The following is a 144,179-nucleotide window of genomic DNA, read 5'->3' on the forward strand; positions in this document are numbered from 1 at the left end:
ACAACTTCTTGCAAGGGAAAAAATTTAACTCTGATGGGGCAGTCCAAATCTCCTTCACAGATTTTATTGATTCCCGTCCGACTGTTTTTTTTAGTAAAGGGATCAATGAACTACCTATGAGATGGCAAAAGTGCATAGAAAACACTGGTTAATACTTTGATTAATTAAATATATTATATTTAAAAATATTCGACTTTTTGTTCCTCCCATACAAAACGCCAATTTCATATGTAAGGTCCTAATATATTGGCAGAAGAGCAAAAATAATAGATGTTCAGGAACATGCCCTACAAATCAAATGGGTATGGGTATAGGTAGGTCAAAAACGGTAACGTAATGGACTCGCCTGGAAAATGAACAAGACGTGATCAATAGAGCGATTGGCCGACGAGAGTCAAAAGCTCAATCAGGAAGGGTAAAAATTTTAATCGGGTGGAACAAGCTGGAGGAAAGAAGCCGATTTTAGAGTAATAAAATTGTATACATATTTCTTTTTGTATAATTCTGTATTGAATTAGTAATTTAAGTAATTTACAATTTTCACTAAATTCTCAAACGAAAAATCCTTCGAGCATTCTGTTCCCCCAACCCAAAAGTAGGATCCTCAACCAGTGGCTGGTATAGAGATCTAGTGTATATGCTCAGTGGTTTGTTAACTAAATATGATTGGCCTATTTTTCAATAGACAATTTGCCGTATATCCGCTTAAGTACTTAACTAGATTGTTGGCATTTCAGTGACCTTTATCTTAAAGTAAATATCATTAAAGATGGCATCATTCTATGTTGCTAACCTCTATGGCGTATTGAACAAGATTAATACTTTTGATTGTTACTTTGAACTAATACTAAGTTATAAGAATATAGTGATGAATGCAAATTATTATCAATGAAGCATACAGAAATATCTGTATCCAATGATTTGACAGGACTCATACAATACATGTTGGTAAAATATAATTGATAATTAAACGAACTTACCTGTCCTGTTCCCACAACGCGGACCGGTAGATCTGCCGAAAACGGACATAGTGTTCACATTACACCGGATCCTACAAGATAATCGGACAGTCAAGTACTTACCTCATTGACATTGGACCTGTGCGCACAATGGACGAAATTTCTGTGTTATGGTGGTATCTTAATAAAAGGCAAAATAGAAGAAAACATTGGGTACATCAAAAAAAATGTTTCAGAAAATGCGAACGGAATGACGTGGGTACGGGCGGAGTGAGAGGGGGGCAGATACCGGCAAAAACTCGTTAACTCTACTCTAGTCCGGTGGTTCTACCGGCACTTCGTAGTGACAAAACGCACGGTAAAAATGCCGGCCTGGGCAGAAGGCCGTACTTGGGATAATGTGAATAGCTTTAAGTTTAAATTGTACAGCCACTAGCCCGGGCCGGTAGTGGAAACCCGGCCGAAGAGTCGTTTAGCAAAAATGTTCTATCCAAAAAATGCAACAAGCTATTAGAATAACGTATCTAGGGATAATTAATGTGATATGAGCGTTCTGAATGAGACCACATTCCACCCCACAATTGTGGAATCACTATGAATTTCTAAAAAAAAGCCATCTTGTTTAATTTTATTTATAGGTTGGTCTATAAAATTCTTATCAAGCACATAAGAAGTTAAGAGCTTATAGGTCACATATTTACATGCAAAGACCAAAAATGTATGAGGATTGTCATTAAACATTATCACTTCAGCACACCTAAAGATGCCATTATAGAAGCAGAAGAAAAAACTGGAAATAAAGTACAAGGATAAATAGTAACTGACCGGAACCAAGGAACTTAGACCCCTTAAATAAATGAAAATAATTTAAATATATTTATTGACAATTGCCTTGAAAAGAATTACTGGTTTTATGCAGCCTTGTAGTTTGTGCGCTAATTCTGTTTTTATTACGAGTACTATAATTATGGAAACTACTATTATTTTAATGATATATCTATGATATATTTTATTTTATAACATACAAAATATTCTTATAAATATATTGACTTGCCAAAGTCAAAATATGTAATACTTTAAACGTCCTTCGGACTGACTCCCGCGGGGATAATCGCAGATCGCTCTTATAGCGCGATTTTGCACTTCTTGGCTTGGCTTCTATCATACAACTAATCTTTTATCTGGACATATGGAATAGAACTCTGGGGCTGTGCAAGCAATTCCAACATCGAAATCCTACAAATATCAAAACATTGCACTGAGAACGATATCAAGTGCACACTGGTTTGTCAAAAATATAGAAATACAGGATTATCCGCAGATGCCAATCGTAATGGAATTGTAGGTGATTAGTACGTGTCGTAATGAAACAGTGATGTGTCCTGACAAGGACAGTTGTAAACGTTATCGTCATGAAACAATAATTTGTTCTGTAAAGAACAGTTAATTGGCGTTATCATTAGACCACGATATCGAACTGTTCTGGGAAGAACACGTTCGTACGCTTCGACGGTTGCGCGCAGAAAAGGACAACTTTTTGCCGCGCCTCGATTTTATCGTCTACGCACCCTTCGCATCTTGGTACCACATGTTACCACTAGTGGCCAGTGTAGGATAACTTTTGTATATAAATCTACAGTTTTTAAAAATTAAACACATTCCACATTCCATCTTCACCTCTTCTCAACGAATTATTAGGAAGTTTTATTTTAACCAAATAAGCACCAATCAACCTAAACCCAAAACTACCTAAAGAATTAATCCGGAAAAATAGTGTAGATACAGGGTTAAAGATACATACAAATGAACTGTCTAAGAATCTGTATCTTAATCTGAAGAAAAAAGATGGCAAATACTAGACCTAGACCGGAGAAATTAAACTAAAATAAAAAACCAGTTTATACCGGATCTCCGGATCTCTATGGAATCGCACCCAACCCAAATTAACTTTGGAAATTTCTGATTATGGCTAATAGCCGATTGCAGAAGAACGAGAGAAAAAAAGTTGGTCTATCGCACGATACCACCATAGTAAGTCCGGTAAAACTGTCGATGGTTTAAACATTTACATCTCTCTATATCCTTTGTGTAAAGCCAGCCATATTCTACTGCTGGACAGGCAGAGGTACAACGTGAGATTTTTAAGTTTTGTTTAATTCAGATTTAAGTTTTTCGTTTTTTTCCTTAGGTAAACCGTCTTTCAAAGCGGTAGAGTTTAATATAAATCCTAAAAAATTTCAAGAATTTGATGGAAAAAGATTACTCTTTTCATTATTCAAAAGCTCCTAAAGCTTCAAGAAGTGTTCTCGTGTCCTGAGTATTTTGTAAAAATTCATTGTAGCTGGACAACACTATCGTCCAAATATGTAGTAGATATAATATACCCACAAGATCTGAGTATACTGTCCACAGGCTTAACAATTTTTGTTAACACCAATAGAGCAGCGTTGAGGTCAAACGGCAAGACGTATAGATTTCCCAAGAACCGACCATGATACTGAGAGTTGCTTTGCTTACCTCCTAAACCCTTTTAACAACTAAATTAAGCTAAAAGGCTGAAGCATTAAAAAACTAATCGACGTAATATTTACATTAAGCGTTACTAAATAGCCATAGCTTATAGGCCATTTCAGCTATTTTGTCAACGAAAGAAAATAACACTTGATATTATAATTTATCTTTATCTTTCCTATCATTATATATCTTTACTTATTAACTTCATTTATATTTAATCTGTTATAATTTACTTCGTCAAGTCATAATTCATAGGATAATCGTTAAAACTGCGGGCGCAGACTAGTTTGTATAAAATGTCATCTGTGACTAATAGGAGTAATAAGAATTCTTCTGTTACCTCATTAGGGTTTATAGTATTTCAAATATTAATAAAGTGAAGTCGTAATCTCTTCGTAATTTGTTAAAATACTCGAGATTCCTGGTACATACAATTATTGCGGTCAATGTAACAAATTATTTCTAGCCGTATTATGGTGTTGTACGTTGGTATACAATATTATGTGATTGTCACCATTCGCAAAAGTATACGTAATAATACAGGTGTTTTATAAATCATCCCAATTTTATATCAAATTATGATCACCTAGTCTTATTTAATAATATATTTGCCATCATATTTAAGGTAATAAAAACAATACGCTTTAATATGCGATTTTATATCAAGTAATTATTAGTTAAGCAAATTATTTTATATACGTAGCCATTTTATGTACTCAACGTATAATGTAATTTGTTTACTGCGACTTCAAGGACTAAACACTCATCCACAGTACATCCTTTCACGACCTACATTCTTGGTGTCTTCGAACGCTCAACTAAATATAAGTAAATAATAATAATTACGTAATCATGTTGACAATATTTATCTTTACAGGCTCATAAAATTTTTAATATTGTTTAAATGATCTGAAATTGTTACCCAATTACGTTACTTTATTCGAATTATGATGAAAACTTTGTAAGCGTGAAGTTTTTAGTTTTAGGTCCTATATATAGTAACAACTTCATATGCACGACTTGTGTACTTATTATTATTTAGTGATGATTCTGACCAATGGTATAAGACAATAATCATGAGCCTTGATCTTTAGGACTGACAATGAATTGATGCTACCTTTGAGGTCACCAGCAACCCTTCACTTATTGGTCGATTAAGATGCAAATCGATACATGATTGTTCAGATTTCATTTGAAAATTGACCAACTGCTGACGTGGTTGTTCTATATTTTAACAGCTGAAGGTGCGCTATACCCGAACAGCTCACAAGAATAATATTATGTATGTATAAGGGTAAGTAATAATTCAGATGTTGTTTTATAAGAATAAAGGACATTTGAAAATTTCCGTCTTACTATCAAAGTGGCAATGGCTTCTTCAAGCCCTTAATTATCGTGGTGAGCCTGCCTGATAGCCCGATAACAATACATGAATGTATTGTTTTTACAAAAAGCACCCAAGCGAAATTAGATAATTATACCTGAATAAATTCAACTATTGATTAACGTTAATAAATCAATAATATTTTTTTATAAATTTGACGATTATTTAAATGATCCTATAGGTACGTGTCAGAACTTTGCGATTAAGAGTGGCGGAAAAATTCTTGCCAGTGTCTCTTGCGCGATCTACGCCCTTGACTTGCGAACTGGTAGTAAATGTAAATTTAAAATTTAACGTCTTTTCTGTTGACGTTCATAACTGTTGGTTACCTATATGAATAGAGTTATTTTGAGTTTCAAATTTGATAAAAAGTTTGTTTCACCGACATCGTGTCGACAACTTAACTCGTGTCGTTTAGTAGTAGTGTGTATTTCGAAATACCTAATTGTGTATAATAGACTATTAATAAGAGCACCGTAATCCGATGTGGAGGAAGAGACTGCGCCAGAGCAATGACACTTCCGTGCATTGTGGCACTGTGAACCGGGTCGCGATTCGCGGGACACTTGCATCACGCCAATTATGTCTAGTGAACCCAGAAAGTTTAGTGTCTTAACGCTCACTTAAAATAAATTAAGTAAACGAGGGTTATTTTTTTAAGTAACAGGAGGCAAACAGGCATCAGGTGAGCCTCAAACGATGTTAAATGATACTGCAGCCCATGGACACTCACATTTCCAGTGGGATTGCAAGTGCGTTGCCGGTCTTTTAAGAATTGGTACGCTCTTTTCTCGAAGGACCCTAAGTCGAATTGCTTCGGAAATACTTTAGTGGGCAGATGGTTGGCACCACATAGCGTTGGTGCACAGCAAAAGCTGCCTTAAAAAACGCTCAGTTGTGGAACGACGGACGTCGAGAGGATACGGATAGTTTGGATTTTGTATTCTGCCTCGACGTACGATGATGAAACTCAGCTGCGGAAGTCATCTAGCGTAAGGAGACGTTTTACCACAGGCAGGCACATTTCTGTGTCACAGTAAAGGTTTTATTTTAAACGAGAAAGTATAGGCTTTGTTGGCTCCTCTATGGCCCGGCACACATTGCAGCACTGCATCTAAGACGTGCCCTTTTCCTTTAACTAGCTATGACTCTCGAGAGAGTTGAGAATCGGTTATTTCTATCGAAGGTATCTGTCTATATATGTATCTGCGTAAATACATAGTTTTCATGTAAGGTATTGTATATTTAAGGTGGAAATTAAAGACCAAACTGTTATTTAGATATTTTATTTACAATATATTAATATACTCTTTTATTCTGTTAAACATTGCTCAACATCAGTTCAGGCACACATCAGTTCGGAGCATGACAGGATGACCTAGGGAACGCAGGACCTCACCTTTCATCATTCACTACGACCGCCTTTCAACTACGAGTTTTGTACGCCTTAACGGAGTTAAAAAAGAATTCCTAGGTGGAATAGGTGGAATAGGTGGCTTCGTAAACCAAACGTTTTCACTTTTTCATTCAATAAGAGATATATATTCTATATATTACAGATATTTGCAAACGTGTATCGGAACGCTCCGTGGCAAAACCTTAACCTAAAATATCAACTTATTGCACAAACATATTTTTTCAATCTCAAAGTGCTCCGTACGAATACATACGAGTGAAATTGCGTAATTATTGTAAGAATTAAGAGTCCATAGAGATTCACTCTCATTGCTCTCATTTGCCTGACATTGCATCGACAGGTTGACGCGAATCGTAAGGCTGTCGCAGGACAATTTTTAATAATTACGCCATTCGCTTCTTCATTCATTGCCCGTGGGCGATTACAACGTTCACAATAGAGTAATAAAAGTGAGATCCGAGTGCATGCAAAGTGATATTAAACGTTTATTATTTTGCCAAATACACGATTTATTAATTGGACGTTCTCAAATTGAATAGACTTATTGTTTGATATTATTAAACGTCTTCTCTGAAGGCTCACCGATCGGTCGATGGTGGAGGAAAAGGTTAAATGTTGAAAATATCCTCGAAAAAAAATTGAAATTTTAATATTAATGTTTATTTTAATTGGATTACTGTGGTGATTTTAAATTAACGGAAGAAATGGTCCTGGAAATGGACTGCGAACGAAGCGTTTGCAAAATTGTACTTAACAATTCTAAAAATATGCAAAAAACATTTTATAGAAAGAAAACAACAATTATTTAAACCGTGAACATATTTTTAGATTGAGGTCAAACGCGTAATTTAAATACAAAGTGCCGAATCTAAAAATGTACAATTAATGCAAATCGGCAACTATTTGGAAGTCGCATTTCACCACTGTTCGGCCAATTTCAATAACATTATTCGAATTGGCAAAACGTTTAATCAGACACAGTCGAACGTCAGTCTCATTGGAATTGGTTCGATTCGATTAAAGTATGAATAACTCTATTAATGGCTAATTAATTTCAAGTAGCCCAAAATAAGTGTAACAATATCGACGAATGAGGCGAACCGTTTCAACGTTGAGATTCTGCCCGAACTGATTAAATATTTACAAAAATATGAATCATCGGTGGGACTTTTCTGCAACGATCCGGGGACCGTTTGAGGCGGGCTCGTTCCATTTCCACGATATTCCAAACGATGTCAGCGAATGCACGAGTTAATCAATTGCAGCGGCGAAACGATTCCGAACATTTTACGACCGCGTTTTTAATCTCTAAATGAATTCTTCAGTTCTCTGAAGGTACGTTCGAACGTACCTTGAACGTACCAAGTGACGTCAAACAAAAATTTAGTAATCGCTAAGAGAACACAAGCGAACCCGACGCCTCGGAGTACCATCACGTGAGGCGACACGAGGGCAGGCGGCCGCACGACGAGTGCCAGCGCCTCTTGCCCTGCGCGGACTCGCCCTCCGACAGCTCCGCCGTCGAGAGGCTCCCGGAACCGCCGCCGCCCAACTCTGCCGTTAGTTTGAGCGATGAGTGGATAATTCATACATTTGCATTAAACTAGCGATGAAACGATACCTGCTCGATAATGTTAATGTTAGTAAGGGCAAAGGCCCGCAACAAAATAAGATGAGAGTTGCCGAAGGTGATTCGTGATCATAACGATTTAATCAAAAGGACTAACACGACTCTATAAGTCGAGGTAAACAAATCTTGGGGATCGATATGAGCGCTACGTTAGGTCAGGTCAGACGGGACAGAGTCGTCGCCGGCCACGTGGTCCGCACGATCGGAGAGGAAGCAGCGCTAAGGTGCTCGGAACTGCCACTCCCGTGCTCGATGCTACGAACCTAACTCAAAGAGCAAACCGTAGCGCGACCCGGACCCGCTATCGGAAAGGCCGAATCTGCGTCTGCGCGGCGACATGTATGGACAAAATCAAACATTAAACACGACATATTTACACAAGTGCGAAGGGCCAGCGGCGATGAGGCGACGGAATCGCCGGAGGACTCACCGTGTCTCAGATCTCTCTCGGTGAAGTACTCCTGCGCGGACACGTAGTGCCTCTCGACGAGGTACGGGATGACGGTTGAGCTGTGCGACTCGTCGGACCGGCGCGACCGAGGCTGGACGATCCTCTCGCCCGGCACGAGGGGCGGGATCGACCGCACCCAGCTGAAAGCGCACGATTCGCGATTATGTCGACCATATCATTCGCGGGAGGCGCGATGGAAATCGGGACACTCACTCGTGCCGCCTGATCTGCTGCACGCTGGGCCTCAGGTCCGGGTCCCTCTTGAGCATGTGCACCAAGAGGGCGGAGAGGGAGCTCCCGACGCACGTGGGCGGAGGCAGCGGTTCGGCCCTCCCGATGGCCTCCAGCAACCGATACACGTTGTCGCCCTCGTACGGATACCGCCCCGTTGTCATGTTGTATCTGAATGAGTGAAACGTCGATTAACCGCCGGTTAATTATTTTCCTCTTTTTTGTCTCTATTTATAAATATAAGTAGCGAATGAACTCGGTCTAATAGGTCGGTCGCTCGAAGGGAATCCTGTTTATTGGGAGATATTGCAAAGCAGTTTAAAACACTTATTTGTGAACCTAACAAATAAATAATATAATTACAATATCGTAAAAAATATAATTATAAATATTTATGATTTATATTATGTTATATACTGATCAAGGAAAATTATTGGCAAAGCATTGTCCGTGTTTCCTGTATGGACGATGATAAAACAATGTAATCTCAATTGCCTAAGTCTATGTAATTAAGATTATCACATAAAACCTGTGTTTCACTTTAGCTATATTTTTTACACACACACATCTCCCGCAGTATGGCTAAAGTGATACATTTCATGAAATTCATCTTATAATTCCACATACAAAATATAGGTCACAGTTCTCATACGCATACACAACCTTAAAATTTTAAATATCTGACACATACAAATACATACACAATAGAATATTGTAAAAGATTTATTAGAATATTATGAGCATGTGAAGGACGTGTGTTCATAAGCAATTTACAGTGTTTTCGCAAATTAAAATACCTATTTTTAGGATTGACTTCAATGAGCAAAATAATTGTAATACATTTGCGTCTCAAGTCCACCTGTCTCTAATAATTAATATATTAAGTGAGCAAAGGTTGTAAAGTCTACTCACAACGTGACACCGCTACTCCATATATCTACTTTGGTGCCTGAAAAGGTCTCGGCACCATTTGCAATTTCTGGAGGCTGAAAGGCTGGTGAACCTTGTCCCGTATAGCATGTGTCTTGTGGTGAGAACATATCCAAAGCCTGAAAATAATGTATGAAATGATATAGTTATTAGTAAATGCTGTAATATATCATAAGATGCACTCTGAAGATAATTTTAACGGGCTCTCAACTTAAAGTCTTATAATTGTATCAAGATAAATCCGAACCAGCTTATACAATTGTCATAGGTGAGTCGTCATAAACAGAACTCAGAATGCTTGAAGTGTAACAGTTTGAATTACTGTTAAGAATTAACTGAGAAACAATAATAGCAAACTAGTTAAGTTAATTAATTAAGATTAGAATGTCCTTTGACATTAAATTAGAGAAGTCTTATATTATGCATAATATACACTGCAAACCATGAAGGTCACAGCACACACATTTATCAACACTATTTACATCAGTGAATTGTTGTGTTTATTCACAAAGATAAGTTTAGTGAGCTTGACCCAAATATGTCAATGCAATCAGATTCTTCATTAACAACACAATAATGTATTGTATACTTTAACTTTGCAAAAACGTGAGGTAAACATGTACCTAATCATTTCTATTCAATTGCACATTATTGTAAGAATAAGAGCATTGACCTCCTAATGAATACTTAATAACTAAAACCATTTTTATAGCAATATCAATAGGGTGAGTGTTATCATGTAGAGTCTCAGCAGACTATATTTTTTTAAGAAGTCTTCCAAACATTTAAAATGCAAGTTAATTTCTAGAAAAGTAAACAATTATCAGTCAAAAAAATTATTTATCATCTGGACTACTCTGACTAGAGCAAAATGTAGTGTATTTAATACTAGTGACTTGGCTGGGCATGCTTTTGTGTGGACATCTCGAAAAATACAAAACAGCTATGTTTACAGGGCATAAATGGTTAATAAGACTACATTGCGAGTCACAATTGCAAAAGTATGATAATGCATCTGTTGGAAAATTTATGAATCATTATAGTTTTAATGAGATGAAAATTCTCATTTATCTTGTAAACGCAGATGTTAAAACTTACACAGTCATATGTAAAATAATGCAGCTGAGAACTTGCAGACATAAATTACAAACAATACGAGGAAGGATGGGAAGTAAAACCAATAGATAAGTAAATCGAAAATAAACTTTAACAAGAAAATTTTCATAATCATCTAATTGGGTAGAATGCAGAAAATATTTTTATATTTACCTCAGCAACTCCAAAATCAGTTATCTTTAATGTTTGGTCCAGTGTCAAAAGCAGATTTCCTGGTTTAATATCTTTATGCACCACACCTTGACCATGTAAATATTCTAAGCCATCAAGGAGCTGAGTAAAATATTCATGTGCTTGATGCTGAGGAAACTTCTTTCCAGGACTTGATTCTAACATATCCTAAAACAATATGTCAAATGGATATCATTAACACGATAATATAAGACGTTATACCAGATTCTGTAAATATCTACTTACTTGAAGAACACCAACACAAAACTCCATAACTAGATACATCTTCTGCTTTTCATCATTGTACATAACATCGACTAGTTCTATCACATTTTTATGCCTAAGTATTCGCAACAATTGAATCTCTCTCTGAACATTTTGTTCACCATTAGGGATCCTCCGCAACTTTCGTTTCTTTAAAATCTTCACAGCACGCCTACACAGAGTCTCAGAATCTAACATTTCTTTAACTTTTCCATAGGAACCTTCCCCTAATATATCACCCATTACATATTTGCCTACCAATTTACACTTTTTTTTCTTGCTTCTATAAATTATATCAGCACTATCAACTCTATGAAAAAATAGGTTAGTTTGGTCTAAATTAAGATCTTCAATTTGATCGTCGTCAAGCCAGGTCACGGTTTGTGGTTCTGGGCTGCCCTCCAAAAGAAAATTATCCTCGCTTTCTTGCGGTGCGATGATATTTGATACTTCAAATTCCTCATTGTCAACATCTGGAAGACTTTCACTGCTACTGATTTTTCTGCACATTCTTGGATCCATTATCTATCACAACAGGGCATTTGTAAAATTATTCAACGTTCAAACTAGAACTATAGATGTAAAATTACACATTTTTCAAAATATAAAAATCTTGTTCATTTCATCAATAGAAATTTACGTAACGTTAAAAAGCTACATATGTATGAAAGAATAATATTATGAATGTGTAAATAAAAGAGATAAATAAATGGTTCGTAAAATGAACAGCTTTGAGAAATGAAACAAAACCTCAAAAGTGACACTCAACAATGACAACTTTCAAGTGCAAAACTCTGTCAAAGATCTAGGCCATAGAATCATTATTATAACAGCATGTGCATAGATAATACAATGTCATAGTATAGAAGTTGAAGCGAATCCATAAAAAGAAATGAAATGAAAGTATAACACCCTTTCTTACAACAAGTCATGTATCCTATGTATTCGTTAAATAAACACAAACATAAGTTATTTATTTTAATTAAATTTATTATGAATCAAGTGAATGAAGACCATAGTCGTATATTAACACTATATACAATTATATACGTAATCGTAACTTATTTGATTTGGTTCTGTTAATGATTCACGACATATTCAAAATTAATTAGGTACATAAACCCGTTCGCACCTAATTACACTGGTCAAATGACTTGTAGGCTAACCCCCTTGTATGAGTGCTATGCTGTTCCTTTCGGGCTTCCACAGGGAAGAACCACCGTGTCGCTGAAAACCGGCGTCAAGTAATGTGTGAAATTCATTTTATAGTAGATATTTAATATGTCCCGTATGCATGTATGGTTGTCGAAAGGGGTCAGGAACATCAACCACGATCATAAAAGCAGGATGGTGCATGTCCACTATGCTCAAGCCTTTTGAAGGCTATTTTCACAAAGGTAACTGAATACTAAGTCGAGAGTGTGATTGGTTTTTTCGTATGTAGTTATGTTGATTCAAGATACAAAAGCATAACAGTTCTAAGATAATCCTATTTTATTCGTTCACAGAATTTAAGTTAGTTAGTTAGAATTGAGTCCAAGGGGGAGGCGCTGGCGGTAAGTTTGGACATCGCGAAAGCCTTCGATCGGGTGTGGCACAGAGCACTGCTCTCGAAGCTTCCAGCCTATGGGCTCCCCGAGAAATTATGCAACTGGATTTCCAGCTTTCTCGCTGATCGGAGCATTAAGGTCGTCATCGACGGAGCATGCTCCGACCTTAAACCCGTCAATGCTGGTGTCCCACAAGGCTGTGTCCTATCCCCGACCGATATGTTGCAACTTAGCAACCTTCATTGCTATGCGGACGACAGCATTGGGGATACTTTTTACTCGGGCCGGGCAGGTATTTCTCGGGCTGTTGTTGATGAGTGCCGGAACAAACTTGTGTCTGAAGTCGAAACTCTTTTACGTGGAGTCTCGGACTGGGGTAGACTAAATCTAGTCCAATTTAACCCCAAGAAGATACAAGTATGCGCGTTTTCCGCTAAAAAACCTCCCTTTGTCGCTATTCCCCTCTTTGAAGGCACTCTCCTTTAAGCCTCAGCTACCATCGGAATATTGGCCGTTGACATATTGAATAACGTCCAGTTTCGCGGTCATTTGGAAGGGAAGGCTAAATTAGCCTCCAAAAAGCTTGGTGTGCTCAGCAAGGCGAGACGGTACTTCACTCCGGGCCACCGCTTGCAACTCTATAAAGCGCAAATTCGGCCCCACATGGAATACTGTTCTCACCTCTGGGCGGGAGCTCCCCAGTACCAGCTCCTTCCACTTGACCGTATTCAACGAAGAGCGGTTCGAATCGTCGACGACCAATCACTTTCCATGCGGCTTGATCCCTTGGCGTTGCGTAGAGATGTTGGGTCCCTCTGCATCTTCTACCGCATTTACCATGGGGAGTGTTCAGAAGAGTTGTTCGGTCTAATACCCGCAGCTGAGTTTCATTATCGGACGTCAAGGCAAAATACAAAATACCATCCGTATCACCTCGACGTCCGTCGTTCCAAAACTGAGCGTTTTCTAAGGCAGTTTTTGCCGCGCACCACCACTATGTGGAACCAGCTGCCCACTGAAGTATTTCCGAACCAATTCGACTTAGGGTCCTTCAAGAAAAGAGCGTACCAATTCTTGAAAGGCCGGTAACGCACTTGCGAGCCTTCTGGCAATGTGAGTGTCCATGGGCGGCGGTATCGCTTCACATCAGGTGAGCCTCTTGCCCGTTTGCCTGCTATTACATAAAAAAAGCCTCTAAGCCTACCATAGCTTCTGAACCACTTAATATTGTAATCCAAACACATTAAGTTAAAGAGCTGCAAAAATAATAATAACCTTCGTTTGCTCTTCAGGAACCGACTGACGTTCAATTTTACATCTATGCGAGCTACACGATTTATATAACTGATTTAATTTTGTAAGGTTTAAGGTTTTTGTCATAAGTATTCATTGTTCCTATATAAATCCTGCAATATTCCGTTAGATGCTGAGTTTGAATGCAGAATAACAAGCTTTTTGTAGAGCTGTTCTAGTAAGTGCAATCGTAGATATCCAGTCATTTTCTAAGCATCGTAGTTGTTTGGATTAACACCTGTAGCTGAGTTTCATCACCGACTGTCGAGGCAGAATATAAACTTCCACCCATATCACTCATAGGTCGTTTCACAACTGAGCGTTTTTAAAGGATTTTAGGCAGAGCACTTTGGTCATTCACGTTCAGTGAGTAGACCGAATATTGAGGTATCGAGAAGGTGAGAATATATTTTATTAAAACCTAGTGTAGTAAACTAAACCTAGTAGTTGTGTACCGATGTACAACAACAAATAAACCATAAATATTCAAATAATTTATTACATAATCAGAGTTAGTTTGAATATTTTATTTTTTGTATGTCTTTTTTACTTCGTTTTTAAGAATAGCGAGACGAGTTAGACAAGCATCACGCCATGCTCTACGTTCAGACAGCTTTTCAATAGGAACTAATTTATTTAATTGTTGACAAATGCTTTCCGCATTTGTACATTCGGCCATAATAGGTATAGCGCCAGATGTTTTACTAACGTTGTATATTGTTTTTCCATATCTGTAACAATTCAATTTGACATAAACATAACATAGCGGGGCACATTGAGTTACGATAAGCGAGTTTATCCGATATAATAAACGTGATAATTATTGAATAAACTTAGGTTTTTCAGGATCATACTGTCATTGAGTTAAGTGTAATACGGTGTTATGGGTGAAAGACTTTGAATTCTATTTGGGATTATAAATTTGTCGATAAATAGATGCAATAATGTATTTATCCCACATTTCATCAGTCTAGTCATGAAGTCCACTCACAAAATATACACCGACAGAGACTATAGGGACACTGAGTAAACAACTACTAACTTTTTAAATATGAGATTACAAGCATACCTTTCGATGTAATTCTGCATTCCTTCAGCATTGAGATGAGCAGTTTCCAAAGAACCCAAGAAGGCGTATCGCATGCCTAAACCTTCAGAAATAACTTTGTCGACATCCTCTACATTTACAATACCATCGGATACTAAACGCCAAGCTTCGTTAATAATAGCATACCTGAAAAAAAAATGTAGCCCTCAACATAGAATAGTCAAAAAAAATTAATATCTAAACTGTTAATAATTTAAGCAAACGGCCATTTTAAAAAAATGTTGACTATTTACTGTATTCTATTGAGCACAAATCCATCGATTTCCTTCGTCAGTACAACTGGCTCCTGGCCAATTTCCAACATAATTTCCTTCGTCTTCTTCGTTACTTCTGGCTTAGTCCATGGTGCTGGAACAATCTCTACAAGCGGGACGTAGTATGGGGGATTGACTGGGTGAGCTATCACCACCTGTAAATTCATCAACTTAATTGATTCGAAAGCAGGAACTCTTCGCATAACAAAGCGACATTTTATCTAAATATAAGAGATATACATCAGATATTAATAAAATAGTATATATCGAGCCATAAGTTCTATCACAAATGAAAATGCATTTTTATTTATAGAAGTTATGTAATATTGTTTATACCTACATATTTATTAAAGTCTCAGCAAAAAATAAAAATATATTATATTCGAAATGGCCACCTTTGACTACACAGGCCTTTAATCTGTTTGGCCACGAATCTGGATTAACGCACTGTTTCCGAGGGAAATTTAGCTACTGCTTGATCCAAAGACTTGTCGTGTCGTTTAGAGAAGGCCATGCCCAATAAAAACCATAATTTGAAGTTTGGGCTAGATGATGCCAGTCTTCAGCTCTTATTAAGTCCGGAACGTTGGTTTTAAGCCCGGCTTGGGCAGTTCGTGCATTGTGACCAGCAAAATACTGCTCGAAACTCCACTGTATTATACAGTATTTAAAAAGTGTATTGCTTAGAGGTTACACAAAATGATTCAAAACTGTTTCTTGATACTGATTTTTTTTTAAATTAATTTTGTGACTCTTTGATAAAACATGCCCCACCATCACTGATGCAGAATGATAACCACGTTGTATCTTTCTGACCACTTCAGTAGCTTCTTAAGAGCTGTGAGTATACACTTTATCATGTTGCTTATTATATTGTACTTCAATCGTGAACAATTCGTCATCGGTAAAGAGGATATTTCTGTGCTTTTCACCTTCTGTCGTGACAGAAGGCGTTTTGATCAATCCACTCTCTTTAATGGTAGTGATTGATTTAGGGCATGTCCTGTATATCAATGATAAGCACCGAGCGTCAGGTCTTATTTATAATACGCGACAGAGTCATCAATTCATTTTCGCGATAAGATTTTTTACTTCCTTATTGGGTTTCGACGAACACTGGCTTTAACAGCATTAACAGCCTTTGTAGTTCAAACCACACGTGGTCGCCCCGATCTTTTGTGGTCTTCGACAGACGAAGTATTGTTATATCTGTTGATAGTACGATATACAAACAAAAACCTTGGTATCAGTTTTCAAAGTGTCTGGAATATGACCGACGACTCCATCCGGCGACCCAGTTTGTGCAAGGCGATCACTGCAATCCTATTTTCTTTAAAACTCTATTCCATATTATAAGTTGATAATAAACACGTAAAAATATGTGAAAAGAAGTTTTTAAAATGATGTACGTGTTCCAAATAAAAAATAATTAAAAAGTTAAAAACATAAAAGTTTTTGTGTAACAGCATTTGTGGCCAGAGTAGTTATGTCAACTATTCGTGTTGTGTTTAAAAAAAAACAATTTCTAAATGCTAATTTTATTCTATGTTATATACTCGTATCTATTATATCGTATACATTACGGCATTGCGTAGCTTTTGTCGCGGGCAGGATAACCTGAAGATGCTTACCTGAGACCTGTGTTTCAAGCCTTCGGAGAATTTCGAAGGTAGTATACAACTCGTAGAGCTGGCCAGGATTGTATTATCGCCGACAACTTTATCTAGTTGTTGGTAAACTTTCTTCTTTAAATTTAAGTCTTCTGGAACGCATTCTTGCACGTAAATGGCATCTTTTACAGCTGCAGTTAACTCCGTTGTACCTTTAGAAATATTGCAACAATCATTATTTATAATTTAGTTACAATAATTTTAGATTTGGACCCCTAAAATTTGCATTTATTTCACTGATCAGTTTGCTTTATTCTGGTACCTAAATGATATGCCTCCTATACCTGATACATGTGCGGGCCTAATAAATGCCGGTTTGGCTCATGTTGTTTAACATTACCGCTAGCTGGCTAGTATTGATTGCGCCGATTGCTAGAAAATCCCTTTGGTGCATTGTCGGGGTTCCTACGCTCAACCTCATTAATATAACGCACATGGAAGTTTTAATCAATCAGAAGATTTTGTTCAATTTCATGCTAATAGCTAAAGCTCATTTCAGATTGTTAAAACAGAATACTATTCATAGAAACACAACTGATAACAGCCTGTTACATAAGTGCTCTATACATACTGCACATAACTAATTCTGAATACCTTTAACACACTGGAACTGTTCTGCTGCCGTCAATGTACCACGAAGCAGGCCATCTTTTTCTAGAGTCTCCAACTGTACTTTTATATCTGCGAGGGCATCCGTCACTTGCTTGGGGATGATATCGTATACTGTCACTTGGTATCCGACTGATGCGAAGAGCATAGCCCATGACGTTCCGATAAGACCACTGAAAATAGAGAAAACAACCGAAACGAGTGAAGTGAATTGGTAATTCTAAAGTTAACTCAAGTTAACTACATATGCCTTTATCCTGTACATCAATAATTCATACTCTAACAGTAATACTTATCAGACCTTTAACTATCAGCCAGCTTGTTTAAAAATACATAAAGTAAACAAGTTTGATATTCAGTGATAAGTTTGCCAATGTTTTTGTAAACATTCGTTAACTATGTAAATTACAGATAGACTTATCAGTGAAGTTCTAATAAAAATACAAACGATATAATTTTAATAAATTAACTAGCACATGACCCTTATTTTAAACAAAGTTTATTTGTTTTTAGCGTGCCTTCAATATTTTTATTTATTTATTTATTAACAGTTCGTTACATTACAATATAAAAAAATTGAACATAATTAAATGAAAAGGACAACTGACGGCCTTATCGCTTTCGAGCGATCTCTTCCAAGCATCCACTGTGAGTAAGAAAAAAGGTATTAAATTACATAAGATAGGCAAGAAGTGCAAAAATACATGTTATACACAGTTATTAAGACAAAACTAAACAGGAACAAAAAAAAAGCAAACTAAACTAAAAAGATGATACATTAAAAATAAAAAGACACATAAATCACGATAATTTAAGATAAGTCTCACGTCAGTTAGTAAGATAGCTAGGGATACGATGTGGACAGGTAATGTTTGTACAGAAGAAATTTAAAGGAAGATAGAGAATGAGCTAAGCGAATAGGGACGGGAACTATTCATCTGTTTAGGTACCAATTAAAACTCAGTATCACCATCCAACTCGTAGAAAGTTAAAAAACGAATTGTTATTACCAAAATACAAGAATCTATATGGGCTAAAAACGTTAGACTATCTTATTACAAATTTAATAAACTCGCTACCAGCTGCACTTCTTACTAATATAACAAGAAAAAATATTAAATTTAAAAACTATTACATCAATCAAAACAATTATAAATTATGCGTAACAAAAATTATGCTATTAGAGATCATATTCATTTAATTCTTATTCGAATATAGGAATTTTAGGTATTCGAATGAGAATTTTCTTCAAGAACAGGTTTCTTTCATTGGCTAACTGTGGCGCGTCAAAATGTCTATGTGTAATGTTTTTTGACGGCCTAAGTTAATTTTTTTAATGTGACATTGTGGACAGAACAACTGTGTCCAGTTTGTGTTTCCACCACACCAACTTCTCTTCTGTTTAAGATTATGCATATAAGAAATAAATAAAAAATTAAATAAATTTCTATTTGTATCTTTCTCTAAACAATAGTTTACATATTATGTAAGTGTGGTGATGATATTCCACGAGAGTGTGCTTAATCTGTTTAATCTCATTTTATGTATTTTGTGTCGAAGGTAATCGAGAAAATTGAACTCGCGACGGGCAGGTATTGCAACGCTTGCGTAATAATGGCAGTGCGTACGTAATTTTAAAGTACTACATCGTTGACATTATTGATTTTGCTTGATTAATATATTGTTTTCATTATACAAAAAGATATAAGTAGATACTATGTTGTTTGTGAAGCGTTCGCATATACTCACTATGGCATACGTACATGTAAGTAAGAAAAAATCTTTAAAAAAATCTTAAAAAAGTTAAATCTGATATAAAATTGGGAATTATGCTTTAGTGTCGACAACTACCAACAATTACAATCTATACACATTTTGCATTTTCTAAACATCAAGACGGACTAAGGTAAATGCAATACAATATCTGTTTATTATCAAATTCATATATTCCTTTTTGGTAAGATGTTATTGTGTATTAAAAAAGACACTGACCTTCCAAATATAGTAACCTTTTCTGTCTTATAATTTGGCGCCATTTTGTTTTTACACTTTGTCCACAGTGTTTCTTGGTTGTTGAACAAATGCTGACTGACGTTGTTCTGTGCGTTCGTTCTTATAAAACTGTCTTTGATCAAGTTATCTTCATCGGTAATGTAAACTTTAACCTTATCAATGCTACACATAATTACGCTGATATAATTAAGTAGGTAAACTTTATTAGGAAATAATGGCGCTGATGGACATTTATATATTTACTTCTGTAGACACTTAAACTTTCTATAATACTCAGAAGTTTAAGCAATTTCCTCATACATAAATGGACATAACATAAAAGGTTACTTAAGGATAAATTATAAGCTGCCGCAGCCACATTAAACAAATAAATACATTTAAAATATAATTATTCATACAAATTGAATGTTAAATTATTATTATAAATAAAACCTGCTGTTGTGTTCTTTGAAAAAAAAACTATATTTTTTATGTAAATTTTAAACTAGTGAAGTATATTTTTCTGTGCTCAAAGATCGCTTTAACAATTCAATTTTTTTTTAGATTTATTTGTTCAAAACTACACGTGTTTCAATTAATGCTATTTAAAGCCGCTATAGCATTAACACGAGAAAGATATTAATGGTAAGATTATCACCACATTATAACAAACATGCAAATATTGTATAATCATTGTATTATCTTTAGTCTATAGCAGATTACCATTTTCTCAGTTTGTGCTTTTCTTCAACAAATATAATATAAATGCGATTTTCAGTTTCAAATATTTAATATTAAATTGGTCCGCAATGTCTCTCGCTGACGACGATTATTATTATAAATAAAACCTGCTGTTGTGTTCTTTGAAAAAAAAACTATATTTTTTATGTAAATTTTAAACTAGTGAAGTATATTTTTCTGTGCTCAAAGATCGCTTTAACAATTCAATTTTTTTTTAGATTTATTTGTTCAAAACTACACGTGTTTCAATTAATGCTATTTAAAGCCGCTATAGCATTAACACGAGAAAGATATTAATGGTAAGATTATCACCACATTATAACAAACATGCAAATATTGTATAATCATTGTATTATCTTTAGTCTATAGCAGATTACCATTTTCTCAGTTTGTGCTTTTCTTCAACAAATATAATATAAATGCGATTTTCAGTTTCAAATATTTAATATTAAATTGGTCCGCAATGTCTCTCGCTGACGACGATTGCTCGCAAAAACCAAACAAAATATGATGTATGTATTGTGTGTATTTCCTACATAGGTCACTGTACTTTATTTCTATTATATTTATGGATTCTTATCCTATTCCTAAAGACACACAAGAGTACTATCGATGAATATCAAACAAAAGTAAGAGAGCGATAAATTATGTCATCGATCGTAAAGGACGTACCTTCTTGAGCGCATGTAATTAAGCAAGCAGGTCCACGATAAACGATACACATACTTTTTTATTTTTTGTATATATAGGCACTTTTGGTGAGCCTTTCGTAAACTACGTTTACAAAATAAATGGAGATTTTTACATTATTTAAAGTAAAAAAACACTTGTAAGTACACAAAAACAATTTAAAGTTTTGTACATTTAATTGACAGTAATAAAAGTGCGTGTACACAGTACACAGATAATCCTACTGGCAAGCAGTGCCCGCGATAGCATCGGCCACCTTGATGCTGAATATCCTATGATTAACAGCATCCGGGTCTAGACCTTTGTAGATGAACCGCGGTAGTTTATCACTCAATATCCATAGAGTATCCTCGTAGTCGACCTGTAAGAAAACATAGACATATATAATTTAAAGAAATGGAATCTTAATTAATCAATGAACCGATAAGCCATATAGCGTAAGTCGGTCAATCATTTCGTCTAAGTAAGCAATTGATTTTAAATAAATAAACATTTTTAGAATGGAATGCTCACGTTAACACTGTATTAGCCATGTGAAATAATTAAAATAGGAGGTGGATATATGGAACAATTACAATCTATACACATTTTGCATTTTCTAAACATCAAGACGGACTAAGGTAAATGCAATACAATATCTGTTTATTATCAAATTCATATATTCCTTTTTGGTAAGATGTTATTGTGTATTAAAAAAGACACTGACCTTCCAAATATAGTAACCTTTTCTGTCTTATAATTTGGCGCCATTTTGTTTTTACACTTTGTCCACAGTGTTTCTTGGTTGTTGAACAAATGCTGACTGACGTTGTTCTGTGCGTTCGTTCTTATAAAACTGTCTTTGATCAAGTTATCTTCATCGGTAATGTAAACTTTAACCTTATCAATGCTACACATAATTACGCTGATATAATTAAGTAGGTAAACTTTATTAGGAAATAATGGCGCTGATGGACATTTATATATTTACTTCTGTAGACACTTAAACTTTCTATAATACTCAGAAGTTTAAGCAATTTCCTCATACATAAATGGACATAACATAAAAGGTTACTTAAGGATAAATTATAAGCTGCCGCAGCCACATTAAACAAATAAATACATTTAAAATATAATTATTCATACAAATTGAATGTTAAATTATTATTATAAATAAAACCTGCTGTTGTGTTCTTTGAAAAAAAAACTATATTTTTTATGTAAATTTTAAACTAGTGAAGTATATTTTTCTGTGCTCAAAGATCGCTTTAACAATTCAATTTTTTTTTAGATTTATTTGTTCAAAACTACACGTGTTTCAATTAATGCTATTTAAAGCCGCTATAGCATTAACACGAGAAAGATATTAATGGTAAGATTATCACCACATTATAACAAACATGCAAATATTGTATAATCATTGTATTATCTTTAGTCTATAGCAGATTACCATTTTCTCAGTTTGTGCTTTTCTTCAACAAATATAATATAAATGCGATTTTCAGTTTCAAATATTTAATATTAAATTGGTCCGCAATGTCTCTCGCTGACGACGATTATTATTATAAATAAAACCTGCTGTTGTGTTCTTTGAAAAAAAAACTATATTTTTTATGTAAATTTTAAACTAGTGAAGTATATTTTTCTGTGCTCAAAGATCGCTTTAACAATTCAATTTTTTTTTAGATTTATTTGTTCAAAACTACACGTGTTTCAATTAATGCTATTTAAAGCCGCTATAGCATTAACACGAGAAAGATATTAATGGTAAGATTATCACCACATTATAACAAACATGCAAATATTGTATAATCATTGTATTATCTTTAGTCTATAGCAGATTACCATTTTCTCAGTTTGTGCTTTTCTTCAACAAATATAATATAAATGCGATTTTCAGTTTCAAATATTTAATATTAAATTGGTCCGCAATGTCTCTCGCTGACGACGATTGCTCGCAAAAACCAAACAAAATATGATGTATGTATTGTGTGTATTTCCTACATAGGTCACTGTACTTTATTTCTATTATATTTATGGATTCTTATCCTATTCCTAAAGACACACAAGAGTACTATCGATGAATATCAAACAAAAGTAAGAGAGCGATAAATTATGTCATCGATCGTAAAGGACGTACCTTCTTGAGCGCATGTAATTAAGCAAGCAGGTCCACGATAAACGATACACATACTTTTTTATTTTTTGTATATATAGGCACTTTTGGTGAGCCTTTCGTAAACTACGTTTACAAAATAAATGGAGATTTTTACATTATTTAAAGTAAAAAAACACTTGTAAGTACACAAAAACAATTTAAAGTTTTGTACATTTAATTGACAGTAATAAAAGTGCGTGTACACAGTACACAGATAATCCTACTGGCAAGCAGTGCCCGCGATAGCATCGGCCACCTTGATGCTGAATATCCTATGATTAACAGCATCCGGGTCTAGACCTTTGTAGATGAACCGCGGTAGTTTATCACTCAATATCCATAGAGTATCCTCGTAGTCGACCTGTAAGAAAACATAGACATATATAATTTAAAGAAATGGAATCTTAATTAATCAATGAACCGATAAGCCATATAGCGTAAGTCGGTCAATCATTTCGTCTAAGTAAGCAATTGATTTTAAATAAATAAACATTTTTAGAATGGAATGCTCACGTTAACACTGTATTAGCCATGTGAAATAATTAAAATAGGAGGTGGATATATGGAACTAGTTTTGATATTTTTTATTTATTATTGGCCGATTAATTTGTCGGCTAAATGAGGCAAGGAAACTGGTTGGCTTTTAGAATATGGTATATGTAGTATATGTTCCATCCGCATTGCAAATGATAAATAAATCGCAGTTTGGATTTACCCACTTCAATTGTATTAATAACTGAGTGAACTTTACCTTAAGGTCGTTGGGGAATTCGAAGAGTTCGGGGTCTGATATTATCAGCGGGTTGGTGTCTGGTGTGTACGGCTTGTTTGAGTTCCAGCAGCCTACTCCATCACGGTTAACCTTGAAAAGTTCATTTTTAATTTAATGGTAAAATTAAGAAAAACTTAGTTTTTAAAACCTTATACAGGCTACTGCTGGAAGATATTTGAATAAAATCAACTCACCTGCGTATAGAATAGCACGTGGGTCTTAGGGTCATAGTAGTTGGCTGAGGCTTGTGTGTTGGCACCACGGTCACCCAATAACTAGAAACAAGAAAAAATGCAACACTAAAGTTATTTTAAAAGCCTTTTAATGTGTACAAACAAATTATTAGAAAGTAATTTAAGGTCACTGAGACCTCAGATGCCTTCGATGGGACTTTCAATTTATAATAATTTTTTAGTGCTGTCAGTTGGTAATTAAAAATTTCAAAACAATTAATTAATATAAAACCATGTCCAATCATTCTTTTCACTATTTCGTCGTTATATTTTATAAGTACATAATGTAATTTGTTATTTTTAAAAAATAATTCAAACAGCAACTCAACTTAATATAATAGACCAGAATACTTGAAGTGGAATCAAATTCCGTAAAACGAAGGGAAACCTCTCTATGTGAAGTGTAGTCAAGGAAAAGTCTTGTCAGGTGAATGAACTAGAGGTAAATAATTTCTTGATAATTAATAAGTTTGAATTCATTACTTGAAGCACAACAATGTGCGTGACCTGCGTTGTTATGTTAGTGAGATAGGGAAGCAACGTCTGTCGTCCATTAACTAGCCTTGGAAATAAATGTGTTTCACAATACAATTCCTACAACGCTTCTATTTGCTATTCTTATATCTATTGATATTTTTTTCATAAATGTTTAACCTCTTCCATGACGTACCTTGAAATCGTGGAATGCTTCCGTTTTGTCGATATGAGTGTAGTTACGCAGCAGTTCTGTTGACACACAGAATTCTTTGGTGCTGGAGAAAGCGTGGAAGAACATCGTGCGGTATCTGAAAAATTAATATGAGATGTTTATTTGGTAAATTTATAAATATTATGACCTGCGAAATCCACGTGATAAGTCAATAACTTAATTTACCGCAACCAAGCATCCGGTCATTGTCATGTTATTTCGTAAACCTGTTATAGCCGTACTATTCGCAATCGAAAATATGTGTATCCTAAATTTTAAATGATTCACCATTATAATAATTAAAAATAACTCAGAGCTTGCTTACAATGCCTGGAAGTTAAATCGTATAGCTCTCATGATATTAAACAATTCACTGTATCCATAATTAATGTCGATAAATGTATATTGTATACTCGAGGCCAATAAAACAGTTAGTGACAATACATATATATATCACTGGTAAACGGAAATTGTATTTAACTTACCCATTTTCTCTGGGTTCAGAGAGAGCCAATCCGAAAACTCCATCAGTCCAGTGGAATTCAATACCACTAACGTTATATGAGCCAGCGAGAGGTTCGAAGTGGAAATAGTGATGGGACACTCGCCACGAGTCGTTATCTTTCAAGCTATACACCACTACACCATACCCTCCTAAATCTGGTACATAGGCGAATGCGTTGTCACATGTGTCCTTGTCCACGTCCACCACCTGAAGTGTACCATGTGACCATTAGTCAATAAATTAAAACATGTAAAAATGTAAAACGGATAAATATGCTTGCTAGCTTCGCCCCTCAGATTGAGAAGCGGTTGAATATACTCGTAGTTCTGCATGAAACTAAGTAGTTGTGCTTTAGTGTACAAATTGTAATTCAGCTTTATAATAAGAGACAAAATTTATGTAATATTTTATTAACTAAATAGTACTTGATAGTACACGTACCACATTTGCAAAGAACGAATCCTCTTTCATGTCCCCAACCTTGAAGAAATAACGGTGGAGAAGCTGGTTCGTATTCAAATCGAATATAACCAGCGATGGACCGGCCACTTGGTTTGGTGAACCTTTCCAAGAAAGAAGTCATAATGAAAAAATATTACCCCGTGATCCGAGTCCTAAACTACACACTAAAAAAACCACACGCCATTTAATAACGAAACCAGGTGGTCAATTTAGTCTCAAGGAATACAGGATTTAGTAAACCAAAGTCAAAACAGAAAATAAACCGTTAATAATTAGTGCTGGTAATGATCAAGGAATCCTCTGCAGTCGTGCCTAACCTTGACTTAATTGAAAAAAAGTGGGTGACTGCGTAATTGCGGTTGATTCGTGATCTAAGTTGCGTAATAAATCAAGATCCCATGGAGCCGTACCTATCGCCAATTATCGAAAAGTTCATAATATTCTCGTAAATAAAATTATATTGTGCTCCGAGCTATTACTTTTTGTTTAAGCGACACGCAATGGTCCGACCCTAATTTAATTGTGTTTAGCCGATCAAACTTTTTGCATGGTTTTAACACCATTTACGGCGATACCTTTTACATAAAGCATTATTTTTTGCGCCTACTCCCTACGTCACATATTATGAAGTCGCATTATTAACTTATGTAACAGCGTACAAAATATAAATCTTTATCTTTCTACACGACATTGTCATTTCATTGTGAAATTGCTTTCTACGCCTGTTGGCAAGACTCACCTAAAATATCTGCTAGGCCAGAGTCCATAACCCAAAGTCGGTCGCAAGGATCCACAAATACTCTAAACACTGAAATTATCGAACTGTTCGATGGCAGTTCTTTCGCCGTGTCCGGGACGAAATTATCTATTAAGGACGGGTATGGCTTGAGTGGCTGGTCCTGTGGCCCGTCAACGTCTACGTAATTAAGAGATGAAGCGACACCGTTCTTCCACCTGGGTACTGTTACAAAAAGCTTGTTCTTCCATCTTGCTAAGCCTAAGGGAAGATTGTTAGCCTGGACAAATGACCCATCTGTAATTGCAGTAGCTCGTTGTTCTGGCGAGTTCCATACATAATCCACCAACTTCCATGCGAATCGTAATTCTGGAGTTGCCGCTTTACATCCTACTATAGCAGTAATTGCTAAGAATAAAATTGCTCTCATTTTCGACCTGAAACAAAGAGTGTGAGACATTTTTGGCTGTTTTTCATAATGTTTTGTCACGTAATTTTATTTATTGTTTCGTAAGCATATTGTATGTGTATCACATTTTATTCTCACATCTACGTAACAAGACATGCTCTATCTGATCTTTAAATTTAATTAATAAAAATTCCTTTCGTCTAATTGTCAATTGACTAGTGTCTACATTTATACTAATACTAAATATATACTAAATATAAATAATGATTGGTTTTCAATAATAAAAACTCAATATTAAAGAAAATCGGAAACGGCGCCTTTCCAGTTGTTGTTCACATTCAACAAAACAAGTCAATTGTTTCTCATACAATTAAAATCTATTTTAATTATTAAATTAGTCATACTGTGTTTGCTGATTGAACATTCATTGGGATGGATATTATCTTTTTCAAAGAAAATCCTCATTTAAGTCAAGCTTAAACCTGTTTGTATTATGATGGAGTTGTAATATAAATTTTATTATTTATTGGCAAAATTTTATAACCTCTTTTGACGCGAGTAACGGAGTGAATTTAAAAATATTTTTTTTAAGATAAAGCAAATTTGTTGATCGCTTGACAAGTGAAAATAATAAACGTTGCACAAATGCTGATTATGTATTATTATGCATATTAGTTTGTGGTCTAAAGTAAAAAGATAAAGTCATAAGGTCACTGCTGCACTTCTTATAAAATAAAGTAGTTGGCGTTTAAAGTCCTTCTCGTCCGAACTGCACCCTAGGATATTGTAAATTTTGAAGTCATTTCATAAATTTTTTGACATTAAACAAAAGTTGCCCCATTTCATAATTTTGAGTTAACTTTGAAGAATAACCTAACGAATTCATTCACAAACTCCAGGTTCTTACAGTGTAATGTTATTTAATGGAAGTCAAAAAAATAATACAAACAGATAGCCTACTATCGACGTGTAAAAGAGAATGTTAACAAATCATGAAGTAGGAGAGTTTTTGTCGCAGTGTCCAAGGCCGGCAGCTGCTTTGAATACGACACTTAATGAATTCAAATACAGACCAAGTCAGGTACTTATACGTGCCTATGGAAGTCGCTATAGTGATAAATAAAATCAATCGCCTAGTTATGTCTGAGCTCAAAGCATATGAGGTCACAACTTAAAGCTCTGCCTCGATTGTTTGTATTGTATCAACAGTAATTTATACTAACAAGGCCACATGACCTGATTAAACACCGACAACAACACATTTTATTAACATTTTTTTATCCTTATTTATATTATTGCTTATATAAATGTTTGTATGAAAACTATTATTTTTCGAAAACTTAAATTAACCAGGAAAAACCTTCTATACGATACAATAAACTTTTCAAAAACGCTTCCTGGGTAAAGTTTTTTGGTTAATATATTGAAAGCTGCCCTTGGCATATTTGTATCATGTTTAAACGTAATTAAATGACTTACATGCTATGTATTGGTGAGGTAAAAGGTGTCCGCGACTGGTGTAACGGCACCGCCAGCACTGACTAAACAGTTTGAGGTCTCTCGAGCCTTTATATTCACAAGCCATAACGTAAACAATAGAAAATTTATTAATTTTTTGAGGATATTGTCTTTGGTCATTCTCATGGATTGAAGATAACATGTACCCACGAGTGCACGCGAACTTTTGGAGATTCACGATTATGACATCAATTAAGATTTCGTTTTTAACAAAAATCAACAAGCTATTGCATATTTTAATCTCGACGTGATTATAAAAAGCATTTTAACGATATCTTAATAATGCTTAAAGATTTTTGTACCTTCAATTGAGTTTTCCCACATAGCAACCTACCGCAATAGTTGTGTCAATAACTATGGGATTTTCCGCGTTAGTGTTAAATATAGTTTAATACCTACTTGCGGATGCGTCAATCATAGAATGAGCCTTGAATTATCTGCATCGAATTTACAACATGTTCTGTTGCAATGCAACTTGACACAGTAAACGTTGGATAATATAAGTAATCATTGAAATTGAAATTATTGATCTAGACCCTTTTACAGAACAATCAGCCGAAATAGCGGTGACTAGTGTAACTTACTATCGAGTTACACTACCGTACAATTATTATATCGTAAGTAGAATAGACTCTAAAGGTATAAAAAATAAATAAAAAAGTACAAAATACCTACAATTTAAGAATTCAACAAGTTGCTTTATAAAATTTGAATTTTTCCACGAAATTTCCAATTAGTTTCGGTAGTTTGCTAAATTTGTCTCGATATACTCGGTGTGCTTCTGACGACCTTCGACCTTCAATAATATTTGTTAGCCTTTATGCGATCTATATATATGGCATAAATATATTCCGTTTTAGCGGTTATTAATTATTGAAGCTAATTAGACAATCATAATTAAATGCTTCATGCGAACAATAAAAGTACGATGTATGTGCTTTCTTCAATTACCTTACATGCAATACATTAGTTATTGTCAACTTATAAACCGGGTGTGACATAAGTAAATAATTAATGGAGAAACCATTATATGAAATAAACGTTTAAAGCTTAATGTAATATAGCTATAAGTACAAATATTATAAAGATCCGTTGTAACGAAATAAACACAAATCTTTTAAAAAGATAACAAAAAGTATTTCTCCATTACAACACTAGATTATCTCTGAGTAAAATATTAATTTCCAAAATATTAAAACGGGTCGGGTCAGGCAACAAGTTTAGGACGTATGCGTGATGCCCATAAATAAATATTTACCAAAATTTTCATTTCAAAAGTTTTCATCTAGTAATCTAATAAGATGTGAGCAGTGAGCACCGTGTGTCTGTGTTCAATCACAATCAATGCAGGGCGTGTCTGTAGAAATAAATACTTGCGTCGCGCGTTAATTCCTTAAATTTAGCAGGTGAAACGTCCATTCAAACGAGGTAGGCATGATGTTCAGCAGCAGGAATGACAAGTTATTCGTTACAACCTAGCGGTTTTCAAAGAAATTCATTTCGTTTACGGTATTATACTCTACACTATACCTCCAAAGTGAATTACAAACAGTTTTTGACCATTCAAATGAAAACTATGTCGAACTATTTTAAGTTAGCTGAGATTGCATAAAATTCGTGAGACGCAACCACTGGCCGTGACTTGTGGACAGATTATAATCTAAACACTACTTTTAAGTTCAAATAAATAATGGGTTTATCAAAAATGTAACGCCTACTCAATCATTAGTCGTAATAATAATAGAAAAGTATTTATTGCTAACAAATACATTTCTTTATAATTAGTTCCTGTTATAAAATAATTACGTATTTCACTTTTGTACCCACAATGATTATTAGGTTTACGGGATAGCTCGTCTTGGGTTCGATTTCCCGCGAAGGTATGTCTTTTGGCTTAGTAACAAGACTAATCAATAAAATAAATAATGAAAAACACATAGAGACGTTTGCCCATGTTATGCTACTATTATATAAATGGTAAAATGCTTTTATTTAAAACCGTCATAGTTATAAAATGAGGATTTGTTCAATAATGGCTCAATAAGAATATAAACAACAGGTAATATTCCAAATCTATGCATTCTTCTGGATATGTTTGTGTAAACTTCATCTTCTGCATATTCGTTGTTATCGCTGCGATGTCTTCACTAAAATTCATCAATATTGCTCGGTGGTTATTGCGTAACTGACAGCTGCCTGATTGTAAATACATAGCTCGTCAAAAATGTTTGACTTTCGGGTAGGTATAAATATTGGAGTATGAATTTGAACTGAAAGGACAACATTTATAATTCTTAATTGACGAATATCAATGTAGCAATGTACTTTTTCTTAGTTCCTAATTTCTCGGTAGATTCATTTTTCTTAGACTTTTTAATTAAAAACATAATTAAAAGAATAGGAACTACACACAAGTTTTTCCCAATACACCGCGTCCACACTTTAAATCTGGTTGTAATAGAACGTAAACAAAAATCGCTGCAATTGGTAAAATGATTACAATATGATATACGAAGATGCACTTTATTATTAATTCTTATTGTGTTTTTGTATCATTATAAATAAAAGTTCTCCGAAGTGATTCCTACATTTTTTCCTTATCCGTATTAATATTCTGCTTCTTAGCTTCTCTACTATACAAACGTATAGTTTCCTTCCATCTGATACTCCGGAAAATAACATTTGCCGAATTCGTTAAAAGTGGCCTAACGTTTTACATATGATTATTACACCTCATTAATAGGTGGGACCTAACCTGGGACTTGTAATGAAGGTTGGAAAATTAATGACCACAGCCACAACACGCCTAAAGACAATATATATATGTTGTGTTTAAGCAAAATACGTACTTGCTTAAACACAACATTGATTTTCCAATTTACATTACGAGCATCGTTAGGAACTAAATTCTCGAGAATTAACACGGAATGAGAGCCATGTCCAGCAGAGCGTTGGTAAAAGCGCGCATCCATGCGAGACCGAAACTTCATCCCCCGATAACGTGTTAATAACACTAGATGCATTGTCAATGACCTTCGTTGCAAGCATTCGAGATGTTTAAGTCCCAGGTGCAATGTACCTTTTAATGAGGTGTAATATTGATTAAATATGGAAGGGTATCTCTATACATTCTATATACCTCTTAAATCTCATACCATTCTCATTCATTCATGAGCATTTAATAATTATTAACGAAATGTAAGAAACTAATTGAACAAAATCAAAGATATTCACCTCAAGTAGTCCAACTTTGACCATTATTGATCGGAACGTAAAATATCTTTTTTACGTTTCATCCCGTTAATCAAGGAAGGAATATAACATAAAGTTACAAATGTGTTAAATTGTTCGCTACAATAAACCTCTCTGATAAATGAAACACAGATAAAAAAACTGTTTTGACAAAAATTAAAAGCGACGTCATTTAATTATAATATATAATTAACTAATAATAAAACATTTCTAGATTACTTTATACACGCAACTTAACCCTAAAACAACGTAAACATTTGATGGTTAAATCGAAACAGACTTAAAGAAACTTTGGCACATACGGCATACCGATACAACGAAGTTCTTACTTAAAATCACAACGGCTTAGGCTTATTATGTAAAAGTAAACAAAGGTCACCTAAGGAAAATGCAATTGGATAGAAAACCTTAATTTTATTTTGGGGTAAGTGCTGCCTGTTTCCACTGTTGCCTTCGAGTTTAGAAAATAATATTGGTCTGCGGGTAGGGCAGTCTTAATCACGAAATACTCAATAGATTTCTCGAGCCAATCTTGACCTATTGACTATCAGGGAAAAGGTTTTTCACTCACCCCAATTTATTTTTCCCTAACAAATAAATTCTCTTAACAATTTCCAGTTCGTTTGCAATATACGTAATCTGGTTCATATTCTTCGTATTCATCCTGATGTCTGTACGGACGACGTTCACTATACGTGTGTCTGTATCTCTGGTCCCAGGAAGGTGGTCGGCGTTGTGGTCCCCGCCGTCTATCCCGATCATGGTACGTCATACGTGAAGGCCTACGTGGTGGCTGTCTTTTACTGCAATGAAATATTCCAAACAATTTATTGCATTTTATACAATGGGGTATAATAAAATATCAAATAGCTATTGAACATCTCATACTTTTTTGGCCGCTTCAAATTCGGTATTCTCTTGGTGCTCTCCGGCCGAGACTGATACTCTTCATCGTCTTCCAAGTCAGGTTCTCGTTCATCATGAGGCCGCGTGTGATGAAACAGAGGCCTGACTTGTGGCACGGCGACGGGGTACGGTTTCATTATTGGTACATGTACCTATCATTTAACATGCATTACATTCCATTCGGTACAATATACGATAAAGAGGAAGACTACTTAAAAGGTGGAAAGACCAAATTAAAGAAACAGCAGGTGGTACATGGAAGAGAGGAATTGAAGAGTAGGTCTTTGCCTAAGAAGGAGCACACAGATACCTAAAAGAAGATTGAAATAGAAAATTGTTTAAATTTAAAAGTATCGGAATTAAAAGGCTATTATTATTATTGTTACATTCCATTAAGAATAACATAGTGATTGTGATAAAATAATTAATAATATATTTAGGTATAATTGAGGTAATTTAAATTTCATTTAAAAATTATTTTTGATTAGGTACTTACCGTAAAATACTTACTAATAAATCTACTTGTGCTTTTAATTTATTCGTTCCTGCTAAATATAAAAACACCTAGCGAAATTTACAATGTACATGCACATAATAAATACTATAATACATTTTATACAGATACAGTCCCATTGTTCATGTCTTAATTAGTACGATAGAACTAATAATTATATTTACACGATGCAGTAAATGGTTAAATTATTATTTAAGAAAATGTAATCTTGATGGTCGTCATCGTACTGCCTACCTGTTTTTCAACAGGTACAGGCACCGGCTTTTCTACCGGATATGGAACCTTTTTGTAGACCGGGTAAGGCACTGGCTTCTCAATCGGCACGGTTATCTCCCGAATAACCGGTATCGCTACAGGTTTCGGTACCGGGACGTGAACCGGATAAGGTTGAGGAACTGGCACTATCACTGGATGAGGTACTTCTATCTGCAAATCATTAATTGTTCTAAATGTGCGAAGGAAGACCCATTCCCGATGCATAAGGAAAGAAAGTATTCAAATTGCAAGGAAATTATGAATTAATGCGTGCCCATCATGCAAACCAATTAGATAGGTAAGTTGCCAAACCAATTAGATAAGTTTTATGAATTGACGTGATGAGGAATTGTATTATAATCACGTCTTATACGTTATCATGCAACATTGTGTTCAGAGCTGGCGGTACTTATGAAATTATAAAATAAACATATATAAAATCTTTGATAAATCTATATCAAAATGGGCAGTTACTAAGCAAAACTAAACTATAAACTATTTTATTAGATTTTCTTATTCAAAGAATATTATTTAATGTGGTCTAGGATTAGATATCGCTTTCACTAGATATTGAACTCCAAGTGACCGATGTAGCGTAAAGAGCCGTAGCTCGGTGATCTTGTATTAACATCTGGAACCTACTTTGATAATATTTAGATAGATTTTATAGGTACATATTATAACTTTCTAAAACATTGTCGGATATATCATTCGAAACTGATTTTCACCTTCAAACATGCTTCATGCGTGCTGATTTTTACAAGAGCAAGCGAAGAAAATAGTGCGAGACGCGTCTGTAGTCATCCGCATTCCACAGTTTTTCTTCATTAATTACATGTGTGGTCTAAGACCAACAGTGAAGCATACTTACAGGGTACGGCTTTGGCACTGGAACGTGGATGGGTTTCGTTTCTGATGCGTAGGTCTCATATTCACGGATGGAATCTTTGTATTTTGATTTCAAGTAACTTTGTTTCCATTTGTCGACTAGTTTTTTATAGTCAAACTCTTCGGGCCTATCGTTGTATCCTGGTCTGAAGGGTGGGTGAGAGGAATGTGCCAAATCATGATTTCTTAGGTCTAACAGATCTTCTTCCGATGTGTACCTGTTGCTTTCTTTAGGCCATTCGTATTGATTTTTGTAGCCGTATGGTTTAAACTTGTGGGCCCAGTCCCCGAGGGAACTGATTTCAAAGTGCGTTCCATATTTACCACTCGAAGGTCTTTTAGGAATGTGTACGATATCATCGTGGTCTTCTTGAAATACTGGTTTTCGAAAATTAGTTTTATGTGAAGGAAACTCATTCGTTTTAAATGAATTACCCCAATGTGATGTTATCGTGAGGGGTGTGGTGTAAAAGGTTTTCAAACTACTCTCATAATCGTTTACAGGTTTAAATTTCTCAGACAAGATACTTAAATCATTGCTGTCACTGTCATCAAAGGGCGATTTTAAAAAGGGGCTATTTTTAATGTTGCCCAATTCCGTACTAGGGTGTTGATAATTATAAAAATCGAGATTGCTGCTGGCAGGAGATATTTCATCGATGTTGCTGTTAAAAGGACGTTTGTAAGGATTCCCATACTTCGAACCTAAGGCTGTATGATTTGTAGTGTATTCATAGCGTATAGGGGACTTTTTACCATTTTCGTATTTATTGCTGTAATCCCAAGGTTTTCTTAATTTATCGTTATTAAAACTGTACTTTCCTTTGAGCTTATTTTTATTATTAAAATAATTTTGAGAAAATTCTTGATTTGCTAAATAATTAAGTTTCGCTACGTCCTTCTCGTTCTTCTGGGCTTCGCTATTAAGGTTAAAGTCGTTATACTTTAGGTGCGGAAGGGTTTTGGCATTTTTATCAAAATCGTTGTTAAAATTATTATTCGCATTTGAGACTTTATCATCGGTATTAGTGCTGTATTGATTCACGTCGAGGGGTGTATTTTTAGTAAAATAGGCATTCATGTTTGTGAAATCGATAACTCTAGGAAATTTAATCGCACTAGCAGTCTCAGGTGTCTTCATATTTGTGTTTTCATATTCTGCTGGTACTACGGTTGTGGTAGTATATTTGAGAAACGAAGATTGGTAAGGAGGCGGATAGTTATTGAGATTTATATCGCCATGAACTTGTTTCTTATCCGATTGAATGTAGGTGTCCTGATTTCTTGCAAAAGCGTCTGCATTTATATTGGAAATATCGTCCCTCGACACGTTGTACTCGGGGTTAAAATCACGAATTTTACTCTTTTGCTTCGGATAGTTTAGCTTAGCCCCGTATATTGGCGAATTACTGTCACTGTCGATCTGCTCATATATTGATGAATCCGAAATAAACTTAGTAGGTTCGTCGAAGTTATCGAAACTAGGGGAAGAAAAGTAATTTAGATTACCCGATTGATACTTTGACATACTTGTTTGTAACTGTTCGTCCGATGGCGAGGACTGACCGTCTGGAGAAGAGCCATAACTCTCACTAAATCCTGGGGAATCCAGATTAGTCGGGAACGCAGGCGCATATAGTCTCGTGGACGACTCTTTGTTGTCAGAGAGAAGGGTCGCGTAGTCGGGAGACGTGGGTACGAAGCCATCGTAAGGTCCGACGTCGTTGAATCCGAAATTGGAGTACGTGAGGACACTCGGTCGGGGCGTAGACTCCTCCGTGCCACTCGTCGTCGTTAACTTTTTACTTTTAGTCCTTTTACAATCGGCATGGTGGAAGACCGCAACCGTCAGTAGTGTAACCCGAATCAGTTTATTCATGTCGATCGTTATCGAGACACGCGCAATTCACATCGTTCGAGAGCGTGGTTAGTGGGTGACGTCCGAGGAGCGACTGACGCCAGGGAAATCTGCTCGCACACCTACGGGGGTGGCGCCCGCGGCTCTCTGTAACGTGACTAGATTGTCCTGCGAAAACGAAAGCGTTCACGCTTCGCGACATTGTTAAATTTTCTCGGATTATTATCGTCGTTTGATAATCGATCATTCGCCGGACAATATTTCACACCTTTGAGTCGTCGCGTCTCATACCAATTGCCAATCGGGTATTCGTGACTTCCTGGCTCTCGCTCTTTTGACTCGATAGGTACATGGCGATCGCGTTTCCCTCTAGCTAATTGCCCGTTACGGCGCATGCGCGCTCGTCTTTTGCCGTAATTATTTGTTTTTCGTCGAGTCATTAGATATTTAAATAAATAAATAAAAAACATTTTGCTAAAACACTTTTATTTTTCTATGTAAATTATTACGAAACGTTTCATACAATTCAAGTCAACTTTATTACAAAACGGTCTTAAGTCTAAATAGTCACATAACAAACGTAAAATGGCCACGAGACACGGCTTCGCAAGCTGAAGCTCAACTCAAACTTTTCACATGGAGTTGCCACTTTGTACTAAATCATCGTTCAACTCTCATTTCCACCGTCTCCAGCGAACCCCCGAAACCCCGAATCGTTCGGTTCCTCTCGATGATGGTGGAAACGAGCGTAAGGTCATCAACAAACCGATCACATAAAACACGAAGAACGGGAAGAAGACTGAAGTGGAATTAGGTTCGCTTCAACATTTTCGCTTTCAAAACAAAACCAGGACTTGCACAAACCGCACATTCAGAGTTTACTAAATATATGAGAGAAAAAATGGTGAAAATGGCAAACGCGGATGGAGAGCCTCTCGATATAATTCATAAATTTACAACCGTCAATAAAATTCATTCTCTGCAAATAATCAACAATAATGACTAATAGGCACGTCGGAGAAAGAAACGCTCCTGGCGCTGCAACAACTACTCTGGAGATTCTCTAGATATCATTTAGCATTAGTCGGATTGACGATTACGATTACGATATTGAGAGACCTACGGATCGGGAGGAGGAGGTTCCTAGGGGCCTCTAGATTACGAGGAAATACAAAAATATCTTTTTTCTATCACTTTCATGAACACCTCGATATCAAACACATTGGTCGCTCTGAACGTCCAACACTATACAAAATACTCTATGGTCGAGACTACTTTCCGACTACTATGTAAATAGGGTTCTAGGTAGTCGACGTCATCTACTAAGTGCGAATATCGCGGAGGACGAGGGTGTCGTGCAAAAGGATCCGCGAAGAGTGATTCAAAAGGGTTAGAAAAATAGTTGTCTCTCTGGAAGCCGAGGTCGACCGGCGCCATGGCTCGGGTCGAGGGATGTTTTTGGTAACAGATTTGCATAAACTACACTTAAATATACATTGAGACGATAAACTCAGGGAGTCGGCGTCGAACGGACGCGCAGAAATGACTTCGTGACGCTTTCGGTCACTCCGCTCGGGGACAAAATGCCACATTAGGTTTTCCTATCTACAATAATAACCGAACGAAACACGCTCCGCCGACGAAGCTCGCATCGCAAACGATAAACCATAAACAATAAACAAAGGCGCCACCTATGGGACGCCGCGTGAACTCCCAGTCCTCGTTTCTACCACGGCTGTGTACGATGTCATGAAGATGTCGCCGGAATCAGGAATCACACGAAAACACATTGCGTCGTTAGGCCCGTTTCAATCTTTATTTGTACACTTTCATAGTTTACTACGTTTGATAAAAATTGTCCGTTCGAAGATTGAGATAATCGCGGATCTTCCGACGGTGTGAATCTGTCGAGTTTAAGATTCTCGTCGATAGGTGGACGACATAAAGCGTGAATTGAAGGTTCGGAGGTGCTCAGTGCGCAGACGCGGCGGGAGATGGCGGGGCCGCGTGTCTGAGTCGCGCGCGCACCTCTCGCAAGGTCGGGTTGGTCGCGGGGTCGGTCTCTTCGTGGCCGCGCTCGGCTCGCTCCAGCCTGCGGGCGCGTTCGGCTATGGCCCTCTCCAACTCTGAAAAATTACAATTTTTTTAGTTTCGAGCAACGTAGTGTTGAATGTCTCGGCTCGGAATTACAGTTGGCTAATTGTTCACACTATCGAGCAATAACTTTTCAAGAACGAGGTGATAACCTCCACGATAAAACGTACTTCATACCTAATGCTAAGTGTACACGGACGATAGTGTATCAATAAGCTGAGACGATAATAATCGTCTTAAAATTTAATGTAATTTAAACATTCCAGTTTTATCGAGTGCCAATCCTCGGCCTTTGTTGGAGTCGTGTGTGAGTCCTCATCGACAGAACGTCGTCACCTGAAAGCGTAGAATCGTATTCGATAGGATATAGGAAGAGCGAATAGTGGTCGAGGGTGAACGACCGATGCACCTGCCCTAGAGGCCTGTTGATATCCGTCAGAATGCAGCGAAAAACGACCGAAACTCGACTTACATACGTGTCTGGAGAAACTGGTCGTTAAGAACAAAAAGTAAAAGTTTAGTGGTGCTCGAGGCTAAACTTGCGTTTTGGGATTATAAAAATCCGCCGCAGCCCGGTCGCAGTAGGACAATGAATAACCACGATATTATAACTATTTCTAAACATTATCAACAATCTTTTATCGTTGCAGCCGTTCTCATTGTGTGTCAATTAACCTATTTAAGGTTAGGTTAATTTAATATAACGATTTAGATATCTTGTTAATGGAATGAACTCCTCCCGGAACATTTGATTTAACCTTGGGTGATGCAACACATTATTTATTATATACAACACTCTTTTAAACGTATGTGAATATATTTTGTAACCTAGTTACCTACTTTCTATTGATTGCACTTTTATGCTTAGTCATATTCTTATTTGAAAAGGTAAAACCATACAAAAATGTTGGTATTGTCTTTGACCGATACCAAAAATGAAACATTAAGAAACCTTTTCGATATCCATTGGAGTTATCGAGATGTTTGTTTTGACAATACATAAACGCATTCGATTAACATAATATGTTTAGCGAAAGTAAAGCCATATTAACTGAGTGAAACTAAGCGATACGCCTAGAGCGAAATAACATATCTAGATTAGTATTGTATATTATCTATAATTAATGTATCATTTTTAAATGAAACGAAAAACGGACCAGCCAGTTAAAAAGGAGAGAAACGTTAACAAAAGTGTTTCTGTGAATACAATATACTCGTATATGCCTAGTTGAAGCTTTTTTAGTAACGCGTCGCTAAATAGCTTCGCTAAGCTGCATTTCAAATAAAAGTTACCTGGCGTTTCCTGGTGCTCCTTCACTTGGTTCATGAGCTGCTTCTCTTTGTGTTTTGAAAGGGCCTTTTGTAGTTCGCTCTTCTGGTTCAGAACATTTTTACCTCTGAAAGGATAAGCGCCATATCAATATTAGCCTTTAATTTATGACTTGGTTTGTATATCGAGAGTTATTAAATTATAGATTATATAATATCAGTTTACTTAGATATTCTAATAGTCAAATTTGTTGATTATTCGTAGATAACAAACTAATGATGAAATTCTAATCTTGACGAAGCTTAGCGGCAGATATAGGACAAGGTTTGACCCAAAAAGGGCCTTCGCCACCTAATACCTGCTTTGTTCTACAAATGGACGCTGACAGCTGTGATAAAACTATGAGCGATAATAATTATAGTTATTAACATTTTAACCTTATAAAATTATTTATATCTGATATCTTGTTTACACTAAAGAACAAAAATATGTCTTTAAATGGGTCGAAATTTCGTCAATGGATTAAAATGTATTATCAATTATAATTAGGATATCTTATTTCACAAGCATATTAAGAAAATTGTTATATCTAAATATAAACTATAATATCTATTATATTATCTTCTAATTTACTAATGTTTGTCTATTATAATTATATCTAGTAATCAATATAATTGTTGAATTTTTCCACGACTCCCAATCGTTTATCCCAGAAACAATTTCTGGATCACGCATATAGACAAACACACACACACGTCGGGTATCTCTTTCGCATAACTAACGTTTTTATAACATATTTTTTCCCAGATTCCAGTAAAATTATTAATAATTAAGTCTATCTGGTAAGTATGATTTTTGCTGGATTACAATTTGGTTAATTAGGATCTAAATGTAATTTTATTTGAACATATTTATCTTGTAATGAATTGCGTATTAAATATTAAGCACCTAGATAGTGGATGAGACTCGGCTTAAAACATATTTCTTTTAAAATTACATATGTTATATTGAATTTATTTTATTTTATTTACTTTATGATACTTTTATTGTAATTATAGGGCAAATTAAATTGAGTTATTTTTTATACTTTACACTGCACGTCTTAAAGACTATTTAACGTACTAATCTTAAATCGTTAACTTCAACTGTTACCGGGTTATTATTCGACGCTTCTAAGATTAATGTTAACCCGACTAAATTTAAATTACGCAATCTGTCAGCCTGTAAAATGTTTACGAAATATGCAGTGACGGAGCAGCCGTGAAGTATGGCGACTGATAAAAATTTTAGTACACGTATCTTATCGTAAATTTTCGCTACCATATAAGGTAATGTTTATTTCACTGATAATCACTCTACGAATTCACTACACAATGAGGAAATTGAAATTATATAACAATATGTTTTATCAGGTAAACGCACCAAAATGTACATTTGTATGATAAGCGCTAATTAAACAAAGTAATAATATTAAAATGATTAATATTGGCCACATGAGAATTGCAAAATCCCCATTGAGATTGTATAATAGTACTTAATGTTCTTCAACTACAGTCGTACATGTACGAAAGCATTCCCATAGTCGGCACCTGCACATGTGAACTATTTCGGTGCATTGACGTCATCCAAGTTATTGAATTGTAAGCATGTGCGGTGCAATCGAAGCGTACTTATGTTTCCTACGTCTATTGTAATCAGGAAAAGAGCTAATTATTTGTACATAACGCTGCCGACCATTTTGTAAACATGCCACTGTACAAATTTGGTATTATGTACATATAAATGGATACATTTCACGTAATAAATTGTTAAAAGTCTATATTGTGGTTAGGCCAAGGTTAGGAGTTCAAATACTTGAATTTATTAAGTTATTTGCATAACTAGACGTTTCGTGTGCTTTTAAATCGTGGCAATCTAATTAAAAGTCTTGATGTGTAGTGCTCGCCTTAACCAAATTACCATGCTGGAGCGTTGTTATTTGAAGTTCCGAACAATTCCGAGTTCCTACTCTCCGGGAGATTCAAATACTTGAGCCGATCAAATGAAATGATTTTTAAATTAGATTCAAGGTGTGTAATGTAATGTAAATATAGCCCATACGCAATTCGTACACATAAAAATGGACTCGATTCGCGAATCGTATAATATTGATTTTAGCGAAGAGGAAGGGAATACAACGACGATGTAAACTTTGTCAAAGGTTACAATTTGCATTTAAATTGTAACAGCTAAAAACATGTTACTATTAGTCGTTCTATTATTATTTTTTTTTTGAAAAGAGGCCGACCATGCAAAGAAGACATTACAATTAAATTCTCAGTAATTGGCCTAATCGAGACAGGTTACGCTTGTGATTCCGAATTATTGTTGGCTGAAATCACTTATAAAACAGCTTGGAACGTACTGAAATTAAGTTGCTGCACCATTAAGTGCATCGACTAAATTAAACTCTGCTAATTACAACAGACTCCGACGCGATACTCTTCATTACTTCCTCGTCAGCTCAATCTAATTTCTAGATCAAAATAACTGATTCCTAGTAACCGTTTCTGATCTGAAAATGTACTAAATCTGTACGGTTTATTAAGACGTCGAATGCAACAATCTGATAGGTAAGATTGCGGTAAATCGATTTGCAACCAAAATTTTCTGCAATGGGAGACGTTACGAAAGTTGGCGAACAACTTATTTCAATTGCTCGATTGAAGATGTTTCAATCTTAAAACATGTTTGTTTTTCCTTTTATTCATAAAATTTACTCTAAATGGCAGTGAATTATTACAAAGGTGAAATAATCAAATATACGATTTCACTTGTAACTATGTACTTTTCCTTTTCGTCTATATAATAATCGAAAATAATTTATTTCATGGCGTTCGGCAGACACATTGAATCCCAGTGGCAAATCGGAATTGTTTCCTTCCGCAGCCAGGCGTACGGAAATCGGGCGAGCGTCGGCTCGAACGAGGTGGAAATGGATTGAATCAACAGGTCAACGTGGTGACAAAGTGGATAACGTTTGGAGTAACTTACGTAACGTCACGGCAAAGCAGACGTGTCATCTACACGCATCCGAAAACATTCAAAGTTTATGTGCAGGTTATATACATATTTGTATAAGATCGGCAAAAGCAAGGAATAATAAAACAACATCTTTGTACGACAATAGATCATACGTTACACACGAATAGCACAAAGCGTTTGGCGAATGGTCCACGATCATCGTCTGAGAAACTGTGAGCGACAGATGTTCAATAATGACATCGGGTTCAGCACAGGATGTCGTGCACCTGTACAGAGGAATCCGGGCACAACGGGCACAACAAAAACAAAATTCCAAGAATTGCAATTCTATTGAATACCGATAAAGGTTTTTCAATCACTACAATGACGGCCTCTTTCTTAGACACGAGTTCATGATTTATCGCATTGGCCACATAGTTTTCTACTTTACAACCGCCTAAAATAGGAATATAGGTATCCCGCAACACCATTCTCGAAAATCTTGTCAGGACTTGTACATTGATCACTCACGTTTTAATTTTGTGTAAGTCCATTCTACACGTAATACGCAAATTATTAAATATAGTTTCTTTATTTCGTACTTAATTAGCATAGATATTATAATCTTATCTTTTAAGTATAATAGATAGGTATGTTAATTACAAACATTCCAAAGTTTCTCAGCCGATATTTATTTTGTTAATGCGATGGATGAATAATAATGATTCATTGAGCCACCTTCACAATTAATGTTCACAGCCTTGACCGCTGCTACATAACCTTATATATTAACTTATTATATATCAGGTAATACTATCTTGACTTATATAACGCAATTAAAGTCAGCCGTTTTCACCAATTAGTCGATTTGTACAGGCAATACACACAAAGCTCAGTAAACTTTAATTACGAACCTAGATATGCATACATCGCGTCGTTACACACTCGTGTAAATATTATCATAAACATTACGTAAAATTTGATAGCGAGTGCTACGATAAGCGCATTTTAACAGCTCCTACTCACAAATGCTTAGGTGCCTATACCTCATTTATATATATAAGAGTTGTTGACCTGTAATTTATATAACGCATATTTTATTCGAGAGTTCTTGGAAGTGTACGTATTTTGCCTTACACATAGCTAGTATAGTGATCTTCATGACCTGAGCCTGATAGTGGTATATGGATAAATCAACATACAAATTATTAAATGATTAAGCCTAAAATATTTCGAAACGAACTTTCACATGTCCCGCTTAGCAAATGGAAATGTTCTAGTAATTCTCTTCGAAACCTTGCCTTTATTTTTCTGCATACAAAAGCGTTTATTCCACTATTTGTGGTCCAACGCGACTTGGCAAGCTCTAGATAGCTTTTGTTCTGCTCCAGTTCTACATTACATCATAAACCACTTCCCGAAGAGCGCAACCCATAGGCCGTCAAAATTAAGCTATATCAATTATGAAATTTCGAAATTTATCTTACGGTATCTTTTTAAGGTTCGTCTATTTCATTACTAGATGCAGACGAGGCGCGGCAAAGGCTCGGTTGGCTTGTATCAATATCGTGATTGTGCGCAACTCAATCAGACAATATCAGCGTGTCTAATGCATTCAAGGAAATATGAACGTGATGCTCAAACCTTAAAATACCGCAAGAAAAAACGTATTAATGTGGTAATTAATACTTGTACGAAATAATAGTAGTACTGTCATGAGGTGAGCAGAACTAAAAACATTATTTTACTTAAACTTCAAGTACTTATATGATGGTGTCCCGTAGAGATTAGATTAAAGGAAACGCCGCAAGATTATCGTATAAGATGAACAGACATCGCTCAAGGATTCCAATCACGGAATTCGGTATCAGAAGGCTTAATCTTCAAAGTAACAAGGCATATATGTAATAACCTAAGAACGAACAAAGAATATAGCAGTAAAAACAAATCAGTGTACTTCCTACACTTTCCACCTTTCAGCATTGTACTTAAGTATTTTTAAGTGTGGCTTACATCCTCTGATTGAAGAGCAGTTCTCTATGCAAGTCCATCCTCGCAGAACTGTCCAGGCAGGGGTTGTTAAGCCGACGCGGGGCGATTAGCCCTTCGTCCACGGCCCCTGCCCCACCCTCCTGGACCATCTCGGTGTCTGCTCCCAGCTCGGATGATATTGCGGGACTCGAACGTCCACTTCCAAACTCAAAGTTGCCGGCCTCGACTAGAAATAAAAACAAAAATTAAGTAACAAGACGAAAGATATTTGATTTAACGAAAACAAGAATATCTATAACTAATCATTAATCAGAGCTTATGGGAGAGTGTAAAGACACTGGACAGTGGACTTTAGAAACACACAATTTAGAAATAAATATAGGAGTTTGATTGCGTATCGGGACTGGTGTGGACCAAATAGTTTAAATGTTCTAAATGCTAATTAACAAAGATAATTAAGAATAAAAACAAAATAGCCAAGCGCTTATAAAAAGATGGACTATGACCGTGACGTATTAAAACGAAGGCAAAAACTTTACGATGAGAACGTTCTAGTTCGTTATTGTATTTACTCATTAAGGATATTACAAAGAATTCTCAGCTTGACAATAACAAAACGTAGCTAAAACGATTGACAATTACCAAATTCTATATCCAATTTCCACACACTGCTATTAATTAAAATGCAATTACAACACGGCTTATATGTTATATGTTGTAAAACTGCAATCTAGATTTATGGTTGTGAAATTAAAAATCTTTGTAACTGTTAGCCAACATAAACAATCTTATGAATCAGCATGATATCATCAGAACAAACCATGACGTTTTCATAAAACCTTGCGCGGTAAGCATTAGAAGCTAATGACACTGCTGACTATGGTATAATTATTATAACAAGTTTTATCTTCTAATTGATATTTAATTCTTCTTTCAATCAATTAGAAGACTTAAATCCTAGGGTAAAAAAGGTGTTTACCTCGCGGTCAAACATAAATCGCGTTAATTAAGCCGACTGCAACATTTTCCCAACGTTTACTGCATTCCAGGTACAGCGAATGCAATAACAGGGGATTAGGGAAACGAGAGAGGTACCTGCACGGTTGCAATATTTTCGATTCGTTCGCGCTCGTTACCGCGGCCTCGTTCCTGCCACTTTGAGTTATGAAGTTTTTAAAGCCATCGCGAAATTAAGTAAGTAGAAAATTTAAGGTAACCATTAGTTGTTAGTAAATACGTAATTAGATTTGCGGTATTTAAAAGGTACATAAGTTTGGTATTTATAGACACAATTAAATTATATGTTTCAATTATATGACCGGTTAACATTTGTGTTTTATATACAAAGAACTTATTTAGAGATCTGTGTAAGTTTTATTCTATAAAAGCAGCCAAATCAGGCAGTGAAGTCCTCGTGACCTCAATCCTTTGCTGAGGAGCGAAGGCACTTGGTTCAATGCCAGAACAAAGGACAATCGACGACGATCGCGATCCTCCAGATAATGCAATAAAATTCGTCAATTTAAATTACAAATATTCCTTATCAGAGAACTTCCAGAGGAAATCATAATGAGCGACGTTGAACAACCCACTTACAGATAACCGACTTGAACACTGACATGCTTCCGAGTAGTAAAATACACGTTTTACAAATTTTTATATAAACTGTAAATGTACTTAAATAAGATTGTGTTTTATATATTAATAAATTATTTTCACTTGCCAGCCCCTCTTAAGAAATGGTTGGTAGACTCAATTCTTTGGCACGCCTTTCATGTATTCTTGTGTTACTTAAGTGGCACAATATATGTCTACATCATGATTGTTCTATTATTATTTAATTTTACATAAAAGTATTTTTTATACCTTCCAATTAAACCTGACATTTTATATGTTGTTTGCTATTAATGAGTTATCTAAATTATATCTAGAAAATTTAGATTTCACTAATGGGCCATTAAAATGTTTAGACAGTATCCTAGTGTTATCTAAGTGTCATAAAAATGACAACTTCGTAACAATATTATATTAAATTTTGCTCTCACTTTAGTGAAAGTTTTTATGTCTAGTACTTATGTCTTAATCAAATACTATACTCGAAATATATAATTATATAACAATGACTGACATTAATATGCAATTCGAGTTAAATCTATTCCTAATGAGATCATGGTCATCAAATATCATTTAAAATTGTTAACAACAAATTCAGATAGTAATCGATTAATATAAAATACATTCTTCCGTCGTAAATGAAGAATCACTAGACTGTAAAATGACAATTAAAGAAATAACGCGTATCGCTGCTAAAATCGCGTGCTGTCAGGGAATATTCTACCGGTGAGTTACGGAACTAGAGGAAGCTTGGATGACAAATAATAACATTATGAACATGATATAGAGGCAATTATGTTCCAAGATTATTAAAATGTTATTATGTTGCCGCGAGAAAAGCTCCAGGAAGACTTCCATTTGCCATCAGTAGAAATAAGCTTCATGTATAATGATTACTTAAAGAAAAAGGTAGTGGATTCTTGCATGTTGCCCTGCCTTACATATGGAGCACAAACTTGGATTTTCAAAAACAAAACAAAAGCCAAAATACGTTCGTGCCAACGTGCGATAGAAAGGAGTATTCTCGGAATAAAATTACGCGACAAACATAGAAGTGAAAATATTCGCAGAAAAACCAATATTATTGATGCTGAGCAATATGCCCTTAAACTTAAATGGAGATGGACAGGCCACGTAGCCCGTTGTACAGACGACAGATGGTCTAGAACAGTAACAGAATGGACGGGTCCGAAAGGAAACAGAAAGAAAGGAAGACCAATGGAGCGATGGGCCGACGGGATCGAGAGGGTAGCTGGCAGAGATTGGATGACGATGGCGAAAAATAAAGTAGGGTGGAAAAAGTTGGAGGAGGCCTTCTCCCGGACAGAGGCCGCATCTTAGAAAAACTAAAATTTTTCTTTTTATTTCAATCAAATGTATGTCAAAGATGTGGAATAAAGGCTTATTATTATGTTACTTTAAATATATATACACTGAATTTTAAGGGCCTTAGGAGGCTTTTATCTGTTTCAGACCCAGACAACAAAAGGCGGTGCCACCGGCATTGAAAGCAATATTCGAAGAAAACCTTGTCAAGGTCGTTATAGGTAGTATTCTCCAAAGAAATTCTGAAAGATAAGAGGCGCAGTCTGCGACACGAGATAGAACACGTAAATTATCTTATAGCCAACCTCTTCTTTATCTTAGAATCTAACGCAAGATAGAGAAAAATACTCTACGTAGTGTAGAGTCGAGAGCAATGTCAAGAACAGTTATTTGAATATGCGGTAATAAGAAAAAAGTATATTTGTACACGAAATTTACGAAATCACATATTCATCACAAATATCAGCCGCTTTCCATTCAATTGATTGATGTAAGCTTGACCCCTGACATATAGTATTTTTAGCTCCCCATCCACCTTACTGCTCAGACAAGGTCAGGCTCGTGCTCATTTGCTGAAAACAATCATTGACGTCACCGCAACGTTTGAAGGCTACGGCCGTTAATCTCCTTAAGGGCGTAATAAATGCCAGACAACCGTACATTTTTCTAATAGTTGCCTTTATTTCATTTCTAAAGTAACTTCTATGGACGTAGATTTACGTATTGCTTTACAGCTTAGCTTAGGCACGTGTAACACATAATCGTGTATGTCTACATTAACTACCTTAACTTAGCCGGATTTATTAATGCACCGAATATCGTAGTTTAGAATCTTGAAATGTTAGTGTCATTGGTGAAAACATCCACCAGCTGTAAGTTTGATAAATTAAATCCTATAAGGGTGTAATATATATGGATAGAAATAGAGTTTCCATACAAGAAAACATAGTTATAAAAATAGTTCTACCACCCTTGCACGCTTTTCGCCCGTTAAACCAATTACAAACAAGTTCAATACAATAATTTGCATATTTCTAAATTTTAACAAAGGCTTTTGACTGTAGCTGTCATGAAAGATTTACAAAAATGATGCGGAATAAGAGGTAGAAAATGTTATTTGAAAACATATTACAATGTGTGGTAATGAAAAAATTTGAAACTGTACACCTCGGTAGTATTTTGGCCCAACATATTACGTAAATGAGCCCTCAAATGCTATACACCAGAACTGCATACCCTTAGCTGATGATACTACACTTATTACACATATAAAATATAAATATATTTAAATCCCAAGACGCCACTATCAACTAGTTGAAATCAAATGAACATGAACAAAACAACTAATACGTTTCGTCTATAATTTGATATGGAAGGAAGGAATAATACTAAGGAAGCTCAAATTGTTATCTCGTCCCTGTATGTACATTCTAGAGATTCGGAATTATAAAGTAAAAATACTTTTTGTATTGCATTAGAATTACTTACCAAAAACAATTAAAGTTTTTCCTACAAAAGCCTATAAAAACCGACTACATTCTAATATTGATTATTTGGGTGGAACGTTTGTATTAACTTGATAATACGTAATTCAAGAATATGCGAAGAAAATCAGATTATACCACCTATGTATTATTCAACCGTAATAACCAGCTTATTCTTGTTAATTAATAACAATTATTATTAAGTAATACGTTTTTAAGTAAATACAAAGATGATTTTAAAACTTTCTCTACGGATCTTATTTTTTCCTACTCATACGTCAATAAATGTTTATAGGTACTTAAAAATGTGTTGACTATTTGGTTTATCTTTCATCATTTCAATCCTCCAGGCTTTCATAAAGTAGCTTGAAATGTTGAAATGCGTCACATCTCCTCAACAGATCCTCGCGAGTAATATTTTTCTTACATTGCAACTCCACATTTGCTGTATTCAAATCATGAGGAATCTTACTCGGTAATTATTTTAAAACTATTTTTAATTTATATATAATTTTTCATATATACTATGTATATATTGTATATCGTTACCTAACTGTTTTTATTTTTGTATTAAACACTGCACAATCCACGGTGTAAGGTTAGAAATAGGAAAAGGGAAGTCTGAGCAATTCGAATTGTAATAGTCTGGGACCAAAACTTAAAAAAAAACCATTTTGATATAACGTAAGACAACAAAACTCACTATAGTATGCATTTTTTGTGTGAATATATAATCTAATTAGAACAATACTGGTTTTATAATGAAACAAAAAGGTGTGTATTCTAACAAATGCATTGTCTCCAGTGACTCAATGAAAATAATTGCAATAACAAACGTATCATGTTTTTTAACTTTACGTAACACAACTTCAAGGGACACACTGTACCTGCGACATTGCTTCAACTTCTTCACGTTTCATCAATTAAATTATTAATCATTTGAAATTAACTCAACTAATATCTCAATTATAACATAATATCACTTCTAAATCCGATTTACTTAGGTACATCACAATTCAATAAGATTATGTAATATTGAAAGATAATTAAGGGAAATATTGATGTCGTAAAGTTGTCCAATGCCATCCACTGGAGTAAAAGGTTAAACCGGGCTTTAAAATGTTAGGACGTCGATGATAAATGTGAATTTAATTGAAACTCAACCTTCTGTCGTCAACTAATAAGAAAGTATATTTCAATATTGATATTGAATTACTTATACGCGCATCGTCGTTTGCATAGAAATATGTTTTTTTTTTTGTAAAATATTAAGGGCGTGGATATCGCGTGCAAGTGCTTGAAGTGGGCTAGACCCTCTGTAGCTGAATTTATCTGTAATAGGTATTAAAATGCTAGACGCGTCCTAAATTCCCTTGCAAGCAATCAGCTCGATGAAACCGGTATCAATTAAAATGTGGCCTAGGTTACGCAACATTTCATCGCTCGACATAAATACCGTTAGGTATTTCATGTACAAAGCTCGACTAAATATAATCGACGATCGACGCTAAAAAGCTTTTGTTGTAAATTAATCAGAGAAAAATCTATTTAAAAATGGAACAAACAACAAGTAGAGCGAACCATCTTTAAGCTCCAATCGTCCTACATTTCGTATTGCGCCAGTTTAAAATAATTCTTAAAAGTTAATTCGTTACGGAACTGGCATCTCACAATAAAGATACGTGTTTACGTCCAGACAAATATTCGACGCGAAGAAATATTGCTCTCAAAAATGTTAGCTTCGTTAGAACTGTTTACGGCCAATAAAATTAGAATGCGTTGGGAACATTCAGAAGAAGCACTTAAGAGGATTGTACAATTCATCGCACCCTCAAAGCGATTGCCTCGATAGGTGCGCTGAGGTCTACATCGGGAAGGGGACTTAAAAACTTGCGCCCTTTTATCACTTAGCCTTGACTTACATGAGTACAGTTCCATACCTGCGCATTACGCATTTCGTATCTAGGTATTCAACAGTGGACTACAGCATTCAATAAAATAATATAGCTCTTCTTTGAAAGGTTCGCAGGTGACGTTATAACACTGTAAATCTCCTAGTTGATACGTCACCCGATCCATAAGCCACTTCCTGATGCGGGCGAGCACGATTCACTTATTAGATGTGACGACAGTTTGAATATTTTCCCGTGGGTCCCGATGGCCGAGGTCAAATACAATAACCGAAGCTCCGAGTCGTAATTACCAACAAACGAAGCTTAATAAGACCAATAAAATCCATAGGCGCATACATTGTTAAATTGCATTTAAATTAGAGGTCCGTCTCTTTGAATTTAACTTAATCCACAATCATTTGTCGGCCGCGGCGATGTCTACGGCGTGCCGTGTTTTTAAAATTAAAGTATTTGTTGTTAATAACCAGTGTCCATCGCAACCGCCCTACAAATCCCTAGAGACCAGAGAATCACATTCAAATGATTTTAGGGTGAGCATTGAAAGGGTTGTTTAATAAGGGACCAATATCGTCCCCACATATATTTTAAACACTATTTGCTCATTTAACTGACAACAAATTTGAATGTGTACATTTTAATTACTTTTAACCTTGTTTAAGCTAGAAAATATGTGTATGAAAATAGCGACATACCTAGGTACGTGTTTTTAAAGCGACTGCTAAATAAACCGAAGTAAAATAACAAACAAATTCTGTGCTTATTAATCATAACAAAGGCGACCCATTCGTTTCATCATAACTCCTGTATTTGTAAACAGTACGTGTTAAACATAAACGCATCAACATAATGCAGCACCACCGCATTGAATAGTAGCACAATAAAAACAAACGTAGAAAACGATATTAGATCATAATGTACTACGTTTAAATACTATTTCCCTTTAAATGTATTTTAAACAGTGGATAAGGAATGACCAACTAGCGCATTTCAGCTACGTATTTAAATTTGTGAAGAGTAGTTGTTGCTTTTGACAACAATTACTACAGTTACTGAAGTACTAGGTTTGATAAAACAACTTGGTTATTGTAGAGAAGGCAAAGACGGTATATATATATATATATATATATATATATATATATATATATATATATATATATATATATAAACAATGAATCTATTTCCTTGTTTATATAATTCCTATGCGAAACCAAAGCAGACCAATGAAATATATATAAAATGGTATATAAAATGTACCACGTAACATATAAATATTAAACGTTCTATTAAATAACTAATGTGTAATTCAAAAGTAAGATCACCACTACGCAATGCTTTGTGTAATAGTATTTACTTAATAAAAATAAATATCGTTAATAATGATTGGTGAATCCGTTACTAATGCTCAGCAATTAATTTAAAGGTTAAACATTTTTGGCCTCAACAAATAACTTCGTATTTTATTTATGCAGAATCTACGTTCGTGTATGTAATGGCCTGTATATATGTATGTGTAGAATTATGTAACTAAATAAATATTGTTATAAATGGAATGTTTTTAATTTTTAATTTTTAACTGAGGTAAGTTCTTTTTACATTAACACCCAGATAGGAAAACATTATACAAAACGTAGGATTTTCTCAGAATTTTAAACTAAATAAACGATACCTATAAACGAGTCGCAGAATCTTGATTTTATAGAACTAGTTCCGTATTGTGATGCTTCTAACTCATTAGAGTCGCAAGAGGCTTTCAGCTTGACCATGTACTTCATAATGACTTGACGTCAGGGTTAATTACTAATTAAAATGATGAATTTTAATAACCACGCCTAGATGCATATTTTACGCAATCGACTGGTATCGACAATTAACAACTATCAATTTGGTTCGTTTAAGGTTATAATTGGAGTAATGGGGCCGAACACTTTGTACACGTTATAGTTTCTTCTTGTCCTATTTTATTTCATAATTTAATCAATACAATTTCCCAATGCAAGGCCTAGTTTAGTCAAAAGTTCGAACTGATTTTCTAAGTTTTATAATAAAAATTATGTCGAGGTAATATAGTTTATGAAGTAAAATAGAAAAACTCCAAATTATCCTCCATCAACAAATTACAGTAATTGACGAACGGTTGCGTGTATCAAACATTTTCGCACATAGAATCAAATTAGTAACGAGTCTTTAGGTAATGGCGGTGGGGTCAGGGACCTTTTAATTATTTCACGTATGCATGTTCATTTGGAGCTTTATAAAGCACTGTCTTCACAAAGACTTGACTTCCTCCTGTCTTGCTGTGAAAAATTGTCCCGTTGTATGCATTCACAGCTATATGTGGACACTGCTCTCAGCACTGTAGTGCGCTAAGCAAGTTTCTTACGAAATAGTGCGGGAGACTCATAAAATAATTACGTAATAATTAAATAAAAAAATAACTCTTTGCGAAGCGATAACATTTACGACCAATTCGATTGCTTTGAAAGACAACTGAATACCAAACATTGCATAATTCTATCTACAGATCAGACAGCGGCCGACTTACCTCATATCAAACTTTCCAAATATTTATTTGCTGCACTCCCAATAACAGATAGATAAATTTATAAACTGTGAAGTGCAATAGGGAACATCTAACAGGATCTGCTTTTAGAGAGAATTTTAGTATACGCCATTGAATTGAATTACAAGAATCAAATGTTCAAATGGTTTAATCACGTGACAGGTGTGTCAGGGAATTAACGACATTACGGGGACATTTTTTAGCGAGTGTATCGATAGCAGGCGAGATCATCCCTCGTACGTTCACGGGCAGGGCGGAGGGCAACGACCCTTTAAGGCAGACGAAGCTTTCTCGGCCTACTTGCCGCCCGCCCAGTTTATGAATTCTCGTAATTGTCTCATTTTGGTAATCAATTGTTATTATAAAAAAATTATATAAATATTATTCATTACTCGTACTTAAGATGTTTCAAACCACTGTTTAACTAATATATGTAATACATGCAATAATATTTTAGACTCTTAAAAATATTAATCTAGAATTTACATTGATATAAAATTGTGAAGAATGAGAAATTAAAATAACGTAAGACCAAAAGTTATCTTTACCGTTACGGGTTTTTTTAATGGGTATATTTAGGCGAATGATATACGTATTACTTAACCAAAATGTATTGTATGAACGAAACGATGCTTGACAGGATTATCGACTTCAAAAAACTTCGTGCTCAAGGACTTCCTTACAGCGGAGCCCCACTCGGAACATGATACTTGCGGAAAGAGCTTTATTAACACTATAGCCCCCACGTGTTCAATTTGCAACCTCAATTTTTAGGTCATTATGTACCCATATTGATCATTATGTTTACTATGTATTAACCTAGTAAATGCATAATATAGCCCCAAGAACAAAAGGAAGACCATTTATTTCTGTCGCGCAGTTCCTAAATATCATCATTCCTAGAAACCGTGATCTGTATCGTATATTACTCCTCACTCAGTTCTCAGCTATAACGAGCGTAAACTGAATCTACATGACGTACGGTCATAATTTAGGAAAGCATAAAACAACAACCTCGTCTTGATTATCTACTCGTCTCGCTTTGAAGAATTACGACAAATGCGTAATAGTCGCATCATAATGCAACGATTCCACTGTTTTCTTGGTAATACATTATCTGCTTACGTTTTCCATCTAAAACCTCTAAAACTGGCACATCGTGTGCTGCCAACATTGTTACCAAACAATTCACCAACAACAATATACGAAGATATTTCAATTAATTTTTACATATCGCTTATAATGACGCTTTTTCTTATCATGATGATTATAGGAATCCAATATTTTATTTCAGAATACGATAATTTTGATAAAATAAGTAATTATCAAATTAAAAACAATTAATGTGAAAAACCTAATCTTTATAGGGATTCCCTTACAGTTGTTGTTTTATTGTAATTGTTGCACGTAGTAGATAATGCAACACTCATATTATATATTAACGTGAATGCAGACCGCGTATGATATCGACTACGGTAGGCCGACATGAATATGGATGAGTCGAAAGCATTATGCAAAACAAAATGCATTTAGGTGCGTTTGGCCACTGGGGTGCCAGCGCCACCCAGTGTGCGTTTCTCCTACGATCCCTATCTCTGTGCCCAGTAGCAGTGCCAAATGCCACGACGCGCATACGTAATGCAGCTCGTGCCTTACATGCAAACTCAAAAATATAACTGTATTACCGCATTGCGATGTCAACATATTTAAATACTATTTCATAACACGAAGTTATTGAAATATTTTCCATCGTACAGTACCGTCCAGTAGTAAAAGATGCCCTTTTAGACATTCATCTATTACGTGCTAGTAGTTCATATATAAAGAACTTTTACTTATCATAAAAACAGTGTCACTAATTTTCACAGAAAAACTATAATTTTTATAAAAATATAATTGCGGTCGTGGTCGTGCTTAATCGTCTGACGTGAGCACATGTGTAGAGATAACGTGAGAACAACGCTCCATTGTAGTACATCCAACAACAAAGCTAATGAGGGAAGTCGCTGAGGATCACTCCACGTCTGAATTCCTCAAATTCCTTTGATAAGCGGCAGGCTAACTAGAGTCGAAACAACTGTCGTATTTAAATTGGGCCATTAATAAATCATCAAATATCATAAATAAGCTATGAATGAGTCTTGACAATGAACAATGGCATACAGATACATCACGAGCTACTTAAGTAGACTATGGATATGTGGAAAGCAGGTGCAAGGACGAACACAACAAAAGGCGTGCACTATGTCAAAACAGTCGGATATCGTAATCATGGGCCGCGAAAGCACCTGACCATAAATACTTTTGTTTCACTCGTAACCGACGCGTGTGTTAAATGACAAGTAGCTATAGAGAAACGCAATCAATGGGTGCACAGACTACAACAGTGCTACAATCAAACGGACTGAAACCTCGGTGAAATACTTTCGATCGTAACCTTCCATTTCAGGGAATGATAATTTATTGTTATACCGTTTTCGTAGACGGTCAGCAGTTCTTGTATGGCAGGTGACGCTTTACGACTTCTCTCGCACATATTTATACGGATGCAGAAACTGAACTGAGCGGTGGCTCAGTGGCGAGCCAAACGACGTGTCACGGTCGCCTAACAGGATTACCTGTTCTGCTGCGCAGGTAATGTGAGCCGTAGATATGGGCCACGAGACCTTAACCGGCTTATAATATTGTTAGGATTATGAGCTGACACGAGATTCAATTCGACCTTTAAAGAGGCGTAAGCTCGCTTTGCAAGACAAGGTGATATTAATATATGCTATCCTAATCTTCTTTATCTTACTATGTTAATCGGTATTATTTTTATGACAATTATATATAAGTAATAGCCACCGATAGTGGGTGGCTCGACCACACAATTTAAACCCACTACCGCCTATGAAGGGAATGATTCATTTGAGATTCCAAACTAGGAATTTGGGATTGGAACTTTTTTAGTACAAGATAAGTGGTCATGCTTTTTAAACAAAAAAGCTTGAGAACTTACAGTCGTGAACATTATGTTTGTTCCCTATGATCATAATGATCATCAATTTAATACGCGTTGTGGTTACTGTATAGTTGCGTCTGTTTACATAGACAACGAATAAATTTTGGCAAAATAATTGTATATCTTACTTAGATACAAAATTATTTTAAGACAAAACTGTAAATACCAATTTTTTAAGGTCAGACACTTCGTTTCTCGCATAGAGAGACACTACCTAGATGGTGAACCAGCTTCTAATATTACTAGTAGACAATAAAGGTATTATTTCATAAAGAAAGGGGTAAGCCGTGACTCGACGGGCTTGGGTCAGCGTTAATTGCAGGTCGCGTTGAAAGGTAAGCCACTTAGCATCGTAGGCAATAGTTACCGGCTTGTCAAACTTAAACAGCAGTGGGTATTCGTCGTTTCGATATTTTTTGTATATAATTAAAAGTTTATATTTGCCTTCGTTCATGGCTAACGGTTTTATTAGGCTGCTATTTGTTTGATGTTTAGTTGATATAGCCAATTGTCTTATCCTAAACATTTAATAAATTTAATGCGAAATACAATTTCAATACAACGTATTTAACAGATAAGTATAAGCGCCAACATTCCCATACATGTTTTACATTATTTACATAACTCAACGTTTCCAGTGGTTCTCTATGTAGTCCAGTCTTGCTAATATCAAATTTTTATTCGCTAAAAGAACATATGAACACTGATCTATAATTTATGCCTCATTTTCTATATATAAAACAAATTCATTCTATCAAATTAAGCCATTATAGTATTCATATGTCGAATCATTTCTATATAATAACAAAAGTGTACACTTATTTACGACTTAATTAACAGTTACTAGGTATGATACAATGACAACAATAATAATAAGGGACCGTAACAGCCACTCAAGTTTTTACCAGGCTTGAAAAACAAAGGATAAGATCTGTGAAGCTTAAGTAATATTTTATAAAATTGTTTTTATACATTGTAGAAACCCACCTTTATTCACCACTCTAAAGGAAACTACCAAGAGGTACTTTGGAAATTGATCCTTTTTGATACCAGTCTTAAAATTTTATTATAGACTAAACCAAATATTTTTATGAAGTAAAATTAGAATTAACAAGGTATTTATCTGTAAAGGCTAGCTTTACGTACCTAAGTAAACACCTAGGACTTAAATATTTTCTTAATTACCAAAATAAACTTACTTACCCAGTGTAATAACAAATTCGCGGTTCAATATAAAGGCACGTGTCTATTATTCGATAAAATAATTTAATGTTTGATGGAATAAACGCCGTTACGCGTCTATCAAAATCGGCTCGAGCGTCGACAACACTACACACAGCGATCCTGGCTTCGGTTTGATTGATAAACAAACGAAGCAGCGCGCGCATTTTTCGTCTAAATATTGCCAGCTCTAAAATGTAATACTAAAATAATAATATTATTTGCGAATATGACTATAATATAAGTAATATTATTTTATAGAGCATGCATTACATACTTCAAAATATTTAATTGATAAAATAATGTCTATGCCTTTTTATATATTTATGTGTCATATCTGTTTCAGCACGCGGTTAATTTAGTCTGAACGCTTGGTGTGTAATATGTCATCTTACTAAACGTCACTATTACGAAATTTATGTGACAGTGATTTATAAAATCGCCAGGGTGCCGAATTTTCTTTTAAAATTTTAATCAATATCATTAATAAAAAATATTTAATAAGGTGAAAAAAATAAGTATGGGTTACAAAATTCTAAAATTGGCTTCCTCTCCTTTGCGGGTAAGAAATTAACCATAATCTGATACCATATTATAATGTGTCATACACATCTTATATTATGCAACCTATGATAAAATCATAATAAAATAAAATTAAATATATTTTGTTAATTGGAATAGAAATACGTTTTATATAGAATATATCAATTATCAATATGTATAAAATAACCTGTATATCTAGATGTCTGTATCGTTCTATTGCTGCAGTATTGACCTTTAAACATGTGACCGACTGTCGGATAATTTCTATTATCAATAAAATGAACTTAATTTGTATTCGCTATTTATCACGGTAACATTACAATTAACGTTGCTTCTTATATTATGTGAATTCGCTCATTAAAATTTTTATCATTGTAAATTTTTGATTGCATATTAAATGCAAGGGTGCCATGAGTTATTAAAATGTAATTGTTGATTTATTGACTTGAAAATAAAATAGAATTATGTTGTAAAGAAAAAAACTATAGATGATTTTTTTTGAGTATGTTATATTAGAGAAGATGTATCTACCGCTTACTATTAGTCTTAAGTTATACCAAAAATATAAAAGATCTTCCTACTAGTGTTTTTAAAAATCAACTAAATGCTAAAATTATTATTCTATTAATAATTATTTGCATGAAACATTATAAATAATATAAATTTGATACCATAATAATATGCTTTAATAATTTTTTATTTTATCACTACAAATAATATAAGAATTGACGCTTTAGATATATCTTTAGAGCTATAACATTTTTGTACCATATTCTTTCAAATATTTTTTTATTTTACAGAATGGGAGCTTCAGGATTGCTGTTAGGCAATATGCCACCACTCATGAAGCTGATGTTGTTGTAATTGGTTCGGGCCCTGGCGGTTATGTCGCTGCCATCAAAGCTGCACAGTTAGGATTCAAGGTTTAAATCAATTCATTTTACTATGTACCCATTAGTGAAATAATTTAGATATAAAAAACGTTGGAGTATTTACTAAGGGAGAGTTCAAGTATTATGTCACACGATTGTTGCAGATTTTTGACCATCCCCCCTATGAAATGCGCCATAATGTTTTCTGTACCCAATAGTATAAACGCGTAATTCAATCCCTGCCCGCATCTTAACGATTTACAAGAGGACCCCCTTTCTCAAATTCATTACATAATACTCGAATGCTCTCTAAACTTAATTTTATTAACAAATCTTAAGTTTACTACAACTCAAAAAATATTCTTTTACTGTACCTTTTTATTTTAGACAGTCTCAGTTGAAAAGGATCCTACACTAGGTGGAACATGTTTAAATGTGGGATGTATTCCATCAAAGGCATTGCTACACAATTCTCACTTATACCACATGGCAAAGCACGACTTCAAGCAAAGGGGTATTGAAGTTGGTCAAGTATCCTTTAACTTTGACACTATGATGACTTACAAAACAAATGCAGTAAAGGCCCTTACTGGGGGAATTGCGATGCTTTTTAATAAGAACAAGGTAAGCGGTGATCTATTTATTCAATTACTATTAGATGATATTTACACTTTAAGATTAGTGCTCATGAGCCACATGGATGGTAAAATTTGATTTTGTTTGACAATGTCTGTTCACATTCGCGCTCATGTAAAGAGATATTTTAAAGTTGGTGAAAATATAATTATATGCTAAAAAGAAATGCAATGAACTATCTTGTCAATCAATATAAAATTGTTTTATTACGTGTTTACTTCTTTATCAATTAGGTAAAATTAGTCAAAGGCGTAGGATCAATAGTCGCACCTAACAAAGTCGAAGTGAAGGGAGAGAAAGGAGTCGAAACAATAAACACAAAAAACATCATTATTGCAACTGGATCAGAAGTGACCCCTTTCCCCGGTGTTACGGTCAGTAGTTTCCATTTTACTATAATTTATTAAAACAATGTATCGTGATAAGGTGTGTAAAACATTTTTACTGTATTAAATGAGAATAATTAACTTAATTACTTATTAACTTATTTAGAATATTAATAAGCATAAACAGATTACAAACTAAAAAAATATAATTTGTACGAGCCAGTGGTACATTTGCTCACTCGGCCTTCCTTAGTCCCTTCCTCAGTTATTATTTAAAGCAATACCGATGACATAGGAACCGTTTCTAATTTATTTTGCCTGTTTATCAATGTAAGTTATTCTCATTGCCTTATGATTAAGTAAATTTGATTTGATTGTAGTAATTTATAGTAGATTTGAAGTAAAAATACTTCCCTTATTTCCAGTAAAATCACTTTTTGCATGATAAAATATTATATTTATATATATTACTGTTTTCTTTAGTTTGACGAACAACAAATTATTACCTCCACTGGCGCTCTCGCACTCAAGAAAGTTCCCAAGAAGATGTTGGTGATCGGAGCCGGCGTGATCGGTCTCGAGCTGGGCTCGGTGTACCAGAGGCTGGGCGCCGACGTCACTGCTATCGAATTCTTAGATACTATTGGAGGTAATCGTGAAATGTTTCGATTAGACGAAAAAGGAAAGCTTTAGAGAAGGGAAGAGAAGCAAGGGAGGAACGTAGAAATAACAGTTATATTATTTAATGAATAAATTAGTTTTTAATAACCCAACTCCCAGGCGTCGGCATCGACGGTGAAGTCTCGAAGACGCTACAGAAGCTGTTGACGAAGCAAGGAATGAAGTTCAAGCTCGGCACCAAAGTCACCTCCGTCACGAAAGAGGGCGGAGCCGTGAAGGTCGGCGTCGAAGGCTCCAAGGGAGGGAACAAAGAGACGGTATTCTCAGTTTTTATATTTTTGAACATTTGGAGTAAAAATATTTCTTAAGCGGAACGATCTAGCGACCATTCGTCGAAACTTACAGCTGGACTGCGACGTGGTGCTGATCTCCATCGGACGCCGACCCTACACCCGAGACCTGGGGCTCGACAAGGCGGGCATCGCCCTGGACGACCGAGGCAGAGTGCCCGTCAACAACAAGTTCCAGACCACCGTCCCCGGGTAAGCCTCGCCGACCCTCGTCGCATCCGTCGATCGTCTCCGACGGAGTTCACGAGCCTTCGTCCTTTCAGGATCTACGCGATCGGAGACTGCATCCACGGCCCCATGCTGGCGCACAAGGCGGAGGACGAGGGGATCGTCTGCGTCGAGGGCATCAAGGTATTCCTTCGCTTCGAGGGTTCATTTCGCTTACTTTCGGTGGTAATCTATGGTATTTACGTTTGCTAGAGAAGAACTCGGATTAAACCTTCGGAGCCTTCGATCGTAATCTAATATTTATGAAGGATAATGTCGAGAGCCACGTGCGCCTTTCCAGGGTATGCCCGTGCACTTCAACTACGACGCGATTCCTTCGGTCATCTACACTTCGCCCGAGGTGGGCTGGGTCGGCAAGTCGGAGGAGGATCTCAAGAAAGAGGTAACTCCCTCGGAGTCCGGACGCGAGCGAGTCCCTTCGACGAACGTCCGGACTAAACGACCACGTTTGCGCAGGGCAAGGCGTACAAGGTGGGCAAGTTCCCGTTCCTGGCCAACTCCCGAGCCAAGACCAACGGGGAGCCCGACGGCTTCGTGAAGGTGTTGGCCGACAAGGCCACCGACGTCATCCTCGGCACGCACATCATCGGACCGGTTCGCTCCGCCGTTTCGCACGTTTGTCTAGTTTTAAAACGACCGCCCTGACCGATCCTCCTCCCGCAGGGCGGCGGCGAGCTGATCAACGAGGCCGTGCTGGCGCAAGAGTACGGAGCGGCGGCCGAAGACGTCGCTCGAGTCTGCCACGCCCATCCCGTGAGTTCATCTCGTCTCCTCGTGATCGGCCTCGAAAGATTCCCAAGAACTCGACGAGAATGACGATCTCTCGATCTGTTTTCAGACGTGCGCCGAAGCTCTGCGAGAGGCGAATCTGGCGGCGTACGCCGGGAAGCCGATCAACTTCTAATTCGTCGGGGTTCGCTGTCGGCTCTCGCGCCCGTCCGGCGGAGGCCGAGGCGCGAGAGAGAGAGAGAGAGAGCCTAGTGTACTTTATTTATTACGAAAATAGTGAAACTGCCTCGCTCGAGTCGACGGACGTGTTCATTCCGTCACCGAAACGTAAACGTTCGTAATCGGTGTATTTCTTTTTGTGTAAATAGTTCTGTGACCCCTTTGTTTTGTATTCCAATATTAATAAAATAATTTATATCGAACTCGTCGTTTTGAGCGCCCTCGACCCTCGAGCCCACCCGTTATTTCAAATAAATCACGAAACTAATACGTAATACAGAATTCACCAGAATAAATAGCGATTTCCCGAATTGCCTAAAGAGGTAATCCTCTCCTACCTACAGGACCTGACCTAGATATTAAACGGTCATTTTGGAAATAACCCTTGCTCCCCCGCACTCGAGTAGATCATCGAAGGAAGGATATCGGGAAATCCATATAATTAGAGGGATTCTCAAATATCTCACGCTTGATCCCGTCAATCCTCCGAGATCGGGATCGCGTTCCCTCGTTACACCTGACGAGTTGGAAATGAAAGACGTTTCGGTGTCTAGCTTATATTAGACAAAGTCGCGCGACGTCACTGATCAAACGCGAGTCGGTAAAATTTAACAACAGGATATAACTTCGTGAGAATTCAGTTAAAAAGTAAAACATAACAAACGGAGCACCCATCGCTGACGTCGGTCGGATGCTTCAAGAACTGGTTACAGATGCGGAGACGGACGATTTAAATAAAAACATGGCTGTATAAGCCAAGGCTGTACATTTTGCTCACTCAGGCTATCTTAGAATTATAAGCGTGATGATCCCTATGTACGTGCCAAGGTTCGTACATTCTTGCTTATTTACAATCGTGACAAATTCCTATGTTCGTACGTGCCATGGATGTACATATCGATCAATTATAAGCGTGACGATTTCCCAAAGCGTCGAATTTAACAGTCAAAGTGAGTGCCTACGTCTGGCTATGCTCTCGGGGAGTAACTCCCATGATTTGGTTCGCTATGAACGAATGTAGAAGAGAGTGCCTGCGTCGGGCTATACTCTCGGGACGTAACTCCGACGATTTGGGAAATCGTCACGCTTATAAGTGATCGAAATGTACATCCATGGCACGTACGAACATAGGAATTTGTCACGATTGTAAATAAGCAAGAATGTACGAACCTTGGCACGTACATAGGGATCATCACGCTTATAAACTAAGAAAGCCTGAGTGAGCAAAATCTACAGCTTTGGCTCGTACAATGACTTTCCGAATACGTCAAACGTGTAGTCGAGAGATGAAGAGGAGAGAAGAGATTATATTAATGAAAATAAAAAAAAGATGTTTACGGCAGTTCCTCATCCCCAGGCGTCTAACGCCTCGCTGCACACGGTCAGGTAGAAATTCGGCGTCAGTATGGGGCCGTACTTCGCGCAGTCGTCGGAGAACAGAATGGCGGAAGCCAAAGTCGTGGCGTTCCTCTCCGTAGACTTCCGCAGGACCGCCTCCAAGCGGTCGACCGACAGGTCGTTCTTCAGGAAGAAGTCCCTCGAGAGCCCGAAACACGTCTCCCAGAGCTGCGCGTCGACGGGGAACGACGTCATGCACTCGTCGACGATCCGCGCGGCTCGGGCCGACGCGTCGACGGCCTCCGCGGCCGCGCCGACGGCGGGCGGCGGCCTCTCCTCTCCCCGGAGATATTTCCTCTCGTCGCAGCGGCAGGGCAGGCTCCGGTACGCGGCGGCGTCGACCGCCGGGGGCGGCCGCTCGTTCAAGATCGCCGTCGATATGTCCTTGATCCGTTTCGTGACGGCGCTCGATATGAGGATCTTCAGCTCGTCCCGCCTCCTCGAGGACTCGGCGTCGTCGAGGGACTCGCGGTGCGTCAGAAAGGGCCGGTCTTCCGCGCCCGAGGAGGGGCGGGCGGAGTCGGCCAGCCGGTGCCGGAGCGCGGCCGCGTGGTCGCCGGTGTGCAGGGCCAGCTTGGCCGCCACGTTCGGGTTCGACTCGACGGCGCTCGCGTCGATCCAGGGCTCGAGGGCGGCGACGAGGTCGTCCACCCAGAGCTCGTCGCGGAAGCGCGCCGCGGAGACGAGCGGATCGGGCGAGGACCGGACCGGCCCGCGTCGGTCCGGCTCGAGGTCGAGGGCGAGGAGCGACTCGATCCGGTCGACGGGGTGGAAGAGGAAGCGGTCGGCGTTCCTGGAGGCGGGGATCTTGATGACCCGCCTCGTCGTCTTCATCACGACGACGCGGCCGCCGAAGCTCTCTCTCTCGTCGTTTCCCTGGCGAACGAGAATGAGCCGTGAGGCTTTGGGGCGATTCCGTCGTCGAGACGCCACGAAACAGTCGGACGGGAGACGCACCTGCGAGTGCATGTTGCCCGTGGCGTAGATCCGTCCCTCTCGGTCTAAGTAGACCGTGAAGTCTCCTCCGCAGGCCACCGTGGCCCCGCTCCGACCCTCCGTCTCCTCCTCCGCCTCGCGGCTCTCGGCCTTCGGTTCCGCTCGGCGCTCGGGGTGGATCGCCACCTCCGTGGGGACGTGGACTTGCTTCCGGTCGCCGCTGCCTGAAACGGAAGACGGACGCGTCTCGTTGAACGTGGATTAATTTCCCATTCCCCTCGATCTCACCGAACGCTTCGAACGATTACCGAGTTGTCCGTCGAAGTTCAGACCCCAAGTGTAGACGGCGCCGACGTGGTTCATGATGCAGGAATGGTGCCACCCGGCGGATATCTGGAACGCCGTTAGCGGAAATTATTTGAGGTTTACCCGCTGATAGAGGCGGTTGAAATAAGATGGGTAACAGTGAGGAATCTCTGTGACTAGTCTGGCCAAAAATACTGTAACCGAAAATCTTTTATTTTTCTCAACTTTTATTTTGAATTTTTTTGAATTTTTTAAAACTTCCTTTTGATTTTGCGCCATTTCACAAAATAGGATTGCAGTGATCGCTTGCACAAAGTGGGTACGAAACCGTCGGTCACATTCCAAACACAGACAGACATGTTGGCATGTTGGTATATCGTACTATCAACAGATACAACAACACTTAATCAAATATACACAAGATACAAAAATCTTTTCGCGAGAAATGAAGATTCCCGCTAGGACTCCGTCTGCTTTGGTCCGCGAGTGAATTTTACAAGCTGGGCATTTCCAGAAAGTTTAAGACTCCTCACAAAGCTTCTTAAAGTTGCTTGGAGTAATATTCTCACAGAAATAAATGCTCTTCACAGTAATTTGTTCGTATTTACCTCGACTTGATGCGATATTATCTTTAAACAACTCGACATAGCGGTCGTAGTACAAAATAAGCACCCATTACACGGAAACACTCGGGCAGTGGCCCATAGAGATAGATAGATGAAACAATGGTATGCCTGCCAGCCTGATTATTAACGTTATTTAAAAAAAATATAATTGGTGTTAGAAGAGTGAAAATTTGAGGTTATATTTATTTACCCAAAACACTTTTTTTTTGTAGTGATACGTTTATAATACATAGCTTCAATCCATCAATCAATCAAAAAAAGTGTTTTCTTTCAAGGGGTGTGTAAAAGCTATGTTAACAAAAGACAATACTTATCACTTGGGATTCGATAGTAGCCGATTCTCAAACTTACTGAATATGCATTAAACGTTTCATAAGAATCGGTCCAGCTGTTTCGGAGGAGTATGGGAACGAAGATTGTGACACGAGAATTTTATATATTCGATTTTTACCATGAACCATATTTAATTGATTTTATGAGGCCTCGACGAAAACGTTCCAACTGCGCCATCCTTATTTCCGTCGCGAAGCAAGTTTTATTATTATTATTAAAAGATGTCGTCCAACGCCCACCTGCACGATCCTGCCTCGCACGTGCTGCGTGTCCACCAGCTGCGGCACGAGATGGGTCTCTTGGGATAGAGGTGCGGCGGAAGAAGATAGAGAAGAGTTGCTTCTGCGGGTGTGAGCGGCCCGCACTTGCTGGGGACTGGCGCCCCACAGCCACACGCCCTTGGCGGTCAGAGCCAGGTTGTGGAAGTATCCCGCGGCGATGGACTCGGCCGGGTCCGCGAGGGCCACCCTGAGCGGTACGGAGCTCTTGTCCCTCCCCCCCGTCCCGAGCTGCCCGAACACGCCGGCCCCGGCGGCCCACACCTCGCCGTTCATCATCAGCACCACCGTGTGGCAGGCCCCGCAGCCCACGTCGAGGACCTGCGGGAGACGAGCGGCACGGTCACCGTCTGAAGAACGCCCGAAACCTCTCGGGCACCCTGAAACTGACCTTTCTTCCCCGGAACTTGGTGACCAGCTGCGGGACGCAGTGGTCGTCGATGCTCCCCAAGCAGAGTTGGCCGTGAACACCCCATCTGCGCATCGTTCGTTTGTAAATAAGGAGTACCATTCTTTAATCACTATTGTACAAGTCTCAAATTTATCGCATTGGGAAAGAAAATTCATCTTACAAACCGAGACCTGTTCCAGTTGTCTTCGTGAGTGAAAGGAAGAGAAAATGAAACAAAGTTATAATACAACAAAATTATAACACTGCCCCCTCCCCCAACCCGATCGGTCCTCGTGGGGGGAAATATATCTCGCACAGATAATAATAAATTGAATCTCAACATAAACACGTTTAATTATCGGTCTATAGACACAACCGAAAAACTACAATATTTAGAATATTTGTTATAGAAAATTTAAAATTGTATATAATTTGAATAAGTGAAGTGAGAAGACTCGGAGAAAGCATAGAAGATTATGGAGATTATATACTGCATTACAAAAGAGAAAGGGAGATGCAGGAGGATTTATGGTTAGAAATATCTTGTAAATTACATACAAGTTTTACGAGGATTTTCTGAACGAATTGCAATTCTCAATATAAAACTTCAATTAAAAGGTGATAATTTCCAGAAATATTCACCGACAGAAGTAGAAAAAAAATAACGACAAATTCTCGCCGTTAATTATACAGGCAACCCAAAATACTGTTAATTTTTTTTAGTTTTTTTTTCATGTGTTTGGGACTTATAATTTAAGTCTAACCTAATTTACTAAAAAGGATTTTTAATATAAGGAAGTGTCCAATAACAGTACTTACAGTCTCTATTAAAGGAAAGACATTCTGTTCTTGTGAAGAACAAGAATGTTACAGCCCCACAGCTGGCAACCTTAAGTCCATACAGGTGTCAGGACTGGTTTGTAGATAAATAATTTATTTTTTACTGATAACGTGGAATGCCTTCCCAGTAACCAGTACAATTAAGTGTGACGGAGATCCAACTCTAAGGCTTTCCATCGGATTTTGGTATCAAGCGTCATACCTAGGTACTTAGCTGAATTTTGGAACGATATCAATGTATACTGGGAGGTAATTTGATGTTTTGTCGGTAAAGTTTATGTGAACTTATTTAGTCTTATCCGCCATTTTTTTGTAAACAAGCTAAACGCATTTATGGCTTTTTATAGTTTTACCAACACACACAGTAGACATGATTGCATGATTGCCGTCGATATTAGGTCCTTACATATGAAATTGGCGTTTTGTCGTACTGACCATTTTGACCTCAAATACCTCCTCTTTGGTTAGGAATTTCAAATTCAAATTTGTACAGCTATTTACTCATGTATTTGTGCTTCGATGACCGTCATTCATTTGTTTTTTCTTCTGTTTGCGTCACTCATTTTACAAAATGGAAAACTTAAAGTATCGCAATGTTTACGAGTACGAGTTCCGCCGTGGCACTAGTGCTGCGGAAACGACTCGAAGGGTGAATGATGTGTATGGTGGTCATGTTGCAAAAGAAAACACAGTTCGTTTTTGGTTCCAACGTTTTCGTTCTGGAAATTTCGACCTGCAGAACGAGCCCCGTGGACGGCCTGAGACCCAAGTTGATAGTGAAGTATTGAAGGCTATTGTGGAAGCGGATCCATCGCAAACCACGTCCGAGTTAGCTGCAGGCTGCGGTGTTAGTGATAAAACTGTTTTTATTCACTTGAAGCAAATTGGGAAGATTAAAAAGCTTGAAAGGTACCTCACGAATTGACTGAAGCAAACCGGCAATCGCGCGTCGACTGCTGCGCTACATTACTGAACCGGCACAATAATGAAGGTATTTTAAACCGAATCATTACCTGTCATGAAAAATGGATTCTTTACGATAATCGGAAGCGCTCAGCGCAATGGTTGGATCCTGGCCAGCCAGCCAAATCCTGCCCCAAGCGAAAATTAACCCCAAAAAAGTTACTTGTAAGCGTTTGGTTTGGACTAGTGCCGGTATTGTTAATTGCAGTTTTCTCAAATCTGGCCAGACTATTACGGCTGATGTCTATTGTCAGCAATTGCAAACCATGATGGAAAAGCTAGCGGCTAAACAACCTAGGCTGGTCAATCGCTCCACGCCACTGCTACTTGACTACAACGCTAGACCACACACTGCACAACAGACGGCTACCAAATTAGAAGAGCTTCAATTGGAATGTCTAAGACATCCTCCGTACTCCCCGGACCTTGCTCCAACAGATTACCATTTTTTTCGAAATTTAGAAAACTTCTTGCAAGGGGAAAAAATTTAACTCTGAAAATTTTATTGATTCCCGTCCGACTGGTTTTTTTAGTAAAGGGATCAATGAACTACCTATGAGATGGCAAAAGTGCATAGAAAACAATGCTTCATACTTTGATTAATTAAATATATTATTTATTTAACACCTTTTGTCTTCAGTCACCGTGACCACGCACGAAAGTTTGATAAGGGCGTGGGTCAGAAAGTTCGAGGCTACCGGTTCGACCCTCGATCAGAAACCAATTTCAGCACACGGAATAACCGGACCCGTCTTCTTTGAAGACCAGCGAAGGAATTCTGTGACAGTAAATACTGAGCGATACGTAGCCATGTTACGCAATTGCTTTTTCCCGCAGCAGTCATAATTTCACGGGTACAATAGTGCTACATGGGTTCAACGAGATGGCGATAAATTTTTCAAAATCGCAAACCTCCGAGGCCCACCGTGTATTTATGAAAATATTATGTTTGTATACAAAAATAGCGATAAGTTTACTAGAATGGAACATACGCACAATGTTAATACTCGGAACAAACGCAGGCTGCAATTTCCGTGTACTAAACTATCTAAAGTAAGTAATTCTTTTTTGAGAAAAGGGATACTTTTCTTTAATAAAATCCCCGATCTTCCTTTTAATAAATGTAAGAAATGTATTAAAGAAAAGCTGTGTAAATAGGTTTACTGCAAAGTTAACGATAATCTAGTCGATAAAAGGACCTGGGACTAGTGCTAGACATGCTACTTCTAATTAATTTGCGATATTTGTTTTAAAATAAGTGTTGTTTGATGATTTTCTATTTTAAAAGAGTACCGACAGTTTTTTACGCCGGCTTTTTCTCTCGGCCTACTTCCTCTGTCTTCTTTGCCGATGAGTAGGGATGTCTACCTATTCAAATTTAATGACGTGGAATAAGTGATACCTGTACCTTATGAAAGACTATAGAAGAGCATATGAAGTAAAGCATAAGAAACGTTTACGGTATGTGTATTTTAGTTTGTTGTACGGGCGTCAGACCTGTCAAAAATTGTCTAAACAGTATGGAAAGTTCCTATGATGAGAGAAAGGAGGCAAACATGGAACAGAATTCTAACAGAGTGGTACCAGATATGGTACAACTTTATATTTAGCATGTATTTAATTATTGTCAAAAGTCACCCCCAGGTGTAAAGTCTTCCGCCCAAGTCGACGGCCGCAGAATGGTAATGCCCCGCAGCGATGCGAGTGATCGGGGCGTCCCAGGTTCGTGTCACGTGCATGAGAGCCCCGTCGGCGGACGCCGAATCGCCGACGCCGCCCGCCCACGAGCTGCCCACGCCCAGTTGCCCGTACGAGTTGTCGCCGGCGCTGTAAATCTATAGGGCGGGGGATGAGCATGGAGCCGATCGACTTCGCTCTCGACTAGAGATAAAGGATCACGAACCCCGTTCTCGGTCAACAGCAGCGTGTGGTGCCGCCCGCAGGCCACGTCCGTCACCCGCCCCACGAGCTCCGGGTCCACCGGAGTCTGGGCGATCACGACCTTGGCCTTGCCCTCGTCGACGACGGCCCAGTGGCCCAGGCCGCACGCCAGGGCCCGCTTCGGCGCCCAGCCGTCTCGCCAAGTGGCGGGCTCCGTGGGGCCCCGGGTCCCGACCTCCGGGCGAGGGAGGCGAGAATCCAGAGCGCACACTACGCGCACGAACGTAGAGATCAGTTGGAGCATTCGCGTGGTCTGAAATTGGGGATTTACGTCGTCAGCGAAATAAAAGACGTAACCACGAAGCGCGTGAATCCACGACACGTCTTCGACTCACGTAGAGAGACGTGATCCCCTGCCTCAAGTCCCGCATGACGGGCCGCAACTGGTCTTGCAGGGGGTTCAGCCACACGCACAAACGCTGAAAGCGAACGTTTCAAATAAATACGAGTTTAGAAGACGTCGACGACGTTCGACGCGACGGAGTCGCGGAGTCGGAGTTTACCTTCAATAGAGTGGTGTCGAAGGAGTCGCATCGGTCGGCGACGAAGTCGAAGAGCCACTGGGCGTTGTGAGCCAGGAGCAGAGGCACGAGACACCTGTGCCGCAAGAGACAGGCGAGTGCACCGCGACAGAGGCGGCTCCTCGCCTTGAGGGCGGCCAGCAGCAGCTCGGGCCGCCCCCGCCGTACGCTGAAAACGGGCGCCAAGTTCCACAGCCCCGTGGCTGCGGCGACGCAGGTCAGTTCCGCCAGCTCGGTCGCGCCGAGATTCGTGAATTTGACATCCCTGAAAAGGGCGTCCCGCCTGAGACCTCTCGTGCGAACCGTCATACTCATAAGATGTAAGCCCTAGTGCTAACACAATACTAAAGACGGTCACGTCATCGTAAGTAAAAGGAGACAGATACCATTAGCTCGGTAGCGGTCAGTCTGCTTTGAGATCTTATCCAAAACGGTTGTTTTATTCAATCCTAATTACGAGTTTTAAATCTTGTATTTGTATTAATCATTTCAAGTTATTAAATGTAAGTTTTTTTTTAAACTTGAATCCACAAACGCATATAATAGAACGCAGTTCGACGAAGGGATTCGGTCACTCACGCCTCGAACTTCTCCTCGCTGTTAGTTCTGATCCTGAGCAGGAGAGCCAAGAGCTTAGCGGTGACGGCCGCGTGGCCCAGACTGCCGACGTCGCTCGTCTGCTTGTACATGGACAGCTCGTGAACGTGCCCGAATACACCCAAACGCGCAATCCAGCCGTCGGGCTGACTCTGGAATGTGCTCGGAGTTATGGCTTGTGACTACGACCCACGACTCTTCTCTCTCGAACTAAATTGTAACGATCGACAAATAGAAACCGCTGACCTCGGGTTGGGGGTGTATGTCATAAACTGTTGGATCGTTCTTTAACCTCTTAATTGTAGACTAATTTCATTCTTTTATATTATTGAGAATTCACGAGTAAGTTTGTGTTTGGGGTACCGGAAGTGAGTTTGTGAATATATCGTTAAACCGACCTGCGAGAGCGAGTAGAGATAGTGCGCCGGCGCCACCTTCCCGCGGGACATGAGCAGGTCCGCCGAGGCCCTGAGCAGAGTGGGGACGGGAGCCCCCAGCGCCGCACACGACCGCTCGGCTCCTCCGCCTCCGCGCACGATCAGTCCCACCAGCCACTCGCAGGGTTCGCTCCTGGGGATGGGATCGTCATTTAGCCGTTCGGTACGCCCCTTCGTCCGGTCGCTCGTTCGCTTGCACTCACACGGTGTTCAGGACGTACGCTCCGCAAGAGGTGATCACCAAGCAGGGCTCCAAAATAAACCGCGGAAGCTGCAAGTCGCACACGAACGTGGGTTCCTTCCAAGGGCCGGTCGCCGAGGAGGGCTCCTTGGCGGACATGAGGTACGCCCCGTGCACGTCGCCGATGACTTCCGCCGCCCACAACCCGGACGGGTCCCGCTTGGCGCCGAGTAGCGTCTCTCCCTACGACCGTTTTCGTGCTTTCACTCGATGCCATCGACGCAAGTATACCACACCACATGCCTCACTACTCACCTGAATAACTGAGAAGGGGGCACTGTGCACTTCCAGCTCGTTCTTCCTTATCAGGTACAGCACCCTCTGAGACCACAGCCCCTGGATGTACTGTCCGTCCTTTTTTATCAGTGGCCTCAGACTCCTCGTGGCCACGTCCTCCGCTGGACTTTCCAACTTTCGAGAATATTCAATAAATTAATTTTTCATATGCAAGAAATGAACGAAATCTGTCCACTAGAAGTGTAAACTCACCACTCGAACGGGTGCGACGTAAACAGTTAAAACAACACAGGGTTGAATTGAGCTATAACTAGAGACACCCAGTACGCAACTTATACTTACGATAAGTGTACCTTCGTTTAATTCAAAGGCTGTCAAGAAGTGACGGCCGCCAACATATTGCGCTGTTAGGGCCCAATTGTTGGAACCTTTTCGAAAACTTGGTAAATACTCCATTGGTTTCAGCGCATACTCTACTGTTTGTGGTTTATTTTCATCTGAAAATTAAATTTAAGAAACTAACTCCTAAAAATATAACTGAAATATTTTAAAATTAATTTTTATCGACAAAACACAAAACACAGCTTTCGATATTAACATATAAAAATACCAAGTGACCTTTAGATCCTCCTTGGATTAGGAGAGTAATTTTATCTTTTGAAAGTTGTCGTATATAAGACATGAAACTCTCCTTTTTGTCTTTGTCATTTTGAGCTCTCATTTGGGTCAGCCAATTGTATCCAACAGATCTGTGCTCCAAAACTAGTTTCCATTGTTGGGAAGGGCCGTTAGAGATCTGAAATATGTCCATGATAAACGCATTAAAACACTGTACTTACGACTTGGAGCTGTAAGAGACAAGGTTTATTCAATAATTACATAATCAGTCTTTACTCAGACTGAGCTTAACAATATCTAGTCCAATTACATTCCAAGAAGTTACAAGCTTGCTTAGAAGACAAGGTCCTTTTAGCCTCCGCCAACATTGGAATAATGGGCATGATATAGAGAACTAACTTTTAAAGTTATAGTTTTGTAAAAATTAGGAGGAAGTATCAAAGTAAGAAGAAAAAGACCCACCTAATTACATAGTTCTGAAATAATTTGACTTAGAGCTCTTAAAAAAATTAGAGAATCTATAAATGCTGGCAAAGCACTTGCACATTCTGTTTCACAAGGCAGTATCACTTAACATTAGTTAAGCCTCTTACCAGTTTAAGTTTAAAGCTATCAAATATTTACTTACCAGTAAGGCTAACAAGTCTAATGAGTCATCAAAACACATTTGCAACTCATTAACTTCCCCCGTCACCTTTGTTTCACCTACAATTCTCTCAGATTCTAAAGCGTAGAATGTTATAGTCCCATTCTGCAATAATACATTCTTTAAAGTATTCACAAGTTGTAGATATTCTTAAGTATTTCCTAAAATTTCCAAATATGACAGTTTAATTTTGTTATAATTATATCACGCAAATACCTTTGAACCTATTATGATGATATTCTCTGATTCCTTAGTAAGCCACCACACTACAGATGTTGGTTGAGGTATCTCAGCAAGGGGTAAGACTGTAACACTTGACAATGACCACTTACAATCAAATGTGTATTGAGGGACAAAGAGAGGTAGGAAAGGAACAAGTAGCACCTTCTGATCACTGACAATAAAGACCCAAGTACCACTTGGTTCAAAACACATGCAGTATACGGGGTTATCAATGAAATCCCAATCATAAACACTGTCAAACCTCTCTGACTGTGGATTTATATATAGAAACATCAATTCCTTGTCACTTGAAAGAGCCAAAAATTTCTTTAGCCCTATTTCGTAAAAGCTGTGGTTTACAATGTCCAGATGAACTAACACATCTAATTTAAATAGTCCTGAGAAATCTAAATGTTCACTCTGCTGTGCCATTTTGTATGTATTTAGTGTTTTAAAGCTTATAATTTTTACTTATTATTACGTTGGTAGATATTTATGTATTTCCTTTTAGATCTATTTTTAGACACTTTGTAGAAGTGTATATCAAAACACATAAGAAATCCGATAGTTACGTTTTACCTAATGGACAAAATACTAAAAAAAAATATGTATAATAAAAAACGTCTACAATGAACAGTATTGTTTTTAGATTTGCTACATAATACATTATATTTTTATTTAAGCGTGTTTAAATTAAATATTTATCGTATGATTTATAATAAACAATTAAACATCACTAAATACATCAGATATTTTTTCTTATTTTTTTTTTACAAACTCTATCGTGAAGATTGTCATCTGCCATAGTCTTTAATCTGTCATCAACTCTAGATCAAAATATAAAATTGAATTTTGTCGACCGTATTAACTCTGTATACCAGTGACATCGTTTGTACATAAAATTTAGTTTTATTGTCTAGATATATTTTTTACGAATTGAACTTACCGGATTGCAGTCAGTTAATTATAGTGTGCATTGTTTCAGTCTAGGCTATGTAATTTTTGATAAAAGTATCAGTATTCCTGTTTTGTTTGTTAGCCAAGGTGGAAATCCCACTCCACGCACTATTCTTTCTCCACTACAAATCCTAGGGATTGCATTCGCATTTATTTGGGACCTTAGTGATATTAACGATAGTATGGCGTCATCATAGTGTCTATTGGCTTCATGGCTGGCAAAACATCAATGATCCTACTCCTCTCCAGTTCTCTTCGTCATATTACAGAGGACATTATCATTCAACTAAAATATGTATAGAGTAGATTAGGTAATTACAAACATATGACATATGTATACATATATAGTTTTGTATTTTATTGATTTCATCTATTAGCCCATAATAATTTTCGTAAAGACGTGAACTTTTAATTTTTATTTTATATCAGGCAATACAAAATACATTAGTCTAGTTTAGGAAATTCGAAACAGGAATATTAAAACATACTTTGAAAAAAGCGCGGGAAACGTTGGTCGTGGCGGGAGTGTTTTTCTAGTGAAATTTTTAAATTTAATTTAGCTTGTATAAAAGATCAGTTTGTATATATATGTATTAGTTTAATTTAATTGTTTTGTTTATTAATTTGTGTATATATTACCCCCGGTATCCGGGGGCTCGCCCCCCGAGGTAGCGTGTAATATTATAGTAGATAATATATCTTCTAAACTAGACGAGTCCAGTGTAGATACAGATGTGGATCAACGGAATGACCGAAAAAGAATGCGTCTAATTTGCAAACACTGCAACAAAAGGAAACGAAGATTCGATCCGAAGCGTCGGAACAAACAAAATGACTCCGATTGTTCGTGCCAAATACCGGAAATTGAAATTCCCTCAATATATACTGAGATTAAGAACGCTCATGCTCTAGATAATTTTCAGAACAAAGTAGACTCTGCAGATTCTATAACTGTTAATACCCAACAGCACCCAACACCTCCATTAGACGGTTCTCATTCTCCAAAAAATCCTACAGGCCGAACGTTTTATGAGGCCTATGACATAGGGCCATTTGTAGTTCATGCGCAAAAAGTTTCTTCAGATACGAGCGTCGCTTCCCTGCACCCCGTCCAATTTGGCTATTTTCTCCAAAAAAATTCTTTTAAAAATATTATTAATGGTAGCATCAAAAGGATAGGCAGAAACCGAATTTCCATATCATTCTCAGACCACAAATGTGCAAACGAATTCATTAATAACCCTTGCCTGACAAGAAATAACTACAAAGCTTTTATTCCCTCATTTAATGTGACCCGAATGGGCCTGGTGCGAGGTGTTCCCGCGGAATGGTCGCCTGAAGAAATATTAGACAATATATCTCTGCCTATAGGCAGCAGAGGAATTATAAAAATTAGACGTCTAAATTATAAAGTGCGTAACAGCAGCCCTCCTGAGTGGAAACCATCACAGACTATTGTCATAACTTTTGATGGTCAAACCCTTCCTAAACATGTATCTGTCTGCTACAATGCTCTGCCCGTGGAACTTTACTCTTACCCTACTATTCAGTGCTATTCTTGTTGCCGATTTGGTCATACTAAATCTAATTGTAACTCTCGGCCCCGTTGTTACAAGTGTGGCCAAGGCCATACAGGGGACACGTGCAACATACAAGATGATGACGCGTCTTGCTGTCTGTGTTCTGGTCTACACTTTGCAACAAACAGGAAGTGTCCAGAATACGAACGGCAGACTAAAATTAAATTATATATGGCTCAAAGATGTGTATCTTACGCAGAAGCAAATAAAGTGCATGATCCTGTTTCAAAATCTTTTGCTGATGTAGTTAGGTTTTCAAACATGCAGAATACTCCTAATTCTCCTGTCCCACCTGTATCGTCTTCCTCTCCCTCGATTCCGTCGTATAGTAGATCTTATAAGAAAACAATATTTGCTAAACCAACATCCCCCAAACCAAAACGATTGGGGTATAACAAAACAGAACACTTCAATTTGATAAAGGACTACGATGCTCCAGCTTCTTCTAACGGGGTCGCTTTAATAAACAGTAACCTTAACTATTGTTAATTGTTTCATTATTATGAAACTATGTTCTCAATCTCTGATGTAATTTAACTTTTGACTGAAATAAAAACCATTTCTAACTCTGACAACAATGTAACCGAACAACGTCGCCCAACTATTGCTTCCTTAGCTCAATTAAAATACTCTTATGCGTCACGAACGCGAACAAATAATCCAGTGGAATTGCAGAAGCGCCATCTGCAATAAAAATGATTTAATCCATTTGCATAATAAATTTGAACCATTTGTCTCAACTCTGTCTGAAACATGGCTTCGCCCGGAACTGAAATTTCGGATTCCAGGCTATGTTATTCTCTGACAGGACAGACCTGACGGCTATGGCGGTGTTGCCTTAGTCATCAAAAATAATCTCCCTTATAACTTATTTCCACTCCCCTCATTCGGTGATGACTTGTCAGTCATTGCTGCTATTGTAAATAAAATTTGTATAGTGTCTATTTATTTTTCTCGTCCCAATGTAAATATGTTTTCTTATCTCAAAAACCATTCTTAGTCCTAGGTGATTTTAATTGCCAACATCAATCCTGGGGAAGCACTTCTTCCAACTATTATGGAGATCAATTATTAGATATTATAGATTCTCATATACAATGAGAATCTATAATATCATTGCATTTTAAACACTGGTCTGCCAACTCGTGTTACTGGACCAAGTGAAGGTGCAAGTGCGCCTGATCTTTCTTTATGTTCGCCTGATTTAGCTTCAACTTTGGACTGGCACCCTCTTACATCTTCGTATGGTAGTGACCACTTTCCACTTGTAATTACTTTTCCTTCGAGTTATATTTAGAATCAGCTCGTAGTGCTAAAAAAATGTTTAAGAAAAAGAAATACGATGGTTGGCAATCATTTTGTGCCTCCATTAGTCCAGACGTCAGCCCATCAGAGGTTTGGCGTAATATTCGTAAATTTAGATCTGTCTACAATAATTATCCCTCTTCTAAATTACCGCTAACCCTAGCTGATCAGTTCATGGATCATCTTGCTCCCCCTTCTGTACCGGAAAAGGGATTTCCTCCATTATCTATTCCTGCTTATATTTCTGATGACATAACTGGATTAAACGCTCCTTTTTCTTTGACCGAACTTAAAGGTGTACTTAATAACGTAAAAGATTCTACTCCAGGAGAAGATGGGATTCCATATTCTTTTTTGAAAAACCTTTCGGATCGTGTGCTGATGCTGTACTTAAATATTATAAATTCTATTATGGTTTCTGGGTGCATTCCCAAGTCTTGGATCACTCAATCTATTATCCCTATTTTAAAAGAGAATAAACCAGCCGATGATCCTTCTTCTTACAGACCTATTGTCCTTTCTTCTGTTTTAATGTAAACTGCAGAACACCTAGTAAAATTCCGTTTGGAATGGTTTTTAGAGAGTAAAAATCTATTAGCAACGTCCCAATTCGGTTTTAGGAAAGGTAGAAGTACAATGGATAGCTTAGCAATATTCACTACGGACATAAGATTAGCTTTTTCAAACAACGAGTCAGTAATAGCTACTTTCTTAGACATAAGCTCAGCTTATGACAATGTTCTTATATCGGTTCTTAGGGAAAAAATGCTTTGCTTAAATGTGCCACCGATTCTATCAAACTTTATTATCAATATGCTCAGTGAAAGATACATTAATTTATTTATTGAAGATGTCAAACTATCTCGGACTGTATGGAAAGGATTACCACAGGGTTCTGTACTCAGTCCTTTGCTTTATAACATCTATACGTACGATTTAGAATCATCATTGCAGGAATCAGCTAACGTACTACAATATGCAGACGATCTCCTTATATACAAATCGGGCAAATCGATTGAAAAAATTGCCAAGCTTCATTCATCTTCCCTCTAATTTTTAAAATTATGGTTAAATTCGAATAGTTTAGACTTATCTGTATCCAAGAGTAAGGTTGTGTTGTTTTCCAGAATGCGTAGGCCTCCCCCGGTCCAGATAAAGTTCAATAATGTTTTGATTCCCTCGACTAATGACGTCAAATTCTTGGGAGTAGTTCTAGATTCCAAGCTTACCGGTGTATCCCACTGTGAATACGTATCTGCGAGATGTGAACGTAATTTGAATATTCTTAGATGCTTATCGGGCATCTGGTGGGGAGCGCATTCACACTCCTTAAAACTGATTTACAACGCCATAATCAGAAGTGTAATGGATTACGGTACTTTCCTGTTGGAACCAGGCAATGCTTCTGCTTTTAAAAAATTAGATAGCATTCAGGCAAAAGCAATGAGAATAGTCCTAGGAGCTATGAAATCAGGCCCAATCACCTGTATGAGAGCCGAATGTGTAGAGCCTCCATTAAACTTACAACGGCAATTCCTGTCTGATAAATTCCTATTTCGTTGTGTCCAATTCAGTAACCATATTCTAACACCTAAACTGACTTACCTAACATCTATAATCCCCACTTTTAGTTATTGGAAAAACAAACGCCCACCGTGTTTGGTTGAAAGTTTTACTTCTCTTGAGGCTCAAGCCTCTCCTACTCAGTAAGCAACTTCTAATCCGTTGTTCAAATATAGTTACGATTCCCTTGTAATCTCTCCTGATATACAGCTACTAGCACGGCACGGGTCTTGTGAAAATTGAGCAAAACCAAAAGTTAACATTTAACTATATTGTTGACACCAAGTGGCCACGATGGCATCGAATATTTACAGATGCATCTAAGCGTTCCAAAGAAGGCTGTGTAGGTGTTGGTGTAGTGCACTCTAATTACAATATTGTTCAAAAAACTAAACTCCCTCCTGAAACCTCCGTGTTCACTGGCGAATGTATAGGCCTAGTTAAGGCCATAGAATACATCCTTCTACTAAAACTTCAAAAAACTGTAATTTTTACCGACTCACTGAGTTCTTTAAATGCCCTAGCCCGGTTCCAGTTTGGCTCACATTATCAATTCCCTGTTATTTCTGAAATTAGAAACCTGCTATTGAAATGTTTAAAAAAAAACTATTCCGTATCGTTTGCGTGGGTTCCTGGTCACAGTGGAATATCCGGAAATGAGAAAGCCGATCGTATAGCCAATGAGGCGGTGGAGAGTGGAGATGTGGATATTTTTAGAAATTATGCGCATGACTTGATGGCTCTTTCCGGGATTTATCTCAGGAATTCGTGGACTGAATCCTGGGCCCAAGATAGTCTAAAAGGTCGCCACTATCGTGCTATTCAACCTTCTATACCCATTAAGCCCTGGTTTTGGAGTCTGAGATTCGGCAAAAGAGTTACAACAATATTGTCTCGTATGCGACTGGGACACGTCTGCACCCCAGCTCATCTTGCTAAGCTAAATATTATAGACAGCCCTACGTGCGAATGCGGATATGAAGAAGCTGGTTTGAACCACATCATGTTTGTTTGTTCTCGACGCGACCGGTCGGCTCTTCTCGAAGGTCTCATTTCCCTTCAAATTCCTTTCCCTTCATCCATATCCTGTTTACTTGCAACATTAGACCCACATGTATATAAACTTTTAGCAGCTTTTATCTTAAGTAATGATATAAAAATGTAGATAATATGAAAGTATATTTATGTAAATATCTTGTCTTACACTCCTTTTTTATGTAGCTCTATAAGAATTGATCTTTTATTTTTTAGATTTAATTTCCATTCTTAATTTTTTTTTACCCGTTTCCCTGTTTTTACCCTGGGCCACAATGCACAAACCGTGCGGGCCATAAAAAAAAATCGAAACAGCTGACTGTCGACCTACTTAATTACTTATGTATTATACCACTAGCGGTAGACCGTATATAACAATATATTGTTATATTCCTATCGCTAGTGGTGCCAACTTGGGGGATTTTCACCCAAACTTAGGCGGAAACAAAATGTCCAGAGGAATATAACTTTTATTATTTGAAAATAACTTTTTTATAGCGTATCTTTCTGTACAATTCATACCTAGTCTCGAACCGACCTAATAAATATAAACTCCAAGCGTGGCTATAACTAATTCTTCAACATCCAAATATTAACTCAACGATTAGAAAAGCTTGATAGATAATGTATGATAATAAAATGAGGAAAACTCAAAAAATGTATGCCAATAAAATTTAAAAAAATGAAAGAAAAGAAAAGTTAAGAAAAGCATTAATATTATTAGGTCATTACTTAATATATGTAAATTTGTGAAATGACTAAACTCCGCAAAACTATAAAAGCAGTTCTATACTACTTGAATGTATTTTTAATTAATTTTGTCAACAATTTTTTTCGTGTTGATCTTGGGAGAAACATTCTGTAGGAGTTGGCTACTACGACTTTGTACGCGGCGCCGGGCGCGTGCAAAAACCTACAGGCTACAGCTGACAAATGACAATTTCAATTAAGGAAAACACGGATTTTCCTGCTTTTCAGATTGCTACTAGCCTTCTCACAAGTTTCATAGTTATTTATATAACTTATTAAATACGAAGCAGGATTTAAGATACTACGTATTTCAATAAAAAAATAAGCGATAGCTCAATTATAGAATTATATTGAGATGAAATCAACATAAAAAAATGTCATTTGTGATTAAATTTGTATAAAAATTTCATCAAAAAATTACAAGGTATTACAGTATCTAAATTTATGTTGTCTTGTATATATGTACTCCATGTAATGATTTAATAATTATTTACAGGAAGATGCTATCCGCAAAGTGCATTTGGTTTCATAAAGTAATTACTCCTTTGAGATCTCAACACAGAGCAAAATCGACATTTAACAGGGGGGTTCACTTCTTTTTCAAGAAAAATCTGCTTCTTACTAACAGCATTACATCTGGGGGTTTTATGGTTTTGGGGGATCTGATACAGCAAGAGATTGAGATTCATGCAAACCTTTTACCTAGCAGATATGATTGGTCACGCACAGGTAACATAAAAATTGTGGCCTAAGTTTATTGGTAATTTTTGTTTTAATATGTTAGACAAATAGCATATAATAAATTTTAAGTTTTTTTTATTTTTTTTTTATTTATTTATTGTTGTATAAGTGTTCTTAATATAAAGGTAGTTGATGTGGTGGAAACACAAACTGTGCACAGTTAGTGAAATTATTTGTCAATATATAATACTATGTATTTTCAGCACGAATGTTTATAATTGGAACTCTTATGGGACCACTTCACCATTTCTACTATATTTATCTTGATAAAATACTACCTCATACTGACTTGAAAACAGTGGGTAAGAAAATATTAAATGACCAGCTACTGGCATCTCCTGCAACAATATTATGTTTCTTTTATGGACTAGGATTTTTAGAGGGAAAGACAATGAAACAAAGCACAGATGAAATAAAGGACAAATTTGCTTTAGTTTATCTTGTAAGTAGATCTGGGGTTTTAAATCTTTTAATGAAGGTTTTTCAATTTGTATATTTTATGTATATTTTTTTTTCAGGGAGATTGCTTGTTTTGGCCTCCAATACAATTCGTAAATTTTTGTTATTTACCAACGCAATACAGGGTATTTTATATCAATTTTGCAACTATGATATATAATGTATTTTTATCATTTATGAAACATTTTGACCAACCAAAGATCTGATGTTACTAAATTTTAATTAGTAGAATTATTTATTTGTAAAATATTAAAGCACAAAGTAGATAGGTATGTAGTGTAATAATGTATGAAACAGCCTGGAAAACAAGGAAAATAAATATTTATAATGTTGGTTACCACCATTTGAATGATGTCTTCAATCAATATTTACCAAAAATGATGGTCACATGAATTCAAAGTAAATTTTTACAAAGCTAAGTCAAGGCTGTCATCTGTATAAAGGATACAAACTGTTTTACATACTTTTATAGTTTAAGCATGTAAAATGTGTTGTCTTGTTTACTTTCAATATAGAATATTATTCGATTTTTATACATTAACTTATTTCTAAAGGAATTACACAAAAGTAAAGGTTTGAAACAATGTACATTGTTTATTTAAAATTTTAATATTGAGTTGTTGAGTGTCTGTACCTTTTGTAAGAAAAACCTTGGTGAAAGTCTATTCCTACAATTAAAAAAGGATAAGTGCATAATATTTTATTATTTAATATTTATTTTTTTCCTCCAATTCAAAATGATTTCTAGAGATTAACACAGAAATAAAACAAAAGTAGAAAAATCCTCACAATACTCTACTAATACAATCCTTCTTTCTGGTTTTATCTATTGATATATTTTATGTTGAAGAATAAGGGCATAGAGCTTGCACACTAAACTTACCATGTAAAACACTGAAGTATAGAAGCTATGAGTATGCTTTTGTGCTTAACAATATATCACTCTTATCTTATGGTTCAAATTGTTTATCCCCAACACATCCTCCAATCATCCTTTCTAGTCTGTAACTTAACAATAATCCGATATAATGCCAGTGCCGGTCCTAGAGGAAGGCCTAGTCCCCTCACGATGTCTGCTCTCCGGGCCATACTTATTGCTTGTCCATCAAACTCCTAAATAGAATGAGAAATTTATCAGATAAATTTGTTATAATACTTATTTATTTACATTTATATTTTTGTTTGTATTAAAAATCTAAAAAGATAGTAAATCAGTTTTAAATATTATTTTAACTATAGAAAAGTATATTATTGACAAATAATATTTTAGTAGACAACTTTGAACAAATTTAAATATTGTTTAAACAAATGGTTGAGTTTGAGGTGCTTTCTATTTGATTTTAGATCAATTATTCTAGACTATTTTATAAAACCAACTATTCAATACCTGATCTCGTAAAATCGGTGCAGCTTCAGACAAATGTTCCATAAAATAATCATACACATCATCAACATTCCAATTAGTTATGTCTGGTACATTGGGGTCCATAGGTACTTTATCTGCAATCTTAGCTGCAGCTCTATCAATTTCATGAGGCTTTAAAAACGGATCAATTGTTGATGAATTTTTTGTACAAAATTCAATATTTGGAATAATTTGTACTGGTTTATCAATCGATGGTCTGGATTCTAAGCAATTAGTACATTCCCACTGGTCCCAGGCTTTTAGTCTCTCGGGTATTCGTGGTGAATGGCATAGAGCATGGTACGCATCAGAACATATACTGCACACAGTTAATATACCCTGTAATGTTTAAAGAATATAATTGTTAACATAATTTTATGTTGGAGGAACTACCAACATAAAATTATGTTAACAATTATGCTAAATATGGCAAAATTTAATATAAAATAATTACAAAATAACTTACGGCATCATTGGTTTCACAACAGACTGCACATGTTTTACAATGTGGACATTGCCAAGTGTTGTCTGGACGTGGTTTAAGAATCCCTGAGCCAGACTGAAGGCAACTTAAGTGGGCTTTATTGTTACAATCTCTGCACTCCACTAAAAGATCACTGTTTCCACGTGACTTCTGTACTAAGCAGACGGAGCAAACCCCTACAGAAGTTTCAGTTTCAGTAAGGTTTGTTTCATCCCTGTCTATTTCATCCCCGCTACCATCTATTGACTGCTGGCTTTCCGACAATGGGGTACCTTCTTTATCTACTTTACCAGCAATCATCATCCTTTTTTTTATAGTGCTTTTATTTAATGAACCCACAGGTCTTCCTCTTTTTCTTTTACTTGGAACATTGTTATCAGATGGATCAAAAACTTTTTTTGCCATTTTTCTCCTTTCTCCTACTCTAACAACAGAGTTTTGGTTATGATTTGAATTTTGGCTGCTTGTAACTTGACCAGGTCTTTTTCTTGGACGTCCTCTAGTGCGCTGTGGAGATGATCTGCATGAAGAATTTGCTGAAGATGTCATCTGTAAATGCATAAATAATTTGTAAATCCAATTATTAAGGTATTAAGACTCTGTAAAAGGACTGTAAATATCCTTACCTTAGTGTTCGAATCATTGTAATCAAATTTGAAACTATCTGAACTGTCACCATCATGATCAGCTGGACCCAAAGCTAAAGATCCATTTGGTAGTTTTACAAGACTACCAGAAGACAATTCTTTGTTAATTATTGCTTCAAGTTGCTTCTTGGTGTATTTAGGATCCTGCGATGCTGCTACTTTTACAAGTTCATCAAATGCAATCCCATTTTCTAAGTAACTTTGGTCTTGATAAATTAAAGTAGCAATTGCAGATGTAATTATTCGTCGCTCACTTGTTGCGACTGTTAAACTCATTGCTAAGGGATGGAAAAACAACTTCAAATTTTTTATTACATCATTGGATTAATAAACTCGACTGTTCATCATGCATATAAACTTTCTAGAAAATTTATTCTTTTGTTTACAAATTGGGATTGCTTGCATGTGTACTGTTCTTAACCATGAGGAATTAAGTAGGAGTCATAGATTATCTATATGTTTATCTATTTATTAAACAACAACTCTATAATGCCAAAAAATGCAGTCCCTTCAGTGTTGTTATATAGAGTTTAAATGGTATCTAATTTTTTATTTCAATTAAGAGACCAGACTACTTACTATTGTTTTGTGTAGACTTTTTTCTCCACTTTGCTGCGTTTCTATAGCTTACATTATCCTTGTAATCAACTTTATAAATACTTTTTTCCTTTATACAACGTTTCAAATCAGTTTTTGTATCTTTTGGTGCTACTTTGTAACATTTGAGCATAAATTTACAAATTCTTCCTATATCTGGTCTGGACTTTCGAGCACGTAGATGATCAATTGCAGCTAAAATTTGATTTTTATACTTTATCTCTGACATTTCTAAAACAAAAATTAAATTAAGTGCATTATCTTTCTTATTTTAAATATATTAGACTATTTGTCTGGTTTATATAATAATTCTACACTCACCTAATCAAAATCATGCCGAAAATTTTAAATATTTCTTCCCTTGCTCTTTTTGAATATAATAAATTTGGAACCAATCCAAATCAATATACAGGAACCTTAACTGAAAATTAAAATAATATCTATGATCAGATATGGATAGTAATAATAATAATATATGTAATTTTTAGCAACATAATCTCTATAGACATTTTGTGTAAGTTTTATACCACGCATTAACCATTTGCCAACATGTTTAATGAACACAATAGTATAATTTTTTAACATTAATATAAGTTATGTTATGTTTACATACCTTCCACAGTCCTAAAGAAGCAAATAGTTTTGTAATTATTAATATATTAGTTTCCCGGTTTAATTAAATATTATACTTAATTGCTACTGACCCTGGGTAGCAACTAGAAAGAAAACATTATTTTTCTTAAACATTGGTTTTTTCGGTGGCCTCTCCAAATTTAGTTCAAAATCTCCGAGCATCCAAAATTACATTAAGAAATAATAAAAAATAATATATATATCAATTAGTTATAAATCAATTTCATTGTCGACGCAATTTCTATATCTATTTATTTAGTTTACCAAGTGTTACTTACGAGTAATGAGTTGAATTTTTATAAGGTGATCAATCTATTATCTATAGCGACTAGTCTTTAACTCTGTAGTGTAGTATTTTTAACCGACTTCAAAACACCGCAATCGGCATTATAACTTTAAAAGGTTTACATTTCAATGCATATATACATGTACATTTAACGTTTCGGTAATCGGTAGGTAAATAATATTTATCCTGCCTGGGGGTCTAGCCGTATTACCATCGAGAACTTTCTACATACACTAACGTTTTTGCGATCATATAGATCGAAAGGGTTCGTTCGCAGACAAAAGACATATTACTACACTACCGCTAAGTCGACAGCGTGGCTCCGAGCTGCTGTTCGTAGGACGTTATTCCGTCATATTGTCAGAGACAATTTATTTATTTATTATACGTATTAGAGATTATATGTATTCCTAACCTAATAAAAGTAATAACTTTATATTTAAACGTATTTTTGTACATTTGGAATAGGTAGCTGCAAAATGGAAGTAAGAAATAATAATACGAGCAAGGTCGGAACAATTTTCGATTTAAGTGGAATTTATGGAAAAATGCAAAGTGGCACAATGTATGAAATTAAATTTTAAATTTAAGGTTATAATTAAATAAAATATTTATGAACCTGCATAATCTCGATATACAATAATTAGTAATATTCATACTTTATATTTTTAGAGTTCGATTTCACAACAAATAATCCGCAAAATGAACAACTCAACACATTTAGTTACCGCTTTGAAATAACAAGAGAAATAGTACTGCGGATTGATAAATAAATAGTGAAAAAATATTGATTAGCAGTTGATAAAGTCCAAGGAATTAAAAAAAATGTGAAAATAAAACGGACTAGTGTGAACACTGAAATGAGTGTTTGATAAAAGCTTTGATTATGTTTGGTGTTTGTGCTTGAAAAAAATTTCAATCTCAATTTGAATGCAGATTTTGAGTAAATATTATCGAATAAGCCTTGTTTTTACTAGTGATTTGCTACTACATTCTGCATGAATGTTTATTAGAAATGTTTCTGTTTATGAACATAGAATTATTTCTGTTTATGAATACCCATAAATCAAATTTTAGTTTAACTTTAGTAGTCATTTATATATTTATTAAATTTCTATTTAAACCAATTTTCACTTTTAAAAGTGAGAATTGCAAAACAGCAAGTACTAAATGGAATGAAAAAAGGGATTTATAAAGATTATAAAATAGACCGAAACCGAAACCTAGTCTGGTATGAAATTATGATCCTTAATTAACTTTTGCTTCTATCAGTGATTTGCTACTAGTTAATATGTATTGCAAATGCTATTTAAGTAAGGAATGAATAAAAATTGTATGTTTATATATTTGATAGCTTTATTTTCGGTAATTGCATTAATTGACCTATGTCTTGTCTAGTAGGTAAAATCATTGAAGTGGTTCACATTACTGTCTTAATTGTAGCAGTATTGTGCTGAAATAAACGAATATTGTACACGTAATGCATATATGAATGACCTGTGCTTAGTTAGGAATATTAAAAATACAGGTAGTAAAATAAACAAAAATTCAGTCAGTTTCAGTTATTGTAAAAATATATTACTTCCCAAAATCTACAAATACAACAAAACAACTTTCTTTATAATAAACGTCTCATTCATATTCAAACTGCCTACATTATTAAGATTAAATGTGGAAGAACATAGTTTGAGTTACTGTTTTCTGTTCTTGAGGTAATGTTACTTAACCAACCATTATTTCTGCCGCTCTTCTTATTTTTAACATAATTCATAAAATACTTCATCCCTCATTATCAAATTCATTTGCAGCTACCTAATATAACATTTACATTAATTAAAATCTAAGACTTCAATACAACTTCACCATCAGTGATTTCTGTTAATTGTAGTTGCCTATTATCTCCTACTTTTCTTAAAAAAAAAATTCATAACAAAATATTTATTTTGGTAGTACTTTGATCAAATAGAAAACTGATAAAATCATGTAAGATCGTTCCAAGTTTTATTCAGTAGGTAACTTTAATATTAAAACTCTTTACTTTATTCTAAACTTAAAAATATACTTAATTTCTTATTTTGCTGCTTATTGACAATTAAAGTTTTTAATTGCCAAACAATGCCAGTAATTCCTAAGCGACTTGAATTCATACTTCTCATTCATTAACAATATAAACTTCTCAATGTTAACTTAGTAATAAATAATTAAAGAAAATGTCTGCTTACCATTATTTAGATTCATTACTTAGTTCACTAGATTTTATATTCCCAAAGTTTATGAAGCATAAAGCCACTTGATATAATAGATTTATATCAATATTATATTATTAGCTTCTAATATACATTTAGAACATCTAATTATGTTTATTAGAGTCTGCTTTCACTTTTGAAAGATACAAATAAAATCTATTACAATTTTACTTTATAAATATAAGCAATATTAAATGTTATAAAGTTTACAACAAACAAGCATCTTTAAATTACAAATTACATAATATATTTTTCAAATTAAAAAATATTTTCATTAACTTACATGCTATATCAATAAAAGATATATAATATAACTAGAATGTTCGAATTTCAGAAAACTATAGCTTAAAGGCATAAAGTTTAAATATTTATCTGTACTAATTTGCTGATATTCTTGATATTTTCATATTTATTTGCGTTTATTATGTTATCCTCGCATTGATTTATTGAAAAACGAAAACTCTTAACTTAAAAATATTAACTCAAGTTTACATATTATAATTATACGAGAACGTTTAAAAAAGCTAGATAAAATTAAAATTACAAATATTTAACTAAATAAAATCTAATAAAAATCTTAACTAAATTTTTTTTTAGTTAAGCCGTCCAAAATATGTCATTGTTTAAAGATGGCGATATTTGTACTGAATTAATAATAAGATACAGCAGCTTTTGAGATCACGCAAAAGAATGGCAGATAAACGCTGTTTTTTCTACACTGCCGAAACATTAATTTGCCGTTGACACTACGGAGCGTGAGCGTTTCTGTGTATCTTTTCGTAGCACTGTCATGGCGTCGCTTATTGTATCTCGACTCCCGCCTATTGGGCCTAGGCTACCGACTGTCGAAACAAGCTGTCATTTTCATACAAATTTAGTTTTCGACTTTCTACATACACTACTTTTAAGCCATCTTGTCTAGGCTCTGTGCTTTAATTACGATTGCTCAGATTGCTGTCATAACATAAATTTAGTTTGTCTTAACCTGATAATTATATTTTAAAGTATGAGTTTATTAGTAAAAGAATCTACTAATTTTTAGGAAAGAAAAATGGAGTCAAAAATTTTAGATGTAATTCGGATTCAAATTAAATCAATATATAATGTTCAAAGGTTGTACTCTGCACGGGCAATTCAAATCGAAAAAAATATTGGAAAAGCTGTAAATGCGGCAATCATAGGAGCACCAAATTCCGGAAAAAGCACTCTTATTAATAAAATACTAGAACGTAAGGTTGGTATAACATTTTAAGTATATAACGATTTAGCCATATATTCTTTTATTTGATAATTCTTAATTCTAGGTATGCGCTACATCGAACAAAGTTCATACCACAACAAAACTAGCAAGAGCCATTTGTTATGATAATGATACCCAAATAATATTTCTGGACACTCCCGGTGTTGTCACGGACAAGGAACACAACAAGTAAGTTTTAGGTTTTGTCTGAACTTGTTTAATTCAATGTGGTCTACAGTGAATAAAAAAGTTGTTGTCCGATTATCAAATGGTTTATTCAATAACACATTCAAAGATAATAAGAATGTATTACTTTTTTAGATATAAACTACCTGAGGCTATGAAACAAGCATGTAAGAAAAGTTTGAGTTGTGCAGATGTGATTGGTGTAGTCCATGACGTCTCCAACAGATGGACAAAGGAAAGACTGCATCCAACCATTCTTGATATGTTGAATATGGTTGTTAATGTTCCTAGCTTCTTAATAATTAATAAGGTATTTAAAAAATACATATGAATAAATAGCATAATAAAGTGTATTTTGTTGTAATGATAACATAAATTTTTGCCAGTTCTTCCTGTCCAGTCTACGCCCTTTTCTTGTGAACTGGTGGTTACCTATGTAAAAACAGTTATTTTGAATTTGAGTTTAAACTGGGTAATACCATATGTATAGAATAATATGTTAAGGTTAAAATATTTGATATGATATTTCAATCTATAAAACTGATTATTTTTAGGTTGATCTATTAAAATCTAAGAAGCAACTGTTAGATATAATAAGAAACTTAACGAATGGAGTTATAGCTGGAAATCCAGTTCCAAGTTGTTCCACACCTCAAAGCAAAGATCAAGGATTTGGTAATTTTTCTGACGTTTTCCTCGTGTCTGCTTTAAATGGAGATGGAGTTAAAGACATAAAGGTATAAATATAATGTGGTATAATAGTTACTACTAGGTCTGGGCATCAGATTTCTGTATGTTTCATGATCATTTGTTAATATAATAGGCAAGTAGGTGATCAGCCTTCTGTCCCTGACGCACGCTGTCGACCCTTTGGGTCTAAGGCAAGCCAACTGGCTTGAGGAAACTTCCTCATGTGATGTTTTCCTTCACCATTCGAGTGAATGTTAAATGCATACATAGAAAGAAAGTCCATTGGTGCACAGCCGGGGATCGAACCTACATCCTCAGGGATGAGAGTCGCACGCTGAAGCCACCATGCCAACACTGCTCTGTTATAATTAATATGTGAATTAAAAAGTAAGAACACTCTGTAAAATGTGTATAGTCTGGACCCAACGGGGAAGAGAATTATCCATATTTTGAAATGATATTTATAGTTTTGGCTGAATCAGAAGCTTTAAAACACTGAATTATTTCAAATAAATGTTTACAGGATTACCTAATATCTAATTCAAAAGTGCGCAAACTACAGTACTCTTCTGACAAGTGGTCTGATAGGTCAACCGAAACTCTAATAGAAGAGGCAGCCAGGGCTAAGTTTCTAGATTTCCTTGCACAAGAAATACCTTATCATTTAGAGACAACGCTGGAATATTACGATGACAATGAAGCAGAAGGCAAAGTCACTTGTTCATTATCAGTGGCATGTCCTTCAGAAAGAATAGTAAAATTAATTGCGGGTGCAGGGGGTGGGAGACTACAACAAATAAAGTCGTCTCTTCGAAATGACTTGATTGATATGATAAAGAAACCAGTAACTGTCGATATTAATTTGATCCCTAAAAACAAGCCCTCATGTGAACAGGAAATATTATAATAACATGTAGATTTAAATGTAACTAAATGATTAATAAATACTATATGTATATAGTCCATATTATTGAACTTTACGCAGCTGCTGATATAACAGCAATTGCCATTTTTTGACCTCCTGTCACATGTAGTTTGTAACATGTCTCTAATTTTTTGTAAATTAAATAAAGTGCAGAAAGTCTGCTTATCAGAAGGTATATACTAACCATAGGGTAGACGCTGCTGTACCGCCGTTAAAATCAGCTCCGTATTTATCGTAAAATTAAAGAATAATTGAGTACTCCAACTCAGTAAAAAGAACAAAAAGTGGAAAATAATCAGTAATCTTAATTAGAATACAGTGTGGGCAAGCCTTTTATAAAGTGGCTCAGTGCTAAATTGTAAAAAATTGCAATATCATAACAATGATTTATCAAAATTGATAATTGAACAATTAAAATGCCGAACAATTATAGATTTGTGAGGTCTTCTAAAAAAAATCAATGATATAAATATAAATGATATAAATAGATACGAATAGCTTATAGACAAAAGCGCCATCTAGTATAGAGTAGCTGTACCATAACAACAAGTAACACTTCGATCGTATCGATCGATCGACTATTAAGTTTTGTAAGGACAAGAGAGGGCGTCACTAGTACCATAAAATTATACTGCCAGTCGATCCAGTATTTACAAATATGGAAGAAGTTAAGAATGCACTAAAGAATATGACGGCGCCACTATCAATGTTTTGTAAAATAACGTGCAACGGGCGATTAGTCGAACGATCGTACGATGTGTCACTCGATCCCCACTATAGAACCAATATAAAGCAGCGTGCGCGCACAACTCAGGCAGTCGTTCATCGACCATTGCCCGGTGCACACGTTACGTAATTTCCGAATAGCCTTTGAAATCTTTACCTATTGAATTATTAAAATCGTATTGAATTAAGAGACTGATATTAGAATTGGAATAAATCAAGTGATTGGGAGAAAACTTTGTGTTTGTTATCTTAACAATGTCGGGGCCTGACGCTACAAATACAAAAGGAACTCGACAAACGAAAAGTTATGATTCTAAAAATGAAGAAAAGCATGCTTTTCGTTAGACCTGGAACATAGGGATATCCAAGAAATAAGAAGAATAAGAAAAAAAGGGGACTGACCTAGACCGATAATAGTCACTTTTTTCATACTCGGTATAAAAATCAATATACTCGAAGTGAGTAGCTTATTGAAAAATACAGAGTTCTATAAAAAGGAAGATTATCCACAAAAAGTACTTGAAATAAGAAAAGAGTTACAAGAACAGGCACGAACTGAGAAAGAGAAAGAAAATGCGCTAATAATAAAATATGATGAATTAATAATACTCGAAGAATGAAGAACGAAAGGAATGAAGAATAATAGTTTAATAGTGAGGTTAAGGAAAAACTAACACACGTAAATTTTGGATACAAACTTAATTACTAACAAAACTAATAATTGTATGTAAGTAAACTAACTTAATCTAACTTCTTGTTTTATAAGTAAGAATTAAAAGTCTTTTTTATTTTATACTAACCATATACTGTACTAATTAATAATATTTCCGAACTCATCCTACCTAATTTTCTAAGTATGCCATCTAGCGAACACCGATTCCCAAGTCAAGCTGCACCGTCTCAACAAGTCCTAACATCGCAGACGGACTATGGTATAGACCAGGCATCAGCCTACAGCGTGTGAGAGAGCGAATGATCGACATATCTTCATAATGTATATCTATATGCCACTAATATTGCCATGAGAAATTTTTTCCCTATTTTGTGGCGTAATTTTTACCATAAGAATTACCCTACAATAATAAATAATAAAAAAAATCAGGGGGTGTTCACTCACTCCACACGCATATCTATATAACCGCTGAGTAGTAGCTGTTCTACTTAATACACCACAAACTTCCATTATAGAAAGTCTGTGTAATACACAGACGACGTCTTTGTACAGGCACAGCTGTGGGCGTGAAGTCTAAGGCTACCGACTACACTGTGTACAGTCTATAGTCTATATTGGTTAGGTAGATTTATTTTCTAAATTAACAAAAGCGTGTTATGATCTTAGTATTGCTTATATAATATTATGTTGACCGTAAATTTGAATTTAACCGTTTGACACGCATTTTTTTGGGTAAAAAGTAAGTGTTATTTTTAAAACAGAACAGCAGTTGTGTTTCATTTTCACTAATATTGCAAGAGTTACGTGTATAAAGTGTAGTGTAGTGTAGTAGTGTATCCGGGCGTTTTGAGTTGCATGCCAGTATAATATACCCTACACTCAGTCCATTTATAAGAAAAAAAGTGGAAAATTTATTCAAGTGCTGGTAGCCCCAACGCGTTATAATCCAACTATTTGCAAAAGACATGAAGTGTGGCAACTGCCAACTACCTGACGTAGGTAACATGATTCGCAATTTAGATGGTTAGCACTGAATAATATGTTGGGAGTTGTCGTATTTACAGTTTTAATTCATTGAAGATTGCTTATTATTGACCGAAATACACATTCGAATGAATAATAATTGAACTAAGCTACTGAGTCGTGACAAAATAAGCTACTTACCGATGAAAGGTTACGTTTGGTTCTTTACGTTCCCAACGGGTTTTACAGCCAATTATGCAACAATTGACCATGACTGACACTTTAAATTCACCGCTCGCACTTAAGTATTTCACGTTAATGCCTTCTCTCTTTAGTTATTATTGATATTTTAGAAGTTCATCTAGTTCTATATCTCTATCTACGTCTAACACAAATGTCGACATTGTCTATGGTTGGGGGAATCCCCGAATGATGTTTTAAACTTTCAGTCTTATAGGAGTGAGTGGCGTTATTTTATTTCGTTTGATGTTTAAAATGATAAGATGAGTATGATAAACAAAAGGTTGATTTTTTTCGTAATGATTTTCTTTTTTTGTTGTTGCACACCATACAGTAACTTTCGGGCTTTTTAATGCTTTCTGATGTTGACATATGCATGTGTTAGCTTCTAATATTAATTTAATTAAATTCTAAACATTTTTAATGAAACATATTCTTAAGAATCTTGCTACAAGTGCGCATGTGCAATAGTTACTCATTTGACTCGTTCGGTTGTTTACGAGTTGTTACGAATTGACTCGACCATTTTCCCGAAGTGGGATGGTCGAGTCGGAGGAGGGAGTTGTGATTATAAAAGAGGTTGTGACACATGCGCACGGGCCTTTTCTTCGTACAAGTTTGAAGTTATACAGTTCACGTAAAATCAGTGAAGTAAATTATAGTGAATTAAGTCATCATTGAAGTGTTTAATTTCCTACCCTAAGAACTAAATCAACTACCGCTAACACATGTATTATCATTGAGTTGCCTAAAGATTAACAGTGTTACTAATAAAAAATAAAAACAAAACACTTGTTTTAACAGCCATATACATCAGACTTATTCCTATTATTAAACATTTTTTGGAATTATTTGTATAATTTTTCTTATTATGGCTTATATGATGTGCATAAATCCTCATTAGTAAGACTGTAAACTGTATACTAATACTGTGAGGTGCATTTATTGCAGTGCAATTTTTACTGACGCATTTTTAAAGACGGTTCGCACAGATGATGTCCTATCAGGTGATTTCCATACATGTGCCGGAGTACGCCAGGGGTGCATAATATCGCCGTTCTTATTCAACGTGTACACGGAACTCATAATGCGCATCACCTTGGAAGACTGGACAGACGGTGTAACAATTGGCGAGATGTGGAAAGACAGAAAATAGACGCTCTGCGGTGCTGGAGGAGAATGCTTGGGGTTTCGTGGACCGAGTTTCGTACAAATGTCTCGATACTTCAAGAACTCGGTATTGAGCAGCGTTTGTTTTCAACAGTACAATCTCGCATCCTTACATTCTTCGGACACGTATCTCGACGTGGTGTTCAGTCCATAGAACGCCTTGTCGTCCAGGGGAAGATAGAAGGCACTAGACCACGCGGAAGGTCACCTACGCGTTGGACTGACCAGATCAAGTCTGCCGTAGGAGGTACACTCAATGAGTGTAGCAGGATAACCTCTAATAGGCATCGATGGTGAAACGTCGTCAAGCGCATCACATCTACCCCTTTTACCGGATAAGAAGAAGATTTTTAAAGAGAGCATTTATTGTTGTGCAATTACGGAAATCTACACTTAATAATATTTTTCTATATACTTATAAAAATGAACGTTTGCGAGAAGACGTTTTTAGCAATCGAAAGCATGCGCTGTTGTATGTGCGTATCTATTTCACAATTCCTAAATAAATATTAACACAAGCAACTTCAAGAAATTTTCTAGGAACATACATAGAACATCTAAGCCAGTTAAATGATAGACTTAGCTATAAATGCGAGCATGAAAAAAAACTAGCTTTCTTTCACGTGCAATCACTCCGAGATATACCGACGTTACCGCTTGCCGCTTGACCGACATTATATGTATTTGTGTACAAAATTTTAAATAAATTGGTAGTTTTACCTAACGTTTTAAGTCAAGTGAACTTCCTCTTAAAGAGGAACACAAGAAACACTTCAGTCCTTTTTTACGTTTGTGCATTAAGGACCAACGTGGGTTGTAATGCTCCTCTTAACAGATCTGTTCTGCTTTGAACGGCGCTCTGAGTACATGCGAAGCAGATACATTTAATGACAGTCTCCATGTCTTCAGACGTAAGATGCAGCCACTGTTGATCCGTGACGTCTTTGGTCTAATTTTTTCTTTTACTTTAATGTTTAAGTTATTTTCCCTTTGAATGTTGTGCACACTTATCATTGATGCACATGCACTTATCTTGTTTTTGTATGTCATGTGTTTTCTCTAAGTGTTTGTATGAGTTTCGTTAGGGTGCCTTTTAAAATAAAATAGGCTGAGACTCCTCCAGTATTACTACGATCTTTTTTTATTCTCCCATATTAGGGTTGCCTGGAATAAATCGCTTGTTAGTGATAAGGCCGCCTGTTGTCTAATAACTTATGTAACCTACTTACTTTTTGTTTGTATAATTATGGTAACAAAGTGTAAATAAATAAAAATAAATACGATCTCCTTCTCCGAACACTATTCATGTTAAATGTGTTAATAACCTATAAAATCTTAGGAAATAGCAATAGTACATATACATAATACCTAGTTATAAATTTTACATTTTAATAGTTGAATTTAATATTAAACTATCGGATAGAAGTTGAAGAAAGTTAAAAAGAACTTGGTGGAATTGTTCGCGAGTTGTTTAACGCAATATAATTTGACAAGTTGCTGTCACTCTGTCACTCTGACAGTCGCTCGTCACCGCTGTTTACTTTAAAAGTGTCTGGGTGCGACTAATTCCCTTGTTACAATTATTATTAACAGAAGAGCTTCGGAACTTGTTATAACGAGCTCCTAAATAATTATTACTTTAAATGAAAATTGTAAAAGGTTATTTGAGCAGTTTTAAAGGATTATATTTCATTAATGTTAATTTGCATAAAATGGCTGGTAATAATTTATCTACTTGTAGGTTAAAGAGTTCAATTACCTACGTAACAATAGTGCTGGTTTTGGTGGTGTATGGTGTGACTATGAGATCTTAGAGCCAAGTTTCATAACAATAATAAAAATCCAAATTTTGTATTGATTTTTTTTTAGTGTTACAATATTTTAGCACCTAAAGTCTTGTCGCGTTAATTTTGAATGTACTTATGCTTAAAATATTTTACGTATGAAATGTTAAATCGGTAATTATTTTCGTTAAAGTTTTATCCAGATAAACCTCTGATTAAAAGTTCTGTCTAATCTCTAAGTTTTCAGTCATCTCAGGAGGTTAGAAATAGTTTTAAGCCCTCACTAGATAGGAATTATACCTACTGTTGGTATAATTATTAATTGCGTAATACAAACATTTACAAAGCTTTGTTACAATAATATGGTAAACACTATAATATTCTCTCAGGTTTATTTCACCGTTTTAGCGTTAAATATAATAATACGGAACAAGGAACTTATTTGCTTCAAGACAAAACGTCATGACGATTCCTTATTTGTCATCGTGTCATAAAAAAAGTGGGAAGTGGGAAGTATTGTTGTTCAAGAAGCAGACAAGCTTCGTAATATTCCAAAAGCGAATTAATATTTTATGTCAAACTTCAGTAGGGTTATACAAATGGAAACACAATGGTTTCTTAATGATTTTCTGTGAACACTAAACATGATTTAGTTACATATTGAAATAAAGTAACATTAGGTGCTAAGATATAATTTTCTCACTAAATCCCAACTCCCATATTGAAGTTAAATATGTTATAGTGAACAGCGAACGGGTATCCATCTTAGTTCACAGTAAAAACTCCATGATGAGATTGATTTATGTAAAAGTATTTTATTTATTTTGGTGTACCAATGGGTAACTTGTTTCGCACATTTGTCTTGTACATTTCATCCTAATGCAAGAAGCATTTAAAATTATTGCAAAAATGTATCTATATGAATTATAAAATAAATAAATATTTCTACCGCTATTGGTAACAATACCATAAAGCAAACCTCTTGTCCGTTCACTTAATGGACAATTACAAAGTTCCGGTAATCCATGGGCTAACAATTAGTTACTTGGTATATTACCTATTTTTATGCATCGTGTATGCAGTGGAATTTTCAGAAGATTACTTTTAGCTGAGAACACGAATAGTAAGCATCAGGCACTGGAGTACTGCCGGATTACGTCAACAGGTGTATCGAAAGCGCAAATTCTCTGATATTATTTTGAGACTGTTTAATTTGTAGTTAAAAGATCATATTCATGAATCATGTACGCAGTTTGTTTCCACGTCAGCGACGACAAACATTCACTGCTTTATCGATTTTATTATTACCTCTCGCTTAATGAACTTCTACTTACAATTGGAATCGCTAGTTTTCTATCACCAAATCAAGGAGATACATAAACGAATATCACCTTAAGGTTTAAAAACATTGAAAGACGAGAAGAAGTGATGTTATTAGAGTACCGATTCGCCTATTCGGCCTTTGTCCTATACATTTTACTTAACTTTTGAAAGGTGTCTAAGTACTTTCAGGTTCTTTCATTATGTTCATTTACTGATGTGAAGTTTCTAAAAGATTTATTAGACTCGGGTTTCAGCCTTTAAAGTAGTTTGTTAATTGAGCTGTGTTTACTTCAACCTTTTAAAAACGTTTTGAAATTTTTACGGAGAGTGACTGACAGTAGCAAACTAATCAAATCGGTCTTTGTAAGCTCAGCCCGCAGCTCAGCGATCCTTTGTCCCCGAACTTACAAATGACTATTACATCTAGGTCTAGTCTATCTCTGGCCTGCATTCGTCTGTCAACTTTTATTATATATAATATTATACGTTACACGTGAGTTTCAGTTATATTAAGTATATAACTGAAACTCACGTGTAACGTATAATATTATATATAATAAAAGTCTGGCCATAAATACTGTTATAATTGAACATTAACAACATATTAACAAGTGAAGACAAGCCTTTCTTCTACAGCAATACTATATTTGATTAGCACATCTTCTTGATCTATTACCAGGTTAAAAAGTATTGTCAGATATGTAACCAGGATAGGTGCTCCAAACTTTAGGGCTTCGTTAGTTATGTTATCTGGCCGTGCTAGCGCTTCTGGTCGTTACCAGGTTTTTCTGGATTACTTTCTTTCTGTACGTGGCGTAGTCTTCTCTGATTGCTTTGTAGGTTTGTTTCCATATGTATTTTTTTTGGGCTTTCATAACTTCAGTTTTATTTTTTGTAAATGTTAGTTCTCAGCGCTTTCAAATGAGTTCTAATGTATCTTTTTGAGAATTTTTTGTTTGCTTTTTATTATTTTCTAATGTAAGACTTGTTGAAATTATTTCTTCTATGTTGTCACTTAGTTTTTGCATGTTTATTTTGTTCTTTAAAAATTATTGTGTAATGCTTTCGAATACTCCTAAAGGTTTTGAATATATCCTTTTGTTTATTCAATAGTCTTACCTACTTACCAAGTTTTAACAGTAAACAGTACTTTTAAGTGTGTAAAAGTTTTAACATTTTTGGAATAGAGCTGGCTGGCTGTAAAATACAGACGGTCAGACAGACAGACAGACATTACGAAAATTTTGAGGATTCAGCAGCCCAAAAAAGTATCAAGTGAGCATTGCGAATATTGGCTTTCGTTTTTTTTGTCACTTATTCTGCAAGATAGGTCCTTTTTATAATTACAAATAATACGCTTTTTCAGAGCAATGCATCTCAACAGTTACAGTAACACGGGCGATGACATCAGTTTGGCCACTCTCGAAGCATTATCGGAGAAATACGAGCATAAAACAAAAGAACAATAAAACAGCATCTAATAGAGAAACGAGCTGATCCTTTTGGGGCTATTCGAGATATGGCGACGAATAATGGATTGGACTATCTTATCGCGGGAAAGTGGCAAACTCATATTAGCGCTCTTAGCTTAACACAATTGACTCTTTTTTATGGTTTAATAATTTATATAACAATTTTCTCGGCGCTTACATCAACGCCAATTAAAGTGTGTCTCCCATACCAACTTTTACTGATTTGATCGAGATGAGTATCTGAAATGCTTAATTGTTACCACTGCCTTTCAGTGGCCGACATTTTAGGCAATTATGCATTTTTGATACGGTCCATTAAATAATCATTCCCACTAGGCAAATATATAACTATGTAAGAATATTATTCTAATTTGCTACATAGAGAAAATGATTAAAATTATGGCCGTAAACGAATGGGCCAGGCTAATAATATATTTGCGAGACTGGCATTGTTAAATTCCGCTGGAACAACTTCTATCACAATTTACAACCATAATGTTTCACAACATTAAATACGTGAAGTACTAAAAACATCAAATGTACCAAACTTTCGGCCACACGAAAGTTTCGCAAATTGCATGTAATTTGCGCTGGAGTTGAATCTACTAATAGCCGGACGGAATTCATCTATATAATTACTATCTCGTAAAATACAGTCCTTTGTTGATGATGTAAGCACAATAATGGCTGCTAAGTAATTAAAGTGTCGTCTGCGATCACGGCCATTTGATAGCCTTAAGACTAAGGATTGTTACTGCTGTCAATAAGATAGAACGTTCCAGAGATGACGCCCACTTTGTCTGCGTCTACACTTAATACAGCGTTTGTTTTCACTCTTGACATGGTTGATGACGAAAAAAATTATAGTTTCTTTGCAATGCGAACGCGGACGAAGTACGTAAATAAGTCGTTTGCTTCTTGCTCAAATTTTTAATACATTTCGGAGGCTCTTCTAAAACTGAATTGTAGCTAATGTTACACTCGCATTCGTTAATTACATAAGGTATCGTTCCAGAGATTAGGTATTGCGGTGTAGTAGTGATATCAGTGATCAATCTTAATTAGTGTAATACGGCTTCTCATAAGCAATTTCGATTCACTATGTTTAATTACAAAGTTTAATAGCAGCTGCCTCGGTGCATAATCACGTAGTTGCACTTAAAACTTACTCCATAGTTCTACGATGAAAATTATGAAACAATGAAGCAAAACGCTTGATTAGACCCATAGATATACTTATAACTGATATGTCGGTCACTGTTGAATAGTTTATCTATATAAGCGCATATAGATAACATAATGTACACTTATGAATGTCAAACAAAGAAATGTATATGAAATGCTTCTCATTTTACGTTAAAACTGCCAGTTCTCAAATCAAGGGCGTAGAACGGAAGAGAAGAACTGGCAATAAACTCTCCGCCACTTTTTTAATCGCCAAGTTTTTGTTTTACACAAACGTTACAAGCGTTGTGTAAAAAAGGAGCTGCAACCATTACACCATGTTCCACATGACATCTTAAGTAATTAATAATAATAATATAAATAAAAAACAAAGGTTTGTCCTCCATCAGCAGGAGGCATGGTGAAATAGAAGCACGCACTTACATTCGCGTGGTAACAACACGCAATTATGTGTCGTGTGGTTATTACAACCCTCCTTGGTTGGAACCTATTCCTTATATTATATTCTCATGCACGTACATAACAATTATGTAGGGTTAAATGTTACATAAGGCAGATATGTTTCTGCGTCTGCTGTTTTAGCTTAATTTTTCCTAAGGCCCTCTGTTTATACAGTTCAAAAACCAAACAGTAGGTACAATATTGTGCTACAAGCTATATTGGTGGTAGTAATTTGGAAGTTAATATAAATTAAACGCAGCATTTAGGCAACAAAGTTAATTTTAATTTCAAGCCGTTTGTATAACATACAAAATTATGCGAGAAAATTCTTATTCAACAAGTATATCAATGAGTCAAAATAGAGACAAAGATTTAAAAGCTCATTAGTCCTAACACAACATTAGTCCTAAAGCAAACAAGACCCTAAGCCTGAAAGGAACGTGGAATCGGTGATCATATTGGGACTTTCCCAAAGTTCAGACGTGGGATGAGAAAGGCAGTAACACTTTGTCATGTCTTATGTCAATATAAACATACATATATTTAATTATTATATAACAATGTATGTAACATATAATAAATCTAATGTACATTATATAAAAATCAAATAAATATAAAGATTAATTATATTTTGAAAAATAATTTATTTGTCTCAGTTGAATTAATTGAGAAATAGAATACATTCGTGCTGATAAGCGAATTATATTCATTTCCCTGCCAATAAGCAGAAAATTGTGGAGAATTAAATGAAAGCTCCATTTAACAGAGGCTCGCAACCCATTTTCATCTTTCAGTAACGACAAAGTGGAAATTGTCTGTAATGCTAACTTTTCAATTTTCTCATTTATAAAATCTCCGTAATATATATATCTATAATTATATGTTATAAAATATGTCTAGTTGTGACTGGGCCGGTATCCATCACTTGATTTTAAACCTAACCTAAGAAATTCGTTATTTTGTTTACAAATTAGAATTGCTTGCACGTGTCGACTGTTATTGCATGACTAATATGTAGGAATCACATTTGTTATCATATTCTAAGTTGCTCACCACCTTTTTTGTAGAGATTGAGAACTGTATTATTTTAAGTGTTTACGACCACCAAGTTCATCTTACGATTTTTTGAAGAAAAGTTGAAGGAAATTTTGTGTAAAGTTAGTTTTGAGAACGAAAAGTATGTCATTGTATGTGGACTTCAGTATAAATTTATTAGAAAACATCTCAAAAATTTGTTTCTTGAGCCCACAAGAAATATATGTATAGATAATGTATTTACAGATGCTGAGGCAATGCAAACCTCAATTACAACAGTGGACAGTTAGTGGTGTTAAAATGTTAAGTGGTGAAAGAAGTAAAGAAGAGCAGTGTGTTTGTCTCAGTAAATGAAAAGCGACTGGTGAGATTTAGACGTAATATAGGTAAACACCGACCTTTATTACCACAATAAAACAATCTAAGTTATTGTATTAATAAGGAGTTCAACACCTTCTATACCCCAAAGAAAGTCTCTCATTCGCAGTGTAAACGTTTAGTGGGCGACAGCGAGAATTTAGAAAAGTAGACAATGGTTGTATGACCTTTACGCGGAAAGTCATACACTCATAATGAAGAATTTACTCTTTATGTAAGAAATTATTCTAAATTATTTAAGAAAGTTTGTTACGCGGCCAAGTCCTTTAATATTAAAAACAAGATTGAAAATAGTACCAATAAAACTAAAATGACTTGAAAGATAATTGATAGTGAAACCGGAAGAGTCAATAATCGCAATCAAGACATTCAACTATGTGTCGATAAACACTATAATCAATTCTATCGAAGAGATAGCGATTGCTTTTGTTAAGTTCTTTTCTGACATTCCAATTTCGAGTACTAAGTCTCTTCGATCATCTCCCACCTTCGCTGAATCACTGCTCAAACATAATGTAAACGAGTGCCAGGTCATTCCGTCCCATTGGTGCCGACGATATAGTTAGGATATTTAAAACCATAGACAATAAAAACACTACGTCTCTTTGGGGTATTTCTGTAAAAGTAATTAGTAGCATAATTGATGAAATTGCTCCCATCTAGTTATAATTTTCAACAATTGTATTGAAAGTGGCGAGTTTCCCGATCTAATGAAATATAGTAAAGTAATTCCATTATCTAAAGCTAGTAGTATATCCGACCCTAGTAGCTTTAGACCAATTTCTGTACTACCTACTTGTAGTAAATTTTATTGAAAAAGCTATACTAAATAAACTAGTAAGTCATTTTAACCTAAACAAATTAATACATAATACTCAGTTCGGTTTTACCAAGGGTCGCTCGACAGCCGATGCCGGTGTTGAGTTAAATAGAGATATAGTTAAGGCTTGGGACAAGTCGCATGATGCTTTAGGTGTTTTCTCCGACTTATCAATTGATTGTGTGAAATTCCGTCACTATGGCATCAAGAATGCACTGAATCTTCTGACTTCCTACTTACACGGTAGAACTCAGAAGGTTGAAGTGAATGGTAAGAGGTCCTCTGGGTCGGCATTATATATGGGGGTACCATAGGGTTCAATTCTTGGCCCTTTCCTCTTTCTTGATTATATAAATGATCTACCTTTCATGGTAGAGAAAAAACATCAAATAGTTTTGTTTGCTGATCATTCTACAAATTTTGACCATGTGAACAAGCTCTCTCTTCGCTTGGCTTAGTAATAACCTTCTGCTTAATACAAAGAAACGAAATGCATTAAATTTAAACGCAGGCTGCAATTTCCCCGTACTAGATTATCTAAAGTTAGTAATTCTTTTTTGAAAAAAAGGGATAATTTTCTTTCAATCCCAGAGGATCTTTTATTCCTGTCTTTTAATAAATTTAAGGAATGTATTAAAGAAAAGCTGTGTAAAAGTTTAGTGTCGTAAACATTATAGTAAACTTAACAGTTAATTAGTAGTACTTCTTTTTACAAAAAGTTTTGTTTGATGAGTACCGAGAGCTGTTTTACGCCGGCTTTTTCTCTCGGCCTTGGTCTTTTTGCCAATGAGTAGGGATGTTTGTGATACAAATTTAATGACGTTACGTAGGAAAGAAGCGATTCCTGTATCTTATATTCCATAACAAACATATAAAAAAAAAATAACTGTAAACATGGCTAGTAAAACCAAAACACTGTGTATTGATAAGAAACAAATTTAATTTAAATTAATCAAAGATCGTCGCGGTTCGGCCCTCTTATATATCCATGGGAATATTCGTGAACGATATTCGAAAACTTTCTGGGCAGAAGTGGTACTGAGTAGTTGGTGTTGTATCCTCGTCCCTAGAATGTTTCATCAAAAAAGGCTTGGTCTGAAACAGCCTGAAAAAATGTTTCAGCTTCCTGAAAACGAGACTAACTTTATGAAGCCTCTCTTGAAACGGTCATAATTCGGCTTGCTGAAAATGTGTCTGTTCTACTAAAATCTGGAAACATCTGCGTCTCATTCAACCCGTTTTCGTAACAATATAAATGTCGAAGAATTTCCCAATGTTATAATTTCATTGCGAAAGAAAATATGGATCGCATGATTGATTTTGTCTTTAGGACAGAACCTAATTCGTATAATAAATCTGAACGAATGAAATCAAAATAAAACCGAGTAATATATTGGTGACATTCTCACAAGATCTTATTTAACATCTGTCTGTACTGTCTTGTACTAATCTACCACTATTCACGGTAGCATAATAACTACGTCCAAACGAACGAAACAAGAACGAATTCTTCAATAGAGTGGTTACTATCGAGGTAATGAGGCGACATTGTGGCGATAATGCTACACGAAAAAATATCTCTGTTTAAGGATTTAGTTGGAAAATCTTTTTGAAATAACGAGTGTAACAGCTGAAGAGGTAGTTTTTACATTTATTCTCTCGGCTAAGAGCTCGTAGCTAATGGCGATATTGTTTGAGCTTATTTTTCCTGCATGCAGGATTACTCCAGTATTTTAAGGGAAAAATTAAAAAGTATACTGAAAGCAGAATACTTTGTATGCCGTGGTCTATATTATCGTAGTTCAAGGAATTCATAAACTAAATTGTGATCTTTGTTCGAACACATTACAATTGCAAACGAAGGCTGCGAAGATTTTTGATCAAACCGTAGCTTATAGTTTTCATTATCTACTCAAATAAAATTATTATTTTACCCCATTTATAATGCTTGTGCCTGTTAATTTCTCATTGTTTAAATAAATATAATTGATAAACTTTCGTTACTTTTTACGAGATGCAAGAGTATCATAGTATACTATTCTCATAATATAAGGGATACTTATAACACAGTTTATCCCTAGCGGAGTTCGCTTTCGACCATTATTAGGGGAGATATTGGAATCGTTAATATTTGATAAGGCTATGAAAATCGCTGAGTGGCCAACAAATATTACTATGGGAAAATTCTTAACCTAATTTGATCTTTGAGAGAATCTCGAATTGAGAAAGAGTGCATTAAATGGCCCTTTATGAATTTGTTATTATTTAAACTGTGCAAGACTGTTCCGAGACGATGATGTTGTAATGTGATATATCAAAAATGTCTCACAAGCACCTTGACAAATTAAACAAATATCTTTATAGGAATACAACAAAGTGATAAGAACATGGTCTCTCAAATTTTATCGACGTCACAATTGTATTGGAAATTAACTTCATGATTTGGGATTCAACCCGAATCGCCGGCTCGAATATGTTCAATATTGTATTGTAAGCAGGTATTCCCAATTTAATTAAACTCATAGATATTTTAGAACGTAAATGCTTACTACACAAGTTCGCTGTGTTGGCTCTTTGACGTAGAATATTGAAAAAGTTTCATATTTAATAACATTATAGTTTTGTTGACTAGTATTTTAGAATCAACTAAATTTTATGTAGATTAAATTCCCGTTTTAAAAAATATAACCGACTTTACATTTCACCAAATACAAACAGTACATAAGTAACGCGTGAACTTACACAGAAAACATTAGCTCTTTATTAATCCTTTCGTTCGAAGTCGATACTAGCGCGTTCAGTTAATTTCTGGCAATTTTTGACCATTATGATAGGTTTATATTATAGTGGAACCATTTCGGTATCAATAGAAGAAGATGTTATCACTTCAATACAAAGGGAAACGTGAAATGAGTGGCCATTATCTATAGAAACTCCAATATTTGCTGCTACTGTTTATTCGTAAGACATGCTTACAATAAATCAAATAATAGGCCACTAATAATAAGTACCACTTGGAACAATAACTAATTAATGTAACGGCTGACGAATCCTTTGCTTATTAAATTTATTACTAGAGACTGCTAAAATCAAACGTGATTCATTGAATGTTATGTTCATTATACGGTTTTAGTTTACATTTTAGCATAAATATGCCTTAAAACTTATTTGAATTTTTCATATGTAAAGTAAAATATTATAAATATGAGGCATAGGAAGCGTCTTTGTAATTGAAATAGGTCCAATGGAAATGTAAATCATTTCTCGTGGCTCTATTACGTTGTTTTTCAACGTTTCTAGCAATATTGATTAACTCTTGTATAAAACTTGAACTATAATGGCTGATTAATAGAAGGAACCTGTAAAATCGTCTGATGTCATTTCGTTCTATTCGGGTGCCTGGACGCGACGGAGTTGTATTAGATCGTTTTCTATTGATTAGTTTTAAATACTGTTCTGATCAACAATAATTATAGATTATTTTTACCATTTCTAAACCTAATTGTTAAGTGACTTTCAAAAGGCCTGCTATGACCCCGTCAATTATAATTTTTTTTATAAAATATTTATTAAAATAATAACAAAAAGATATATTTTTCGTTATATATATTATTTATTCAGCCCATGAGAATTAGTTTTTGGCAAAAGCGCAACTTAAATTATAAGAATATGTTTTCCAGCAAAATCTTTTGTTTCACCAACCGAAATGTAGACCAGATAAGGGTTCTAAAAACAATAACCGTGGGCGTGTCAGGGTTTCGTAATGGTCAAGTATCCTGTGACAAGGAAAGGGTTGACCCTACTGAGATATAGTGTCGCAATTAATATACTCGTATGCTTTGCTGCAATGAGTAGACTTTTCATTGGTTTCCATACTTTGTTTTCATAATGTTTAATTTCATTATAAGCGAACACATTAGATCCGTAGTAAGTAAAGCCTCCATTTCAATTTCTTCTTGTTTATAAGATTTTTAAATAAATAAAGAACTTTATATTTATTCAAATTTCTGTGCGTTTTTCATTGGAATGCTGATGATATGCCTAATTCTGAGAAAAATTAATCATGCAGAGAAATTTTCGAGAGAAAAATTACTCTATGAACCTTTTTTTATTATTTTAGTAGGAATTTAAACATTTAATTTCAATTTAAAAACTTAATTTAGTTGTTATCTCTGTGTTGTGATAATCCAGAACACATTTTGAGCTTGATTAAAATTTCACGCATCAGTTATTCACACATGAATCTATCTCTGAAACAAACGATCATTACAATGTCACTTTCCAACGCCAAGTCTTACATCATTTTTAATACGATTATTTGCGCCGTGTTTTACTTTTCCTTATTTGAATGCCAAGATCCGATGTTAATTTACAACATGCGAGATGGACCACGGTTGTATGCGGATTACGTTAAGAAGTACATGAAAAAATATGACGACGAGGAATACTATACGAGGTATCATAATTTTATGAAAACGTTGCGTAAAATAAATCAGATAAATTCGAGAAGTTCTGAAAAAGTGCAGCCAAATAAATATGCAGACTGGTCGGAAAAAGAATGGCAAGAAAATGTTGAACAGACAACGAAGATTGATTTTGATCTCAAAATACAAGTAAAAGAGTTCCAGCCAAAGGTAGAGTCATTATTTAAGGATTTAGTTGATTGATTTCATATAATTAAATTAAAAAATAACCGAAAGCACGTATTTAGTACATTGTTTCAATTCTTTATTTATTATTTCCATTTTACCCTGGCTATATTTGGTCGAATAGAAGGTTGAACCTTTTAATTTCAGCAAAATGATTGAATGAAAATGACAATTGAGTGAAGTACATTGTGTTAGGTATTTGATATTCTATTCGCAAAGATGTCATAAATATCTGAAGCTTCGCTTCGCTCGAACGAACTACATGAAACTGTTTTGTTGATGCGAAAGTTGCTACAATATCCGTCAGTAACGAAATTAACGATTAGGCTAGTCTGTTTCGCGAGTAGTTTTGCTTTCATAATAAATGTCCATTTACATTTTCATGAATATGGATAACTGTAAGTCTAAGTAAGTCACTTAGTTAGAGCTACAAGCCTATAAGCTAAATAAATTGTTTAATTACCGGAGAAAGTTAGTTTGCAATCAAGTGAGAAGTCTATAAGTGCCGTGATTAGTGTTCGTTTCCTGACACGTCCACTCCTGTTGAACTCTCCCCGACAATTACACTTGATATCTTCGCTATTTGTCTCTGAAAACAGACAAAACGCACGATTCATTTTATCTTCGAATTATAAACAATTTAGAGGAATCTATGTCCGTTTTAAATAATATCCTAATAATACTAACAAAATCGTTATGAGTGAATATTTGTTGTAAACATTTTTATCTATGTATTAGTAGTACTAAATTGTCTAGTTACAATAGACTTTGAATGATAAACTGTAGATTATCCCTGAGAGGTCGTTTGAATATATAAAGAATGCGCGATAACTTTACTTGTATCTTAAAGTACATTTATTGGAATTTAGGAGCTTACTTTTGTCGTAATTCTCTAGCGTACAGTCTCAGTGAAAATATTCTGTTGAATTGTCCAATCCCAGTTTATTGGTAGTGTTGTTCTGGTCGATTGACACTGTGTCCTTTCATTTGCAAAGGGTTGCTTTATAGGTTCGGCAACGGGTATTCGTTACAGGGGCACGTAAATGGAAATCCTTCAAAGAGATTAGTAACATGAATTATTCATCCTCTCTTTAAGATTGCATTTGAATGAGGGATGGATCACAAGCTGCATTCGCGGAATATAGAGCCACTTTCTCTACGTTTATACTGCATTTAGAGCTCCATTATTACTGTATTATTTGAAAGATAAATGTTTTTATGTAAATACTAAAGCGAAAGTTTTACTATTCTCATTTTAGTTTATTATATTAGCCCAAATAATAGTCAGCTGTGTGATTTTATGTCTTAAACTCATCAAAATGACCAGTAATGAAGATAGAATTATGCAATTCCAAAAGTACGGCTTAAAATGTAGTTGAAACATTTTCCAATCAGTCGTTGAGACGAAAAGCGCTTCTAAGTGCAATTTAGACTCAATTCACTTACAAGGGGTATATTACGAGGATATATGAGGAGCTATATAAAGCCGTAGAATAAATGCCTCCTGAGAACATTAGCGACGGTTTTGTGCGGTCGAATAAATGTGGCCAATTTGCGAAAGCGTTCATCACCTAAAGAAAAGTTTCAACGTTTGAAAGTGCGGTAATTTCGAAGGGAAATTCATGGGATAATCACGTAAGCCCAGTAGTTAGGTGTGATTTGTGATATTGCGAAAATAACTCCTTTCATCTATCAAACATTTAAATATATATTCCGCTGCTACTGCTATTTTTTCTTCAAATATAATCGGCTCCTCGTGCCTTCCGAAACGACTAATAAATACGTGCACGTCATGGTTTGCTGGGAGCTGAACGTCACGATATAACTTATTATCTAGGCCAGAACGTGGCCCTATTACACACCACGTTCAAAGAGGTTCGTCAGACCCGACACAACTGTGTACTGCGACGAAAATAAGAATAATTCGTTTTTTTATGGTTGCTAAGGTTATGAAATCAATATAATAAGTTACCATACTAACAATTTCAATACATTTTCAACGTATATTAATTTTAAACTTACGACGATATTGTACAAGATTGGTTAAAAATAATATTAAATGAGTCCAATATTTTGACGAATATTTTAATAGTGTTTCTTGTTATCACTATAGGTAATAAGCAATAGTCGTAATATCAAATAATCAATGCAAAATAGTGCATACTTATGCATTTTATTTAATTGAAAAATAAAAAGAATTGCGATCAATATGCAATTGGGCAATCAAGAAAACAAATTCAGATAATATGTGACTTTCGTTATTATTTTTAGATTTTTCGTGGTAACAAATTGCGATGTACGATCGTTAGCAACCCCAATCGTTTGCTGCGGATATTTAAGTAATAAATCATTCGCGATTTGATAACGTCCTTGTGATGGGAAAAGCTCATATCAAATTTGTAATCAATAATTTTTGTGACATACTTGAGCGGCCTCTGCTTCACCGGCAGATCTTGGGAACCGTAATCGTGTGAGCATTCAAAACTGTTTATTAATTTTAGATATTTGGAATAACCAAACGTTGACTAAATTGAAATAAAAGTACTCCATACAATCAGACGTCCTTTGATAGGCTTACCTTTCTTTTTAGGAAAGGCTTAATGAATCATAAAATTTCATCAACCCTTCAAAAGTTGTTTTAATCCGATGAACTTAACCTACACCGTCAACCTGGTTTATGTTCGAGGCCTAAAATTAAATCAATACCAACGTAAGTTATGTTAGCACGAGATATACTTGTGGGTTTAGTTACGTATTTTGCAAATAGAGTAATCTAGCTTTGTAATTATTACATTTTGCCAGGGCGTAATTTGCATTACCAGAGTAACCAAACGACACTTTAATTGCAACTCGTGTATTAGAAAATACAAATTATTTATTCATATGTAACAAAATGTACACTTATGAACGTATGTAAAATACTTAAAAAATTTTACATTTACTGCCAGTTCTCAAATCAAGGGCGTAGAACGGAAGAGAAGAACCACTCCTTTTCTGTATTTTGCAATTTATCAAAAGGAACCAAAAGAAGATAGAAGGGTAGGGGTGATCTCGAGTGAATCCATTCATTCAAAACGGCGAAGGCTGATCGTAAGGAAGTAATTTAAAAGGACGTCAAATAACAGTAGACACACCGTCATAAATAAAGCTCACTCCGCAACACTCGATAGCAGGCACGCCATCTAAAGCCACACTCGATCCCAAAGGTTGTAATTTCATGTCTAGGACTTCCTTTTCTTATTTTGTAATGTAAATTTTCCTCTTTCAACGAAGAGCTTTTCGGAAATTTTTCCTTTTGTTCAGATTGAATGTTGGATAACGAAAGATTTAATATAGATTCGAATAAATTCCTGGCGGTCGTTATAAACGCGAAGTCTGTTTTCTATATTATTTCTGTTGTACTTTTGATATTTTCATTTTACCAGATTCAATTATGTTTTTTTAGAGAGTGCAATTAACAGCATAATTTATTATTATAGTTCAATGGTCTGTTGGTCCGTCCATTAAATTATGTCCAACAAACATAGATGAATTATCTTAGGCTCAGGTATAAAACGTTCATAACGATTAATTTCACAGCACACACACATTCTTAAGTAATTTGTTTAGATTATTTGTTTCATTTTCTTGATTACAGAAAAATTACTTTTAAATTCAACTCGTCCGAATAGGTATGTCTACGAATAAAATGTTTCTAGGAAATAGGAATTCATTGCAAGTTACTAACTTTATTGCGTACTACAGTGTGCTGTGAAAATAACTCTTTTATAACTAGCTTTTGTTTTCTAAGTTGGTGTTGAATATTTAATTTATATATATATATATATATTTATGTTAATTAAAATGGTTTTGAAACCAGATTTTAGATTTAGCGATTAAATATTCTTTATAGCAATAGTGACCTATTAGACATCTACATTTTCAAAAACAGAATGCAAAAGCTCGTTTAATGATGAGTAGCTCCGACGCTATGGAAGCTTATGACGCCAGAAGGCTCATGAGTCGTTGCAGCCTCTACACTGTTACATTTTCTCATACTTAATTTATTTAAAACAAATTTAAAAGGTTATTTAGTAGTTTAGTTAGTAGGTTGGTCAGTTTACCTTTAACGCTGGCAGCATTTCTTCATTGTATTGCGAAACTTATTTGTTGATCGAGGAAGCCACGGCTCTGGTGCCACCGGTGCTGTCTGCATGAATATTATTTTATAGCAGCACACACAATTACAATTCATTATTTTTGATATTAAGAAGTTAATGTAAAAGGTAATAATGTTATCAAAAATCATTAAAGCGGTATAATCATTAATCGGACAGGAACTGTCGATTTCACTGATAACTACATTTTAACAAGGTATTGATTATGCGCGATTAGACAGAGAGAATATTTAGGACTTTCAGACGCCTATTGGTGACCCACATTTGAGCTTTATTGTTACATATGAGACCGAATAATAATGCAAATCATAGTGTTGCTAGGTTCGGAAGCTTAGATACGCAAGCCTAATGAAATGAGGTTGTTGATGTAAAATAAATGTAAATTGGGAGATGAGGCGGAACACAATGTCTCAACACAATTTTTACCACAAACTACAGTAAAGGCTAAAGAGGTATTTATCGAATATAATTTTTCACATAATCTCTTAACTTAATATTATTCTGTTCGTTGTGTGCTCGTAAATGTCGCTTTGATGGCTAATAAAGTAACACATCGTGGTAGTCTGATTTTAATTAGATATACTTGACACATTATTTACAAAGAAAAAGACATATAATTATTATATATCTATTATATTAAAACTAAATGTCTTTATATAAACATATATCGTGTTACGAGCTAGGGGATCGGATAGAAAACGCCATTGATCACTTCAAGGGTTTATTTTTAAATAAATCAACGAGGAATTTGTTTACACTAGAAAGCCACAAATTATATACAGAAATACACTAATCACAAACTACGGTCACTAGTTACTTCAATTGCGCGCAATTCACACAATACTTTATCACTCATTTTCACTATTCGCACTTTATCACTTCGGTGTTAGTCTCTTGGTATCGCATTCGAAACTGAATTAATTGTTCACGTTTCTTCTCGCTTATATGGGAATAATCATGAACGATGTCCAAAAACTGTCTAGGCGGGATTGCTACTGAGAAGTGTAATATTTTTAGAAATTTTAATCTAAAAACATTAAATGTTACGTAAATGTAATTCATGGCATGAAACTAGGTTCGGCAGGCAAAGAGTAGTTCATTATTAAAAAGTAAATTTGACCTAATTATAAGTTCCCCATGGCGAGAAGTACGAAAACTTGAAGGGGTCGCTGCTATGACTCATGAGGTATACATTACTTAGTATTTGACGACTGTTTCAAAGTTCAGTGCACTTTGTTTGGTGAGGGTTGCGTTCGTAGGCGCAGCCAATTAGATTTATGCAATTTGCTTGAATTATGAGAGTAACGTATATTTATTGACATATATTTATAATATGTGGATTTACCATTTGTGCATTGTGGTTTGTTTATATAATATATAAAATTTGGTTGATAGTCATAGAAATTAGTTCAAACGTTTAGTTAAATTTAATGATAGTTTAAATAATTAAGAAAAGTAAGGAATAGTCTAAAAACAGTCCGTGCTTAAAAATCGATAAATGTTTACTTGAAACAAAAGTCCTTAGAACTTTTCCCTTAACAGTTTAATTTTAGAAAATCCGATTTCACTTAATATATTGTCAAAGTTTAAAAACTTAATCCACTTTAGGACCCTTTTACCGAGATCGCACTGCGCATGACTTCGCCCTAATGGCTCGAGCAAGGGCATATGCCGTGGAACAGCGGCCGACGAAGCACACTTCGCGTAGTCGAATGTACGCGGTCTGCGCTTTCATCGACGTAACTCGGAATTGTTTTATAAATTACTGATTAATTATAGGGATCTTTTAAAGACAATATTTTAATATCATATATGAGCGACTTGTAAAAAATATTAATTTACGACTGTGGAAACAAATTGGCACTCTACTCCATTGGTGTTATAAAAACACAAACAATTGGACAGTGTTTTGGAAAAGCATATAATGGATAGTGAACTGATTCAAACTGTGACTTAATTAAGTGCAATTTATAGTTTTATTATGTAGCTGTAAAAGGCGAAGACAAAATGAAGATCTTTACCTTATTAGCCGTTTGCGGTGAGTGTTTGTGTTGATGTCGAGGCTTATTCTAAATAAAATTTTTGATAACATGCTAAGTAAGTTAGATTATTTACATAAATATATATATATATTTTAGTCATAATTACTATCTCTCATAGATGATGTTTAAGGTATGTATATCTTATAAGGTGCACGGGAGTAGTAGTTTTTAAGATAATAAAATAGATCGACAAAAATGTTTCAAATACAGTAGTAAGAGAGTAAGAGTTAATTTACTATCGAAGTCAATTTCATTAAACATAAATAAATACAATAAAAATAAACCAACAAATTAATCTTAATTGAAAAAAATTACACTATTGGTGTAACTTTTAAAGTTGTCAGAAAGACATTTTAACTAAACTTATTTTTGTTGATGAAATACAATCCGCTTTCGTCCCATAACTTATCTGGTATCCGTCCTTTATGTTTTCCATTATTCTTATTTACAAACCATACTATATCAACAATATATATCCTTAGCGCGTTTCACGGTATGACATCGTCGCAGTGATTGTAACCGCAGATTGTAGGAGTCTAACAGATAATATTTATGATTACACAAAAGCTACAATTACTTAGTATTTACGTTTGAAACGGCGAAATTACCAGCCATTCTCACTGTAATTCCCGATAATACCTATATCTGAGAATATCGTAGACAATCGGTGTAACACAATCGAGAGTTGGCCTCTCGCCAAGCCGCGATTGCGACGATCGCTGCGGTTTCCTATTTCTTACGGTTCAATGGAATTAACAATTTAACCTTTGATGGCCAATCGCTTTGTTGCTGACCGTTTAAGCTGTTCCTACTTTGAGCTTAATCTCGAAGAAATATTTTTTTTAAAGCTACACTTTTATTTTGAACATGAAGTCTGGAATAGATATGTAAAGCCTTAGATAAAACCTTGGATCGATCTTTCTTACAGTGTGAAGTGTAAAATTAATGCCGGTGTCATGTTTCGTTGAAATATGTCCGTAACTTTGTTACTCGGATTATTGAGCCTTGTAAATATTTCTCATCTTGTAGTGATATATTTAATTAAGTATTCCATCTTCTGATAAATAATTTAATTACATTGAAAAATTAATATTGACATTAAAGCAAAAGTAATTAATTATTTCTCTTTATTATTAAAGCTAATGTCGAACATACGGGGTTGTGTTTAATGGAGAATTCTCAGACCAGATTAAATTATTAACCTTATATATATTATAATATTTTATACATTTTCGTACTATAGCTGTACTTCACACAATCTCAAATATGTAAATTTAAGGCATTATGCAAACTAAATCGAATTTACGACTTCAGTAGAATCTGTTTTGGCATATCCTTACGACCGGCGAGCAGAAACAATAACATATAAGATGGCCTTTGTCACAGGGAAATTGGCTTTCATCCAGATTTTACGACTTTTCGCTGCTAATAATATTTTTGAAGACAATTTTATGTTAACACAGTTGTCTTTTAGTGCCTCCTCACTGCGGCTTTAGATGTAAATACTCTGCGTCTAGACAACAATCTTTATATATAAGACTATTCAAAAATTCAAAATTTCTTATGCAATAACAAGTTACATTGTTTTAGCAGGTATTGGAGCCCCTGAACTAAGTCTAGGGAGACCTGTACATCAGGGTACTCCGCTCTTCCAATTGTTTAATGAAACACTAACTTAACAATAATTGAAACCAAAATACTATATTATAAAGAAAAAGCTAAGACTTATTACTAAACTAAAGATAAAGGTTTACATGGTCGAAACAATTGTACACATCAGAATGATCATCGTATTAATAAGATAAATATATATATATATATATATATATATATATATATATATATATATATATATATATAAACCTCTGTTCTTGAACCTCGAACGAAAAAACCATTACACGAAATCGCTCAAAAGTGAATTTGAATTCAAAATGCGTACACAACTTAACTAATTACTTTTGCCTGATCCGCGATGGGTTAACGGCACATTCATATAATACCTCTTTAAACTCATCTAGGCAATGTTCATTAAATTATAATAGCAGTTTACCGCTTTGTTGTATTCATCTTTCATAAACTGAAGTTGAATACTGATACAAGATTTCAATACAGTGGTCTTTATCAAATATGAAGAGGAACGTTTATTCTAAGAATAGTTTTTCAAACTTAAGGTAGAACTAACTATTAGCCCTCAATATTACCCTCTCTATTAAACACAGCATATTTAGTTTACTTTTTATGTCGAGTTTTAGGATACACGAATATAGTCCTCATAATAAAGGATGGAACATAGTATATGTTAATTATCATGATTCATAGACAGTATTAACTTGATTGTAATGCAAGTAGTTCTCTCTCTTTGACAAAAATACTTATGACGTATACTCTCCCATAAAGTGTTGAATCTATTCACTTGATTTTTAGCGTTGACCTCGGCGTACAAGATTACTCAACTGAAAGTCCCGCTCTACGCAGACCCGCGTCGCGCGGCTGAGCTTAGCTGTCACTTCCAAATGGATGACCAGAAGTTGCACTCGGTCAAATGGTACCGAGACATGCACGAGATCTTCCGATATAATCCGTCACAAAAGGCAAGTACATTGACAGTCAATAAGTTTTCAAAAAGTTCTTTTTTATTTCGGAAATATTAGGTCTGTAGGTCTACCAACGAGATTGGAGATTTGTATGGAAAGTTCTTTTGGTATACTTTATATTTTAGCCACTGTAGTACCGGCTCAAATTATCTGTATAACTTTGCAATTTTGTTAGAAGTTTGTTTATCCCTTTGATGTAGAAGTTTTCCGCATGGAAGACGATCGAGCCAGTGAAAGCCTGAAATACCTGCCTCTCGGGTGCTGTACTGTAAAAAATAATTATACATCCATTAGATAATAATTAAATAGGTATAATAAATAGTAGTTAAAAATAATCTATCTTTAGATTCCCTGTCTACTGTGTATAATACTCCTATTACTGCTGCCCTTTCCCATAGTTGTTGCCACCATGTTATTTAAATACTAATATTCTTGATTGTGTTTTTTTAAAAATATGTATTGTATTTTTTGATATTTAATATCTAAATTTATAAAACTTTTTTAGAAAACGTTTCAATTCCTATGTTTGGATCCGCTTAAACCCTAAAACTCCTTCCTATCTCAAAAATTACTTCAAATTTTTGCTGCCATAACTATAGCTTACGCTCTTCCGAAAACTATACCCTTGAAATTCCATTGCATAGCTCCTCCTTTCTTGGCGATTCCTTTAAGGTCTCCGCAGTTAGGCTATGGAATTCACTTCCCGTCCCTATTCGCTTAGCTCCTTCGCTGTCTTCTTTTAAATTTCTTCTGTACAAACGTTACCAGTCCACATCGTATCCCTAATTTTCGTAATAACTACTAACTGACATGAGACTTATCTTAAATTATCGTGATTCATGTTCACTTTTACTTTAAATTTTTTATGTATCCTTTCTTAGTTGAGTTTGCTTTTTTTATTCCTGTTTAGTTTTATCTTAATAACTATATGTAGTACATTTTTTTCTCATTTTTTGCCTGGCAGAGAACGCTTAAAAGTGATAAGGTCACCAGTTGACTTTATTTCATTTAATTATGTTCAATTTTTATATTGTAATGCAACGAAGTGTTATTAAATAAAATAAAAAACAAAATATTTGCGAAATAGGTTATCTATGGCGCCAACAGCTACCATAATTTCACAAAACACCTATCAAAAATAAATGACTGAATTTGAAATAAAATTAACATGGCCTTCGAATAAAATTTATTTGAACTTCTACGTATATAAAAGGATCTCCAATTACATAGGTAAAGACATATTAAATGGTATGTTTTCAATTCATGGTTCCTTGAATATGATGTATTTACAACCCATTAAACTCAGTAGCCTTCGATCCGCCTTTTCAATGTGACCGGTATCATGGTGCAAGGCGGGGAGTGCCAGGCGGAGTGGTGTATGGTGAGAGTGATGCCGCCGCCTGTCGCTGCGAGAGCCGCTTACAGCTGTGAAATATCCACTGAGGGACCCAAGTTCCAGATAGCGCGGCAGACTAAGCATATGACTGTTGTCGGTTAGTTAGTTTACAGGATATATATTTTTTAATTATCACGATTTTAGGTTAAACAGATTACACAATCATAAAGCTGGACATTTAATATCTTAATATGTCATCTTACTTTCAAATTCAAATGGTCCTCTATGAAATATGTTTCTTTTAGCGATGCCAGAGAGAGATCCTGTTATTATAGGAGCACCCAAATTAGTGAAGCCCGGAGAACAAATACTACTCAATTGCACCTCGGATTACTCGCTGCCACCTGCTGATATCAATTGGTATATTGATAACGACCTCCAGAAGGTAAATGACCATAAAAAAATCTATGGCGCTATGAACTTTTAGGGCTTCAAATTAGTGTATCTGTTTCGTGATCATTTTTTGTCTGTAGCAGGCAAGTAGGATCAGCCTTCTGCGCCTGAAACACGCCGTTGATTATTGGTCTACAGCCATCGGTTTTTTCACGATGTTTTCCTTTAACAAAACGAGCGAGTCTTAAATGCGAACTTCAGGAACGAGAGTCGCACGCTGAAGCCGCATGGCCAACACTGCCACTTTTAGAAATATTTATTTCCGTAAAAATCCATTTCACTTTAAATTTTAATAATATCAAGAGTTTTTCATACTTTCAACCAATTGTATTTTAGTGTTTGCTTTTCTCTGGCACTTCTCACTGTCCAATTATTATAGTCCTCTTGAATACCTTGCATTCAAGAGATACCTCTGTCCGAGCTAACAGTTTGCTCTCATGCTCCCTAATGGAATCAGGAATCCAATCTATTTGGATTAGGCGATTACAGTGATTGATTTTCTCTGTTTTAGGAGCTAATTGATACTAATCAAAGTTTCATTATTATTACCAAGCCTTTATTTATTTAAAAACCTTACGAATAAATTATTTGCAACATAATAAAAATACATATAAAATAGAACTTAGGATGTATGTGAATAAGTTTAGTATATATGTAGTTGGTTTTTTAGGGTTGGAACTCCGTCTTGGGTCTAGGCCCCAACGAGCTTACGCCATTCGTCTTTGTTTTTCGAGACTATACAAATATATAATCAACATGTAATAAAATATATACAAATATATAAATTATATATAATAATTATATTATATATAATTATATTATAATTATAAATATAATAATTATATATACAAATATATAATAAAGTTAAAAAAATCTACGTGTACGTCAAAAGCTATGTAGCGCATAAATAAGTTCCAACAACGTGGTTGCTGATGACAAAGATCTCACATTGTACGTTGCGAATTTAATTATGTAATTTTACGTATGCTAGAGAGGCGTAGTCTCGATCTGCCACGGTTTTTTAAAATCTAGAATGAAATCAAACTGGCAGGAGGCTCATCTGATGTTAATTGCCCATGCCCATGGAAGCTCTCAATTCCAGATCGTTTGTAAGTGCATTGCGGACCTTTTAAGAATTAGTTCACTTATTTTTTGACAGACATTAAGTCGAATTGGTTCGGAAATACTTCATTGGGTAGCTGGTTCCATATAGGCCAAAAACGGCCTTAAAAAACCCACAGTTGTAGAACGACGGACGTCGTGGTGATACCGGTAGAATTTCGTATTCTGCCTCGACGTCCGATGACGAAACTCAGCCCCAGGTATTAATTCGAACAACTCCTCTGAAATCTCTCCATGGTAAATGCGGTAGAAGATACCGTTGCATTTAGTACATCTGTACGCAACGCCAAGGGATGAAGCCGCTCGGAAAGGGTTTACGTATAAAGAGTGTGCCTAGTGTTGTCGTCCGCTTAGTAATGAATGTTGCTATGTTACAACATATCACTGATATGCAGAAGAAAAGGGTCGGGGATAGGACACAGCCTTGTGGGACCCCAGCATTCACGGGTTTACGGTCAAAACTTACTCCGTCGACGGCGACCTTAATGCTCTGATCGGCCAGAAAGCTGGTGAATCTGTCTCGGGGGTTATAAATTAAAAAATAAAGTTTCATTATAACATAATTTTGTTTAATGCTGTAAGCTCTGTACAGACACAGTTCAGGATTTCAGGCGTAAAATTCTATTTTGTCCAGTTTTATTTTGTTATTTTTCGGTGAGCGTAATGTGTAGTGTTTTATCACTACACATTGAGTGCAATATCCATCACATTAAATAGCTATTTAAGCCTCGGATGCTTCTAGTTTAGGGCATTTGGAGCGATCTTGATAGCGGAGTCTGTTCAAATAAATTGGTTGCTATTATGTGACTCGAGACACTCCATTGGCTTAAGTCTCTGAGCTGTGCTTCGATATTGCGTGAAATGGATAAGAAATAATGTGATGAAACTACTTGCGTAGTGCCAGCGACCTGCAGCAAAGGATATTAGAAGACATAAACTTTCAGAGGCAAATTAATGAATGATTGTCTGATAATAGTTAAGAAATAGTTTTATACTAACGAGTGTTGAGCGTTCACCTTTGTATATTTAGTTTTATCTGTCGTTGTTAATGTTATGTATGCGTGTTAATAATTTTAATAAGTTAAAAAAACACTTTCAATTTTATTCTAAGTATATTCTATGTATGTATATATATATACATCTCGTATGTATGTGCTTATAACATTGTTGTTAGCAAGAACCTTGGCACCACACCGAGCTGACCGCACCTCAGGAAGGAGGCCTACGTGCGTCTTGGCGTGTCCTGCGCGTCCCGGTTCCTCCAGCGGAAAGCGGTTCGTTAAGCGTGCGATGCGAAGCCGTCCTGCCCGTGGAACCACCGGTCATTCGCGACGCTGGTGCTGTCCTCACTCTCTACTCTCGTACACAACTCTCAAAATACGTCTCCAGTTCAGGTATGGTATTAAAAAAAAGGTTGTCCGGCGGAACACATGTTTTTGGCACGAAGATCTTTTTCATTAAATAAGTAATTAAAAAAGGAATCCACAGCGAGCATAACCTACATACGAAACCACTTCCAAATTGTGTAGAAAGATCCATTTGTCATTTTCAAAAGCGGAAATCTTCATTCCTTCAACTCCATTGGTCGATTCACTTGCGGGGTTTGATGGCCACTTATAAAGTACTCGAATTAAAGGGCGGATGCATACAGTTGCGCTTGTGCACGTTCACCGGACAAGTTTCCGAGATAAGCGATAGTGGCGCGTTTATCCAAGAAGTTTAATGACTTTTCCTTTGCCCTGAAAAATGCTCATCCAGACTAGATTTATCGCGCGTTTCTTTTTTTAATTCGTGTTTGAAACAAAGCCAATAGTTTTAGCCGGAAATAAAACGCATTCAAGCATTCAAAGGACTTTGTTTGGACGGTGCGAAAGTAATTAAAAATGTTCTCATCCTTCAATTACATTGCGCGGTATGTTGAAGTCAGACTGAGTGACAGGAAGCATTTAACAAATTAAATGCGGATCCACTATGGAGGTTCTGAATGAAGCTTGATATTATTTGACCAGAATTCTGATACTTTTCATGTTCAAATATATATAATTAAATTTTACGCTTTCGTTTTTATTTTAAATGGAAGATTGCGTTACCAAAAGAAGATCATGACGGATAGGATCTTTTGTGCCGGCGTAGAAACTAAAAAAATAATCATCACAGTGAAGTGTGCACTTTTCTTTTCAGGTACAAGCTTCGGACTTCAACTCAGTTTTTTATCATATTTGTATTCTATATTGGAGATAAGTTTATGAGGCTCACAATGAACAGAACAGGTGATATTAGTGTTTCTTTGGCCCAATTGTCCAAACAAAATAACGACTTTACCATTTTGAGTAAAATATATTCTTTAAATTAAAAATTATTAATAACACCAGCCAAATGAGAACATAAAATACAGCTCTAGTTCTCAAATATTCAAAAGCTACTCAAATATTATTAACGACAAGTTAACGTAAGGTTTCTGAGGCCATCCTATATTTGATTGGCTTTTGTGCATTTGGACTTCAGATACGTCATAGAAGGTTATAGTATCACTATGAGTGCTATAATAAAATTGTACAGTAATATTATATGTTATGACTTAGACATAATTTATTTTTTGTATTTGGAGCTGGAGCGATTTATTTGGTATCTTCAGTGCACTATAGAGTTGTCATAGGTATTGATGTTTCTATTTATATAATTACATTTATTTTTCTCTTATCCTCTTGAAAATATGAACAAATGAATGAATTAACTTATGAATCAAACCGAGATGTTTTTTTTTAAATATATGAAACCTTCGTATCTAAACTGCAAAAAAATTTTCACGCTGTTGTCATATCATATCTTATAATATAACCACGTTGCTTTTACCTCAAAAAGTATCTTATTAATACTGAGTAGTTGGCATGACTCACGGACTTGAATTATATAAATTCATTCACAAATTAATGTCAACTACGCCTCGATCTCCGACCGTCCCTCATAGGATAGCCAATATGCTACTACTTTAACATTTTTAATTACAACTTTAGATTTATCTTACTTTTACATCTCTAATATACTTTACTTAACCGTTTTTTGTTTGTTTATTGTTTTTACTTTAGTGATAATTTCCGGAGTTGTTCTATATGATAAATTAGTATTACAATTATATTTAATATATGGCTGTGTTTCACATAAGGTAATGTCAATTCTTTGCACGAAATTGTTTGTAACACCTGTATAAAAATCTTAACATTTTGTTAAATTAATTTGAATAAAAGGTAAATAAATATAATATAAAGATTGTATTTATTATTTTTTAAATTTGTCCTGTCAAATATTTCTTAAGCTCCATCAGAGGTATTAACCACCTTTATCGGCGTAAAAAATTACGTTGACTTTAAATATTACAGTCTCGTAATGATTAAAAAGAGTAAGGATTAATTATAATACACAAAATCTAATCGTAACTATTATCAATTATAATTATCAAAAAGTATATATCAAAATAAAAATTTGTCTACCGTAACCCGAGTAAATCTCAACAATGAGTCATCTAACAAAGGTAATGGTCGGCCGAGAAAAAATATTTGGGATCACCCTCATCAAAATTATTAAATTGAAATTATGTATTTCCAACAACACCTACTTCCTATTGTTTATATGAGGGTCAATACTAGTACTATTTAGCTATCAGCCTATCGAGCTTTTCTGGGGAATAATCTGTGCTGACCGATTTTTTATTCATCACCCATACATATTCATATTCGAGGTGTCGCCTTCAAGGCTTCACGCTAGATTGCTTTGACGTCACTACACCTAGTGATGTAATGTTAGTCAAATCACCTTTGCTTTTCATTACGGCTCAGTGAAAACTGCAGCTTTAATATTGGATTATTGGATTTAACAGATGAAACGGAATGGCATGTTAAGAAATTAGCAAGAGACCACTAAAACGTAGTTGCGTAGGTATCATATTGCAACTAAAAGTAATGTTTAACAGGTCTAAAAACGAACCAATTCGGCCCAGTGCTTAAAGTTTTAAAATGCAGCACGCAATGGCAATAAAATGGCCGACCAAACAATGTTTTGAAAATTCGTTAAAGAAACACCCTTCAAGAGGGCAAGTATATATCATATCATCTAAATAAAATTGATTCGTATTTGCGCCATATGTGAACATTTTGCCACTTTGGTGCGTAAAACGCCACAAGTGTGAAGCTGCATCTGGCGAGCTTCCAGCACTCACGCTGTTCACATTTTCAGATTTCGAAGTAAAACTATACAAAGGAACGTAGGAAGGTAGATAATATTTTTAGATTGAAAAGTATATAAAGAATACTAATATAACCTACCTAACCTATAACTTTGTATGTAATAAACATTTCAACACCAGTTCTCCTCGAAACTCCGTGATTATCCTTGTTTGCTTTAAAACAGTTAAATAACACCAGCGTATAAAATACACAATGTCTTCTATACTTTTATATATTATGTGTGTACTGTATACTGATATACTTATGTATGATTCATAAAAATTTCATTAATATATTTTAATTAAGAACGCTATTTTTGTCTTTCACATTTCACAAGAAGAAGTAATATCGTCCAATAACGGTCCAGACTAAAACAAAGAACTCGGGATTTTATTAAAGTCGTTATAACGGAATAAATGAGATAAAAAACATCTCGAAAACAAATTACAAGTGAAAGGAGCAGAGCTTCAACTATAAAATATTAGCATCCGGGGGCGGTGTGACCAAAGATGGAAATGCAAATGCACAATCCCCAAACGACTCTAAAAGGTTAATTTCATCTCACTGATAATGTGGTTGGTGAAATCAATTTTTACTTACTAAAATCTCAGCAAAATGTCTCTGTCATCAAACGTCAACTGCCGATACTTCGAAACTTCGTTCGACCCAATCTACATAAGAAATGAGCTAAAGGTCCGCGGTTCGCTACATGAGGCTTTGAACTTAAGATATATAAAACAAACAAGTTATTTTACATAAAAGCCTCCATTCTCCGCCAGATAAAGATGCCCAATTCGCTAATTATTGGCTTCGGAAGTCATTCAACAATCAAATAAAAAGAATAGGCTAGGCTGAAGATATTAAAATGGATTAGTATATGTTCTTTATTTAGTTTTCATAGCTATCGGGCTAAGAACGGATATCGGATACTAACAAAGTATAGCAAGAGGAGGCGCAAGGCCGACAGATTTACGTCCAGGGCAACTTTTCTATATATTTTGTCTATGGAAATTCTATAGACCATTGAAATTATATTCATATTATTATTTAAATTATACAAGTAAACAAATATTTACGTACTTAACACACACGCACACACATATAAACTCAATTATAAACACAAATATTAAAATGACTGCATATTTTTTTTATTTTTTAAAAATGTCAAATTTATTTTTGAGTAAAAAAGCTCAGTCGGAGTGCAGATTAAAGTCGGCTACTGAACCTCAGGGATTCCTAAATCGGCTGAATGCCTAGGCCCTTTAAGAGCCTTAAGAGGGCCTTGAGCGTTCTCAAATTATTATTAGGTTTATGATTGTTTACTTACTGTTAGTAATATTTACAATCTACTCATGAAAAAATTTGCGCAAAATGTAATTGAAGGCGACTCAAATTGAAACCTTTCTTTTAAAAGTATACAGTTATTTATCCAACATCCACAACGAATCTTCACTAATACTAATACGAGAAACGATATTAAATAACAGCCTTTAATTATACCTCAGCCCTTCCATTCAGTGATTATAACTTTTAATAAACTTTAATTGGACTCGATCTCTCCGGTTTTCAGTATTAAATTATCCTTCGTAGATATTCTGGAGGTTTGAACAGTGTAAATATGATATTCTCTCACTTCGTCCTTTAGAGTTCAATAGAAAGCCTAAGAGTATTCATTATTCATTTAATTTAATAGTGTTTTGTTTAATTTCGTCATCAGCGGGTTGAGTTAAAGAATCAATATGAAGAAAGAATGAAAGTTTCGTATAGCAAACGGGTAACAATCGGTCTTATGACCCCTGTGCTCTGGAATGATGTTGCTGTATACGCAATGCTCGTTTGTTCGTACGGTTAAGATAAACGTTGAGGGGACAGAGAATCTTGATTTAATTAATCTTAAATAATATGATCCTATTTTCCATGAACTTTCCTTTATAGTCCTTATAATATAATTAAGTTTTTCATACAAACAAGCGTCACAATTCTTCAAAGTTTTCTTGATTATGGATAAGGATAACTTGCTAAACTTAATTTTAACTTAAATCAAAAGGAGATTTTAATGAATGTAAAAAGTTTTTTTGCTTATCTCCGTTAATTCGAATACAAGACAGAATCTGGGGTTTTTGTTAAATAAAAAGCATATCTTGAAAGTGACTGAAAATTAAAATACATCTTTGTCTTTTAATAATAATATTGCGAATAAACGAATAAAATATATACAAGATCCGTTGTAAGTTGTTTTAGAAACAAATACCAGCCCATTTGTCGATTCGATAATCGATTTCTATTTGGTCCCGATTAAGCGACGCGTCGAGGCTGAGCGCAATTTTAAATGGTTGCGGTGAGGTCCCGCTATTAGGTACATTTGATTTCCCGAAATTCGGTAAAGCGTTAGTGTCGGCCGACGTTGCCCATTCATTTGGCCTTTCCATTAAAAGGGTGCTTTTAACTTCGGCTAATTTATGCGATAGACGGCGCTGCAGGACAGATTACAGACTAGTGTCGGCCGTTCGGGCGAACACGAATAATCGAGTGTTTGTTTCACCTGGATGTTAGATTTCAGAGTAGGTCAACTCTAGATAACAATTTAAAGCCTTTATGAAACGTCGTAAATCTTGATATAATTAGTTTCCACAATTCCATAAATAGCGACACTAAATTTATATCTCGTATTCTAGTTTCTCATCCACAAGACTTAACAATCTTTGTCGAAGTTCACATTTACTACTACTGTTCTACCTACTCATTTATTTTATTTATTTGCTCATCAGTATTCCTACAGCTACTCACTGAACAATAACCAAACAAATACATCATACACAAAAGACAAAAACGCAATACACATTCAACCATAAACATGTGTTGTATGTTTTTATGAGACAATTTTTACATACACATATTTATTTATAATAAATTCTAAATTCAAAGATGCATTGATCATTATAATATATATTTAATATAAAGGAAGAATTTATTTTGAGACAATAAACATTTAACATGAATAAACATCTAATGACAAACAACTTAACCAATTTGTTAATGACTGGAAGGAACTAGCGTTTGAGATAAATGGTAGGCCTAGTTTAAAATCAACGTATTTATATAAAATAGGCAGCAATAAAAGATGTTTTGAACGCTTCCTAGTGCTATTTTATTAAGTGCTGTTTTATGAATAAATTAATATGACAAGAACAGTGCTTACATTCATGCAAAATACCTACATTATGTATTATTTAACGTACACCGATGTCACGGGTTCGAGACCCGCAAATGTTTGTACAACTCCAAAATACTTATTTGTTTTGGTTGATGATGACCGAGATTTATATGTTTTCCCGATACAAAGGGTTTCCTTATTACAGCTTTTGTTCAATATAATATACTACCTCACATGGTTCTTTTAAGGAATTATCTTTAGACATATGAAATCTCCTCGACTTATTCCTAAATACTTTATGATTACTATGATTCATGACATCACCTACTTTATAGTTTCTTCATCGAATCGCCAAGAGATAGCTAATAAATAAAACAATTTGACTCATTTTACTAAAATTAATATAAGGGAGTTAAACTCAAATGTGTTGCAAAAATATTTATTTTAAGAAACAAAATTTTGAGATTGTTATTTCAGTTGAAAATCACTTTTATCCTATTTGTTTTATAATAAAGCCAAAATTACTCATAACAACTACTTCGTATTCAAATTAAAAGTGACTGACGCATACATAGACAAACAAAACTAGCGTCTTTTCCACAGACTAACACAAAAAAACTAAATGAACATCTGTAAAAACAAAACAGATAAATAATAATCTAATTTAAGAAATGTAATTATTTCTTTACATTAATAAACTTTCTTTCATCAACAGTAGACTCTTAATTAAATGCGCAAAAGAAAAACTTAAACATCACAAAAGATACAGGCTTTATCGATATCCAAGAGACAAAGAAACAAAATAATAAAAGAGCAATTTCATTTAAGGAGGAGAATATATTAAATGTTTATAACTTGGAATCTCTGAGCGTTCGTAGAGCAAACGTCGACTTTTTAAACTAATTAACGACATTGTGGGTTGCCCGGAAACATACAATTTCCTCGGAACGGGTGTCGTTTGTTCAATCGAAGAAGCTTCCACACCACATAGTCGAACAAACGTTGGCACAAACTCTCCTCTTAATAGATTATGTCTCTACCATAATGGTATTGCAGAGAATTTCGACGTGTTTCATGGTTCTCTTGACTTAGCTTAAAATATAAATGTTTTTTTGTTGTTCTTGTTATGCCTTTTATGTACTACATACAACTTTATTTTGCTGATCGTGTCCACAAATTATAGGAACATGTGTTTGTCCTAATTTTTAGGTAAATAGAAACATTTGAGACCTGACCTTTGAGAATAGTGGAAGATTCAGATTCTTTGTTGTGAGGTTCGGTTCAAATGCATCTACAGATTGCGAGATTTAAGAACAGTTATAATATGTTATTAATAAGGCGGGGTGGGGTATAAATAGAAGAACATTGTGAGCTTTTGCTTTATCGTAGATCGACTACAGAGTTTAAAAGTAATGTTATAGATTATATTTTATAAATTCAGCCCGAGGAAGATTAAGTGTAAATGACAAATAATTAAAAACGGCAGTCTTAAGTATTGAGTACCTGTTAAATTAGCTACATTTAAAAAGCAAATTGAGAGAGAGTTTGAGAGTTTGTTCTGTCATATCGCGAATAATTACGTCTCCTCCTCACAATAGAGCCTCGGGCCTGATTGATGGTACCGGAGATTGCATGTCAGGATTACATCGGCGGAGGATGTACGGATTATTTAGCTGCTACCGGAGGGTTGAAAAAACGTGGTCTCGGCGCAGCCTTCGTGACGCCGAGACAAACCTTATCTAGTCGTATGACGGCCATTTCCTCATCCTTTAAGTGGATGAAAACAAATATATAAGTTGGAGAGTTTGGAGGGTTTCGCTTTTTACGTTACTTTATACATTTGCCAAACAAATTGTAGTTTGATCACAGCAATGCGAATGAGTGACTTCAAAATGTAGTCAGTATTTGTGTCTTAATAAGCAGACATTGTCGATGATCAAAAGGGGCGACGAAGCGTTTCCAATCTATTTATACAAAATCCAATCAGAGTAAACCATTCCACTTATTTCTATAATAAAATAGGGATAATAGGAGGCTAACAAAGGCGTCGGGTTAAAAGGTAGTCGAAGTTCTTTCCGTTTAATAAACATACAGATCCTCCTTACCCGAGGGTAAATAAAGGAATTACCGATTATCGCCGGGCCACATCTGGCACTTGGTGAATTATGTTGGCGAAATTCAATCATCTTTACGAAACCAGCTGGCTCCCTACTTTTTTACAGTTTAACTCTAAGTTTATCACTAGGATCAACGTAAAGTTATCACTAGTTATTTTGTAACTTTCATACTTTCTCAGAGGCTTTGTAAAACATTTTGTGCAACTACCTGAAACACGTTGTCTGCTAATATCGCTATGCTAACAACGTTTAAATACATATATACGTATATAATACATATTACTAGGTACTTGAATAATTCTAGGACCATATAATTTGATACTATTACAAAATACGTTTCACAATTTCAATAAAATTTTTGGCATAATTGTACAAAAGGAAACAAAAGACAGCGTTTCTAAAGTTGTCAGCGTGAAAAGCTCTAACATTTCATCAATTATATAAGTGCTGTGACTTTTCAAGTGCTATCGCTCGAAAGCCATTCACCAACTGCTATTATAAACTACTTATCTATTGCATTTCCTATCTCGTTTACTCTTCGAATTGGAGCACTCGGCCGAAAGTTCACGTGAGAATATTCGGAACTTTCAAGATAGGAAAGTATACTGCACCAACTTGTTACGAGAGAATCGTATCTTCTTTCTAAACGAGTTATCATTTTTAATTAAGATTCATCGTGACTAATATGAAAAATTAGCAAGATCGATTTTATTTAATATTTTACGTTGATTAACCTTTATAGGGTGAAATACTTAATTAATATTTAGATGAGAAATATTTATGTAGGGTTAGTCAGCTGTCTATACCTTATGTAAAGACTTTTGAGATGAATTCTGAGCTCGTGCAACGAAAAATTCTAACAATGAGGCGACGACAAAGGATTTTTATTTTTCCTTTTTGATGAACTTTCAAGTTAGTTAAATTTACAAGGTTTATCAAAATAGCAGTTAAGGAGTGAAAGCCTAGCAAAAGCCCGTAGAGTTATGATGACCAAAGTTATTTAGTTATGTACGTATACTTAAATATTTATTTATTACAGATATACATACATAATCCTTACAGACTATGCCAGTAAAAATATAATTTTGATTTGCAGAATTACTATTCCGCGCCCTTATATATATAATGCCAAAAAGACTTAGGATTGTTAACATAATTATTCTGTATCCTCTCTTCATAACTTCATGACATCAAACGCACACTTCATATTCAATTTAACGCGTGCGGTTCGGAGAGTTAGTACATTTATATTTCTTATGTAATTTTGCTTTTATCAGGATATCAGTATTTACGATGCTTTAACCGTTTTCTAGGAACACAATTGTTACTGACCTCATTAAAAATACGATAAAAAGCATTTTAGGCCCCGTCTGGGTCACGCGTATCAATAACAGCACTCCAATCGGCGAATGCTGTCGAGGAATATAAAGTATGTAGCTTTATAAAAATTCAATTTTAGTTTATTTTCACTAACGGTATGCCTCATTGTGGGCTGTACAGACAGTGCGATGTCTAATGAGACTTGTGCCTCCACGGACGGTGGGTGTTATGAATCCAGCGGTACCAATGAATCGTCCGCTTCAAAAACAACACCGTCTCACATACTCGACGAGCACAAAACGACATCCAGCTGTTTCCCATCACAATTAAACACCCGGCCTACTTGAGTGAATTCACAGAACGACAAGAAAAATTCAAAATATTATTTAATTTACTTTACATATTTAGTGTAAGTGACACTACTTGAAATTAAGTTAAAATCCCCTAATAATAATACATTTTTGTATTTAACACACACCAATTCAACTAATCGGAAAAAAAATATATATTCTGTATCACAGGGCGGTAAATACACCGCACAACATAAGACTAAACATTTATTATTCAAGTCAAATGACGTGCAAACTAATTCTACCGAACACTGATCGATGTTGATAGATATCAATATGGTTCTTTGACACGTGGCCACTAGAAACACGCCACCTTGTTTTCTTCCATCCGTCCAGTCGCATCTTAGGATTTGATACCTCGCGGGCGGAGAATCATTACATCCCGATTCTGTTATGTCCACTAACTATATCGATGTTCAGTGCTTCCATATCCCTTATAACTTTATTTAACTTGATGTGTATGCCATGTAGCATATTGATAATAAAAAGAAAACTTATACCGTATCCTTTGTTTAATTTTTTGGCTTCCTCAATCAAAACAATTGGCAGCACTCGGTGTTACTGCGATGTTCTGCACACTTTTTCTTAAATCTCGAGATATTTATTTCGAGTTTCTTCAACTCCGTTTGTGTGGATAGACATACTTCCTGCATATGCTTAAGTGCCTTTACTTGGTTATCCAATTGCTTTAGAACTTCAAATCTAAAATTCCGGATCTCCGACAATAAAATAAAATCGTGTTCTGGACTCTCAAACACCTCGTCTGCTGCTTTTAGTCGGGCCCTCTTTTTTTGTTTACGGTTATTGAGTCCGAAGATATTTGAACTTCACCACAACTAAAGCAGAAATTTTGAAATTTAAACTCAAAGAACACAAAAAACGCGAGTGCATTAAACGGATTACGTTAGTTTATTGTGTACTTACTACTAAAAATTGTTCTTCAAAATTAATTATGTTCGTGAATGTTTTTTTATTGTAATTTTTTACAATACTTTGGAAAATCACTAAGAATTTTTAACGGAATCATTCCTTTAACTGAGAATTGTCTTTCTAAGCACGTTTTGGCTTATACTCGTAAATCACCTTCGAAAAATTCCACGAGTAAAGCACATCACACTGTTAACTTTAACAATTACTTTTTACTCGGCTGCTATTAGGGGTATGGGGCATTAATGGCTTGGTCGTAATTTTAATTTACGATGTCTTCATGCCCTTTGCTAGGGGAAAATGTAGGCTATTATTACAGATTAATAAAGTATATTTGTGATAAAAGTTTTAAACAGTGAGATTTCAAACATGTACTTACGATTTACCGAAATATCTTTGTGGCAATGAGAATGGGGAAACGCTGTTCGATATATATCGGTGTGTTACTGTATACAACGGTAGACTGGATTTATTAAACGTCAGTTTGCAATTTATTGGGATATGGTTAATCTTCGCTACAATGTTATCAGCGCAGGTGCACATGCTCCACGTAGCCAAGGATCTCGCCGAATTGATGTTTCGAGCCGGCCATTGCAGTTTCGGTTTGATTGACGTTTTAATTAATGCGATGTACTGTGTACCAGATACTTCTGATAGCTCTGACCACATTCCAATTACAAATCGCTACTGATTGAATTTGAGCCGCCGTGTTATATATCTATTACTCTGGGTGATTATGTTGGCTCGATTTCTTTTTTTTGCACTGACACAGATTTTATATTAATATAAAAATGGTCTAATAAATGAAACTTGCCTTTTGTAATACAGAGGTAAATCCCTCCGTATTATCGCAGGAGCACAGTACCACGTATGAAATACAGGATAAGAAACTTGGAGGTGTAACTAAGCTCATATGATCACTCAGACGTGACGCGAAAAGTTTACTTACGACAAGTATGAGAAGAATACCAAAATGTCGTCTCGCGGAGAACAGTTAAAGGTATTTTTAACTTGATATATGAATGCATTTTTTTAAGATTGAGTAAAGTCTTAGCCGCAGTACATGATGATAAAAATAACATATTCGAAATCGACACATCAATAAGGTTTTTTATAAAGTAAACTGAGTACGTTAACCATGAAAAGCCTTTTAAAATTCATACACGGCATATTTCTATTTCAAACGGCGATAACAGCCACCCGTCATACGATTGGAATATCCAATCTGAAAAAACCAACTATAAAAAGAAAGAGTATAGATTTTTGAAAAAACAAGTCAGAACATGCATTTTATTCACAAATACTACATATAGAGGTCCTATAATCGGATTTTATCAATGATTTAAAAAAAACCTGTTTCAAGTGTTAGATAACGATGTAAAGTAATTATCAGTGGATAATGAAGACGCTTACTTTTCGCTTTATACCTTGTTCAGATTTCATTTGAACATTGACCAACTGCTGACGGCTCTCGTGTGTTCCAAATATTATTAGCTGACGAGTAATTTTAAATTATATTTTATTCGAATATTAATCAATTGCTGACACGACTCACGTGTGTTCCAAAATCTTATTATCTGAAGGTTCGCAATACACCAACAGCTCACTAAAATAATATTATGTATGTAAAACTAAAATAATATATTGTCTTTGAATAATAAATCAGATTTGAATATTGCTCTGTCGTATTCATTTATCGCTTCCTCTCAAAGTGGCGAAGACTACTTCAAACCCTTAATTATCGTGGTGAGCCTGCCCGATAGCTTTGAGATAATCCCACCACCTCGAACCTTTGATCCTACCCGTAGGGCTCTGTCTGTTACCTTAGGTCTCTAGGTACACCTGTAGGGTTTTGCGATCCGTAGGATTGTTAGGTTCTTACATCTCACCCTCTCATATATTTAGTTATCTAGTGCAGCTTGCTCATTCATACATTACATATACAGTTACTCCTGACATACAATACATATAAAGATTAAACACACATTTCACAGATAGCAAGCTGTATATACCTTTTAAAGTAAAAAGCTTTACATTGTGAAACTATTAAATTATATGTGTATGATAAAGCTTGTGATTGAAATTAATTTAAGTTTGTATGTATGTAGGTGTCATATGTGTGTGTAATCCTATCATCATCGTCATTATCATCGTACTCTAGTAACGAACTCCACACTCCAGAATGGTCTCATTTGTTAGTGTAATGGTTTTATCATGTTAAAATATGAGTAGCTCTTAGGAATTGGGAGTGAATCGAGGGAATATGTTCCGCTAGCATTAAAAATATTTCTATTTATATTTTCATTTATATATCAGTAGTTTAATAGTGATAAGATTCTTAAACATGCAACATTCAGCCTCCAAGGCAAACGGGAAAAAAAAGATAAAGTTATTTCAGGAAATGGCTGACTCTCCGCCCCTTCCTTAGGAATGGGGTATTGGCCATTTGTCTGATGTGACTCTTTTATAAAAGATATTTGAAAAATCCAATTAATTAGCTCTAGTAGTAAATGAAATAATGTAAGACTTTGTATGCTGTACGCTTGTGGCACGTTTTGTTTACCAAATGAATAAAAACAGTTTTATTCGCTTTAAAATACCTATATTAAGACAGGTAGTAGATACAAAATCTCGCAAATGAACATGAAAAATACTTGTTTGAAGAATAAAATACAAAGTGGATCATTTCTAAGATCTTTGATTCGGATATTTGAATAAACACTGTTCTCGAGTATCCGTGCGTATTGATATAAGGATTTCAGAGTTCAAAGGCAGCTTTGTGTCAGAGAAAAACTGCGTGCGCTGTCAGACCCGTATCAATAGAGGATTCATCTCTGACCATCTTTACCTGTCAAATTTACAGTGAATTACCTGTGAGATTTGCTAAAGTAAATATAATAAGTAAGTACTTGTTATAAATTGTAATTTCATTTTTTGAGTAAATACAAAAAGTAAACGCTTTTTAATTCGTTATTATTTGTTCTAGGGCTTTTTCATTTTAAGAGTTAGATTAAAAGTGATGAAAACAGATGTATTTGTAAATACTTATTTATCTGTTTTAAGTAAAAAATTACTTAAACTATAACTAGAAATCAATCGTATACAATGTTGCATGAATGTTTGCGGTTCATATCGAGTGCGGTCCGAACGACACGGGGGTATAGTTAAATAATGTGTGTAATGTGATACAATAATCGTTTTTTTTAAGTGAAAATCGGTTTTTGTACGCGATTTTAATATTATATATAGTTGATTTTTCATCTGCCACCTTCCGATCTGAAATCTGATATTATGTCTGGTCTTTTATAAGCCAGACCTCGAACTATTAGGGATATTTGATATACATCGATGTTTACAATGCGATACAGCGAATAGATCCGATGCTTTGAAGAGGTATTGAGGTAAAAGTTATTTAAAAAATTAATATACTAACCTAACCTAACAGAACAATAATAATAATATTTTTTTTGGACAGCTCCAGCGCTATGGGAAGTGCAGTCTCTCCACCCTTGCGGACCAAAGCACAGGCATTACGCAAGCCGTAGCGGCTAGATAGATAATAATGTAACAGTTAACATGTAGTAAATATTAATAATAATGCTATAAAATAATTACATCAATTGTAAAACATAGTTAAGCACATTCACGCAAACTTGAAAGTAACGGATCAATACCTGACAAAATCTACATTCGAAATGGCGGTTTGCGTTTATATATATAATAGGGATTTCAATGTTGTTTATTCTCCAACTTTAAAATTGAAGAAATAATAGATAAACAAAAATATCTATTATTTTTTATTCCTCGATTTTACATGCTAAAAAACAACCGATTATTTAAAAAATCTCTTATAACCAATAGTAAAGTAGAAAATGTCGGATTGTTTATAAATTTCAATACATTACACAAAATTTAAAAAAAAATTAAATACTCAAACGCAAATCAGGCAGCAAAAATCACTTGGAGGTGCCAATCAAGGACACTCCTACATAATAAGTATCATCAAATTATCTATGAGTTGCGGGCGACGTTATTCTAAACCCAACCCCAATATATTTTGCCAAAATTGAAAAAGAAAAGAAAAATGATAATAGTTTCGACTAGAAAAAGGTTAAGGAAGGTTAATCTCAACCCACTTGTAAACATGTTTACTGGACGCGAAAGAATTGTAAATTGTGATAAGTAACTGTATCACAGCACACCCAGAGTGGAATGGGCTCTCGGCTGCTCCTCACGCCTTAAACTACTGCCACGGCTCCAGCCACGACTACAGTAAATGGCGTTAACAATTAATTTTGAATAGTAATATTATGTGTATTCAAACGACGTCGCTTCAGCCTCATAATTAACAAAGTCATGTATTTTCGAAGGTTTTAAACAAAAAAAGAGTTAATCGCGACAAAGACCATTATTTGATTAATAACTGTTATTTTTAAAATTATTAAGTTCACAGGATGTGTCCTAATTATTTTTTTTTAACTCATTACATCGGATATAATTTTGTAAATACTATTAAATCGGTCATAGGATGATGTTACACCCTCCACGATTTATTTATTTTTCGAAAGAAGCCTTAAATATAAAATTATTTACTTTACAATTGCTACGAGTCTCTGCTGAGGTAGATGTAAACTAAATTAGAACTTTAAACTTCAAAGTGGTGGTACTCATTGTATTACATTTTCTGAACGCGAGGAACGAATACAGACTTTAGAGTTCTAAATGACTCGTAACTTTGAACTTAGTAGTTGAGATTGCAGTAAGAAGCAGCATCGATACGAAATTGACTACGAGTTAACTATGAAATTGTAACTTGAAAATACAGTACCTTTTTCAATATTATTTTACTTATATTAAAATTGTAAACTTTAACGTAGACCTACCCCCCGTACGAACTAATTTAACATCGATAAAACTAATTTATTAGATGATTATATTACGACGCGTGACTTGTTTTTGTTATAACATTTATAAATGTAGTAAAAAAAAATTAGAACAATTATGTTCTAATACCATTAAACAATTCGTCCCTACTAAATAAAATTGTAATACAAAATATTAAAAGATGTACTTTCCTTACATCATGTGTGACTAACAATTTAAAATCTACCATGGATAACCTATGTAAAACACTATCAATAAACATCAAGTCAGAGGCTTAGTTAACTCCCAAGTGGGCCACAATGCTGCCTAGTATCGGTAATTAGCACGGGAATTCCGCTCTGGTACTAGCTTTAGCTTAAAACGGAAACTTTTAAGTGGCTACAGAGCAGTGCTAAACAGATGTTGCATGTTTGTCTTCTAAGATTGCTTACTATAGAATTTACAAATGAAAGCATTTTAAAACCAATTTAACTAGTAAATAATTAGTCTGGCCATAAATACTACTATTTATTAATTTTTAATTGTAACACAATTTTAAATTAACAAAATATTTAATTTCGAATCTGTCATTTTTATACATTTTTTGTTGGTTTTTTTCATTTTGGCGCCAATACATAGTGCAATATTTTGCGATATTAAAATGGAGTGTGGTGATAAAGATAACCGAAACGCTGTGATTGCATTATACAAAGTAGGTATGGAGCCAAATGCAATTTTAAAACTCTTCAAACGCTTGGTATTAGTAAAATGTATGTGTACAGGCCTATTAATAGGTACAACGAGACCTCCTCTGCTTATGCCAGAAAAAGCTCTGGCCGTCCACGTAGTACGATAAAAGTGGTCAAAACGGTAAGGGAAAGAATTTCTGTCCGAAAGCAAGATTTTATCTCGGAAGTCATATCCAGATAACACCTAGAATGTCACGTATTTGAAAAGATGACTATGGACTTGTAGGCTATAAGAGACGTACTAGTCATTTCTTAACTGATATTTTTTTAAAAGACTAGGGTGGTAAAACTGAAACAACTACTGAAACGGTATGCAGGTCACAGAAAACATGAGATTTTTTTTACAATTGAGCAACATTTTAACAAAGAATATGACCGTATTTATGCTTAAGCCCTAAGGTAGCTTTCCAATTACTCGACAGAGTGCAACGTTGGCACTATCCGACTTCAGTAATGGTTTGGTATTGGCTATGAAGGAGTGACTGAGCCATACTTTTATAAAAAAGGTATCAAAACATCACACAAGTGTATCAAGATACCTTTCTTGACAAGGTAGTCAAGCCCCTTAATAACACTATGTTCAATAACCAAGAATCGTCCTTCCGGCATCATCATCATTGGTTGGAATCGAACGTTTCGAACTTCATCAGAGCTGAAGACAGGCCTTCGTCTAGTCCCGTATTTCAATCCACTGGATTATGATTTATTATCAGTTTTAGAGAGCCGTACTGTCTAAACGCCATGATAATTTGCAGTCCCTAACACAATCCGTATGATTGGTAATGAAAAAAAATTCCATAGAAAATTGGTGCGTTGTTCTATATCAATAGAATATAAAGGACTGTACGAAATTGGAGTCAATTAAGACCACTTCGAATAAGCCTTTTGTATTTTACTATTTACATATTTAACTAATACAATGTTTTTTTTTACTTTGTTTCAGTATATAATATATAATATATAAATAATAGTTGTATGATAATTACATACCTAGTCTTCTAGAATCATGATAAAATGCACTTTGATTAGGAGTCTTGTATCGATAAGCCAAAGACAGAAGACGATTTTCAATTTGTGATATTGCTAGTATATAACAGACGTCGTAAACACGCGCACTTCACTCCTCACGGAAAATAAATGTCCTCAAAATGTCAAGACGAAAGCCAAAAATATTCACGAATCATGTTTTATTGGCACATATATTATTTTTTCGACATTAAAATATATATCATTCAGGGACATAACAATCCAATTCAACACAATTCTCGTGAATATATTGAATGCTTTGCGGTGTGTGGTATCTTTAAACTTAATAAACAGATTCACTCAAATGTGTTATGGCTGGTGTTTTGTAAAGGAAAATAATTTTCTTCCTCGTACCTATTATGTGATACGTTTTTAATGACTTAATAATTGTTGTAAACAGCATCTAAATTAATAATATTATTTTATAGTAGTAAGAGGGTTTATTATTTAATCGGGAAATAAGATTACATACATATATGACTAAGTTAGATGACCAATATTAAATCAATAGTTACGAAAAATTCATAATTGAAATAAAAGATTCCTTATTTTTCATGTCAAGATTGTATATGTATGTATGTTTAGGTACTTTAAGACTACATTCGCATTAATAATTGAAAATGGTTAAGTACCTTTAGTACTGCTTTTACCCTCAGCTATTACCAGCCAATTACATATTCAACGTTGCAATAGGCATTAATATGGGAGCAATGAGCTAATCGATCCTGAGTACGTTTACATAATGTTTGCTATAGATACTACATCAACTATGTATGGGCCCCTTCCTAGTGGGAATGCTGTTGCCTTAGGGCTTCAACCAAATGGACAGGCACGACCAGGGCAGTAGCACTATCTTTTATAAAACCGGCGTGAAGTGATGCAAAAGGTTTACCTTCTTGTACTCGCGTTTCGTGCGGTGAGAGAAATTCCCGGAGCCCATGCCCCCCCCCCCCCCCTACAAGAAATATGAAGATGCAGAAGAAAGATAAATTAGTCCAGGTGGGTACCACAAGCGCTCGCGGTGGAGAATCTCCTTCTGGGCGTATTCCACCGGGACATTCAGCACCCGGGTGAAGCTGGGATCTATATATGTCAGGAATCGAATAGATAAAGTTATATATAATTTTCTTAACAGAGTCGTTAAAATGCAGATGAATAAAAGCGATACATTTATTGGGATTACGATTTAGGTAACTGAGAATTTAGGTGAATTGGGAGTATCTGGCTACCTAAACGAATTATACAATAGAGTAGGTGGCTGTATATTGAGAATTCCCCCTTTAAATTCGATCACAAAGCCGATCAAAGCCATGAAACTAGAACTTCAAAAACAAATTTGCACAGAAATGATTTTTATTTAACGCAATACCCTATATACCTATACGACGAGAAAATATGTTAACATAGCGCAGTTGATTATTAATCTATCGTACTATCAACAGACGGTATAAAAAAAACTCAAACGAGAATGATCCGCTCAGTTATCACACTTTACATTCTTTGGTAACGATTTGGTTTCTACATCTACATTCTACACCCGTCCAGCTCTAAGCTCTTCTTTCTTTAAATATTTTTCCTTCCTTCGTATGCCTTCCAATAACAAATTTATAGATAATAATAAGAATATAATTGTGATTCGAACTCGACCCAGTGATTCAGAAACATTAATTTATTTATTCATGATTATTATCAACACTCGATATCGAGTTATCTTGCGTTAAATTACAGATAATGTTTATTCGGTCTCATAATCGTATTTTTCTTACATTCCCCGAAATATAAGGAAATGTTGGCTCAGAATAATCTTCAGTCCCTAAGATGACTGCAAATATCCTTAACGGTTTCATTAGGTTATATTAGCCGACTGCGAATTATGTCATTATCATTATCCTAAAACGGAATTGACATTTATGAATTGAAGTTGAAATACAATGATTTAATGATTTATAGACGCGCCATAAACGTTTATTGTAACCACTGTGCTCTGGGATAAACGAATTTCATATGAGCATTCTAATTTAACTGATAAATTGCCGCTTCTTGCTACGCAGGAATAGAGAAAGGATAAACTAATATTTAACTTTATTATGATGACAGATGCCGAATGCTGAGAACAAGATAAAGTGGAAACTTATATTATATTATGTTCTATATGAAATTACGCGATTCACGTTGTTTGACCATGACAGAAGTATGTGTATTTAGGATTTGGTGCAGTTGGACAGGCACACGGTGCATATGTTAGGTTAACGAGCCACGCCTTTGATCCACTATTCCTTTGCTACTTTGCGACTTGATTGAGAACAGCGTATGAAAATGTAAGGAACATTTTTCATACATTTAAATCGTTCAAAGGAAAGCTTCGGACTCAAGATTGGTTTTTGTAACGTCTTATACAATTTAATGTAAGAATTTTTAAACAAATCACAAATAACGAGTAAAATTGACTTCTTATCGAAAAATAAATATTTGTATATAACTTACACATACATTATATTTATATTCTAATCCACATTTAAGAAAATTATGAGTCTGTTTAAATTTGCCTTTAATTTTAATAAAAATAAAGTTTTTTATAAGGCTAAAAGTAAAAGTTGAAAGATATTTCAAAGTTTAATTGTTAATTCGTTTCTTTATTTTAATAAGAAAGTTCCGTGCGGTGCTCGGACGGACTGAAATTTGTTTTTAATAACTTATCCAAAGAAAACGTCTCTCAAGACAAAGTTGCCACACAAATCCTTTGAAAGGTTACAAAGTTGGGACCTGAAAGTTTGGCTCACGGCTTGAATTCCAACTTAATTAACTGTTAAGACTTGAAACCAAATCTTGTGTTCATTTTGTAAAACATGCTCAGTGAACATATTTTATTCGCTCGATCCACTTGTCCTTATATATTAGCATTACGCCATATGTACTTAAATATAATCACCTCGAAGTTTTGGTACCACTTCACATGCCATTATTACCAACCACGTTTTTAACGAAGTACACCACGTAATAAGACTACTGAAGCAGCTCAAGTATTTGTTACAACTTACACAAATACTTCCTCGGTATACATCTTGATGGTTTAATTAAATCAATTACAAAATGAGCCGAGTATCATATATTGTACAATATAGTTAATAACCAACCATCAAAGTCAACTGAAACACCTTTCACCCTTTTACTTTGGCAGTTAAACATTAGCAGTTGAAGGCAAATAGCCTTAACAAATATACGATGCTTCGCAGTCAATCAATATTTTCTTCATAGCATCAACCTTTTGGTACAATGCGTGCAGATCAGAAATATGGTGTCATATGTATATTTAGAGGTATCTACTTATTAAAGATGTTTTCACTTACATTCAAACATGAAAAAAAATCGTTTGTTTCGCTAAAACTCGAGAATGGCTGGACCAATTTGGCTAGTTTTGATCTTGAAATATTTGTGGAACTTGAAGGAAGGTTTAAGCGGTATAATATATATTAAAATAAAACGATAACATATTAACATGTAATACGATGTGTTGCTGCCAAATATATTATAGATAGTAGATTGGAAAAAAAATAACCGTCACATTTTTCGGTTACGCGCCATCTTTTTCTCTTCCTACCACGGTTGATTCGAAGAGATTCGAAGCCCACTATTAACAAAATTAATAACGAAAACAATGAATATATAGTAATAAATATATTACAATTAATGAAATTCTGTAATAATCTTAGTAGTAACAAGGTAAAATAAAATAATTGTATTATTTGTATTCATGTCTATGGTAATAAAAGCCTTTTGTTAAACTTTATCTTATTTGACTTTATTTAACCAATTTCTGTAAATTTTCATATAGTCGATAATATTTCGAAAAATAAGGTCACAAGTTTCACTTCTTACACACGTGTGTACAGTAGTACACGCACACATTATTGATTGTTACTGTATATCTTTAATATGTAGCCCTAAACCGATTATGATGATTTTTTTTGTTTTGTTTTTAAAAATGTTATCCATTCATTCGCATGTACAAACGCCAAAATTGGTCGAACGTGAATTCAGCCATAAGTGAATTTATTTAATCCGTACATCAATCAAACATACGCGTGGATCGATCAGAGAAAGTTTGAGGCTGGCGGAAAAACGGTGTTTCTTGCTCTTAGCGTACTCAAGTTGACGTGACTATGATAAATTATTTTGCTTACGTAACCATTCCGATTTCTCGAATGTTACAAATGCCTTTTATCTGTATATTAATAATTTCGTTTTGATTTTGTCTCATTTTATATGAGTGTTGTGATAAAAAATGTATATGTAGATGTTCACCAATTTATTTACTATTTTAAAATATTCTTTCAGACGTTTTTACAACTTCAAACGAAATAGACCAATAATCGATTAAGATGTTGTTGTTGTTCTGCAAAAATATCGTTAGAATGGTTTTAAGATTTTACCTTAGTTTTAACAACTGTTACTGTCACAAGCTTGTGGTCTATAGAAACACGAACTGTGAAGTTATGGTTATATATATTATATAGATTGAAGATACCTAAATCTGAATATCTAAGCTCCAGTTTGAATAATAAACACTTCTAAACCAAACACAAACAGAGACCGTTATGATACCAAACTGCTCACGAAGCTTATAATAGCACATAGGAAGATCCTAGATTATAAAAAGTCAGACCACAAATGAAAAAAATAACAACTGTTGTGATAGTAGGTCATTATATTATAAATAGCATAAAAGTATATCCTAAGTGGTTTATGCAAGTGTTAAATGGCTACGGCTATGATGATATATGAAGTTATACGGACTTAGTTTTAGTTATTTTGACGTCGTGTAGCAGTCATTCCGAGAGGCTAATTAAGTGCTATATTGTGATAGGCCTGACCTTACAATGGATAGCATATACTGACTAGTAAGTAATATTAACTATTTAGATTGTTAGCTGATGTATTTCATGAGAAATAAATTTTCCAACTTAATGCGTTTAATTTGATTGCGAAGATCTTGTGTGGATCTTATTGAAGCCAACGAGTCGACAAAGTTAGTTTTGAGATTGAGTTAAGATCCATTAACTATTCGCGGTTTCATTTTCTCTGCGATGAGGTTTTAATTTTACTTTCCTCGAGTTGTTTCATTTTGTAGCTCGAACGCCTTTTGGCGGAACTTTAAATTGTGAGCACCGTTTAGCTGACTGCCTAATAATCGTCGGTTGGAAGATCACAAAGATGTTTTGATAAGTTGTTTTAAAACCAATTAAAAAGTCGATCAAGGTATAATATCGTATTATGAAGAAAAACTGCGTATTTAAAGACAAGATTCACAGTATTTGTTTATGCTCGCGGGAAAGATGTCGTGAACCAAACCAAGAATGTTTCAAGTTTATTCTGTCACCTGTAAATAAATAAAATAAATACCCATTAACAACATTACTAAAGTCCCTTAAAGCCGAAGTACATATTTATAATTTCTTTCCTTAATAAAACGATCGGTTTATACTATCATATCATAGTTCAAACCAGTCATATATCGGCC

The 144,179-nt window shown here is 35.3% G+C and overlaps 11 protein-coding genes across 19 annotated transcripts; 4 read left to right on the plus strand and 7 right to left on the minus strand.

Moving 5' to 3' along the window:
• Positions 1 to 6,127: 6,127 nt before the first annotated feature.
• On the minus strand, positions 6,128 to 12,645 carry LOC123708431 (serine/threonine-protein kinase STK11). Of its 4 annotated transcripts, none has more exons than XM_045659130.1 (6): positions 11,050 to 12,643; positions 10,786 to 10,971; positions 9,499 to 9,635; positions 8,569 to 8,757; positions 8,335 to 8,495; positions 6,128 to 7,828 (listed from the first exon to the last, which is right to left on the minus strand). In XM_045659130.1, exons 1-6 carry the CDS (start codon positions 11,587 to 11,589, stop codon positions 7,707 to 7,709), a joined length of 1,335 nt encoding a protein of 444 aa, XP_045515086.1. In that variant the 5' UTR covers positions 11,590 to 12,643; the 3' UTR covers positions 6,128 to 7,706. The 4 variants fall into 4 exon arrangements, 3 of the variants coding, with proteins under 3 accessions (XP_045515086.1, XP_045515087.1, XP_045515084.1); XM_045659131.1 differs by having other exon boundaries at positions 7,693 to 8,229; positions 11,050 to 12,644; XR_006753602.1 differs by having other exon boundaries at positions 7,786 to 7,828; positions 8,002 to 8,495; positions 11,050 to 12,645.
• A 1,746-nt stretch (positions 12,646 to 14,391) lies between these two features.
• LOC123708022 (lambda-crystallin) lies at positions 14,392 to 21,791 on the minus strand. 2 transcript variants are annotated; one of them, XM_045658455.1, is made up of 6 exons: positions 21,681 to 21,791; positions 17,537 to 17,724; positions 16,904 to 17,094; positions 15,252 to 15,427; positions 14,980 to 15,144; positions 14,392 to 14,641 (listed from the first exon to the last, which is right to left on the minus strand). In XM_045658455.1, exons 1-6 carry the CDS (start codon positions 21,722 to 21,724, stop codon positions 14,437 to 14,439), a joined length of 969 nt encoding a protein of 322 aa, XP_045514411.1. In that variant the 5' UTR covers positions 21,725 to 21,791; the 3' UTR covers positions 14,392 to 14,436. The 2 variants fall into 2 exon arrangements, with proteins under 2 accessions (XP_045514411.1, XP_045514410.1); XM_045658454.1 differs by lacking the exon at positions 21,681 to 21,791 and adding an exon at positions 19,544 to 19,698.
• A 1,464-nt stretch (positions 21,792 to 23,255) lies between these two features.
• LOC123708021 (protein yellow-like) lies at positions 23,256 to 28,446 on the minus strand. Its single transcript, XM_045658453.1, has 8 exons — positions 28,396 to 28,446; positions 26,511 to 26,944; positions 25,751 to 25,872; positions 25,290 to 25,516; positions 24,787 to 24,901; positions 24,078 to 24,158; positions 23,863 to 23,973; positions 23,256 to 23,472 (listed from the first exon to the last, which is right to left on the minus strand). Coding segments are annotated over exons 1-8 (1,233 nt in total). The 5' UTR covers positions 28,398 to 28,446; the 3' UTR covers positions 23,256 to 23,331.
• A 2,593-nt stretch (positions 28,447 to 31,039) lies between these two features.
• LOC123708430 lies at positions 31,040 to 35,390 on the minus strand. The gene is made up of 4 exons (XM_045659127.1): positions 34,233 to 35,390; positions 33,341 to 33,532; positions 32,575 to 32,744; positions 31,040 to 32,489 (listed from the first exon to the last, which is right to left on the minus strand). Exons 1-4 carry the CDS (start codon positions 35,388 to 35,390, stop codon positions 32,291 to 32,293), a joined length of 1,719 nt encoding a protein of 572 aa, XP_045515083.1. The 3' UTR covers positions 31,040 to 32,290.
• A 1,186-nt stretch (positions 35,391 to 36,576) lies between these two features.
• LOC123709010 (protein FAM107B) lies at positions 36,577 to 55,906 on the minus strand. Its single transcript, XM_045660085.1, has 4 exons — positions 55,836 to 55,906; positions 44,488 to 44,692; positions 39,495 to 39,598; positions 36,577 to 38,233 (listed from the first exon to the last, which is right to left on the minus strand). The coding sequence occupies exons 1-4, from the start codon at positions 55,897 to 55,899 to the stop codon at positions 38,079 to 38,081; spliced, it is 528 nt and encodes a 175-aa protein (XP_045516041.1). The 5' UTR covers positions 55,900 to 55,906; the 3' UTR covers positions 36,577 to 38,078.
• A 2,082-nt stretch (positions 55,907 to 57,988) lies between these two features.
• Positions 57,989 to 62,315, plus strand: LOC123709009 (dihydrolipoyl dehydrogenase). Its single transcript, XM_045660084.1, has 12 exons — positions 57,989 to 58,150; positions 58,932 to 59,054; positions 59,391 to 59,627; positions 59,873 to 60,013; positions 60,449 to 60,614; positions 60,746 to 60,903; positions 60,992 to 61,128; positions 61,200 to 61,287; positions 61,445 to 61,546; positions 61,621 to 61,758; positions 61,828 to 61,917; positions 62,003 to 62,315. Exons 1-12 carry the CDS (start codon positions 58,109 to 58,111, stop codon positions 62,066 to 62,068), a joined length of 1,488 nt encoding a protein of 495 aa, XP_045516040.1. The 5' UTR covers positions 57,989 to 58,108; the 3' UTR covers positions 62,069 to 62,315.
• A 1,004-nt stretch (positions 62,316 to 63,319) lies between these two features.
• LOC123708131 lies at positions 63,320 to 74,480 on the minus strand. Its single transcript, XM_045658657.1, has 17 exons — positions 73,638 to 74,480; positions 73,404 to 73,526; positions 72,776 to 72,953; positions 72,500 to 72,654; positions 72,176 to 72,331; positions 71,883 to 72,103; positions 71,641 to 71,812; positions 71,225 to 71,394; positions 70,628 to 70,910; positions 70,460 to 70,543; positions 70,087 to 70,377; positions 69,822 to 70,018; positions 66,381 to 66,465; positions 65,951 to 66,310; positions 64,755 to 64,839; positions 64,468 to 64,670; positions 63,320 to 64,386 (listed from the first exon to the last, which is right to left on the minus strand). The coding sequence occupies exons 1-17, from the start codon at positions 74,073 to 74,075 to the stop codon at positions 63,460 to 63,462; spliced, it is 4,128 nt and encodes a 1,375-aa protein (XP_045514613.1). The 5' UTR covers positions 74,076 to 74,480; the 3' UTR covers positions 63,320 to 63,459.
• A 164-nt stretch (positions 74,481 to 74,644) lies between these two features.
• Positions 74,645 to 86,264, minus strand: LOC123708242 (PHD finger protein 10-like). 5 transcript variants are annotated; one of them, XR_006753579.1, is made up of 8 exons: positions 85,780 to 86,050; positions 85,488 to 85,587; positions 85,149 to 85,397; positions 84,549 to 84,847; positions 83,905 to 84,471; positions 83,421 to 83,777; positions 82,917 to 83,146; positions 74,645 to 74,886 (listed from the first exon to the last, which is right to left on the minus strand). XR_006753579.1 is itself a non-coding variant. In XM_045658843.1 (8 exons), the coding sequence occupies exons 4-8, from the start codon at positions 85,393 to 85,395 to the stop codon at positions 83,000 to 83,002; spliced, it is 1,617 nt and encodes a 538-aa protein (XP_045514799.1). In that variant the 5' UTR covers positions 85,396 to 85,397; positions 85,488 to 85,587; positions 85,780 to 85,882; positions 86,078 to 86,264; the 3' UTR covers positions 82,719 to 82,999. The 5 variants fall into 5 exon arrangements, 3 of the variants coding, with proteins under 3 accessions (XP_045514799.1, XP_045514800.1, XP_045514798.1); XR_006753578.1 differs by lacking the exon at positions 74,645 to 74,886 and adding an exon at positions 81,806 to 81,912; XM_045658843.1 differs by lacking the exon at positions 74,645 to 74,886 and adding an exon at positions 86,078 to 86,264 and having other exon boundaries at positions 82,719 to 83,146; positions 85,780 to 85,882.
• LOC123708243 (mpv17-like protein 2) lies at positions 81,005 to 82,726 on the plus strand. The gene is made up of 4 exons (XM_045658846.1): positions 81,005 to 81,257; positions 81,330 to 81,562; positions 81,778 to 82,016; positions 82,093 to 82,726. Exons 2-4 carry the CDS (start codon positions 81,334 to 81,336, stop codon positions 82,237 to 82,239), a joined length of 615 nt encoding a protein of 204 aa, XP_045514802.1. The 5' UTR covers positions 81,005 to 81,257; positions 81,330 to 81,333; the 3' UTR covers positions 82,240 to 82,726.
• A 3,001-nt stretch (positions 86,265 to 89,265) lies between the features above and the next one.
• On the plus strand, positions 89,266 to 91,412 carry LOC123708269 (GTPase Era, mitochondrial). The gene is made up of 5 exons (XM_045658908.1): positions 89,266 to 89,565; positions 89,636 to 89,760; positions 89,893 to 90,067; positions 90,312 to 90,494; positions 90,971 to 91,412. Exons 1-5 carry the CDS (start codon positions 89,383 to 89,385, stop codon positions 91,352 to 91,354), a joined length of 1,050 nt encoding a protein of 349 aa, XP_045514864.1. The 5' UTR covers positions 89,266 to 89,382; the 3' UTR covers positions 91,355 to 91,412.
• A 22,666-nt stretch (positions 91,413 to 114,078) lies between these two features.
• On the plus strand, positions 114,079 to 123,122 carry LOC123709070. Its single transcript, XM_045660168.1, has 6 exons — positions 114,079 to 114,426; positions 116,855 to 117,021; positions 118,334 to 118,517; positions 118,666 to 118,805; positions 121,110 to 121,329; positions 122,117 to 123,122. The coding sequence occupies exons 1-6, from the start codon at positions 114,396 to 114,398 to the stop codon at positions 122,182 to 122,184; spliced, it is 810 nt and encodes a 269-aa protein (XP_045516124.1). The 5' UTR covers positions 114,079 to 114,395; the 3' UTR covers positions 122,185 to 123,122.
• The last annotated feature ends 21,057 nt before the right edge of the window (positions 123,123 to 144,179 follow it).

Source organism: Pieris brassicae, chromosome 4 (assembly GCF_905147105.1).
Source record: "Pieris brassicae chromosome 4, ilPieBrab1.1, whole genome shotgun sequence".
NCBI lineage: Eukaryota > Metazoa > Arthropoda > Insecta > Lepidoptera > Pieridae > Pieris > Pieris brassicae.

Excerpts from the sequence above, each read along its gene's own strand:
- LOC123708131 (XM_045658657.1), bottom strand. The coding sequence starts at position 74,075 with ATGGCACAGCAGAGTGAACATTTAGATTTCTCAGGACTATTTAAATTA. Across the intron at positions 70,378-70,459 it reads AGGGGATCACGTCTCTCTAC|ACCACGCGAATGCTCCAACT; the intron begins GTGAGTCGAAGA and ends CCCCAATTTCAG. Across the intron at positions 66,466-69,821 it reads GGAAGACTTTACACCTGGGG|ATGGGGTGTTCACGGCCAAC; the intron begins GTGACTTTTGAC and ends AACGATGCGCAG.
- LOC123708242 (XM_045658844.1), bottom strand. The coding sequence starts at position 85,395 with ATGTCAGAGATAAAGTATAAAAATCAAATTTTAGCTGCAATTGATCAT. Across the intron at positions 84,848-85,148 it reads AAAGTCTACACAAAACAATA|CAATGAGTTTAACAGTCGCA; the intron begins GTAAGTAGTCTG and ends TCCATCCCTTAG. Across the intron at positions 83,147-83,420 it reads CACCGATTTTACGAGATCAG|GAGTTTGATGGACAAGCAAT; the intron begins GTATTGAATAGT and ends CATTCTATTTAG.
- LOC123708430 (XM_045659127.1), bottom strand. The coding sequence starts at position 35,390 with ATGAAGACACCTGAGACTGCTAGTGCGATTAAATTTCCTAGAGTTATC. Across the intron at positions 33,533-34,232 it reads CAGTGCCAAAGCCGTACCCT|ATAGAAGTACCTCATCCAGT; the intron begins GTAAGTATGCTT and ends AATGATTTGCAG. Across the intron at positions 32,490-32,574 it reads AATTTGAAGCGGCCAAAAAA|TAAAAGACAGCCACCACGTA; the intron begins GTATGAGATGTT and ends ATTTCATTGCAG.
- LOC123708269 (XM_045658908.1), top strand. The coding sequence starts at position 89,383 with ATGGAGTCAAAAATTTTAGATGTAATTCGGATTCAAATTAAATCAATA. Across the intron at positions 89,566-89,635 it reads ATAAAATACTAGAACGTAAG|GTATGCGCTACATCGAACAA; the intron begins GTTGGTATAACA and ends TCTTAATTCTAG. Across the intron at positions 90,068-90,311 it reads GCTTCTTAATAATTAATAAG|GTTGATCTATTAAAATCTAA; the intron begins GTATTTAAAAAA and ends GATTATTTTTAG.
- LOC123708243 (XM_045658846.1), top strand. The coding sequence starts at position 81,334 with ATGCTATCCGCAAAGTGCATTTGGTTTCATAAAGTAATTACTCCTTTG. Across the intron at positions 81,563-81,777 it reads ATATGATTGGTCACGCACAG|CACGAATGTTTATAATTGGA; the intron begins GTAACATAAAAA and ends ATGTATTTTCAG. Across the intron at positions 82,017-82,092 it reads AATTTGCTTTAGTTTATCTT|GGAGATTGCTTGTTTTGGCC; the intron begins GTAAGTAGATCT and ends TTTTTTTTTCAG.
- LOC123708021 (XM_045658453.1), bottom strand. Across the intron at positions 24,902-25,289 it reads TCTGAACCCAGAGAAAATGG|ATACCGCACGATGTTCTTCC; the intron begins GTAAGTTAAATA and ends TTAATTTTTCAG. Across the intron at positions 24,159-24,786 it reads AAGCATTCCACGATTTCAAG|TTATTGGGTGACCGTGGTGC; the intron begins GTACGTCATGGA and ends TCTTGTTTCTAG.
- LOC123709010 (XM_045660085.1), bottom strand. The coding sequence starts at position 55,899 with ATGTGCGAGAGAAGTCGTAAAGCGTCACCTGCCATACAAGAACTGCTG. Across the intron at positions 39,599-44,487 it reads CTGCTCTTCAATCAGAGGAT|AGGTAAAAATGTTCTGAACC; the intron begins GTAAGCCACACT and ends TTATCCTTTCAG. Across the intron at positions 38,234-39,494 it reads GGAGCACCAGGAAACGCCAG|AGTTGGAGAGGGCCATAGCC; the intron begins GTAACTTTTATT and ends GTAATTTTTCAG.
- LOC123709070 (XM_045660168.1), top strand. The coding sequence starts at position 114,396 with ATGAAGATCTTTACCTTATTAGCCGTTTGCG. Across the intron at positions 117,022-118,333 it reads GATATAATCCGTCACAAAAG|CCTTCGATCCGCCTTTTCAA; the intron begins GCAAGTACATTG and ends TAAACTCAGTAG. Across the intron at positions 118,806-121,109 it reads TTGATAACGACCTCCAGAAG|CAAGAACCTTGGCACCACAC; the intron begins GTAAATGACCAT and ends CATTGTTGTTAG.
- LOC123708022 (XM_045658455.1), bottom strand. The coding sequence starts at position 21,724 with ATGGCGCCAAATTATAAGACAGAAAAGGTTACTATATTTGGAAG. Across the intron at positions 17,725-21,680 it reads AAGGTTACTATATTTGGAAG|TGGTCTTATCGGAACGTCAT; the intron begins GTCAGTGTCTTT and ends CTCTATTTTCAG. Across the intron at positions 17,095-17,536 it reads ACAGTTCCAGTGTGTTAAAG|GTACAACGGAGTTAACTGCA; the intron begins GTATTCAGAATT and ends ATATTTCTAAAG.
- LOC123709009 (XM_045660084.1), top strand. The coding sequence starts at position 58,109 with ATGGGTTACAAAATTCTAAAATTGGCTTCCTCTCCTTTGCGG. Across the intron at positions 59,055-59,390 it reads CTGCACAGTTAGGATTCAAG|ACAGTCTCAGTTGAAAAGGA; the intron begins GTTTAAATCAAT and ends TTTTTATTTTAG. Across the intron at positions 61,129-61,199 it reads TTCCAGACCACCGTCCCCGG|GATCTACGCGATCGGAGACT; the intron begins GTAAGCCTCGCC and ends TCGTCCTTTCAG.
- LOC123708431 (XM_045659128.1), bottom strand. The coding sequence starts at position 11,589 with ATGGATCCAAGAATGTGCAGAAAAATCAGTAGCAGTGAAAGTCTTCCA. Across the intron at positions 8,758-9,498 it reads TGGAGTAGCGGTGTCACGTT|ATACAACATGACAACGGGGC; the intron begins GTGAGTAGACTT and ends TCACTCATTCAG. Across the intron at positions 8,496-8,568 it reads CAGCAGATCAGGCGGCACGA|CTGGGTGCGGTCGATCCCGC; the intron begins GTGAGTGTCCCG and ends GTGCGCTTTCAG.